The sequence below is a fragment of the Crinia signifera genome, chromosome 3 (assembly GCF_055691185.1).
Source record: "Crinia signifera chromosome 3, ASM5569118v1, whole genome shotgun sequence".
NCBI lineage: Eukaryota > Metazoa > Chordata > Amphibia > Anura > Myobatrachidae > Crinia > Crinia signifera.
Genome location: NC_139219.1, coordinates 99,110,987 through 99,255,165, shown reverse-complemented (window position 1 = coordinate 99,255,165; position 144,179 = coordinate 99,110,987). Strand labels below are relative to the sequence as shown.

Here is a 144,179-nt window from a genome sequence, read left to right as displayed (position 1 = left end):
CATAGGCTTCTATAGGGCAACACCAGAAGACTATGGCATTATTCTCCACAGTGAAAACTTGCCGACCAACGCTACAGTACATTCAAAAATGCGGTTAAAAACCCTGAAAACAGGTTTTTACAGCACTTTTTGTTTGAAACATCCTGGCCAATGTATTTTATATTTCTACCTAATGTCTCAGACCACCACTATGTTCAATGTAAACTCAATACTGGAATGGCTGCATTATCGTTTCTATCCTTGATTTCTTGCTATCTCAACATAGACAATACAGTACTTTATTACACTATAGCTGTTTTGTTAAACTGATAACTATGTGGTGATGTGAATATGACGTCTCATTAGAGATTTACAGTACGTACTGGAAACGTTTCTCTAAATAAAAATATATAAATTTACCGACAGCAAGGAACAGTACAAGTTCTTGGAAGTGATGATAAAACAAAGATCAAGGTGAAGAATCTGCTTATAAATTTTCCAGAACAGGAAATAGAAGATATTTCCTTGGAAGAGATAATATATCTACTGGTGAATCATCTGCCCTGCATTCCAGTGTAGACTACAATGTGATCAAACAATAGGCGTGAGTAAACTAATAATGACATGGCACATATGGATTTAGGTGGTTTCCTTTTGGTGAAATAAGTCTTACAAAACGGAGCTGAGAGGAAGACAGCAGCAAGCAGCAGGGGATCAATGCATACAGGAATTTATCTTCTTATTCACATTCTGCAGGAATGTGTGATTTTTTTTCAACCTCTTTGACTGGCAGAGAAGCCATAGTCTGCTGTCTGACATCAGCACACGCAAACATACACATGTTAATGAATTCCAGACTTTAAAAAAAGCATTGCATAAAAACATAATTAAATGGAATCACTGTGAGTTGACATACATGCATACTGTAGTTACACATCTGATACACTTGTCAATTCAATTAGGCGTGACACAAGTAAAGGATTCTATACGCCACAATCACAAAACTGCCAGACTTGTACATTTTTGTTTGCAGCTCCATCCAAAATGCACAAATCTGGGGCAAGATTGAGCCACGAAGCGAACTGAAGCTGGGTGATACTTCTATGCCAATACTTACGAACATATTTAAATAAAAAATAATGTTTTCCATCATGCTTATTTGACGTACTATAACAAATGCCAACAGTGGACGTTCAGAGATTTAGCATATTTGGGTCCTGTCAGTTAAACAGATATAGCAGTTTACAGAATTTAACAGTTGAATACTATGGAGTTGATCTACAGCAGGGGTGGCCAAACCTGTCCTCAAGATCTACCAACAGTTCATGTTTTTCAGGTAACCGGTGGATCTATAGTAGGAATGAATGCAGCATGTTTGAAAATGTTATTGATACCTTTGAAAAAGTGACAGCGAAACGCGCCAGCGGCTGCACACCCACCTGCCCCCAACTGTTACTTCTACACTTGCACTCTATTTGGGATCCAACCAGCCGTTTTATTGGCAGACTTTTCCACATTATTCAGATCTACAGTGGACATTCTTTCCATCTTCAACACCAAAGGAGGATAATGCTGCGATGCAATCCCAACAGGATATAAAAATCCCCAGCTGAACTGCATCGGTAACTTTACCTACCTTAAAAAGTTTTTACCATTATGGAAATTGTACCAATCTTCTGACCTGATTGGTCTCTTCCGCCACTCTACCCTCTATCTGGTGGCAATATTAGGAGCGGATCAAAGTATATTCTGTCTATCAGTGGCCACTAGGGTAGTGCATATGTTTTTATTATATTTTATTACATATTTGTTTATGTATGTTTACCATTATATGGTATTTTAATCCTAAAACTCATTAATTCTAGCGCTACTTTATCTCTCCTTTTCATGTTTTAAAATGTGACAGTTAGTAATGACTACAGCTGTGCATCAGCTAGAGAATTTAAGTCATGTTACAGTTAGTAATGACTACAGCTGTAAACCAGCTAGGCGATTTGGAAACCGTGGACCATTGGTAGATCTAGAGGACCAGTTTGGCCAGCCCTGATCTACAGTATCAAGCAAGATAAAGAATAAAGATGTGAACATGTGAAATATCTGTAATCAATTACCTATATATTTTCAAGCTGGGATATACCAATGCAAAGCAATAGGGTCTGTTGCGGGTTGGAGTCAATTACCTGGATGATAATAATTGAAGTCATATTAGAGCCCCTTCTAGGTATAAGTATAACTAATAATAACTCCTGTACATGTCCACTCTGTGTTCCGTTTTAACTCTTGCCAGTCCAGCTCCTGTTATTTCCTGGTGTTCTGCTTGGTGCTCTGTGTTTTCACTAGTCCCACGGGGAGGCCCGCTGTACCCACAATGTGGACTGACCTGGATATTGCAGTGCTTTACCTTCTTGAGTCTTCAGCCTTAAAGCCGCAGTCTTCATTGCTAGTTTTCAAAGCCACAGTTTTCCTTTCTTCAACGTTAAATCCGCAGTCTCTTTTTCTACAGCCTTAAAGCGGTAATCTCCATTTCTATAGTCTTCAAGCCACAGTCTTTATTGCTACAATTTTAAAGCCACAGTTTTCCTTTCTTCAACATTAAAGCCACAGTTTTCTACAGCCTTAAAGCGGTAGTCTCCATTTTTATAGTCTTCAAGCCGAAGTCTTTATTGCTACAGTTTTCAAAGTCACAGTTCTCATTTCTTCAGCCTTAAAGCTGAAGGAATGAAGCTTACAGCCGCAGTCTCCATTTCTACAGTCTTCAATTCGCAGTCTTCATTGCTACACCTTTCAAAACCACAGTCCTTATTTCTTCTGCCTTAATGCCACAGTCTCCATTTCTACAGTCTTCAAACCACAGTCTTCATTGCTAATGTTTTCAAGCCACAGTCTTCATTTCTGCAGTCTTAAAGCCACAGTCTTCAATTCTAAAGTCTTCAAGCCACATTCGTAATTTCTACATCTTCAAGCCGCAGTCTTCATTTCAACAGCCTTTTCAATTCTTCAGTATTAAAGCTACAGTCCTTTATTCTTAAGTACACAGTGTTATGGTTTTGGGTGTGAACCCTCAGCCGTGATTGCGGTTTAGGACGACCACGGCGAGTCCTACTCTGTCTCTGTTGACCACTCACAAAGATGGCTGGCACCTGCGGGGGTAGATCTTCACCTTTAATAGCCACGTTTGGAGGGACAAATTAAGTCCGCCCCAACTCCAGTGCCACCAGGTCTTACATGGGAAAAAGTACCAGAGATCTTTATGAGAGAGACAAAAGGTGAACTAACTGGGAGACCTAACAAGATCTATTAAACTAAAACTAAACAGCAGCTTGCCATAAATAACTAATGCTGCTAAAAGCTCCAGTGACCTAGTCGCAAAACAAGACAATAACACCACACAAAAAACACACCATACAAAAAACACAGAAGAATACTGGAAAAACGCCATTACGGGTTATCACCCAAACGGAACCAAAGTACAGGCACAGAGCTGCGGCGCTCTCTGGTAGCTCCAGAGGGGAAATTTACAAAAGACCAAAATGGCAGAAATGATAGCACCAACAATAAAGAAATTAAACCAGGTCTCCTAATGGAGAACTTATGGCACCGGAATAAGTACAGCAGGGCTGAATGGGAATTCCAGGAGACAGGGCACCAGGAACAAACATGAGCCTGGAAGTAGCAGAGAGCAGGCAGGCAGATAGCTCTAAACAAAAGATATCACCTGCGGGGTGCTACCAGAGAAGCTCCTTTAAAAAGGCAAGGATGGCCAATCCCAATAGGGAAACCAAGCCCAGCCCTTCAGCCTAATTATCCCCAGCTGCAGGCTGCATCTTACGCATTGCCCAGCAACCGCCAAGCAGGGGATGTGACCTCTGCTGCCGTCACCTGGCAGCATCCCCCCGTTATTAACAGTGTTTTATATAGCTCATACATCTTCAGCAGCACTTTACAGAGAATATTTGAACATTCACATTAGTCCCTGCCCCAATGGATCTAACAGTCTATATTCCCTACCACATGTACATGCACACACCATAATAAAACGAGCAAGTGATTGTCATGATTTAAAAGGAGCAACAGTGACTGTTGTGTAATACAGAGAGTATCAGCGACTGCCATGTAATAATACAAAGAGCATCGATAACTGCCATATAACATATAATTAATAGACCATCTCAGCAACTGGTACAGATGGAGTACTTCCCATCCTGGCAGGGGATGGCGCTGGCGACGCCAGCCGCCATCCCCCGCCAGCGCCATATCGATGACGAGAAGGGGACGCGTGCGTCCCCTTCCGACGTCGCTTCCAGCCGCTCCCCCGGGTCACTGCCGGCTTGTCGGCGGTAACCCGGGGTCCCTGCCGCCTGCCCGCACCCCCCCTAACCTCCCCTAACCCTGTCCATCTCCCTGAGGCGGAGACGGACAGGGTTTTCGTTGCGCTGGCGACGGAGACTGAGATGCGCGTGCGCGTGAGACGCACGTGCGTCTCATTATGATGGATGGCGAGGCTGCTGGCGGATCGCCAGCGGGGACGTTCTGGCGATCCGCCAGATCCACCAGCAAGGATGTAGCCTGCTACATCTGTATACAATAGAGTACAATCAGTGACCACCATATACAGTTCTAGACTGTATAATATACAGTATACTGTACAGTATAATACAGAGAACATGCTGTAGGTGACTGTCATACAATTCAGATAGCATTAGTGACCACAAGATCACCAGCTTCTTGCTTAAAACTAACATTTTCACAGTATTCATATTAATTTACTGATATAAAACAATGTTATAATTGTTTATTTATATATAATGTGAACACATATTTCTGTTGAGCCAAAGCAATCTGTGAATTTTGAAGTGTGACTTTTGATGCACTAATTTAGGAAAAATATTTTTTACATCTAAAACATATAAAAAATCTCCAACATAATTTTATTATTATTATAATGATTATTATTATTAATAATAATAATAATAATAATAATAATAATAATAATCTCTTATATATTTAGCCAGAACTGTCACTCTGTGGGTGTATAACGCTGGACGGAGTCTGGGCGGAGTCACAGAGTGACAGTTCTGGCTAAATATATAAGAGATAACAAAAGTTCCAATATAATATCATACTTCCAATAACAGTAGTATGAGGGGCGAGCCCGCATATAACCCCGCACAGAATAAATGCTTCCCCCCTCAGACAGTCACAGCACGCGATGCTGCTGCTGAGGTGCCACCCTGCAGCCACACCATCCGCCTACTTCTATCTATGTGCTTGCAGAGTCTGACCCTCCCCATCTCCATCATCAGCCCATCCCCTCTGCTCCCACTCCATCCTCCTTCCCAGAAACACTGCGTGGGCCGGCCTCACCCAGCACAGCGCGCCCGCCGACACCTTACATAGCTGCAGCAGGTACTGTCATGGAGCCTTTGCCACCATCGCCATCGTCCACAGCCACCCCCACTGGAATGATGGAGCATGCGGCACTGAGGAATAGCTGCAGTGCCCAGCGACAAGTACCAGGGCAGCCACCTGCAGGATCAATGCCGCCGCTGACATCCTACACAGCCTCCAGCACTACTGCTCAAATAATAGAGCCTGCGGGAGGGAGGATGCGGTGCAGCACCCAGGCCTCCTAAAGGTACCGGAGGGGGGGGGGAGGAGGGGTGGGGGAGACACCCTGTCTATAAGTACAAAGTCCAAAGTGGAAGTTTAACTTCTATATATCATGGCACTGAGGCTGCCTACTCCTAGACTAGGGGGTGACCTGTGTCTACATGTTAGTGTAGAGGCCTGCTGGTGCCAGGGGAGGGGGTGCCCCTGGGGCTCTGCTGCCTGTCACCCTCTTGCAGGTTGCCTGCCGCACTCGCCCCTCCAGCATCCCCACTACCCTCCCACATGGCCCTATACCACCTACCGCACCCGCAGCTCCCCCACTCACAGCACCCCCAGACACCCTCCTGCACCCCCAGCATCACTGCACCCAACCCTACCAGTGGCGTGCAGTGGGGTAAGGCAGGTGAGGCACAGCCTTTCCTGTCATACTAACGTATATACTGGAGTTTTGAGTTTTTAAAGTATGTCAAAAATACAAAGAATATGTATAAAAAATCTTATTTTTATTATTCTAATAATTTTTATAGTCAAAACTCTGGAGTAAAAAGTCTATGGCAGATGAGGCAGTGCCTCACCTGGCTACCTTTTCTGCACATCTCTTATCAAAACTCAGCGAATCTCCAGCAGTGTATACTGCTGCACATGTGTATAATGCCCACATGTACCCCATGGCTCATAAATTGGGAGCAAATCTGGCTCTGATACTTGCCAGGGACTCCTCATCCATTTACCCCACCGCACTTCCCTGAACCATACCCCACCTGCAGCACACCTGCACACACCTCTCCCACAGCCACACCCACCCTGCACCTAAGCCGCACACAACTGAAGTACCCCTTCACCCGCCACTCCACCACCCACGCACACACACCCACCACCCATGCACATACCAACTACACACCTGTTACTACACAGTTCCTTAATAATTCCAATCTGTACATTTTACTCTTTCTAAGCACTGTTCATACCAACGGAATAGGCTTCACATTTACACGCCCTTTTAATCTAAAATATGTCACCTCTAACTAAAGTAGCAATACTAAAAATCCTCCATATAATACATCCGATATTTCACGCATTAAAGAAGACCACGGGTTAAGGGTGCGGAGCCCCTTACGACGGTGTGAAGAGTGCCCATAGGGCACGATGAATCATCTAGTAATAATAATAAATATGTATGTGTCCTTTGCATCTTCTTCGAGATAACTAACAGTAGTTACTATTACCAGCTTATGGCCAAAATAACTGAGAGAATGAATATTGGGAATTAAAACCAGCCCGGGAAATATCTTGACGCAGCCCTAAGGGGGGGACGAGATCATTGACCAAGCTAAGAGGAGTGCCTAACTTTATCGTTATGTACCCTCTGTGCTCAGACTGCCGCTTTCCTGTCCATGCAGTTGATAACCAGCCGCACGAAAATCTCCTGCACTGCCTGCTGGGGATCACAACTCACTCACACCACAAAAGCATTGCGGGAGGAGCAGTATGCAGACCAGTTGGGGGTACTTGAAAATAATATTGGTAATGGTAGAAGAAGAAGTCTCCCGATGGTGGAAGAAGTCTCCCATTGCCACGTTGCGTAACTTGCGTCACACCGGTTCCATCTGCAGCGACATCAGCATCTCCTTGTGCTTTTGTCTGACCAGCAATCCATTGGGAGCTACCCCTGCTCTACTCAGACATCCACATTCACCTGCCCCGCGTTGACATGGGTGGAGGAAGCATCGGCATTAATCCTACAGTTAGCAGTGACAGTACACAGCAGGGGGCCAAACACAGCTTCAATAGAACTCCCATCTTGGTACATTTACCCCTACATTTTTACAGAATAGGGACCTAAAAACCATTAGCTGTCCTTTGTTGTCTAACCAAAAGACATGGACATCATTAAACAAGGTTGTGATGGTAAATAGACCTAACAGTATATACTTGCTCCAGAAATCAAGTTAAAGATGCTATGTGACAGCTTGGCTTTCAGTGTAAAATAATACGGCGGTTCTCAACCTTTTTATTTCCACTACTTTTTTTAGGTCAGTTGCATCAGCATTAATATATTTAGAAAAAACTAATTTTTAACCATTAAATAATAAAACTCAAATAAAACTTTTACTGTTTACATATCATATCTTATACTGCAGCTACGACTTACATTCCTAACATAATAAATGGCTTGGCTCTTGCGTTGGAATTAACGATTCCACATTGTTTATGTACAGCAAGTCTGAAATTTCTCAAATCAAATAATACTGAAAAAGACGCAGAAAAGTATGAACAAGTCAGTTATTTCCCCTCAAGCAAATTGCTTTAATACATTTTTTTTGTCTCTGTCCTACTGTATAATCACTTTATTATAAAAAAATAAAACTGTTAATCTAATCCATGCATGATAATCACAACACAAAGGTGAAGAATGTGATATAAGATGTTATATATATATATATATATATATATATATATATATATATATATATATATATGTATCAAATAGTAAAACCAGCGCTGAGTGTAGGAATTGGAAAATCCAGTGAATGTTCCTTTAGCTGAGTAGAAGGAATATATTAGCCAAGACCAAAGTCCATATGTGTGGACTGCAGCAACCTTCAGAAACAAATCCTCAAGGATCCAATGAGGTAGAAATCTGGGCAAAAACAAAGAAGAAGGTGCGCTTCATGGTGCATTAAAAGGGTTTTTAATGAATAACAAATGTTGGACAAAGGGGAGCAGGGCATTTGCTCGTACCAGAATTAAAACAGGGTGGACTGGATACCACGTGACATGACATATATCAACCAGGCTAGGCAGCTGGGCAATCCTGGTCCCAAAGAACCGAGTACCTCAAAAGCGCCCCCTGCTGGGTTGCGGGCAGACGCCTGAAGGAGAGCGGGATCGGGCGGAGAGTCCACAGGAGCAGCAAGCCAGTGAATGCGGATAGCCAGGCCCTGACTAGTTTCGTCACTGGGACTTCATCAGAGGGCGTGGCTTCCGCACATACTCACATCCCTTAAAAAGGCCTGGGAAAATTGCAATTTTATTAAGCATTAAGCTTTATGTGGGCCGACGCCCCGTGAGCTGTGGCAGATGATTGACATCCCAGGCCTTTTTAAGGGATGTGAGTATGTGCGGAAGCCACGCCCTCTGATGAAGTCCCAGTGACGAAACTAGTCAGGGCCTGGCTATCCGCATTCACTGGCTTGCTGCTCCTGTGGACTCTCCGCCCGATCCCGCTCTCCTTCAGGCGTCTGCCCGCAACCCAGCAGGGGGCGCTTTTGAGGTACTCGGTTCTTTGGGACCAGGATTGCCCAGCTGCCTAGCCTGGTTGATATATGTCATGTCACGTGGTATCCAGTCCACCCTGTTTTAATTCTGGTACGAGCAAATGCCCTGCTCCCCTTTGTCCAACATTTGTTATTCATTAAAAACCCTTTTAATGCACCATGAAGCGCACCTTCTTCTTTGTTTTTGCCCAGATATATATATATATATATATATATATACACTGTATGTCTATGTCTCCATAAAGGTATGTGTCTGTTTTATGTTATGTTGTAACCTGATGAAAATTTCTCAGTAAATTGAAACGTTGTTCTAATTGGCGTTTATTTTATGACTATTGGACTGGATTTGAGTGCCGCGCCCTTGTGCATCTATCTGAATCCTTCTGTGAGGGCACCATCCCAAGTTACACATGTTGGGATGGAGTGCCAAACCCTAGCCGCTATATGGAGAATTGTTCACCCGCCAGTGAATCATTTAGTTAAGGCACCCATCGCTAAATGCTGCATGCCATAATGGATGTCTGTCTAGAGCTACTCCACGCTGGATGTTCTATGTTGCATTTAAAATATTTTTTTGAATATGAATATAGTGTAGTGAAAAATTGCAGATGGAACATTGTACATCTATATATTTATATAGTTTAAAAGTTTATATATCTGACACTGTCAAAAAATCTCTCCTGCTGTGCATTACCGCCAATGAGGATATACTTGAACAATTTAATTTTCCCATTAAGGATACACATGCTTACTCAGATATTGCCATAAATGCTATCTGGAGGTGGAGGCAATTATCCCTGATATTATATATCAGATATTATATATAAGATATAGATCTTTTATGCCTGAAAATTGATTTCCATCTTCATGCACTATCACTAAGTGATTATTATAAGGCGAAAATGATCCCCTGTGGGTTCCGCATTCTTAATTGCCCCACTATAGGTCAATTTGACCCTCAATTTTGCAAACGGTGGGTGGATACACTGAACAAATGCTCGTTTGACTTTAGTAATCGAGCAATCTTTGAAAAAACTAGAAGATAAGATAAATAATTTTGAAAGTACTCATTTGCCTGTTCTCACTGCTCATTTGGAAACTGATTGGTTGGATCGTTTGAGCAAATCAGATTGCCTCTTAAAAAGGGAATTGATCTCATTTAAAAAATAAAAAATTGGTAAAGCTCCAAGGTGATTACGATAAGCACACGGATTACCATTGGCTGTCTGGCAACTGATACTACCAAACATCCTATCTTCAGACGTAATAAATGCTATATGAACAAGGGTCCTAGTCAATTTGTCACAAACTCCTCTCAAGATTTAGCTAGTTCAAACAGTGAAATTGATAAACCCCAAGCTAAAAGTATCCCCTTAGGGGTAACAACACAGGGAGTACATGGGCATAGAAAAGGTGGCAAAAATGGAGATTCACACGACAAGGAGTACAAAAGGCAGAGTTCGAGGTGGACGTCCCCGAGCAAACAAAAAAAAAGAGTTCATTTTTAATCTATTTTCCTATGACTTATCTCCAAGTGAGACCAAATCGTTAAATTAAGATCTTTCCTTTTTGCCTTCTGTTCCCTAACAGCAGGGCCGGCGCCACCACTAGGCAGGTTTAGGCATTTGCCTAGGGCGCCGGCCACTGGAGGGCTGTAGTGAGCTGTAGCCAGCCAGCAGCAGCAGCCTGCTGGAAAGCTACCGCAGAGGAGAGCCAGCCAGAGGAAGGAACTGGAGGAAGCTGCCTGCAGCGACAGAGCCACCGTCAGCTATTCGGTGAGTGATTAAACCCCCTCCTGGTCCCGCCCGTCGTGCTAAACGTGCTGCCTGACAGACAGTCCGACCCTGCCTGCGGCAATCTTTGGCAGGGGGGCGGCCGCCCCAGCCCCCGCCAGCTAGTCAGCCGCAACCCGCGGCGCTGTCCACCACCCCCAAATCCCCCCCCACCCCCGGTGCGCTGGACACCACACCAGGACACACACTCCACACGGCAATCTCTGTCAATCTCTGGGCGGGTGGCTGAGCCGCCGCCCGCCCCCTCCCCACACCCGCCCGCCCAGCTACTCAGCGGCAATCGGCTGCACTAGTTGCAAAAAGAGTATGTCTGTGTAATATCACTTTAGCCATGCTTTTAAACTCATAGTTTGATCACTGCTTCCTATTGTCAACGTGGTAACCAATAGCAACCGGTATGCTCTTTGCTTTCATTGAAGTTATGCTGGTCATGGCCAGATTAAGGTTTATAGGGCCCTTTATCATACAATTGCCAATATTATATAAAAGTATACTGTGTATACACTCCGACCACAAATATACATATTATACACATTATAGTGCCCATAATCCATATTATGCCTCGCACTTTGGTAGATTAGCTACATGTTTCATGTCAACTGAGGCTTCTGTGTGCCACAAACAGTATGTAGCCGCCTTTGGGTGATCAGTTACCATAGTAAAAGTTATTGCATAGGTAACTAGGTAGCATAGAGGTTAGCATTGCTGCATCTAAGCATTGTCTTTTCATTACAACCAGGGCTCAGTTTTCGGGGAATTTGGCTATTTTCCCCATGTTTACATGGGACACCTCTGGGTGCATAGCTTTCTTCCCACAACCCAAAAAAAACATACTGGTAAATTAATTCAAAGTAAAAAATATACAGTCAATTCTGCTTATTTTGGTATAATCTCTTTATTATTTTTTTAAGGCTATTTTTTTTATTTGCGTCTTAACTTGTGGCAATGAGAGGACATCTGGACTCTGTTTATTGAACGTGTCACTTTTGTACATTTTAATGTTTTTGTTCTATTTGCCTATTTTTTTTTTTGGGTTTCATCTGTAAATCGTGTTTGAATGGTGCAAAAAGACAATTACATAGTATCTATGGGTTGATGCTTGAAAGGACTTGTCTTTAAGCTGTTTTTATTACTTGTGATGAGAGAAACTGTATTCATAAATTAAAGCAGGCTCGTCCCCTAAATGCACAATCACCTATCCTTGTAGCTCCCCCAAACTCCCCATCCTGCATCATGAAATTTCAGAAAATAATGGGAATTATAACATAAGAAAAACACCAACCAAAAATCAGAGCTCTCAGTCCTGCAGCCGTGGTGATTGGCTGCCAGAACTCTCTAATCGTCCGTCGGGCAGCTGCACTGTCCACTGAAGTGTGTTCTGAAGTTGCTGCTCTGAACGCACCCCTGTTGTGTTTGGAGACAGCGCTGCTGTACCGGACAGGTGGGAGGCGGGCACTGGTTGGGGACACGTAATTCCCGGGAGCCTATGGAGTGAGCACGCAGGTGAGGGAGCCGCCTGGTCAGGCAGACGTGAAGCACCAGCCCGGGGCTGCTGAGGACGGGGAGACCTGATCTGCTTGATGCTGCAGCATAGCGCATACCACAGGTAACTGGCTGCATTACCTCCCACCATTGCCTCCTGCCCACTGCTTGCAGGGAGAAGTGGAATAACGCTTGGAACAGCCACGATCAGCAAAAAAAGTTTAAAGCTAAAACAGTGTGTATTGAAATACATAGTGGGTGATAGGTATAATGTATATATGGGGGGGGGGGGGAAATATTGTGCCTAGGGGTGGCCTGACCCTTAAATCCACCCCTGCTGGCTACACATACATTAGATTAGACAATAGCCCTTATTCTGGTTCACTCGCACATCTAAAAATATAGCTAATACATTTTTTTAAAGTCAATTGTGTATGTGAGAAGTTTGGGGGGTGGGGGTGTTATCCTGTAAGTTTGCCTAGGGCGCCTAGATGCCTTGCACCGGCCCTGCCTAACAGGATCTGCAGTGGCAAATTGAGAAACATGAATTGGTGAGAAAAATTAAACTTAAAGAATATTTTGCCTTGAATACATCCAATACAGTTTCTAGTGTTCCTGCATCTATCAAAAAAGTCTGTCCAGCATCCTCCGTTGAGCCTACTTCTGCAAATGCAAGCATTAAAATGTTTACTTGCCTTACTGAATCTGATTCTGCTGCGGCTGTTAAAATGTAAACAATATACACCCTAATTTATCTCCAGCGGAAAGACATGCTTTGGAGACTTTGTCTCGCAAATCAAATCTTATTCTTCATTACAAGGCGTTGCTGTTGTTTTACAAGACCTTGCTGATTATTACAAGGAAATCATGCATGGATGCGCTATAGGATCCACAGTAGCACCATCTTATGCAAAATATTTTTATGTTTTCCATAGAAAATGACGTTTTCTTTTCAGATCAACATATTGCATCATGTTCTATATCATTTAAATGTTATATTGATGACCTGTTTGTCATCTGGCAGGGTGACCATATCATTCTTCAGGAACTTATTTTGAATCATAATGTAACTGCTAACTCTGTTAAGTTTATGTTTGAAATGAATCAACAGCAAGTGCATTTTTTGGATGTAAATGTAGGACTTTCCAATACACCAATCATGCACTTGCCACTAGCGTTTACTTTAGGAGCACTGATAGAAACACCATTTTGCAGCCTCAGAGCTGCCATCCCCATAGCTTGATACAGTCATTGCTTTTCTCCCAAATGATCAGGTATCATTGCATTAATAATAACATCATTATTGAACGTGGCTAAGACAGAAAAAAAACCTGCTTGCCTGTAAAACCAAGGTATTATATAGCCCTGTTGAAACCCAAAATTTCTCCTAAAACGCTCACGGATACCATCCCATGGAGCCTATTACCGCAGCAGTTTAATCCCATTGGCCAATCATTACCAGTGACAAATCGCTCCCTTTAGTTAAACATCAGCTAATGCCGTGTTACTCGAGGGGCCGTAATCTTAAAGATTTCCTTGTTAAGACTAATGTCATTTTTTCTCCATCCCTTATGAACCAACATGGCTAGGTGCACTTGCACCCCATGCCAATTTATGATGACAAGTGAGTCGTTCTGTCACACTCATTCAGGTCAAACATTTAAGATTAGACATCATCTTACGTGTGATTCTTCTTTCGTGGTGTATCAGATTATTTGTCCCTGTAGTCTTTATTATATAGGGAAGACTGCGCCATTTGTCATGCTTTATCCAGTGGTAAGAGCGACCAGCTGAAAGCTCGCCACTTTTATGAACATCATCACTCACTTAGTAAACTCAGATACCGCATGATTGATTGCATACCTGCTACATTTGTTTTCTCGTGACACATTGTATTTTAAGTTAGTGGTAAATTTTGGTGGATACAGTCTTTTTTTTTTGTGAAAAATACCAAAATGTAGTAAAAAAATTGAACATTTTGCAATTTGCAAAATGTTTCATTTTCTGCTTGTGAGACAAATAATCATACCACTCAAAATAGTTCATAACTAACAAAGATCATATGTCTACTTTATGTTCCCATCATTATTTCAAACTCCTTTTATTTTTTTTGGCCACTAGGGGGCAGCAGAGACCAAATTATACACAGATCACTGTAAACGCTGCAATTGGCTGTTCACATTTGAACAGCCAATCGCAACGATCGCCAAGGGGGGGGGGGGCATCGCTGCCCCCCCTGGGCAATGAGGGAAGATGTCTGCTGTCAGGGACAGCAGCCATCGACCCTCTGTCACCGCGTCTATAGACGCGGTGACAGTTTAAAGTCATGACGTACATTTACGTCATGTGTCGGGAAGTACATCCCGACCATGACGTAAATGTACGTCAAATGTCGGGAAGGGGTTAAACAAACAGGTCACCCACTGGAGTCTCTTAAGTATTTCATCATTGATCAGGTCTCTCACAATTTGCGGGGTGGAGACAGGGCAAAAAAAATACTTATTGAGGGTGGCCTCAATGACAAAATCAACTGGAATAGCCTTGCTTTAAGTAGCCTCAGTAAGTTAATTATTAATCTCATTAACTATTAGTGACCTGTATTCAGGGGCGGATTAAGGTCTGTGGGGGCCCTGGACAACAAAATTGTTTGGGCCCCCACAGACACCTCCCCACCCCCCGCAGGGGAGACTGGAAACTGGGCAGCGCAGGCGGGGAGGGGGTCACTGCAGTGGTCTGGGCAGTCAGCACTGGGGTCCCTGCAGCGTATGAGAAGTCAGTGGCAGGGTCCCTGCAGCAGATAGGAACTTCCCATCCGCCGCAGGGACCCTGCCGCTGACTTCCCATCCACCGCAGGGACCCCAGCTCTGACTGCCACCCGACCCTGCTGCCCGAGCAAGGAACGACAGGAGACTCACACAGGCAGTGCCGGTGTGGGACCCCCTTTGTGTGGGGGCCCTAGGGCGACTGCCCCTGTCACCCCATGCTTAATCCACCTCTGCCTGTATTCAGAGTTCTGTGACCTTTCTATAGATGTGATCTGATGCCATTGTAGTGATTAACATTAGGGTTGGAATCCATATCTCTCTATATATATGTATTTAGCTTATGTGTTTGTGATGTATTAGTATATATGCTTATTATTAATTTACTGCATGTATGTTTGTATTGGTCTCTGTCTAGATTGCAGCCTGGGGCATTCCGCCTCCAACAGACCGATTGATGAGCCTCCCACTGGGCCAGTGATACGCAGAAATCGGGCCTTAGAACGCAAGCCCTGCGTGGAGGACTTGATTTCCGGTGGGCACCAGTAAGTGTGGGGATCGCAACTTCAGGTGTTGTGAGCTGCGGCACCTGGAGACGTGCGTCCGGACAGGTGAGTAAATACCTTTCTCTGCTATTTATGTCAGTAGGGAGATGGGGCTCACTTTTTTCTGCTTGTGGTCTCTCATCCTGAGAATCAGCTATGATGTTATTTGTATTTGTTATAGCTGATGTGTAATTGGCGGAAGGAGGGAGGTACAGCACTCCAAGCGGCTTGAATAAAAGACTTTACACAACCATAGTGCAGGATAGCAACGTTTCAATGCCTATTTAATGTGGCATTCTTGTCAGGCTTCCCCCGGCAGAGAGTCTTGTTTTTATCAGCGACTATTTCTTGTCACTGATGAAAACTGGACACTGAGCAATATATTGCTTTAAGGTGACCATACATTGTGCAATTATTAACCTGATAAGCTCCTTATCGGCTGATCGCACTGTTGGTTGTGCAGTGTATGTCCATAGCCAAGTACCAATTATCATTCTGTCGGACATGATAAATGTTTCAGCATGTCCAATAGATGCAATAATTGCTGCTCAGATATACTCACCATTTTATGGACACATATACCAATTAATGAGATAGTGTATGAAAACAGCAGATACAGTAAATGCCCTTTCTGTCTGAACTTGCAAATTCAACTACCATAGTTTAAGTGTGAAGTTAATCCAAGAAGAAGGTTGAACCGTGTTGCAAGAGGCGTCAGTCCCTGCTGTTTCTGATTTTGTTCTGTTTTTGTTTGCTGTTCTTTTCTCTTTGCTAGATACTTAGGTACCTTCTTCCTTGTGTCTTATTGTATCTGCCCTCTTAATTTCCTTTTAAAAATCTAAATGAATTGTGTTTAGAGGTTTTCACCCAAGAATGAGCACTGAGCAATCCTTCTCAGTGCGTATCTTGCCAGATGTGTGCGCACTTGGATCAGAAGATTCGGGGTGAATACATCTGTGTGAAGTGTATAGAGCTGGTTGCTTTGGAAGCCCATATTTCTGATCTAAAGCAAACAGTCAAAACTGAGGGACATTGCCAAATTGGAAGAAAGCTTTCGCCTCATGGTGGAATCTTTGGAGGATTAGGGGGTATTAGCAATAGATGAGGTTGGTGAGCCAGCTAGCGGATGTTACTTCGGTAATGGAGGGGCCGGGATGTGACCAACTCCTCTAGCAACCAGAAAAGTGGCACATCAGGCTTAGTGGGGGCATGGCGTGTTCTTAGCGCATTGGTTGGACTTTTCAAACAGAGGCCATCTATACAGCACTGAAGGATTGCACCTGAATGAAAAGGGGGCAGCAGTGCCAGGAGGCAGGATGGTTAGAAGAATTGAGGAATCTTTAAAATAGACATAGGGGAGAAACAAAAAGAAACTATGAGCTAGAAAGACAGAGTAGTGAGTAGCAGGAAAGCGAGAGAATGGAGGTTGGAGAAGGGGGGTTAGGGAGAAAAATTTGATTTAGTAAGAAATCTGTAGCATATCAAGAACATAAATAAACCTTGAAAGTGGAAAAGCGAGAAAGTAATCTGAAATGCTTAATGGCCAATGCAAGAAGCTTGGCAGGCAAAATTGGAGAACTAGAAACTGTGATCTCAAGGGATGATTATGAAATAATTGGTATAACAGATACATGGTGCAAGGAGTCACACGACTGGGCTATGAACATGGAGGAATACACCCTTTTCAGAATATACAGGGAAAATAGAAGGGGAGATGGGCATTTATGTAAGAACAAACTTAAAACCATGTAGGAAGGAAATGAGCTCGGGGATAGCTGAGGATAATACTGAGGCATGTGAAAATAACAAAAATCAAATAAACTTTTAATAGGGGTATGTTACTGACCACTGAACAGTAATGAAAGGGATGAGGCACTACTTTTAGAACAAATCAAAAATTTGGCAGATCAGGTGCAGGTTTTAATTATGGGGGATTTGAACTTTCCAGACATCAACTGGACTAATGAGATATCAGCTAAAAGCAGTGGGTCCTAAACTCAAGGATCAGTTTATCACACAATCGGACCGACTCATAACGGATTATTATTGGATTTAGTATTAAAAAATAATATAGATTTAGTTTCAAATACCATAGTAATAGAACATCTGGAAAACAGTGACCACAACATGGTCTAACTAGAAATCAACTTCTGTAAACAACAACATATGGGATCAGCTAAAATATAAAATTTTAGGAAAGCAAACTATGAATTATTCAGGGAATCGTTAAAGTAATTTAGTGGGAACAGTTTTATTTGTGTGGAAAATTGCAGAGAAAATGTGGGAAACCCTAAACAATTTGCTATAAACACCAACTATTAAATATATCCTAAAAGGCAATAAGGGTAAAATCAATAGGAAAAAGCCACCATGGTTGGACAAAAAAGTAAGAACAGCAATAATAACACAGGAGCATTTAAATTTTACAAGGCTAACGGGAATGAGGAGGCGTTCAATAAGTACAAAGAAGTCAATTTGTAAAGGGGTAATCAACGTAGCTAAAAGAGAAAAGGAAAAGTGCATAGCCACAGAGAGCAAATCCAATCCCAAGAAGTTTTTCAAATATATACATAGCAAAAAAATAATAAAAGAGAACATAAGCCCATTAGCCAACATCAACAGAAATAGCTTTACTGGGGATAAAGAAAAAGCAGAACTGTTAAACACATTTTTCTCATCAGTGTTTACAAGGGAAGAGCAGACAGTGGAACTTACAGGTGCCATAAATAGGAAAAGCCAGTTAGAACTTAATATTGAATTTACGACAGATGAGATAAAAAAGAGGCTCAGTAAAACCAAAACAAACAAATCCCCAGTTCAGGACTGGATTCATCCTAGGGTTCTAATGAAATTAAGGGATGAATTAACAAACCCACTGTATTACATTTTTGAGAATTTGTTTTCTTCTGGTAAAGGACTAAAAAATAGCAGAGGCAGTACCAATATTCAAAAAAGGGAAAAAAGGGAAGATCAACTAAATTATAGACCTGTGAGCTTAACATCAATAGTGGGTAAATTATTTGAGGGAATTTTAAGGGATGGTATCCAAAAACATTTAGAGCTCCATAGTATAATCCGGGCGCTGGAGGGCGGCAGTTTGGAGCTTGTCCGCGCCGCATCACCCGCCAAGCTTCCCCCCACCCCTGGAAAGTCACGGCGCCGCCGGACACCCCCCTCTCCTCCCGTCCCTGGGCAGAGTTGCGGCAGGCAGCGCCGCATCGCACGGCAAGCCCCCCCCCGGAACATCACAGCGCTGGACCCCTCCTCTCCCCTGGGGAGAGTCGTGGCGGCGCACAGCAAGCCCCCGCGAAGGTCACGGCACCATGCGCCGCATCACTGAACCCGGCAGTATGGCCCCCCTGGAGCGGGTAAGTGTTAGAGCACCAGGGCGCCCACCCCCCTCCCCGCCTGGGGCGCTCCGGTGCTTAGCACCGGCCCTTAGTATAATCAGTATTAACCAACATTTTTGTGAAAAATCACTTGTGCCAAACTAATTTATTAAGCTTTTTTGAGGAAGTCAGTAACAACTTAGACAATGGAAATGCTGTAGATGTGGTCGTCCTCGATTTTGCTAAGGCTTTTGATACCATGCCACATGAGAGGTTGATAAATAAAATTATAAAATTGAGGATTTGGACTAGGGGTGGGTAGGAAACTGGTTGTGGAATAGAGAACAGAGAGTGGTTGTAAACAGGGCAGTATCAAGTTTGATACCAGTACTAAGTGGAGTGCCACAGGGGTCAGTGCCAGGGCCCCTTTTATTAATGATATTTGTGTGGGTGTACTCAGCAAAGTTTCCATCTTTACTGATGAGACAAAACTGAGCAGAGTAATTAGAACAATCAATGCTTCAAAACTATCTTAATAAATTAGAAGAGTGTGCAAAAAATGGAAAAATTAGGTTCTATGTGGATAAATGTACGGTTATTCTTCTTGGGAGACATAAACAGTGTGCTAAGTTATAATTGGGGTTGCTTTGGTTATATCAGAACTGGATCTAGGAGTCTAAATTGATAACAAATAAGGCCATCAGAATACTAGCATTTATAAGAAGGGGTATGAATCCTAGAGAATAGGGACTCAAATGTAATTATGCCACTCTACAAAGCATTAGTTAGAGCGCATCTGGGCCCGCACTATAAAAAGAACATCCTAGAACAGGAAAAAGTCTAAAGAAGAGCAACAAAGCTAATAAAGGGGAGAATTTAAGCTATGAAGACAGATTGAACAAACTGGAATTATTTACAGTAGAAAAGAGACGTTTAAGGTGAGACCCAGTGGCGCACTCAGGGGGGTTGTCTGGTTCCCCCCTGACAGGCCAAGTTTTTATTTTATTTGGCTGCCAGCCTCCTGCCACTGCTGCTTCTGAGTGCCTGGCTCAGCAGCGTTGAAGAGCTCTCTGTGTTGAAGGCAGAAGAGCAGGAAATGAGCAGCCGCGATGCAGCAACCGCCGGACTTCGGCAATGGTTAAGTGGGCGGCAGGAGGTCTGCTGCAGAGGATGGTGCGAGCGTTGAGCACTGTGACAGGGAGCCAGCACCACAGGGATGGTGGTTGGCACAGGGTCTTGGTGTAGTGTCCTGCTGAGCCGGGGGATACATGAGCTGTGTGAACAGTACTGCATGTATGCATTGTATGTGTGTGATTTTGTATGTATGCTATGTATTGTGTGTGTGTGTGTGTGTACTGATGGAGCCGACCTTGTTATTGCGGAGCGCTCGCTAAATTTCAATAGCTGGCGGAGGGTGGGCCGGCAAAAGGGGGTGCATGTCTCCCTCGGATGCCCATCCCATTGAGAATGGGGCGCATGTGGCTCATGTGTGCGCGCCCCATTCTGGTTCATGGCGCAGGCTGGCAGGGGCTGATAATCATTGTGCTGGGAGCAGCACTCTATCTACATATATGCTATGTTTGTGTATGTATGTGTGAATGTATGCTGTGTATATGTACGTAATATAAGCATAATAGCCCCCAGTGTGTAATCACCTAGAAAGTCAGATCCCTTTATGGTGTGTGTGTGTGTGTGTGTGTGTGTGTGTACAGTATGTATAAATAAATAAATATATATACATCTGGAAACCCCACAAGAAAATCCTCATTGCCACTGATACATGCTAAACATGTACAAATGTATTAAAATAAGGTTGGACAAACAACAATCATAATCTGTCTTTAAATAAATCAGAATACACAATGCATAATAAGAGATGTAGTAAATGGATCATACTAACCAAGGTTGAACTCGATGGTTCATATCTTTATTCGGCCTTAACTACTATGCAGGGCATAAAGTGGTCATGCAGAGGTGGGGGAACTCATTTCTCTATACCACCTAATTATACCCCCTCCAGGGGGTGTAATTAGACAGGGCTAGTGGTAGGGTTTTTGGCATCCCCTGCAAACTAGAATGCTTTTCTGTGAGGATTACTGTGCAGGGCCAATGTGGAGGATAAAATGTTCCACCTCACCATGGGCCTTATTTTGGTTCACTCTTTCTGACAAAATCCTTCTTAGATGGACAAAACCATGTGCACTGCAGGTGGGGCAGATGTAAAATGTGCAGAGAGAATTATATTTGGGTGGGGTTTTACTTCAAAGTGAGATCTATATTGCAGTGTAAAAATAAAGCAGTCTGTATTTACCCTGCACAGAAACAAAATAACTCACCCAAATATAATTCTCTCTGCACATTTTACATCTGCCCCCCTGCAGTGCACATGGTTTTGTCCATCTAAGAAGGATTTTGTCAGAAAGAGTGAACCAAAATAAGGCCCCATAAGAGGTGGTGGATCTCAGTTCCAGCCCGTTCCCCCTCACGTTAACCCCTGCTACTATGTAACTTTGTAACTATATGTCGGTTCTTGGAAAGCTGGCATCCAAAGTGCAGGCATCCAGATACAATACCCTTGGAACAATATTTATTACAAAATAAAATGAAACTTTATGTACTGTATAGTACTGTTCCATCAGTCCCTATGTAAACTCTACAATGTAAGTCAATATGCAGCATTAAAGGTGCTTATTGAAATAATTAAGTTAATGATGATGATTGCCCTAAAAGCATGACACTTTGCACTAACCTAAATATTTGCCAAACTACAAACTTATTTCCAAACATTGTTACTTAAGAATTAGCATGGATTTAATAAAATTAACAAACATTTCACTTTTGGCTAGAGCAATTAATCCCCTGTATCCTTACAGGGTGGTGGTGTGTGTGAGTAAGGGGCGGGGGGGGGGGGGGGGGGGGGGCTAGTTACCCACAAGTTTGAAGATTCCCCAGGATGTTGTGTGTGTGTGTGGTGGTGAAGGGGGGGGGGGCGCACAGTTGCAGACATAATTCAAATATTATTGGAGGCTGACGCTCATTAATAATAATAATAATAATAATAATAATAATAATAATAATAATAATAATAATAATATTAATAATAATAATAATAATAAATATGTCTGGAAGTATTCAGGGCAGATTTGCCATTTGCCAGTGTAAAATGCAATATGTTTAAAACATTTAGGGCTAAGTCTACTAAAGCTTCTAAAAAATGAAAATAATTAAATAAATAAGTGTTGTTTCTCATAGCAACCAATCAGATACTGTCTATCATTTCTCTATTGCATTCTAGAAAATGATAGACAGAAGCTATTTGGTTTGCTGTGGGCAACACTTTTCATTTTTAGAAATTTTGGTTAACTTAATTTATAAAACTTGCAATACATTTACTAGAAATTCATTTGTCAGGATCAGGGGCGTAACCAGAACTTTGTGTACCCCATAGGAAAATCTTGAAAGCCCCCTTACCACCGCCCCCATTCATCACCCACCTGCAGCCTAACAACATACACCCGGCAGCCTATAACCCTAACCATACACACACATACACCCCGCAGCCTATAACCCTAACCACACACACACCCCGCAGCTTATAACCCTAACCATACACACACCCTGCAGCCCTATAACCCTAACCATACACACAACCCGCCGCCTATAACCCTAACCATACACACACATACATCCGCAGCCTATAACCCTAACCACACACACACCCCGCAGCCTATAACCCTAACCATACACACACCCTGCTGCAGCCTATAACCCTAACCATACACATACATTTTTTTTTTTTTTTTGCTATGTACGGCGCTGCGGACACTTTGTGGCGCCTTATAAATCAACGTACTACTACTACACAGCCTATAACCCTAACCATACACATACAGTGGCATATTCAGGGTGGGGGCACCCGGGCACGTGCCCCCCTGTCATTTCATTTTGTAGCTGAGGACCAGGACTTTCCAACGAGCCCAGCCCCATGTCTCTAGCCCTCCAGGAACCGGAGATATCGCCTGGCAAAGCTGTAACGTTTTTTCCCCATAGGATAATATGGGACCCGTCAATTCCGACCCCCACCCAGTTCCGACAGCTGCCAGTTCCCCCCCTGGCATCACAAAAGCTTTTGGTTGATCTCATTCAATTCCAAATCGCTGGACCTTCAATATAATACCAGGCTGGTCCATATCGGTCAATCGGTTCCAGAGATATTGCATGCAAACCGATTGTTTTATTTTTGAGATGTAATTTCATGGCTGTTCATGTTCTTTGAGTGCAGATTACTCTGGAACAAACATTCCAGTTTCACTGGACCAAAATCATTCAAAGCCCACTCAAAAGTTCTTCAATATGATACATGTTTCATGTAAATGGGTCAGTTGGTTCCGAAGATATAGCCGGTTAAATGAGATAACTGGTTATAGGGGGAGGGGTGGTTTTCTCTCCTCCTCACACCAGAAAATGCAGGGACTGGGTTGGTGTAAAAGAGGCCAACCTGGGAATGCAGGTGCTCTGAATACAGCCAGGCTCTGCCACTGTCAGTGGCTATCACTTCTGCCTGGCGGCTGTCCACCATTTCCTGGGAGCATGTAGTCCCCCTTGGCAATAAGCATGTAATCCCACATGGCAATGAGCATGGAACCCTTGGCAATGAGCATGTAGATAAGTAGCACTTATGTAGCATAATTTTTAATAGGCATTATGGTGTTTGGCATAATACATAATGGACATAATGGCGTGTAATGGACATTATGGTGTAAATGTTTAATGCGCGCCTTTGGTGGACAATGTCCCTGTTTATGAAGCGTATTGTGAATTTTGGCTTAATCTGTGTGGCATTATGTGAATTCTGGCTCAATCTGTGTGGCATTATGTGAATTTTGCCTCAATCCATGTGGCATTATGTGAATTTTGGCTCAATCCATGTGGCATTATGTGAATTTTGGCTCAATCCGTATGGCATTATGTGAATTTTGGCTCAATCTGTGTGGCATTATGTGAATTTTGGCTCAATCCGTGTGGCATTATGTGAATTTTGGCTCAATCCGTGTGGCATTATGTGAATTTTGGCTCAATCCATGTGGCATTATGTGAATTTTGGCTCAATTCGTATGGAATTTTATGAATTTGGCTCAATCCATGTGGCATTATGTGAATTTTGACACAATCCATGTGGCATTATGTGAATTTTGGCTCAATCCATTTGGCATTATGTGAATTTTGGATCAATCCGTGTGCTATTATGTGAATTTTGGCTCATTCCATTTGGCATCATGTGTAAGGGGCAAGTATAATGGGGTCTAGTATTTTGTTGCATAATGTGTAGAAGTTGTATATGGTTTTGTACACTACACTCAAGGACACGCGCTCTGGAAAAGGGGGTGTGGCCACACAACAGGGGGTTGAGTGGCCACACCCCCTTTTCCTGAGCGCACCTTTGGCATGTGCAGAACTACATCCTTCACTTTTGTTGCCATGGTGGGCCTGCATACTTTAAATGCCAGGGCCTATTTTTAATCCCATTCCCACCCTCTCTCTGCCGCTCTCTTAGCATGTACACTGGCACCACTAACACCGCCCCTCCCCCACCTAAACCCTCTTTTATCATGGTGCCCCCCCTGTCATTTTATCCTGGATCCTCCCCTGTACACATACACCCCACAGCCTATAACCCTAACCACACACACACCCTGCAGCCTATAACCCTAACCATACACACACACACCGCAGCCTATAGCCCTAACCACACACACACCCCGCAGCCTATAACCCTAACCATACACACACCCCGCAGCCTATAACCTTAACCATAAACACACCCTGCAGCCTACAACCCTAACCATACACACACCCCGCAGCCTATAACCCTAACCATACACACACCCCGCAGCGTATAACCCTAGCCATACACACACACCCTGCAGCCTATAACCATAACCATAAACACGCATACACCCCACAGCCTATAACCCTAACCATATACACACACCCCATAGCCTATAACCCTAACCATATACACATACCCAGCAGCCTATAACCCTAACCATACACATGCATACACCCCACAGCTTAAAGCCCTAACCATACACACACACCCTGCAGCTTTATATAATGTGTAAGGGGCATTACACTGTAGTGTGTATTCTATAAGTGGCATTATGGTATGTGGTGTAGAGTGTAAGGTACATTATGGTGTGTGGTGTATAGTGTGAGTGGCATTAAGATGTGTTGCATTGTGTATAAGGGACAGCATGAGGGGGAGGGCGCCAGAAAATATTTTGGCTGAGGGAGCAACATTTATAGTTACGCCACTGACACAGATATATATCGGGTGTTTGAGGGTCAGCACTCATCTCCCCCATTCCACTTTCACCAGGAGGGGGCGTTTAAATCCACACTACTGGCAGGCAATGGCAGTGCAGAGAGCTGGGGAGCCATAACGTGCCAACCCCAAGCTGCTGTGCTCTCCACATCCTTCTCTTCACCTGCATGCTTTAAATTATGCTGCCACACAGCCGCGCACCACCATGCAACACCCACCCCCGCCCGCAGCCGTGCATTACCTGGTGGCGCCTGGTATATCACCTGGCTGGCAATGGAGGACTAGCAGCGGGGGGGGGGGGGGCGATACACTCGGCGGCAGGCTTCTCCCAGCGCCAGCCAGCCAGGGTCTTACATCACAGGCTCTGTTCTGCATCCTTGGGTCTGGGGAGGAATAGCCTGCCTGGGAAACAGAGAAGGCAGCTGCAGGGTCCTCTACACTGTGGTGGTCTACGTGGCTGGCCTTATTTGTACCTTGTCCCTGCCTCCTTCCCTTCTGCAAGGAAGGAAAACACGGCGCTGCAGGGGCTGGCTGGCAAACTACTAATAACAAAAATAATAATAATCATTCAAAGGGTCGCAGGGGATTGCCTGATGGACAGCTGTGCAAGCTCAACAGCCGTGACCCCAGATCGAATACCTCCCAAAGACCTAGATTTATTAAGATCGGAGAAGTGATAAACTGTCTGGTTTTTATCACCGACCAATAAGCTCCTACTTGTGAACAGTGTTCCCTCTAAGCTGTGCGCACGTGCGCGCGCACACAACTTGGCGAGTGTGCGCACAGACATTACAACAGAGCGCACAAAGCAGCAGTGGTCCCTTTTTGCAGTTGTTGACTCAATTAATTTGTGTTTCACCCATTAACTACATTGTGTGCTGTGTTTTGAATGTTTAAATGTTTAGTATTATTTTAAAGTAAAGTTAACACAAATACTGATGTCATTTTCCAGTTATATATGTGACGCACAAAAATTTTAATTTCCTTCCAAAGTTGCACAGCCAAAATCTTTTGCCTCACACAGTCTTCGAAAAATTAGAGGGAACATTGCTTGTGAAGCTACAGGCTTGGTTTGAAAAATGACAGGTAAGAGCTGATTGGCCAGTGATAAAAACCAGACAGTTTATCACTTCACCAAGCTTAATAAATCTACCCCTAAGTATTATTAGGAAAGGGGGAAAAGGGGTAGGGGGGTATTTTATCCCACACAGGACATTGAGGAAATTCACACAGGACATTCTACCAGCTATATACGTAAAGTACAAGATTTGTATAGATTTAACGACCGCTGGAGGTGCTCCCCAGAACTGGAAAGTGAGTATTCAAAAAGAGTTTGATTGCAACAGCAATTGCAAAAGGTAGTTCCTTTGCTCATGCAATCAAACTCTTCTTGGATACTCACTTTATGTATTAGCTTCCTCATGAGTCTGTCTGTTGCTTTAAGCTTTTGAAAATTCATTTTATATGAATGTTACTTTAAAACATTGTCTACTCTCTCTGGGATGACTGTTACATTTACAACCACATATCCTTCATGTTCAAGACATACATTTTTACTAATCCATATTTATAACAGAACTGTAAGCTTTCCTTCCTCCAAGGCACACACCACTTACCTATGCTAGGCATTGTCTGGACACAAAACAACAGGCAAAGGATAGTGTGTCATCATACTCAACTATATGTCCGCAGTCTGAGTCAGTTACATAGAAACAGTCCATCAATCACATTGGTGCCCCAAGCCTGGCCACACAGACTGAATTACTTTGAGACTTTCAGAATGATTCTTTTGTGAGAATAACATTCTGGCAAGAAGGTACTTGCATCACTGAGGGAGATGGGAAGCTACACTTTGTGGTACTTGCTTACTGATTAATCCTACTCTCTAGTATTTAGGAATACATCTTGCTGGCCATAGTGTAAATTATCAAAAATGTATTATTTCTCACTTAATGTCACTGTCCCTGTCACATGCAGCCCTGACATCACTGATACTGTATATCATGCATGTCATGATATAGCTGGGTGTTGCTACCCCACCCCTAGGAGTGTCCCCACAGTATTTGTTCACAGATTGTAAATGACATGTGTACCAAGATTGGTGTAAATTGATCCAGTCATTCCAGAGTTATGCTGGGTACACACCAGGACGACTAGGGCCCGATCCCCTCAATCTAGATCCAATTCCGACCAATTGGATGTCGATTGTGTGCTGATTGGGCCCTTTTCTGTCCTGGTGTGGACCGATACCGATCCGATGCGCGGTCCCGCGGGTCGGTCGGTCGTTATTGAGATCCTACCTGCTGCAGGTAGGATCTCAATGACGACCATACAGCCGGGTGTGGGTCGCCATCGGATCGGACTCGCTCACGGTGCACATGGTGAGCGGGTCGTGCCCCCCCGCGTCACCGTGAGCGGGTCGGACGAGCCACTGACGACCCGCTCACGATGTGCATCGTGAGCGGGTCGTCCTGGTGTGTACCCTACATTATACTGTATGCTGATATACTCTGTGCTGCTGCCACATCCCTAGTGGTTCTAGGGGTGTCTTAACCCCACAGTGTTTGTTCCCAGATAGGAAGTCTAATGTATACCAAGTTTGTTGTAAATTACTCCAGCCATTCCATAGTTATGCTGTCTGATGAAATAATCTGTGCTGGTCCTCTCCGCTAGGGGTGCTAGTGGTGTATTACCCCCACAGTGTTTGTTCCCAGATTGTAAGTCATATGAATGAACAATCCGGGGCAGCACGGATGGTGTAGTGGTTAGCATTACTGCCTCACAGTGCTGAGGTCATGGGTTCGATTCCCACCATGGCCCAACTGTGCGGAGTTTGTATATTCTCCCCGTGCTTGCGTGGGTTTACTCCGGGCACTCCGGTTTCCTCCCACAATCCAAAAATATACTGGTAGGTTAATTGGCTTCCAACAAAAAAAAAAAAAAAATTAACCCTAGAATGTCTGTGTGTGCATGTACATGTGGTAGGGAATATAGATTGTAAGCTCCACTGGGGCAGGGACTGATGTGAATGTTCAAATAAACTCTGTAAAGCGCTGCGTAATATGTATGCGCTATATAAGTAACTGGTAATAAATAAATAAATAAATAAATATGTGTACCAAGTTTTGTGCAAATTGCTCCAGCCATTCTGAAGTTATGCTGTTTGCTGAAATACTCTGTGCTGCTGCATCACCCCCTTAAGGGGTGTGTTACCCCACAGTATTTGTTCACAGATTGTAATTGATATGTGTACCAAGTTTGATGTAAATTACTCCAGTCATTCTAGAGTTATGCTGAAATACTCTGTGCGGCTGCCTAACCCCTAGGGATGGTAGTGGGTGTCTTACCCCCACAGTGTTTGTCCCCAGATTGTAAGTCATATGTGTACAAAGTTTTAGTGTAAATTGCTCCAGCCACTCCTGAGTTATTCTGTCATTGATACAGTATACACTGTGCTGCTGTCCCACCCCTAGGGGTGCTAGGGGTGTGTTACCCCCACAGTGTTTGTTCCCAGATTGTAAGTAATATGTGTACTAAGTTTGGTGTACATTGCTGCAGTCGTTTTGGAGTTATGCTGGAACATACAGTACATTTGAGCGTACAGCAAAAATTGTGGTTTTTAATTCCTTAAAAATGAACCACAATTAATTTTGATTTGGAATTTTTTAGTTGCCTCAACGTGCTGACCGGATGTCAGCTGCCCGCCTTCTTCCCTTACAGGAAGAGACTGCAGAGACTTACTTAGATCTTCAAGCGTTTGACAAATCTTTGATGGTCGGCCCCACATCGAATGATTTCTGCCTCACACACAAGCTGTGAATGGATGGTTATTGCAAAACATCCATTTGCTTGCATACAGGTGGAATCTGTGTGTGGGTGGTGGGCAGGCATTCACGCGGGTGGTGTTTAGATGACCTGCAAAGCTTTGCAGGTCAATCAAAATGACCTCCTATATCTGGCAGTATACTGTATCCTCACAGTTTCTGTAACCCGAAAGCTTACTGTGGGCCTTATTCATAGTTTATCGCTGATCTGCAAAGTTGCAGATGACTGCAAGTAGACAGCCGCCACATAGAAGAAAAACCCACCCATGTAAATTTTAGAGAGAATAGTAAACGGATCACTATTCACTATCCACTTGCAAATGTAAATGCAATTCATGAACTATCAAAAGATTTTTCCAGTTTCTGAAAATGTTAGTAAATCTGACCTTACCACAATTCTGCTACTGAGACTGGCTGATCGAGGTAGGCACGGACATCACAGACCCTCTCTGAAATGCCTGGGCATCCCTGCGTTTTGTCTGACACACCCCTAAACGCCAGCTTCCTGTCAGTCAACCTCCAGACACATTTTGGCCCTTATTCTGGTCACTCACAAAGGCACATTCCTTCTCAAATGGACAGAACCATGTGCACTGCAGGTGGGGCAGATTGAACTTGTGCAGAGAGAATTAGATTTGGGTAAGTTATTTTGTTTCTGTGCAGTGAAAATAGTGACTGCTTTACTTTTACACTGCAAAATAGATATCACTTTGAAGTAAAACCCCACCCAAATCTATATATCTCTGCACATGTTACATCTGCCCCCTGCAGTGCACATGGTTTTGTCCATTTGATAAGGAATTTGCCTTTGCAAGTGAACCAGAATAAGTGCATTTGTTTATGATGCATACTCAATTTTTGTGTCGCTATTTGGGCTTGCGCATGCATGATGTGTACAGTACTCATGTGCGGCCCTTCAATAATCTCTCGATCTGCGTTGTTAATGACCCACTCCCTCGTCCAAACATGTTCGGAGGAGGGAGACCCCCTGCCATCGGCTCCCTCACATTCGTATGCACTTGCCAATGCCTGCCCCCCGTCGTGTCCTCGGTGACGCCAATATCGGCATTGGCAGGGATCTTCTAGTGTGTGGGCCCTCAGTGTCCACTGTTGGTTCTCGCATCGAGTTACATGATTAATTATCGGAGGCCTCCCAGCACTTGATAATGATTATGTGCTGTAGGGAGCAATTTTTTTCTGCACTCTTTTTACAGCCACGTGATTTAGGGTATGGGTAAAAACTGGACCCAGACAAGACCCCGGACCCCGGACCTAACATCAAAATCTGCAGTCCGGAGCCTATATAGTGTCCAGTCCAGGGGGTGTCCCGTCCTGGGGGTGTCCTGTCTGGGGGGCTTCAAGTGACAGCTGTCACCAGGGAGAGGAGGAGAGGGAGAATAAAGCCGCCCTGTATGGTCCGGGCATGTAGCAAATACCGGAACGGTCCGGACCACACGAGGAGGCTGTGATCTCCACTTCCCCATGTCACTGGTGAAAGCTATCACTGGCAAACCCCCGGACAGGACACCCCCAGGACGGGACACCCCCCCAGACCGGATACTACAAGCTCGGGACTTCAGATTTTGATGTCCGGTCCGGCTTTCCGGGGGTCTTACCCGGGTCCGGTTTTTACATAGTCCCCGTTATTTACTACATGAAGTCACCTCTATAATGTTTTTTTAAAAACACCTTAATGAAAACCGGAATGATCATATAAGACATTTAGGCGTGCTGTAACTATTGCTATTGTACTATCGACTATGTTGATTGCAGAAGTAGACTGATATATTGGTTTTTCCTGGATGAATTAAAAATGTTTCACTTATAGTATAAAGTCTGTGCGGATCCATACACCCCTACCAATGCTGTAACTACATAAAGAAAGTGAGTGCATTGTCTTGAACGATCTGTTTGGCAGTAATGATGTCTTGTTTAGCACGTCCATGGTCAAAGGGCAGAATGTACTCCCAAAAATGACCTTCAGATAATAAAGTGGCTCAGGCTGCAGTGCCTAAAAGTTACTTCAACAAAGAGAAATGTCCAACTGACCAAGTCGTGACTTTTATTTATAGCTCCTAACACAAAAGCTGCACATAAGTCTCTCTCACTGCAGCCCCATCATCTCCTTGTGTCGCCCCTCCTCACACAGGCGGCAAAGAGGAATGTCCTCCTTACACACAGAAGGAGGCAGGCTCCCAGCAGCAGCATCACCTCAGCAGCACTGCTATAGGGAGCAGTGTCAGGTCTGAGAGGATTATGTCATTCCACACAGAGCTCTTTTTTTTTTTCTAACTCCTTGAAAGTGCTTCCTTATGGGGCTGATTGACAGCATGCAGTGCAGGACAGACTATATAAATGACTGAACGCTTCTCTGTAACCATTCTAGACAAAGCTCCCCACAAGACAAGCTAGCCCTCTTAGGAAACTTTAGATTTGAACTTTTTAAGAACTTTTTATGGTCTCTTTATTTCCTTTTTCCTTCGGATATTTGGATTGGACACAAAAGAATAAGACTTAAAAGCACTTTTCTTTCAATATCAGGTAAGATTTTTGCCTTTTTTAAAAATAGTTTTCCTTATTGATCATATTGATCATGATATATAATCTATATATAAAAAATTACTTCAAACTAGGCAGCTTCAAATAAAGGAATGTATTTAAGAAATGAATGGTTGTGATGTGTACTTCATTTATACAGCAGAGTAAATTCAATTATTGAGCAGATTGTGATATTTTAAAACTGTTCCCTTTGCAGCTTGCTGTTTGGGCTGTCATCCTCCATATTACATATACTACAGTATGTAGACCAGCCACCAATAAGCAATATTTTTATAACACTTTTGTATTTCCATTGACTGTTCAAAGATTGAGTGCATGATGGGTAACCTGCTATACCTGGGGGATGAATGGAGATGGACAGTTACTTTGGTATTGGTCTGTTAAATCCTCAGCTGGCCCTAAAGGGATGCAGGGGGAAACTGCTGTCCATCACGTAGCTACTCAGAGTTCTGGGTAGCTATAGTGTAGTCACCACGTATGGTGTGTGTGTGTGTGTGTGCATATAGATAGACAGACAGACAGACAGACTGTATTATTACTGTAACCAGCTGACTGCAGTTTTCTCTTTAATACATATGAAAAGGGGGAATTCCATTTTCCTGAACAGTTGGTTAGCAGGACTATGGAAACGAATAGTAGTGCTTTTCTGTACTTATGGAAAATGTTGGCAGTACAGTTACAGTATTGTATTGTCATTTTGCATTTGCTGTTCAAGCTTTACGATCCTTTGGCTTTACTAACAGCTTTCTTACTGTGGTGAGGAGATCATTTTAAGTTTTAGGTTATTGTACTACTGAAATCGGCCGTCTTGCTTTTGTTAAAGGATAATTGAATAGAAATAAATAGTTGTAAGGGGGCATACACACGGGTGATTTTAGCCCATTTTCTAAGCGATTTTTCTAGATTGCTTACAAAAGAAGCACGGATCGCTTTGTGTGTATGCCCCAGAGCGATGACAATGCACAGTTCCGAGCGTCACCATCTTGAGTTAAGATCGCGCTGCATGTGTATCAAGGAAGAGAAATTATCACGGATCGCTCAGCACACTTCGCTATACAGTATGTGTGTATAGGGCGATGTGCGTGAAGTGATCTTTGCTAACTACATTGCTTAGCACATGCCAGCATATCGGCCCGTGTGTACGGGGCTGAATAACTTATGTCTTGAATTGTTCCATTTCTTAATCCCCATACACACTAGATGAGTTTTTAAAAGATTATCATTAAAAACTCAACTATTGTGTAAGCTCAATATCGTTAACAATGCGTACTCTTGCATATTGTTATCGACCCCCCTCATTGCCTATGCAGTTCAATCTGGCAATATCATCACCGACTGCATGCAGCGCTGGGGACCCAGTGACATCACTGCTTGGTATCAATTGATGTGTATGCGCTATATCGTTTGCCCAGCGGCACTATATCGTTTGCCCAGTTATTCTATCAGCGGTGCCCTTATTGCCCTAATCACAGTGTATACAGGGCTTCATTCAGCACATATTTATTCTGCTTGGCTGCTATTCTGGGTACTCACTACTCTTTCAGTATAGAGATATAATATTTATATGTTGTATAACACAAAATTGATTATGTTAACATGACAGGATAATATTAGCGATTAAATTGTGCTTCCTCTTGTATGTGCTTGTTTAAATAGTCTGTATAACATGTAAAATGTGTACTATTGTGCTGCAGCCAGTGTCGTCTCGCTGTTTAGACAGTGTTGGCTGAATGTATGAAGCTACTGGTGACTAATGAGTAGAGTTAGGTGAAGACTTAATGACTGGCATGCCATATTGAGCAGACCATGAGCAAGCTCTTTGTATTTTAGTGAAATAGTGGTATCCACATTAAATGGATTTCATAACCTACTGTATATAAACCTTTTTTTGCCATTTTTTATTATAAAAACTCATAAGAAATGTATGATAGCAATCCAAACTTTGTATGTGGGCGAACGCTCCATTATTCCATAAGGTTACTATTAGAGTGTTGGGTGAGCGCCACGTTGTAGAAAAAAAGAACTTACGCTGTGTTACCTATTTCCCCATGCTGCCATGGCCTTCTTTCATCCCATTGTATTCATTACTTTATTTAATCACATAGGAGAACTAGTATTTTACTGTTCCCAGAGCAGCAAACAATAGAGAACCATAACATGATTTATGGGTGTGAATGGTCAATGATTTTACTGCCATAGTGGTTAGTAGTTAAACAAATAGTATTCCTGTAAGCATGATTTCATCTACATACACTTAAATAAAAATGTGTGGTTAAAATACATCAATGGTTGACCTCTCCTGGCCTCTGCATAGGAAGAGAATGAGATTTTACATCTGAAGTTGGAGCTGACTTGGCTGGTGTGTTGTGTGTGTTAAGAGGTTTCCTTTGTTATAATTTAACACGTGTACTATGTGCACATGTGCCAAAGTGTTTGTATCAAGATGTAATCATTTTGGCTGAAAAATGTCTGTATCATATTACAGAAACACACTCTAATTTATTTGTCATTACCTAAAGGAATTCAAAAGAACAAGACTTAGAAGCCACATTCCGCAGGATCAAACTAAATTAAGTTGTCTCTGTGATTAAATATCCACTGATGTTATGTCTTTGTTTTATTCACCTGTATATCATTTGTTTATTGCTTTACATATGTGAGGTAAATGCAGATCTATGATGTGTCTACTAGCTACAAGGCTGCAAACGATTTGACAGAATACTGTAATACTTAAATTAGGTATTCCATATTATTTGTTTGAAAACATGATCAAAGACAGAACTTGTGTCATGCACTAATGCATTTGGAATGTGCATGGATTATTATAAATTAGTGTAACATTTTTAATCATGAACAGCAATTATGTACTTTTGTTTTAGTTGTGATCATTTTTGTTAGAAGAGAAGAAATAAGTACATTGTAACAAGTGATTTAAATCAATAATGTTTCAATGTTAAGGTTAAATATTTTAATAAATATATTATATACAAAATATATATTTTCTATAAATATAAATATGTTGCCTATCAGCTTTTTACCTGTAAACCTCGAAACTCTGTCTTAGAACTTATTACTTGTATTACATTTTTAAGCACACTCAGGAATAGCCTCTGGGTGGTGCCACTGTCATACTGGCATTTAAAATTAGGTTGGGTTTTTTATTACATTATTATTGCCTTTGGGTCTGTATTACAATAACTAATATGAATTACGATTTTACAATAATGAACAGCAGGGAAATGCTGATCATTAATTGGTGGAGAGTGGAAACCTGGGACAGGAACTCTCACTGGATGGGTCAACTGGCATATTTTGCTACGGTGATTTATACGTTAAGGACATAGCAAGAGTGAAACGGGGACTAGGTCATAAAAACACTGTAGTCAGACAAGCCAGATTTAGTTACTAGGTCTGGAGCCAAAATGGGTAGTTATGCAAGCAGGGACACAAACACAACAAATGATATCAGACTGAAGCAAGAATAACATGACAACGTGGAAGGAATATCACCCAAAATACTACTGGAAGGAGATTCGGTACTTGTTTCCTAGAACGGCCACAATCGTGAGTGATCGTGGCTCTTAATTAAGGGACACGATCCTCACGATGTGGCCGATTTTTGACACTTTTTTCACTTTGATTGACAGAAATCGGGTCAATCGGTCGGTCGCGACCAATTAAAATCGGCCGCGATGCGACCGACCGATTGACCCGATTTTTCCATAGACTTCAATGTTAAAAAATCTTTTAACATTGAAATCGGGAGGATCTTGTCGGTCTTGTGCCATTATAATGGCACAAGATGAGATGGACTTGATTAAGTCCATCTCACATAGGGAAAAATGTTAAAAAAGGTGAAATGGGCCAATATGACCCATTTCACATTTTTTATGTGCCCGCCATGACCCCACGATAGACGTCAACCCGAAGCGTGGCGAGCGCAGCGAGCCCGCGAGGGGCGGCGGTGCGCGTCCTCCGACCTTTTCATTCCCCTACTATCCACTAGGGCGTGGAGTGAGAATAGAATAGTGTGGCGAGCGCAGCGAGCCACCGAGCCCGAAGCGTGGCGAGCGCAGCAAGCCCCGCGAGGGGACGCGTATACCTGTGAAGTTAGACGCGTCCCCTCGCCACGCTTCGGGCTCGGTGGCTCGCTGCGCTCGCCACACTATTCTATTCTCACTCCACGCCCTAGTGGATAGTAGGGGAATGAAAAGGTCGGAGGACGCGCACCGCCGCCCCTCGCGGGCTCGCTGCGCTCGCCACGCTTCGGGTTGACGTCTATCGTGGGGTCTAGCCCACTTAGTAACATTTGTGGGGGCAATTGAAAATAATCAGGTGAAAAAAAAAAAAAAATCGGGTGAAAAATCGGTCGATCGGATCGGTCGCATCGTATGCGACCAAATCGCATGCGATGCGATCCCCTTCTATACTCAGCATCTTAAAACCACCAATGGCTCGCAACACATTGCCAGATCTCCAGCTCACCATACTGTTCCTGCTGCACAATAGCAGGGCCACTCACCTCTTCCTTGCTGCCCCTGCAGCATCTCAGCAGTTCTTTGCATTAGTGGTGCATCTCCTTTTGAGTCCCTGCGGTATCTCACCAGTGTTTCATACATGTTCTCTACAGTATTACACTAACATATAATTCAAAAATCTCTAGAGAATTTGCCTCTTAACATCACCAGTGTCCGTCTTTGATCCCACCATGTCATCCACTACTTGTAAACTCCTGGCAGCAAAGCCAAAGCCACTTTCAGCTGTTTTAGGTGAACACAGGGGAGTTTGTTAGCGCTCACACCTGTAACAATTATGGATTCTGATGGTGTTGTGCGGTTCTCAGGAAGAGAGGCAGAACCAGCAGGAGTTGGATTAAAACGAGCAGGTTTAATAAATGAACTCATACAAAGAATAATATGACTGGCATCAATACTTCTTGAATAGAAGAATAATAATAATAATAGCAAAGAGTCACTGGTATATGGTAATAAACACAATAACAGTCTTTTGCATTGAAAGAAGTAAACAAGATGGCAGTCTTTGTAAAGGAAGATAATCAGGATTGCAATCCTTTGTATAAACAATGATTCAGACACTTGAGTTAAATGATGAAGAATACCTGAAGATTGGAAACTTGGAAGATTGGATGCTTAGATGATTGATGACTGAAAGAAGTGAAGATTGGATGATTGAAGATTGGATGATTGAAGAGTGGATGATTGCATGATTGAAGATTGGATGATTGAAGATTAGAAGATTGGATGATTGAGGATTGGATGATTGCAGATTACCCAACAGGGTATGAGGATGAGCTCAGGAATTCCCAGAAGGAAAGGCACCTGAAGTGTGTGGCTCACCAGAGACAGCAACCATGGATTCAGAGGCCAGCAGGGAAGGATTCAGTATGAAATCCCGACGGTCAAAATCCCGAGATGGTCAATATCCTGAATGGGTCATAATACCGACAAGGACAAAATCCCGACAAGGTCAAAATCCCAACATTTAAAATCCCGACATGGTAAAAATACAGACATATAAAATGTACGGGTGAAACAGTCAACATGACTTTCCATCGACAGGTCGCAAGGTTGCAAGGTCGACATGGGTTTTTTCACTGTTTTTTTACCCGGATGTCGACACAGTCGACATGGACACAGTTGGAAGTGAACCGCAGCCCCTCACATCGTTCGCTTCGCTCGCAGTGCTTTGGGCACAGTGCCTTGCTTCGCTTGGCACACTATTTTAATCTCCCACCCTAGTGGATGGTAGGGCATGAAATACAGCCTATCGGCACATGTCGGGTCAAAAAACAGTGAAAAAACCCATGTCGACCTTGCGACCTGTCGACGGAAAGTCATGTTGACAGTTTCACCTGTACATTCTAAATGTCGGTATTTTGACCTTGTCGGGATTTTAAATGTCGGGATTTTGTCCTTGTCGGGATTTTGTCCTTGTCAGTATTATAACCCATTCGGGATTTTGACCCTGTCAGGATTTTGAAACCACAAAGAAAGAAACTCACAAAAGGTGAGTGTAGCAGCGCTCAATTCAATGAAAGAAACCAATGTTTGAAAAAGTATAACAATTTTACTGTTTGTTAAAATACAATATAAATAACATATAAAAACAATAATGACAATAATGGTATAATGGTAGAAGGGGGGGAAATTAAACGTAAAGTGGAATGAATGTCAAAATGAATGAAATAATAAAAGTAAGCCCCGCCTCAATGGACACGTCGGAGTGAGCTGTGTCGACACTTGTATGGAAAAAACAGGTAAGTGCACTTTACCAATGTAGAATCAAAGATCCTTTGGATGGAGTATTGCTGGGAGTCCTCACGATGGTTGCGGCTAGTTGGACAGCCGCTGGAGGAATTACAACCGCTTGGAATGGAGCAGACCTTATGTCGGTGCGGAACCGATCTTGAGGGTTCAGACCACCGGATGTGTCTGCAGCGATTACCCAGGTGAGAATTTCTGCAATGAGATGTGGGTAGGGCTTCCGTGCTTGGTGGCAGTCCACACTGGTGTAGATGGTTGTTAACCAGTGGATGTAAATGCACGGTGTCCACCAATGAAACGTCCAATGGGATGAATGGATGGAATATAAGTCCAAATGGACAAGAAGTGCCACAGCTAGGTCCAGAGGTGGGGGGCAATCACTAACGCGTTTCACTGCGTCCTGAAGCTTTATCACCTTTGACCTCTGGACCTAGCTCAACGTGTCCATTGAGGGGGCTTACTTTTATTATTTCATTCATTTTGACATTCATTCCACTTTACGTTTAATTCCCCCCCCCCCTTCTACCATTATACCATTATTGTCATTATTGTTTTTATATGTTATTTATATTGTATTTTAACAAACAGTAAAATTGTTATACTTTTTCAAACATTGGTTTCTTTCATTGAATTGAGCGCTGCTACACTCACCTAGTGTGAGTTTCTTTCTTTGTGGTTTCTTTTCTAGTGGGGAGTGACTACCCCCACAGCAAAGCAGCAGCTCTTACTAGAGATCCAGCCCCTTGCAAGGCGCCTGATTATTCCTAGTGAATATATTCCTGTCAGGATTTTGACTGCGTCCCGCATGGACAACCAGCTGAAGAGCGCAGTGCATAGGCACTAGGAACTTCTCCTTGCTTGCAGGCTAAGGAAACAAGTTGTACTGACACAGATGGACCTAGGCAACTCCCCAGATGTACTCCCCTTTATACCAAGGGAAGGACTGCCATAGGCCAACGAATCAGAATGGGAGGAGAAGCCCTGACCTGGCCAATACTGCTTATGCCCTCAACCAAGATGGCGGCAGCCTCCTGACAGCCAGACTGCCGCGCCTCCGTTTGAATCCCTGCGCGCCGCTCACAGCTGCACAACACCATCACTGCCCATCCGACCAGGACCCCAGCGGACACACGCCAGCCGTCGGCGGGCACGGACGGGTGAGTACTGTACCCGACGTGCTAAGCCACGGCGGTGCGTGACAACACCTAAGGTCAGACATGCCACCTATTAGAGACTGATCAGGATCTTCAAACTTTCTGAGTCATTATAAGATACTTGTTATTGCTTTTTACAGTACTCCACACACATACCCTGTATAGACATACTTATCCGCTAGGCACTGACATAGAGCTTTAAACACATATATTTTATGGTACGATGGTCTGCATGTACCCCAATCACGATGCATACAGAGCAAGGAACTTTTGATATGCTGTTCACAGTGAGGATTTAATCGCATTGGGCGCTATTCAATTTTCATATTCCACCTAATCTCCCATCTAGTGGGAGTGCCATGGGAGTGCCGTGCTCATAGGCCATGCCCCATATTTTTGCCGCTGTGGGGGCATAGCCAGCACTCTGTGTACTGCTGACCATACTCCTAGCCCCTCTGTCTTCCTGAATAGATGTGTACAGTGTCTATTCAACACTGCATTGGGCCTATCCATTGAAAATCTGGACATTTGCGAGGTATGACTTAAGGGGCCAAATGTAATAGAGTGAGAGTTTCAGAAAGTGAGAGATTTTGGGAGAGTTTTCCCCTTATTTTTAACCCCTTCCTGACAGAGCCAGTTTTTGCGTTCCTGACAGAGCCCTTTTTTTCAAATCTGACATGTCTCACTTAAGTGGGGATAACTTTTTTTTGCTTTTACTTATCCCAGTGATTTTGAGATTGTTTTTTCGTGACACATTGTACTTCAAATTAGTGGTAAATTTGGGTCGATACAGTCTGTGTTTTTTTGTGAAAAATACCAAAATGTCGTAAAAAAATGGAAAATTTAGCAATTTGCAAAATGTTAAATTTTCTGCTTGTGAGACAAATAATCATACCACTCAAAATAGTTAATAACTAACATAGACCATATGTCTACTTTATGTTTCCATCATTATTTCAACTTCCTTTTAATTTTTTTGGACACTAGGAGGCTTACAATATGAATAGCAAATTCTCAAATTTTCAAGAAAATTTCAAACACTGATTTTTTTAGGGACCAGTTCAGTTCTGATGTGACTTTGAGGGACTTGTATGTGAGACACCCCCATAAATGATACCATTTCAAAAACTGCACCCCTCACAGTATTCAAAACAGCATTTTGGAAGTTTGTTAACCCTTTAGGTGTTTCACAGGAATTAAAACAAAGTGTAGGTGAAATTTCAAAATTTCATTTTTTTTGCAGATTTGCAATTTTAATACATTTTTCTAAGGAACACAGTACATTTTACTAGAGAAATGTGACTAAAAATTTATTCCCCCAATTCTTTTGTTTTCATAAATATCCTATATGTGGCCCTAGTGTGCACGTTGACCAAACCACAGGCTTCATAATAGAAGGAGCACCTACTTGATTTTGGAGCCTCCTTTTTATGAGATTATTTTTTAGGCACCATGTAGGTTTCTAGGCACCATAAGATGCTAAAATTTAGGAACCCTCCCACAAGTGACCCCATTTTGCAAACTACACCCCTCAGGGAATTCATCTAGGGGTATAGTGTACATTTCAAACCCCCAGGGGTTTCACCAATTTTGATACAACTGGGCAGTGAAAATGAAAAATTACATTTTTTTACACAAAAATGCAGTTCTGGCTCAAAATTTTTCATTTTCAGAAGGTATGAAGGAGACAAAGCACCCCAAAATCTGTGCCCCAATTTCTCCCGAGTACGGCAATGCCTCACATGTGACCAAAAAATACCATTTGGGTGCATGGCAGGACTCAGAAGGGAAGGAGTGATTTTTGGATTTTGCAGCTCAGATTCTGGTGGAATTTTGGTGGGTGCTATGTCGCATTAGCAAGACCCCCCAAGCACCAATACAGTGGAACCCCCCCCACAAGTGACCCCATTTTGCAAACTACACCCCTCAGGGAATTGATCTAGGGGTATAGTGTACATTTCAAACCCCCAGGGGTTTCACCAATTTTGATACAACTGGGCAGTGAAAATGAAAAATTACATTTTTTTACACAAAAATGCAGTTCTGGCTCAAAATTTTTCATTTTCAGAAGGTATGAAGGAGAAAAAGCACCCCAAAATCTGTGCCCCAATTTCTCCCGAGTACGGCAATGCCTCACATGTGACCAAAAAATACCAGTTGGGTGCATGGCAGGACTCAGAAGGGAAGGAGTGATGTTTGGATTTTGCAGCACAGATTTTGGTGGAATGAATGGTGGGTGCTATGTTGCACCAATACAGTGGAACCCCCCCACAAGTCACCCCATTTTGCAAAGTACACCCCTCAGGGAATTCATCTAGGGGTATAGTGTACATTTCAAACCCCCAGGGGTTTCACCAATTTTGATACAAGTGGGCAGTGAAAATGAAAAATTACATTTTTTTACACAAAAATGCAGTTCTGGCTCAAAATTTTTCATTTTCAGAAGGAATGAAGGAGACAAAGCACCCCAAAATCTGTGCCCCAATTTCTCCCGAGTACGGCAATGCCTCATGTGTGACCAAAAAGTGGCAGGACTCAGAAGGGAAGGAGTGATATTTGGATTTTGCAGCACAAATTCTGGTGGAATGATGGTGGGTGCTATGTCGCATTAGCAAGACCCCCAAAGCACCAATACAGTGGAACCCCCCCACAAGTGACCCCATTTTGCAAACTAAACCCCTCAGGGAATTCATCTAGGGGTATAGTGTACATTTCAAACCCCCAGGGGTTTCACCAATTTTGATACAAGTGGGAAGTGAAAATGAAAAATTACATTTTTTTACACAAAAATGCAGTTCTGGCTCAAAATTTTTCATTTTCAGAAGGTATGAAGGAGAAAAAGCACCCCAAAATCTGTGCCCCAATTTCTCCCGAGTACGGCAATGCCTCACATGTGACCAAAAAATACCAGTTGGGTGCATGGCAGGACTCAGAAGGGAAGGAGTGATTTTTGGATTTTGCAGCACAGATTTTGGTGGAATGAATGGTGGGTGCTATGTTGCACCAATACAGTGGAACCCCCCACAAGTCACCCCATTTTGCAAAGTACACCCCTCAGGGAATTCATCTAGGGGTATAGTGTACATTTCAAACCCCCAGGGGTTTCACCAATTTTGATACAAGTGGGCAGTGAAAATGAAAAATTACATTTTTTTACACAAAAATGCAGTTCTGGCTCAAAATATTTCATTTTCAGAAGGTATGAAGGAGAAAAAGCACCCCAAAATCTGTGCCCCAATTTCTCCCGAGTACGGCAATGCCTCACATGTGACCAAAAAATACCAGTTGGGTGCATGGCAGGACTCAGAAGGGAAGGAGTGATTTTTGGATTTTGCAGCTCAGATTCTGGTGGAATTTTGGTGGGTGCTATGTCGCATTAGCAAGACCCCCCAAGCACCAATACAGTGGAACCCCCCCACAAGTGACCCCATTTTGCAAACTACACCCCTCAGGGAATTCATCTAGGGGTATAGTGTACATTTCAAACCCCCAGGGGTTTCACCAATTTTGATACAAGTGGGCAGTGAAAATGAAAAATTACATTTTTTTACACAAAAATGCAGTTCTGGCTCAAAATTTTTCATTTTCAGAAGGTATGAAGGAGAAAAAGCACCCCAAAATCTGTGCCCCAATTTCTCCCGAGTACGGCAATGACTCACATGTGACCAAAAAATACCAGTTGGGTGCATGGCAGGACTCAGAAGGGAAGGAGTGATTTTTGGATTTTGCAGCTCAGATTCTGGTGGAATTTTGGTGGGTGCTATGTCGCATTAGCAAGACCCCCCAAGCACCAATACAGTGGAACCCCCCCACAAGTGACCCCATTTTGCAAACTACACCCCTCAGGGAATTCATCTAGGGGTATAGTGTACATTTCAAACCCCCAGGGGTTTCACCAATTTTGATACAAGTGGGCAGTGAAAATGAAAAATTACATTTTTTTACACAAAAATGCAGTTCTGGCTCAAACTTTTTCATTTTCAGAAGGTATGAAGGAGAAAAAGCACCCCAAAATCTGTGCCCCAATTTCTCCCGAGTACGGCAATGCCTCACATGTGACCAAAAAATACCAGTTGGGTGCATGGCAGGACTCAGAAGGGAAGGAGTGATTTTTGGATTTTGCAGCTCAGATTCTGGTGGAATTTTGGTGGGTGCTATGTCGCATTAGCAAGACCCCCCAAGCACCAATACAGTGGAACCCCCCCACAAGTGACCCCATTTTGCAAACTACACCCCTCAGGGAATTGATCTAGGGGTATAGTGTACATTTCAAACCCCCAGGGGATTCTCCAATTTTGATACAACTGGGCAGTGAAAATGAAAAAATACATTTTTTTACACAAAAATGCAGTTCTGGCTCAAAATTTTTCATTTTCAGAAGGTATGAAGGAGAAAAAGCACCCCAAAATCTGTGCCCCAATTTCTCCCGAGTACGGCAATGCCTCACATGTGACCAAAAAATACCAGTTGGGTGCATGGCAGGACTCAGAAGGGAAGGAGTGATTTTTGGATTTTGCAGCACAGATTTTGGTGGAATGAATGGTGGGTGCTATGTTGCACCAATACAGTGGAACCCCCCACAAGTCACCCCATTTTGCAAAGTACACCCCTCAGGGAATTCATCTAGGGGTATAGTGTACATTTCAAACCCCCAGGGGTTTCACCAATTTTGATACAAGTGGGCAGTGAAAATGAAAAATTACATTTTTTTACACAAAAATGCAGTTCTGGCTCAAAATATTTCATTTTCAGAAGGTATGAAGGAGAAAAAGCACCCCAAAATCTGTGCCCCAATTTCTCCCGAGTACGGCAATGCCTCACATGTGACCAAAAAATACCAGTTGGGTGCATGGCAGGACTCAGAAGGGAAGGAGTGATTTTTGGATTTTGCAGCTCAGATTCTGGTGGAATTTTGGTGGGTGCTATGTCGCATTAGCAAGACCCCCCAAGCACCAATACAGTGGAACCCCCCCACAAGTGACCCCATTTTGCAAACTACACCCCTCAGGGAATTCATCTAGGGGTATAGTGTACATTTCAAACCCCCAGGGGTTTCACCAATTTTGATACAAGTGGGCAGTGAAAATGAAAAATTACATTTTTTTACACAAAAATGCAGTTCTGGCTCAAAATTTTTCATTTTCAGAAGGTATGAAGGAGAAAAAGCACCCCAAAATCTGTGCCCCAATTTCTCCCGAGTACGGCAATGACTCACATGTGACCAAAAAATACCAGTTGGGTGCATGGCAGGACTCAGAAGGGAAGGAGTGATTTTTGGATTTTGCAGCTCAGATTCTGGTGGAATTTTGGTGGGTGCTATGTCGCATTAGCAAGACCCCCCAAGCACCAATACAGTGGAACCCCCCCACAAGTGACCCCATTTTGCAAACTACACCCCTCAGGGAATTCATCTAGGGGTATAGTGTACATTTCAAACCCCCAGGGGTTTCACCAATTTTGATACAAGTGGGCAGTGAAAATGAAAAATTACATTTTTTTACACAAAAATGCAGTTCTGGCTCAAAATTTTTCATTTTCAGAAGGTATGAAGGAGAAAAAGCACCCCAAAATCTGTGCCCCAATTTCTCCCGAGTACGGCAATGACTCACATGTGACCAAAAAATACCAGTTGGGTGCATGGCAGGACTCAGAAGGGAAGGAGTGATTTTTGGATTTTGCAGCTCAGATTCTGGTGGAATTTTGGTGGGTGCTATGTCGCATTAGCAAGACCCCCCAAGCACCAATACAGTGGAACCCCCCCACAAGTGACCCCATTTTGCAAACTACACCCCTCAGGGAATTCATCTAGGGGTATAGTGTACATTTCAAACCCCCAGGGGTTTCACCAATTTTGATACAAGTGGGCAGTGAAAATGAAAAATTACATTTTTTTACACAAAAATGCAGTTCTGGCTCAAACTTTTTCATTTTCAGAAGGTATGAAGGAGAAAAAGCACCCCAAAATCTGTGCCCCAATTTCTCCCGAGTACGGCAATGCCTCACATGTGACCAAAAAATACCAGTTGGGTGCATGGCAGGACTCAGAAGGGAAGGAGTGATTTTTGGATTTTGCAGCTCAGATTCTGGTGGAATTTTGGTGGGTGCTATGTCGCATTAGCAAGACCCCCCAAGCACCAATACAGTGGAACCCCCCCACAAGTGACCCCATTTTGCAAACTACACCCCTCAGGGAATTGATCTAGGGGTATAGTGTACATTTCAAACCCCCAGGGGATTCTCCAATTTTGATACAACTGGGCAGTGAAAATGAAAAAATACATTTTTTTACACAAAAATGCAGTTCTGGCTCAAAATTTTTCATTTTCAGAAGGTATGAAGGAGAAAAAGCACCCCAGAATCTGTGCCCCAATTTCTCCCGAGTACGGCAATGCCTCACATGTGACCAAAAAATACCAGTTGGGTGCATGGCAGGACTCAGAAGGGAAGGAGTGATTTTTGGATTTTGCAGCACAGATTTTGGTGGAATGAATGGTGGGTGCTATGTTGCACCAATACAGTGGAACCCCCCACAAGTCACCCCATTTTGCAAAGTACACCCCTCAGGGAATTCATCTAGGGGTATAGTGTACATTTCAAACCCCCAGGGGTTTCACCAATTTTGATACAAGTGGGCAGTGAAAATGAAAAATTACATTTTTTTACACAAAAATGCAGTTCTGGCTCAAAATATTTCATTTTCAGAAGGTATGAAGGAGAAAAAGCACCCCAAAATCTGTGCCCCAATTTCTCCCGAGTACGGCAATGCCTCACATGTGACCAAAAAATACCAGTTGGGTGCATGGCAGGACTCAGAAGGGAAGGAGTGATTTTTGGATTTTGCAGCTCAGATTCTGGTGGAATTTTGGTGGGTGCTATGTCGCATTAGCAAGACCCCCCAAGCACCAATACAGTGGAACCCCCCCACAAGTGACCCCATTTTGCAAACTACACCCCTCAGGGAATTCATCTAGGGGTATAGTGTACATTTCAAACCCCCAGGGGTTTCACCAATTTTGATACAAGTGGGCAGTGAAAATGAAAAATTACATTTTTTTACACAAAAATGCAGTTCTGGCTCAAAATTTTTCATTTTCAGAAGGTATGAAGGAGAAAAAGCACCCCAAAATCTGTGCCCCAATTTCTCCCGAGTACGGCAATGACTCACATGTGACCAAAAAATACCAGTTGGGTGCATGGCAGGACTCAGAAGGGAAGGAGTGATTTTTGGATTTTGCAGCTCAGATTCTGGTGGAATTTTGGTGGGTGCTATGTCGCATTAGCAAGACCCCCCAAGCACCAATACAGTGGAACCCCCCCACAAGTGACCCCATTTTGCAAACTACACCCCTCAGGGAATTCATCTAGGGGTATAGTGTACATTTCAAACCCCCAGGGGTTTCACCAATTTTGATACAAGTGGGCAGTGAAAATGAAAAATTACATTTTTTTACACAAAAATGCAGTTCTGGCTCAAACTTTTTCATTTTCAGAAGGTATGAAGGAGAAAAAGCACCCCAAAATCTGTGCCCCAATTTCTCCCGAGTACGGCAATGCCTCACATGTGACCAAAAAATACCAGTTGGGTGCATGGCAGGACTCAGAAGGGAAGGAGTGATTTTTGGATTTTGCAGCTCAGATTCTGGTGGAATTTTGGTGGGTGCTATGTCGCATTAGCAAGACCCCCCAAGCACCAATACAGTGGAACCCCCCCACAAGTGACCCCATTTTGCAAACTACACCCCTCAGGGAATTGATCTAGGGGTATAGTGTACATTTCAAACCCCCAGGGGATTCTCCAATTTTGATACAACTGGGCAGTGAAAATGAAAAAATACATTTTTTTACACAAAAATGCAGTTCTGGCTCAAAATTTTTCATTTTCAGAAGGTATGAAGGAGAAAAAGCACCCCAAAATCTGTGCCCCAATTTCTCCCGAGTACGGCAATGCCTCACATGTGACCAAAAAATACCAGTTGGGTGCATGGCAGGACTCAGAAGGGAAGGAGTGATTTTTGGATTTTGCAGCACAGATTTTGGTGGAATGAATGGTGGGTGCTATGTTGCACCAATACAGTGGAACCCCCCCACAAGTCACCCCATTTTGCAAAGTACACCCCTCAGGGAATTCATCTAGGGGTATAGTGTACATTTCAAACCCCCAGGGGTTTCACCAATTTTGATACAAGTGGGCAGTGAAAATGAAAAATTACATTTTTTTACACAAAAATGCAGTTCTGGCTCAAAATTTTTCATTTTCAGAAGGAATGAAGGAGACAAAGCACCCCAAAATCTGTGCCCCAATTTCTCCCGAGTACGGCAATGCCTCATGTGTGACCAAAAAGTGGCAGGACTCAGAAGGGAAGGAGTGATATTTGGATTTTGCAGCACAAATTCTGGTGGAATGATGGTGGGTGCTATGTCGCATTAGCAAGACCCCCAAAGCACCAATACAGTGGAACCCCCCACAAGTGACCCCATTTTGCAAACTAAACCCCTCAGGGAATTCATCTAGGGGTATAGTGTACATTTCAAACCCCCAGGGGTTTCACCAATTTTGATACAAGTGGGCAGTGAAAATGAAAAATTACATTTTTTTACACAAAAATGCAGTTCTGGCTCAAAATATTTCATTTTCAGAAGGTATGAAGGAGAAAAAGCACCCCAAAATCTGTGCCCCAATTTCTCCCGAGTACGGCAATGCCTCACATGTGACCAAAAAATACCAGTTGGGTGCATGGCAGGACTCAGAAGGGAAGGAGTGATTTTTGGATTTTGCAGCTCAGATTCTGGTGGAATTTTGGTGGGTGCTATGTCGCATTAGCAAGACCCCCCAAGCACCAATACAGTGGAACCCCCCCACAAGTGACCCCATTTTGCAAACTACACCCCTCAGGGAATTGATCTAGGGGTATAGTGTACATTTCAAACCCCCAGGGGTTTCTCCAATTTTGATACAACTGGGCAGTGAAAATGAAAAATTACATTTTTTTACACAAAAATGCAGTTCTGGCTCAAAATATTTCATTTTCAGAAGGTATGAAGGAGAAAAAGCACCCCAAAATCTGTGCCCCAATTTCTCCCGAGTACGGCAATGCCTCACATGTGACCAAAAAATACCAGTTGGGTGCATGGCAGGACTCAGAAGGGAAGGAGTGATTTTTGGATTTTGCAGCACAGATTTTGGTGGAATGAATGGTGGGTGCTATGTTGCACCAATACAGTGGAACCCCCCCACAAGTCACCCCATTTTGCAAAGTACACCCCTCAGGAAATTCATCTAGGGGTATAGTGTACATTTCAAACCCCCAGGGGTTTCACCAATTTTGATACAAGTGGGCAGTGAAAATGAAAAATTACATTTTTTTACACAAAAATGCAGTTCTGGCTCAAAATTTTTCATTTTCAGAAGGAATGAAGGAGACAAAGCACCCCAAAATCTGTGCCCCAATTTCTCCCGAGTACGGCAATGCCTCATGTGTGACCAAAAAGTGGCAGGACTCAGAAGGGAAGGAGTGATATTTGGATTTTGCAGCACAAATTCTGGTGGAATGATGGTGGGTGCTATGTCGCATTAGCAAGACCCCCAAAGCACCAATACAGTGGAACCCCCCCACAAGTGACCCCATTTTGCAAACTAAACCCCTCAGGGAATTCATCTAGGGGTATAGTGTACATTTCAAACCCCCAGGGGTTTCACCAATTTTGATACAAGTGGGCAGTGAAAATGAAAAATTACATTTTTTTACACAAAAATGCAGTTCTGGCTCAAAATTTTTCATTTTCAGAAGGTATGAAGGAGAAAAAGCACCCCAAAATCTGTGCCCCAATTTCTCCCGAGTACGGCAATGCCTCACATGTGACCAAAAAATACCAGTTGGGTGCATGGCAGGACTCAGAAGGGAAGGAGTGATTTTTGGATTTTGCGGCTCAGATTCTGGTGGAATGAATGGTGGGTGCTATGTGGCATTAGCAAGACCCCCGAAGCACGGTGAAATTATGAACCTAATAATCCATAGATGTGTGGTATATTTTAAAACACTCCTTTATACATAGGCCGGGTTTGTCGGGGCAAGTGTCACACTGGAAAATAGTTTGCTTTCTTATTCCCTTTTTATAGCAAACTTTGCACCTTTTTTGTGTCCTGCCCTTTTTTCCAGTGGAGGGGATTTCATCAGGAAAATGCTGCCCTGGTACAATACGGGGGCCAGTACTAGAAGTACTGGGGCCCTCTGCCTGCTGGTTCCCAAATATTAGGCCCTTTATGACTTCCTCTTGAAAGTGCATAAATGTCCCCCTCTGGCCGGTAGAACGGAATAGCACGTAAGCGTTATACAGTGCCATCTGGATGATATACACGGCCAGCTTCTTGTACCAGATTTTTGTTTTCCGCAGGGCACTGTACGGCTTCAGTACCTGATCTGAAAGATCCACTCCGCCCATGTACCTATTGTAATCTAGGATACAATTAGGTTTTGAGGTGTGGGTACTGGTACCTCGTACAGGGACGGAGGTGGTACTGTCTCCGTGAATTGTTGTCAGTATAAGGACATCCCTCTTGTCCTTATATTTGACCAACAACATATTTTCGGTGCATATTCCCCTGCTTTCACCCCTTCTCATTACTTGGGCAATGTGCGTTTTTGGGAGGCCTCTTTGGTTCTTGCGCACAGTACCGCAAGCTGCTGTACCTCTTGAACCAAGGGCCTTAAACAGGGGGATGCTAGTGTAAAAGTTATCCACATAGAGGTGATAACCTTTATCCAGGAAGGGGTGCACTAAATCCCAGACAATTTTTCCACTAACACCTACGAGGGAGGGGGGGCATTCTGGCGGTTCAATTCTTGAATCCTTCCCTTCATATACCCTAAACCTGTGAGTGTACCCTGAGGTGCTTTCACACAGCTTATACATTTTTATGCCATACCTTGCCCTCTTACTGGGAAGGTACTGGCGGAATTTAACCCTTCCTTTAAAATGTATAAGGGACTCGTCTATGCAAATGAATTTATCTGGGATGTACATGTCTTCAAATTTGGCACTGAAATGATCAATGACCGGCCTGACTTTGAATAGCCGGTCAAAGGTGGGATCATCTCTGGGTGGGCACTGTGCATTATCGTTGTAATGCAAAAATTTAAGGATCGTCTCAAATCGAGCCCGGGGCATGGCCATACGGTAAAATGGGGTGCTGTACAGAACATCTGTACTCCAATATTGCCTAATTTCTGGCTTTTTTACTATGCCCATATGAAACACCAGACCCCAAAACGTCATCATCTCTACTGCATCTACAGGGGTCCACCTAGCAAATGATGACGTGGGGTTTTGAGCAATAAACTGCTGGGCATATAAATTAGTTTGGTCCACCATTAAATTTATAAAATCATCAGAGAAAAATAATTTGAAAAAGTCAATTTCTCTGAGACCTGTGGAATCAAATTGGATTCCTGGCATGGCCAAAAACTCAGGAACCTGGGGCTCAAAATTGTCTGGTGGTGGGGTCCATACGAGATCAATTATTGGGGGGGGGTCTCAGCTGCTCTACGGGGGCGTCTTTGAGGGGGTCCCTCATCACCAGAGGAGGAAGAGGAGCTTAAGGCGAATCCTTCAAATTCCCCGCTTGCATCACTGGCTGTGTCAGAGTCAGAAGCAAGCATGGCATATGCCTCCTCCGCTGAATACATTCTTCTGGATGACTGGGATGACATTTGGGATGACATTTGGGATGCCATTTTTATTTTTGTGTTACTGGTAGTGAAATGTTTCAACACGTGTATAGTGTAGGGGGGGGTACAAACTTTATTTCAACCCGGGGGGTATGTAGTGTGTAGTGTGTATGTAGTGCAGAAAAAAAAAATACTTTATACAAAAAAAAAAAATTGAAGGGGTTAAAAAAAAAAAAAATTGAAGGGGTTAAAAAAAAAAAATTGAAGGGGTTAAAAAAAAAAATTGAAGGGGTTAAAAAAAAAAAAAAAAAGGTCCTGCGCCAAAAATTGAGCACAGATGTTGGTCAGTAACGTCCATCACTGAACAGCGCTCAAAGGCAACAGGAATTTGATCAAAAAAAAAAAAAAAATAGATCAACCCTGTGCCGAAAAAGATGATCAGTGATGTACGTCACTGATCAGCGCACAGCGGCCACAGGACACCCACAAAATCACAGTGTGTGTAAAAAAAAAATTTAAAAAAGACCCCACAGCACACACAAAAAAAAAAAAGGTGATCAGTGATGCGACACTGATTACCAGTGAGGGGCAGCAGGTGCACAACCTTTGGTGCAACTGACAGTGCAACTGGCAGGTATATATAAAAAAAAAAACCTCTGCACCCCCAAAAAGTTGCTGATCACCTCAGATATAGTGATCAGCACAAAAGGCGGGGGCAGCAGACACAAAATTTAGCACTCTCTATCACTCTCTGTCACTATCTCTCTCTATCTCTCTATCTCTCACTATCTAACACTCTATGACACTGCAGCAGCAGCAGTGACAGGTATATATATATATATAAAAAAAAACCTGCGCCCCCAAAAAGTTGCTGATCAGTTAATTTATACTGATCAGCACAAAAGGGGGGGCAGCAGTCAGTTATATAAAAAATATATAGCACAATCTGTCACTATCTCTATCTCTCTCTCTCTATCTCTCTCTATCTCTCTATCTATAACTATCACACTGCAGCAGCACAAAATATAGCACTCTCTGTCACTAGGCCTCTCTATCTCTCTCTATCTCTCTCTCTCTATCTCTCTCTATATCTCTCTATCTCTCTCTATCTCTCTCTATCTCTCTCTCTCTATGTCTCTATCTATAACTATATCACACTGCAGCAGCACAAAATATAGCACTCTCTGACACTATCTCTCTCTATATCTCTCTATCTAACGCTATTACACTGCAGCAGCACAAGTTCAGAACACAGGAAGTCACAAGTAACAGGATCCAGGAAGCATCCAGCACACTACAAGCAGTGATGAAGCAGTGATCAGGCAAGGTATTTGCAAGGATCAGGTAAGTATTTGGCAAGGTTCAGGTCAGTATACTGCGGCAGCTAGGCACGGTGACCGCACTGCACGCAATTCCAGACCGGAATGGCGTCTGCAGTGCAATCACCGTTAGTTTAAATCCCCCTCCTTGGCTGTGATTGGTCCGTCGGTCCGACGAACCAATCACGGCCTTTGGGGGCGGGCGGGTGAGGTGGGGTGACACCAGTGTCACCCTTACACCCCGCGGTGATTGGTGCTGTACTTTACAGCACCAATCACCTCCGATCGCGTGTCACCGGCGAACGTTATTCGCCGGTGACACAGAAAACGCTGTAATTGGCTGTTCACACTGAACAGCCAATCACAGCGATCGCCGACGGGGGGGCGGCATCGCAGCCCCCCCTGGGCATGCACGGACATGTCTGCTGTCAGGGACAGCAGACATGTTGAAACTGTCACCGCGTCTATAGACGCGGTGACAGTTACAAGCCATGACGTACATTTACGCCATGTGTCGGGAAGTACTTCCCGACCATGACGTAAATGTACGTCAATTGTCGGGAAGGGGTTAAAGCAGCAATCAATTACACTGCAAAACCAGGTTGATTTTGCCATGTAATTGATTGCTGCTTTAAAAAACATGGGAAAACTCTCCCAAAATTTCTCACTTTCTGAAACTCTCACCCTATTACATTTTGCCCAAGGACTTGTTGTTAACTCATTTCTGCATTGATGCTACACGTGTGTATGCAGTTGCAGAGAACCTTGTGATGACTCCAGTGGGTGTCTTTAATCTTTTCTGGGCAGCCACCTTGGGTTACCACCTTTTCACCTTTAATTCCGGACACATATTAATTACACAGGTTCTGTGGCTGGCTGACTTCAAGACTCCATTTCACCTGGTTTTAAACTTCCACAGAACCTGTGTAATTAATAGGTGTCCGTAATTAAAGGGAAAAGGTGGTAACCCTACAGCCACGTCACAAATGAGCTGAAAATTTGCATCAAAAAAAGGTAGGTAAAAATCACAATCAGGGCGTAGCTCTGTGTACTTGTCTTGTTCCTCCTGTGTTTCAGTGTGTATCCTCTCACTGTCCAACACATAGTGGTAGGATAAAACGGTAAGACAAGAAAACATTAATACTTTAACTGACAAATCAATTTAGATCCTGAGGCATCCAACATTACCAAATGAACCAAGCGACAGTGAGATTCTTTTTCTAGTCCAGTCTTGCTAATACCATAGGAATCTGCATAATAGCTGAATTTAAACTGATTCTAACATTACTTGATGTGTGTGTATATGTTTCCTTAAAATTAGAGGCTTTCTAATTGAATACAACATTCTTCATTATACTGTACATCAGCGCCAGATTAAGGTCTGTGAGGGCCTTGGCCAACAAAATTGTTGTGGAGCCCCCCACCCCCCCAATGGGCCTCTACAGAGCCAACCACCTCCTGCCCATCACATAGCACCAGCATATTGGAATCACTACAATAAAGCTGGCACTGGGGCAAGGGCGTAACTACCATAGGTGCAAGGGGTAAAGCTGCTATGGGGCCCAGAGCTAAAGGGGGCCAATCTTTACTGTTTAAGTAATGTTTTAAATACATTTATCACCATCAGTTGCTAAATGGGGGGCCCTTAAATACTGTTGCTATGGGGCCTACAAATTTCTAGTTACACCCCTGCACTGGGGTATTTGCCTCCCCAGCAGCGTAACATGCCTATGCTCTCTTTGTCAGGCGGGCTCCCCTGTAGCACAGTAGCCCACGGCACTGGCACAGGGAGCCGGCCGTGCTACTGCATCCCACACTCACCCTTTCCCCGGCTCCCTCATGGCCAGGAGAAGCAGCAGGTATCACTGGGAAAGGAGTTCCAGGATGCCTGTAGCAGAGAGGAGTACAGCAGCGGGAGGAGGAGGATAGTGCTGAGGAGGCAGCTGGGTCCCTGCAGTGGATGGGAACTAGTAGCGGTATTGGCAAGCAGGGATCCCGCCGCTGACTTCCCATCCACTGCAGGGACCCCGCCGCAGGGACCCCCCACCCGCCCCTTGCTGCCCAACCCCTCTGCCTGCCACCCACCCGCCACAGCAGTGCCAGTGTGGGGGCCTATAATGTGTGGGGGCCCCGGGGCGACCTATTTACTTGGCTAGTGGCTGTGCTAAAATGTGTAAGAATATCAGGATGTGTCTTGAGTAGAAAGATGAAATTTACTAAGAAGTGAATTCTACTTCACATGCGATGTTGCTATGGGCAACCAATCAGATCCTGTCTACTATCTTCAAGAGGGTGCTAAATAAATAAGAAGTAGATTCTGATTGGTTAACCATAGCAACATCACATGTGAAGTAGAATTCACATCTTAGTAAATTCCCCCCACTGTATGTCTGCTTTTGTGATGTTTTTCCAGCAATGGATCATCTGCATCTTATGTAAGATGGCTGGTGTTTTCATGTTGCTCGGGACAGTAAAGCTGCATCAGAAGATGCAGACACTGGCCTTTTTGAGAATACATCCTGTCACCGCTACATCAAATGACTGCAGCTTGCCAATCGTACTGTGGCTTAGGGCTCATATGCAGATCTCAAAACCATCAGGTTTGCACACATCACTGAATTAGGTCCACGGTCCTCTCTACTAATTTAGACAATGATTTTCTGTGAAAAGCCTGTAGATGGCAACTATTGACAGGGCTGGACAGAGGCACAAAGGTGGTAAATAAAACAAATGGGGAGGGGAAATTACCTTTAATAAAGTAACAACAGGTTCCTAACATTAGATTACTCTTATCACATGCAGTGACATACATGGTGGTGTAACCTGGACATTTAAGAGGTTTGCTGCTAGTTCCTCTGTACTGAATGTAATTTGGACCACGTAACCAAAAAAGTTTGGGAACCACTGGGCTATGGGGATATAGTTAGCAAAGAAATCAAAGGAACAGTATAAGAAATCACTGATTATTCCTTTGAAACCTTTTTGGTAACTAGCAGGAAGCAATCGTATCCAATTTTTCTGTAAAAAAAAACTTTAGAAAATGTTATCACTACTTGATAAATGCACAAGGGGCTTTAGGCATTCATATGGGGGTATGAATTTTGCTGTTAAGAACAAAAATATATCTTCAAAATGCTTTTTAGATCCGGTGTGCTTGATTCTAAAGGTCCATACACACTGAGCGACTATGCCCCACGTGTATGGACAGCGATGATGCCAATCATTGCTGCGGTGAAAGCCGCTCAGTGCATACAAACTGAGCGGCTTTCCCCCTGCCTAGCACCGACCAGCAGCTGAACGGCTTTCCTGGCGATGATGAGGGAGCGCGTAGCAGCTCTCACCACTCATCGCCGGGGCATACACACTGGGCGGCTTTGAGGGACTTTCAGCTCAAAGTCGCCCAGTGTGTATGGACCTTCAGGGTGACATTTAATAGAATAAGAGATTCAGAAAGTGAGAGATTTGTTAAGAAATCTACACTTTTTTTAAAGCCGCAATCATTTACACTCCAAAACCAGTTTGATTTTGCTGTGTAAATGATTGCTGCTTTAAAAAAACTGGAGATTTCTTAACAAATCTCTCACTTTCTGAATCTCTCATCCTATTAAATTTCACCCCATGTTTAAAATATGGATTTGGTCTGAGTTTCAACAACATACTTTGTTACGGGATTTGTTATTTAGCCAACTTTTATTCTTTGAACTTGACGCATTGTTATCATATTAAAGGATCATGTTTAGTTAGAAGCTGTATTGGAATTTTTATTTAACTAATAATATAAATTAGAAGCGGCAACATTTTTCTTTCATTTGTTACTACTTGGCTAACAATCAGATTAATTAGGACTTGCTCTTACTAAATTGCAGTCCTTAAACGGATGTGGTATAACACCCCGACAGTTGGGATTCCGTAAATCCTTAGCCTAACGTCGTAATCCTGACTGCCCGGACTCAGACAGCGGGGGGAGTGCAACAAAGTGCCTTGCGGGTATGCTGTGCTCCCCATGCTGCAGGCACAGTGGCTCGCTGCACTCTCCACCTATTTTATTCTCCCTCTATGGGGGTCGTGAACCTCCACGAGGCAGAATACCTGTTGCCCGTGTGTCGGCCTTTTAACAGTCGGGATTCCGACCTCAGGGTAATGACTGTCAGAATCCCGGCTGCCGGTGAGTCCTCCGGCACCCGCATAAACTTCCACCAACCTGAGCACTTGTTTCTAGCAGTTTTCTAAAAGGGGCATACTATGGTTATAAATGTCACATAAGTTTATTTATGAATAGAAAATGATAACAATTTTTTTTTATCACAGCCATAAACAATTATCACTGCAAATTATTAATAAAATTTCACCAGGGAAGCTCTCTGGTGATATTGGCTGGGAATGGTAAGAGGCGCCTAAGCACTTCATCAGCTGTCCCACAATATCCCACAATATAATAACACGGGATGCCCTGGGAACATCGTGTATTACTTAATAGAAAATATGTGTTATCCAAATGTATTAAATTAATTTAATGTTCTAGTAAGATATTTAATATTTATGAGGTTACTGTTTATTTAGTATCATGAATTTATTAAAATTTGGCACAATTATAATGCGTGTAAGTAGTTGCATGTGTGGTGCTGTATTGGATTACTTGTAGTGAGAGGCAAATCTAGTAGTAACCCTCATACCTCCCAAAAAAGGAGGTGGGGCTACAGGTGGAGGGGGTGGTGCTTTGTTTGGAAGGGGAGTTGTCAAACGACAATCCCCATTTTCGTCACTTTGGGGGAGAGTACATCTAAGAAGACCCAAGCTCCCCTTCCTGCACTGTTAGATAGTGTGCCCATGCACGGGACAGTTCCCTGATGTAATTGGGAGGTGTGTGTATTTATATGTCTTTTTGGATGCATATGAATTTTTCATGCTCCAAATTTAAAAGCCTCTTCTATTTTCTTCCCCAAAGAGAAATCTGGATATTAAGTTGAAAGGTCAGTCCTATAGCCACAGGATAATAATGTATACTGCATGTGTCAATTCCCTTGCAACCTTCAATTTAAAGTACAGTATTCATGGCCTATATTCTCCGCAAAGACAATGGCTGATATTACCCCCCTTCCCCCCCCCCCCCCCCCCCCACACACACACACACACATACACACACACTCTATAAATCCATAACACCCAACTCTTGTTGTTCTTAAGGTGCGTACACACGGGGGCGATTTTGTCCAAAATCGCGGGAAATATGGTCGCTGAGCGACCATATTGCCCGCAATGGGAGTGTGCACCGGCGATATATCGCCGGGTGCGCGCTCTCGTTTTTGCCCCTGTGGTGATCGCTCCCCCCGGCAGTTTCTTTTTCATCAGCGACCATCTCTGGTCGCTGATGAACAGGAGAAACTGAGCAATATATTGCTCAGCCATATATTGCTCAGCAATATATCTCCCACGTGTGTACACAGCATTAGAGTGGGATCTCTGCATAGGCATGCACAACCAGCAGAGTGGTCTCGGATGAGCGCGCATGACTTTGTAACACGGACATGTTTTTGTCATTTTGGCAGTGTGCCCATTGCTCCCCAAGTAGCTAGACAGTCCACATCTCACCTCCCTGCACTAATTAGATGCCCTGCATGTGTGCACTGCATCTACTCCAGATTCACTTGCTGCTTTGCAGAGATCAAAGGCTCGTCCAACTTCCCCCTATCTGCATTGACGTAGCCCGCAGGTGGAACTGCAGTACAATGTCTGAATTGCAGGACTGTCCCACTTTTAACAGTAAAGAGGCATGCAGTGGCTTCTCATTGGAAGCACTATAGACTAATCCTGGGGTTCTGAAACTTGATCCTCAGGACCCCACACAGTTCACGTTTTTTCCAGTTCACACGGCAGGTGCACAGGTGCATTCATCACTCATTGACACATTTGAAAGAGCCACAGGTGGAGCTAATTATTTAATTTGTGATTCTGTGCACTGTAATTATCTCATTCTGTGATTGGCAGATAGTACTTTAAATAGGAAGTAAATATTCTGTATTTTTGCAAGCTATAATATTCTTCTAGGGGCTGCAGCTGATGCTGTCCCAGAAGTTGTGCATGAGAAGAAGGGTGGGTTGTGCGCATGCGCAAGTTCCCTACCAGCCATAATGCACTAGGGGCTGCAGCTGATGTGGTCATTAGAAGCCAAGGCTTGTGTGTGAGTCTCATTTTTCCTTTTCCTCATACTGTACACTTCATTTAGAGTGCTGCTTCGTTGGGCCGCGGGCAGTGACACCCTTCCTGAAGAAAAGAGGTAGGAGCTGCCACATACTACTTGGTTGGCTCCTGCTTAAGTAAATAAAAATGAATGAATCGGGTGCAGGCTGAAAATGCCTAGTACAAGTTATGGATCTTGTAGACAGTTACTTGTAAAGTTTAAATGTACAGAAAACGTACTGTATCACAAAAGCTAGAGAGGCACTGTCACCCAAAAGTGATATCCAAATAATTGATCATTAGCAGTAGGTTCAACTGAGAACTATTGTCAAATATCTAAACTTTAAACTATTCCAATGGCATGTTATTATTTTCACTGAAGCAAATTAATTCCTAGTTAGCTTGTAAATTGCGTTTTCAGTTTACCTCATCCTATGCATGTTGCCATTCCTGTGCCAGGCAGTGGGATTTGAATTTGGAGGCGTATGTAAGAAAATAATTACCGTATGCCTTCAATGGCAGTGTTCAGGAGTCATTGAGGATTGCGATGAGGGTGGGTAACTGTAAAAAAAATGCTTACTTTGTGAGATGTAGAATTTCTTATAGATATACATGTATCAGCAATTCAACTTTATTTATAAGATAGGAAAGAAAACAATTCAACAGAATACATTATACAGTAACAAATAAAATGTAAGAGGCATGAATGTACAAGTCCTGTTGCACACCAGGACAGGACATGTGTAAATTCTCAGAGTAGGTATGATCCTTTTACTAATGCAAATCAGGTAATGATCATACAGTTAACAATATCAGAAAGGATTGACAAATCCAGCATACAAAAATGTAGATGCAGGTGTGCAGTACCGAGGCATAAAGTTCACAGTGCCTTGCTCTTGGAACATATGTGCAGGGCTTTTAATTGAATGTACACTGCCAGAGAGGAATGTAATAAAATTGATATACCATACTATGACAGCTACATAATAATTCAGGATTGCTGCTATTTCAAGGAGACTCCCTGACATCCAGGGAGAGTTGGTAAGTATGATTTACAGTTGATGGGGGATTCCGTGTGATTAAATACATATGTGATGCCTTTATAATTTTTAAATTAGACTAAAGCATTTTGATGTTTGCACACTACAGCAAAGATAATATGCATAGTGAACCATGACACACAACAACACATATAATAATTTCCTATGTTATGTGGCCAAAGACGTAGGGACTGGGGAAAGCCTAGGAACTCCATCACTTTGTGGTAGAAAAGGAGGTGTAATCCCATGCATACAGGTTGAACATTGTTACCCAAGGGTGGAAAATAATGAGATTCTTCTCCTTCAAGAAACGGCCTGAAGACCACACCAGTGTTTGCTATTAGTAACTTATGTGTCTTCTAAAAAAATATGTTCTGACTTAAGGACAAAATTTAGTGTGTAGTTAGTGACAGTACTGTACATAAATCCTCTGCCTTCACTTTTTGCTATGTATAGTAAGTGTGTTTGACTTCTAACATATTAATTTCATGACATAATACCATTTGACACCAAACTACACATTTCTCAGATCATATGACTGCTATGGCTCCCAGCAGGATAAAAATCCTGCTGGCAGATGAAACCTTCACCAAGATAAAAGCTGACCAATAGTGCTGTATAGTTTCATACCCAATCAAAACAAATGTTATTGCGTTTCTGTAGATTAAACAATGGCTCCCATGACCATGTTTGTGAGGTCTTCACTTAACCTGGAAGTGTATGACCTTCCACATATTGATTACTGGTGGATGCTATGAAGTGGTCCTTAAAACCTAGATAACATTGTTTGTGTGTGTGTGTGTGTGTGTGTAAATAAAAATAATGTACATAAACTAATATCTGTGTCAGTTTGCTAAGTGTAGCTGTACAATTGAGTAGGGAAGGGCATCGTCCATCAAATACTTTTGGTCTGTGAGCAATGATGAATACTTTTACCATTGATGGAGGAGAACCAGATGGTGTCCCACCCTCAATGGTAGCTGATGTTCCATGGCTACTCTGTAGCAGCTCTCCGGCTGCCCGCTGCTCACACACACAATGTGCACTGTTGGGAATAAGATGGCCCCCCTCCTTAACACGCTTCACTGTCATTCACACTCCAGCCTAAAACCTGGCTCATGCACAGTAGTGACCAGTCATTTGCATGAGCAAAACATATCATGGATGGTAAAATATGGTTTGTCACGAGGGTGACATAGGCAGAACAAAAAGGGTTTTTGGGGCACACTTTTTAAAATTATAATGAATGGAAAGTATTTAAAATTTAACTTTTAATGAAAAACTACTACTAAAATATCAGTACGTATGAAATAACAGTTCAAATATGAACTCTAAACATGATGCATAACAAGAATAAATATCACAATTTGAACATTTGGTGGCGAATAATGTTTAAGTACACTGGCGTGAGAAAATACTGGGGAATCCTGTAATGGATTCAATGTATCATGGATGGTGCAATGGTTAGCATTCCCACCTTGGCCATTACTGAGATTTGTATATTCTCCCCTGTGTGGGTTTCCCCCGGGTTCTTTAGTTTCCTCCCACAAACCCAAAGTATACAGTAGGGTTTATTGGATCCAAACACAAATGAAACCTGTGGTGATTGTTTGTGAGGGTACATGTGGTTGTGAGTATAGATTGTAAGCTTCACTGGGACAGGGACTTATGTGAATGGCTAAATATTCTCATTAAATTGCCACAGAATATGTGTGTACTACATAATAACTTGTAATAAATAAAAAAGCATTAATGGCACAACCATTGATAGTCTACATGCAAATATCTACTGCTGCTCTGCTAAGCAGGGAAATGAGGGACAAGGGACCTCAAAACTTCCCTCCTACCATGGGATACTGTAGCCCGTGGGTGGGACTGTGGGACAGTGGCTATGAAACTGGACTGTCTGAGAATATCAGTTGGGAGGTATGTATCAATAATGGCCTTTTTCATGTGAAAAAATGGCCATACTATATATATATTTTTTTTCAACTATTTCAAAGCTATTATATTGTACAATAAAAGATGAACATACTGTAGTACATGATTATTTTAAGGCACCAGCTTGAGATGGTAAAATGCAAACTGTGTAAAAGTGGACTGATATATGGGCCAAACTTTAAATGTATATGTTTATTTGACATTGGCGATTATATTTTTCATTAAATTTGTGATGCACACGGGCAGTAAAAAAATTTGAGGTAACAAATGATCATGTTAAAAAGGGTAGTGATGTAACTAGTGGGTCAGGGGTAGGCAAATTCCAGAGAGGAGAAGCAGGTGGGAGGCAACAAGGTGGGCTCGGCTAATCACGGCTTTAAGCCCTGTGCGTTATGCAGGCAAAATTCCATGATTGGGCCAAATTTGCATAGAGACAGGGCTAAAATGACACAATTAGCACAGAGTCACATTTTTAGGCCTTGCCACTGGACTTCTGGTAAGCTCCCCATTCTGCCTACTTTAACAGGAAGTGGGAAGAATGTGGAAGCGGTACCCCAAAATCGTGAGTCCTCTGCAAGACCCAGGAGAGTATGTAAGTATTATGTATTGGGACAGTGACAATCTCCCAACGGCCGGGAATATTAAATCTCTAAAAAACCCAATCACCAATCCTGTCTGTTTTCAGTCAGGTTCAGAGAATCAGAAATTTTTAACATCTGGCATTTTCTCTGATTCCCCAACAGATCACCGATCAATGCTGGCCACTGATTAGCTGATCTGTTTGACTGTTTTGGTGGGTCAGAGAAATGGGGCATCGTGGACAATGGCACATGAGGGCCATAAATCTCCATCAAAGGATGGTAAAAACTAAAGCAAATTCTAAAATAAAAATATTTTTTTGTGCTTAATACATTCGAAAAATTATCACATTTCAAAAATGACAAAGCTGTGATTGGTGATATGTTTCAGTGTGAACATTAGCACTGCAGATATTTAATTAACAGATTAATACATTTTGTAAAAAAATTGAATATTATATTCAAAACGTTTTCACAAAAATTGTCTTAAATACATCTGCACCTTAAGTCTTGTACAATTCTGATGCAACCAACATTTTTAAATGATTATTCTTAGCAAAATGCTGAAATCTGTATGTCCATATAAAATTGAATTACTGTCCTATTTACTTTAGCCCAAATTGTATATGTTTAAGCCTGCATTCTGTCTTTTTCTTCCTGTAGGAGTTATGCTGCAGAGACAACTGGTCTGGTTGCCTTTGTTTCTTTCTTTCTGCGCTTCCCTGCATGCTCAAGGTAAGCATTCAATATTATTGAATTATTAAATTGTTTTCATTAATGAATGAATCAGCTTTAGCACTCACAACAGGAGTGAAATAAAACAAGTATATCCACAAACAAAAGAGCTGAGGCTATTGTAGTTTTGATATTCGCTACATTTTGGTTGACATTATTAAGTACATTTATATTACCGGTAACTAAAATAATTTAAACCGCTTGCAGAAAATAAAAGATAAAAAAACAGGTAAGCTTTTCATTGCTATAATGTGTCAAGCATCATAAACAAGGAACAATTACATATAAAGTATGACACATGGAACCTTTCCATGCAAGTTGGACTAGCCAAAGTCCAATTAAGCTGTTTTCCCAGGGCTCCTCCGTTACTCTTATATAGCGAGTTGTACTAAGCCTTGAAAAGTGATACAATAGAGAGTGATAAAGTACCAACCAATCAGCTCCTACTTTTCATTTTTCAAACACAACGTGTCACTTGGCAGTCAGTAGCTGATTGGCTGGTGGTTTATCACTCTCCATTTTATCACTTTTCAAGTCTAGTACATCAGGCCCATAGTCACTACGGAAAACCATGGATGAATGTGAGGACCAATCCCAATTTGTAATCTCTTATTTGCAGTTTGTGATTAGTCTTTACATTTAGAGCTTCCTTATCTGCCTTTGTTTGCCTTTGTTTGCCACTTTGTAATACAGGACTCTGCAGAAAACAGCAGAATGTCTAATATCTATAAATGCATATTTATTACTTGCAGCATAAAAATTTAAAAATGTTTAAAATGTTTTGTTATTAAAAAAAAATATATCTAATCTGACAATTTTTGTAATTTTAGATGAAGAGAAGGAAGATGAGACCATTTTTGATCTTTTTAAAGCCAGTAAAATAAACAAGAAGACATTCGGAGTCAAAGTGTTCCGTGGACATGACTCCGGCTCTCCGGCATATCGATTCCTTCGCTTTACTCACATACCACCTGTACAGTCTGAAAAGATGAGACAAATTATTGACCTAATGCAGCTAAATGAAGGTTTTATCCTCACTGCCACTATGAAACAAGATAAACAAAACCGTGGAACAATTTTTGCCATAGAAGGTCCGGGCATCTCCAACAGATTGTTTGAGCTAGTTTCAAATGGACGGGCCAATACTCTGGACCTGATTTACTGGGTAGAGGGGACACAGAATGTCATATCCTTGGAGGATGTTGAACTGGCAGACTCTCACTGGAAAAATATTACAGTTCAACTTACGGGTGAAAACTTCAACCTCTATGTTGGTTGTGACCTTATCGACAGCTTCCGCCTGGAGGAAACCTTCTATGAGCATCTGAAAGCTGATAACAATAGGATGTATATAGCTAAGGGCTCCATACAAGAAAACCACTTTAGGGTAAGAAACACCATTATTCTGCTAGAACAGTGTGACATTGTGCTGTGTTAAATTTTTTTAATATGACTAATACATTCATAAAGGAAAACAGTAATGTATTGGAATAATTAATTTAGAATAACTGTAAGAATTGGAGTGATCTCTATCCTAGCAAATTCAAGTGTGTGTATATATATATATATATATATATATATATATATATATATAATATATATATATATATATATATATATATATATATAGAGAGAGAGAAGAGAGAGAGAGAGAGAGAGAGAGAGAGAGAGAGAGAGAGAGAGAAGAGAGAGAGAGAGAGAGATTTAAGTTATACAATTTAAATGTTCCCTTAATACAAGTAGGTAGTTAGTGCTAGTGAATATGTGCATACCATGAGGGAAATTCAGTGAACTCTACCACACAGGAGCTGAGTTTCTAGTGTGATAGCATGCAATGGCCTCCCTCATGGCTTGCACTCTTGTTGGACTCACAAATATTTGTTCATATCCATATAGTGCAGTGGTTACTAAACGTGGTCCTCCTGGCATCCATACAGTCCAGGTTTTAAGGATACCCATGCTTAGGCACAGTTGATTTAATTAGCACCTCAATCCATTTAATTACACCATCTGTGCACAAGCAGTAATACACAGGGGTGCCAAAAGGCCAGTCAGGCCACAATAAAATAATGGTACGTGGCCATTGGGAGGAGGTGTTGCCAATGGGAGGAGGTTTGGCCTGACCTTCTTCTAAAATAATTAAAATAAATTACTTTGCAGACACCAGGGCTGGTGGTGCGGACCCACACATAGGGAGAAGGAGAGGGCAGACTGCCACTAAAGCTGCTTCTTTTTCCTGCTCAGCACACAGCACTGTGCATCATGTGCTGGCATGGGGAGAGAGAGACTGTTGGAGCGGCAGTTAGTTCTTTCCCTGCAATGGGGGAGCGGGACTCAGATCCCCCTAACAGATCCAGCCCAGGCTAAAAAGTGCCCCCCTCTCTGCACCACTGGTGAAGCCAGTAAAATCTGGACTGTCTGGTTGCCTTGAGGACCGCATTTTGGGAACCAACTAATTGATTTCTCCCTATGGTTCTGATTTAAATTTAAATCTAAAAATATGTGCATTTTCATAATGTGTCTATATATACTGAAGTTGACTGAACCAGGTCTATGGGAAGTGCAAAGATCGCCTCTTCAAATAATTTAAAGATGAATGTAAATACAAATGTACACATCTGTAAAGTGAATAACTGAGCTGTGTTTCTTTGCAAAGACTGTACAGATATTACACGTTTACATCCCAGGTTACTACTAAGTGCATATGTGCAGTAACTCATAATAAATCATCATTAGCTTTTACTGATCTAGTGCAAGTTAGATGATGAAAGCAAGCGTTTATCGCAGCGGATTACTACATATGTACATTTTATGTAGCACTATTGCTTTTAACAACTTTACATATAGTAGCTGTGGTATATAATGTATTTTGTTTCAGTTGTCTTACTAGATGAATTCATTGTTTAATGCAAGTTCTCAGAGTTAATCTGTTTTTAATTACATCTGTAGGGACTGCTTCAAAATGTACGCTTAATATTTGACACTTCACTTGAAGATGTTTTGAGGAAGAAAGGTTGTCAGCTAAGCCACAGAGGTACAGCTATTTACATGCATGCCAGGTGTCTTCCGTTATACAATGCTAGTAATTTACTTGTCTCCTGTGCCTCACTCCTGATTGATGTATGAACTCAACTATAACCATGTTATACGGTTTACCTTGAAATTCACAAACAAAATATTTTCGCTACAAAATCAACTTTTCTTTTGCTATGATCCCCAGATGTTTCGTAGAAACATTTCTCTATATATAGCATTTATGTAGCCCCCCCCCCACACACACACACACACACACACACACACTTCCCTGTTCTATTGGAATGAAATCTACCTCTACCTACTGTACATGACCACCATATAATAATATCTACTTTGTAAGTCTCCTTTACGGGAGAAGCCAGGATTTAGAGATACTGCAGGGAGCTTCAGGGGGTGTGTGGCCTAATGGTCTAGTCATTAGGCCCCCAACATAGGGAAGTACACATGATTTGCAGGTCCATGGGGCAAAGTTAAACGACACCATCCAGTCATTTAGCCCTGCCTGATTGCCGGTTCACTAGGAAGCCGGCAGGATGCGGAAGAACCGCCTACTCTTTAAAGGCTGCTAGGGACTACCCCAAAAATTGTGAGCCTCCCATAGGTTTCTGGAGGGTAGGCAAGTATGTTTATATTACAGACTACAACAGTGACCACCATTTATAACAGACAGTTTTAGTGACGTACATATACTAAAGACAGCTTTAGTGATAACTGTATACTACAGACAGCTATAAACACCTAATGACATCCATTAGTCCCCCTATTAATCAAGAACCTATTTAGCTCCTCTTATTCTATAACTTACTTGTTCTGTTGAGTCTGTTTCTCCTATTGCTGCCACAAAGCACAGCAATGCCCAGGAACAAGCTGCCGGTAAGGCAGGTCCCCTTTCTGCTATCAGTAAACAGGAAGTGAGGAAATACATAGACAGTCAGAGGAGACAAGGCCTATGCAGCCTATTGTTGCAGAGCATTGTCCCTGGGAGGTGATAACTGTATGATGGCCCCATCCCAACCCTGCTCTTTGGCATCACTTCACAGCTGCGTCAACTCCAGATGTCCTGCTGACTCCTCATATATCAGACACATGCGCCACATCTTCAGCTCCCCCACACACAGACACACACACAGAGGTTCTATTACAATATTACTGGTATATTAATAGATATTGCATAATTGTATCCTGGTGTAAGCGCTAAGTATAGTCTTAAGGGTTGCAGACTATGTTAGTGTGATTGTGTCATATGATGCCCTACTGCTGCCATCATCCCAAGACTTCCAATTACCGGCCCTAAAGTAAGTCCTTTTGCTTCCAACAAAAAAAAAAACAATTGAAACTTTCCATCATGGTTATGGATTTTACACAGTAAATATAAGTGATTTTCTTCTATAAAAAAGGTGTCGCTACTATGAAACAAAAGTTGCGGTACTACTGCTGAAAGTGATGTGAATAAGAAAGTGTCTTTCTGGTCTATTAGGTAGCTGTTATAAACTTGTTTGCTGATTCAAATTCTAGCAAAGACAGCAGAAAAAAGGCATTGCTCATCAAAAAATGCAGAATCATCTCCATATTCATCATCTAGCTGTCTAGTAATTACATTGCTGAAGAAATGATAACTCGCCTGTTGCCTTTGCTTCTTCAGAAGGCGAGTGAAGCAGGACATGGATGAGTAGCAAATCTTTTCTTGAACAGGATACATTTTTTCAAGGCTCAACCATTATCAGGTTTTTTATTTTTGAGGCTAAAAAACCCAACATGCAAGTGGCATGCACTAGTTACCAGAAATGTGCTGGGTTTAAATTGTATATACTGTATACCATGGGTCTTCAAACTGTGGCCCTCCAGTTGTTGTGAAACTACAAATCCCAGCATGCCTTGCCACAGTTTTAACACTCCCTTATAGCAAAAGTGTGGCAAGGCATACTGGAATTTGTAGTTTCACATCTGGAGGGCCACAGTTTGAAGACCCATGCTGTATACCAAACTTCATGTGGTCTGCTGTGTGGTCTACATGTTTTAATGAATGTGAAAAACAATCTACAGAAGTCCAGTTACCGAAGAAAACATTACACCGTACAATAAACCTTTTATTGTTCTTAACTCACATATCCAAATACATAGCATTCCAGCACTCAGCAGGGGTAGGTGGTGGATGTAATGCTAATTTACTTAACTTCACAACATTCCCTGAAGGGACAGAAAGATTTCATAGGACCTTGTCTGTAGGTCAAGGAGCAAGTTTTCTGCACTGCTGTCATGGTCTGAGCTCAACTTAAGGTGATGACTTGGATTGTAAGAGGCCCATAATCAGTTTTTAGAAACATTAGGTAAGTAACAGATTAGAAGCGCAGAGATACTGATGGTCTTGTCTCCACAAGTTAAAGATTTATATTGGCTGTAACTTCATCCATCCTTTGAAGGCAGGTCATTACTAATAAAACAACAAGACTGTTGTATTTCACTAGCACAATAAATGGAACATAACCAAAATCCCAGACATTTAATTGGATGCTGTTTGGGGGTGCCACTTTTATAGGAAAAACTGGCGACCCTGTGTGGAAATAGAGTTTCTGTTTGTTTTCTATTTCAACCATGATGTGTTCTAGTAATAAATAGCTCCCTACAGCACTAGAGCAAACAGCAATGCTGGTACTCTGGCTGTCTTATTTATTTATTTATTTACAGTTTCTTATATAGCTCAGCAGATTCCGTTGCGCTTTACAATAGTAGACTGTGATAAAACAAACTGGGTAACAACAGACAGACTTGGGGGTAGGAGAGCCCTGCTGCAAGCTTACAATCTATAGGGATATAGGGGGGAAACACAAGGACAGGCACCAGTAATAGCATAGCAGTCCCACCACGTTACAGGTCCAGAAGGGAAGCTATATAATGCATAAGTGCCTCAGAGGGTTATGCGTGTAAAACTTAAATATGATAGGCTTGCCTGAAGAGGTGTGTTTTCAGGGAACGCTTGAAAGTTTGGAGGCTAGCGGAGAGTCTTATTGTGCGTGGAAGGGCATTCCATAGGATGGGAGCAGCCCGATGAAAGTCCTGTAATAGTGAATGGGAGCTTGTGATCCGTGCAGAAGAGAGATGCAGATCTTGTGCAGAGCGGAGTGGTCGAGATGGGAGATATTTTCTGATAAGTGCAGAGATATATGCTGGTGCAGTATGGTTAATAGCTTTATATGCGAGTAGAAGTGTTTTATATTGAATACGGTAAAACACAGGTAACCAATGGAGGGACTGGCAGAGCGGATCAGCAGACGATGAGCGTCTTGCAAGGAAGATCAGCCTAGCAGCAGCATTTAAAATGGATTGTAGTGGTGAGAGTCCGTCTTCTAGACAGTGTGGGCCTAATGACTTCTGCACAATGTATGATAAAATGTAGGTGCATATTTTGAGAAAAAATGATAATTGCACAATGCTGTCATTGTTCTTATTAAGTAAAATCCATATTTCACATAATTTATGAAAATAAGATTTTGTAATTGGATTGCAATGCACTAATAAAGAAGGTTGTTAGAGGTTATAAGTGGGGTATTTGGATTTTTTTAAAAGCTGTCAAATGGCTGATTATTATTGCATTTGTCATGAATGGTGGAAAAATTATGGCAAGTATGAGGTTTGTATCAAAGTCTGTCTGGCATTTTGGGGTTACAGAACAATGGGTCTAATTCAGCATGGATCGCTGTTTAGAGAATGACTGTGTTTGCATTGTGCAGGTGTGGCAGCCTTTAGTGAATAAATATCCATAGGCATTGATATTTTGATTGAGAGAAAGCCGTTGTTTAAAGGCATGTTCTGGGTGTGTTTGTAAAAACGTAGGCATTTTTTAGGTTGGTCTCTGATGTCAGCGATGACCACTTCCAGGGCCAGATGCACTAAGCTTCAAAAGTGATAAAGTGGAGAGTGATAAACAGCCAGCCAATCAGCTCTTACCTGCCATGTCACAGACTGTGTTTGAAAAATGTCAGGCAGATGATGATTGGCTGGTGGTTTATCACTCTCCATTTTATCACTTTTGAAACTTAGTACATCTGACCCTCAGTCGGATTATTGAGCAGATTAGTGGGAGCCCTAGACTGGTTTGCAAGGGGTGGACTTTCTGTCTGAATGGCAGCTTTCTGTTCCTAGTCCCCTGCAAATTCTCTGATTAGCAATCCTTGCTGAATGAAGCCCCATGTCTGAAAATTGATTTCTTTATATATTATAACCATTTTTCACTTTTCCCTCTCATTTGCCGGTTTAAAAGTCCGGGGAGCAGGCTTAACACTAATAGTTTATGCCGATAAGCCCTTCTAAGTGCAAGATTATTTATTAGTAGGGATTCACCAAAGGTTCTGTTTGTGGGCCTAATTCAGACCTGTTCGCAGGACAAATTTGTTCTCAAAATGGGCAAAACTATGTGCACTGCAGGTGGGGCAGATGTAAAATGTGCAGCGAGAGTTAGATGTGGGGAAGTTATTTTGTTTCTATGCAGAGTAAATACTGGCTGCTTCATTTTTACACACCCCACCCAAATGTAACGCTCTATGGACATGTTACATCAGCCCCACCTGCAGTGCACATGGTTTTGTAAATTTGCCCTGCAATCAGTTCTTAATAAGGCCCATTTGTTAGCTTACATTAAAGATTTTCCTAACCTTTTCACCTAGTCAAAGGGTGCACACAAAAAAAGGCAAATGTCCTCTGATAAAGCAATGCGAGCTTGAAATTGGATTGCAAATGTAATTTGCAGCAAGAGTTTGTCATGAGGATGGATCACAGGACCCAACTAGCACCTATTTTCCAATATGTTTTCTATGTACCGTACCGACTATAAGGTGCACATTGACACTTTTATTTAGTACGTAATTACTTATACCCCTTTCACACCAGAAATGCAGGGACAAACCCGGGTTTGGACCCATTCACACCAGAAATGTCCCTGCATTTTCTGGTGTGTGAAGGGGGTGGGAAGGAGGCCGGCAGGAGGTGGGGAGGAGGCGGGCAGTCGGTGGGATGAAGTCGGGCAGTCGGCGGGATGGCAGCGGAGGTGGACAGGAGGTGGGGAGAATACTCACCCCGGATGCTGGTCCTCCGCACAGGCCAGGGATCCACACAGGCGGCGGCGCAAATGACGGGACAGGCGGCGGATGAAGATGACGCAGCTCTCCGGCGTCCTCACTGCTGCCGGAGAGCTGCGTCATCATCATCCACCGGCTGTCCCGTCATTTGCGGCTGCCGCCTGCATTAATTCCCGTCGGACAGGACACGGAGGACACGGCAATCCGGGTAAGTATACCCTACACCTTTCGCACCAGCCAGGTCCCCGTGTTGAACCCGGGAACAACCCTGCTACCTGCTTGGATTGCCGGCAAATTAGCCCGGTAATTTGTCCCGGGTACCTTTCACACCAGAGATAGTACCGGGTTGTTCCAACCCGGGAATTTAGGCTGGTGTAAATGGGGTATTATTTAGTTTAAAAAAAAAAATGTGGAAAGACATTATTTGTTCCAATCTAATTACCGGTTTGCACTCACATAATGAGCTTTTTGGAAGAGAAACCTTTAGACATTAGAACCCCTGGACTAGATAGTTAAAATATAAAACTATTTTTCTGCTGGCTAAATATTTGCATTTGCAGTCATTTATATCTCAGGGGTTCCATTAAGTAAGGTAAAAGGATAAATCCACATGTTATGGCGGACACTGTAGGGATCTTTAGTCTGTTTTTAATATTATATATTTGAATGATTAAGTACACATGTACAGACTTTTGGGTTCTGTAGGGTTGGTGTGTTTCGAAGAAAAAATTCAGCTTATCATTAAACAATACCTTATAATATTATTTTGTTTAAAGCAAAGCAATTCATTTTCGAAACATTTAATATTTTGTGAAAATGTTATATGGAGCAAGTGCAAAAGACTACCCTTTGTGCTTAGTAGTTCTCACTCCAACTAAATAAATTCCAGTGTTGTGTCCCAACAACCAGCTCCTCATTTTTGAAACAGCCTGTAACATGGCAGTTAGGATCTAATTGGCTGCTACTTTATCTCCATTCAAATCTTAGTAGACCCATTAGGGGCTTATGCAATAGCCTGTGAGATGCAAGATGTGAGTATATTACATATATACAGTACACATATATATATACACACACACATATATATATAGTCACAGAAACGCATCTGCACATGTAAAGTACAGATCCTGCACCTTCGCAGATAGCATTATTAGAGATGTTAGTTATTCATCGAGTTTGAATTAGGTCCTCAGTCACATATCATTATAACTAGCATAGTTGGGTTACCACCTCATCCCTTTAATTCCAGACACACAATCATTACACAGGTTCTGTGGCTGGCTGACTTCAACACTCCATTTCACCTGGTTTTAATCTGCCAAAGAACCTGTGTAATTAATATGTGTCCGGAATTAAAGGGATGAGGTGGTCACCCTATAGCCTAGCTTATAGAATAGTATGACAGTTAGGTCTGTAACATCTTCTACTGGTGCTGGATTCTTGATGCAAAGCTCCATTTTGAAAAAAATTCTCAAACTGTGAAGGAGATGTAAAAATGGTTGGTAAACCTTCCGGGCTCCCAAGAAAATGGCCTGGCTTCCTGAATACCCTTCCATAGGGGGGCTACATCTTTACATAATCTCCCACATGATGTGACTACATTCCAACTATGACAAATACTTTCTCGTCTTATGCTGGCTGCACCATATACAAATGTTCAGCAGTTATCCATAACCAGAATGCACTGATTATTCCTGTCTTTGTACTGAAATCCGGACCACCTTGTCCTCTTTCCTGTGCCACCATTCAACTGAACAGGACATCAAATGCTGTAGTCTGTTGCCACATTGTCTGGTCTTTCATGGGGAGTTGTTGGAATTTGAAATACTGTACATCTGCATTTGCAGGGTTGGTGCTGAGTAAGGATGGGTACACATCATTCTGATATCGGCTGAAGTGTATGCTCAACTGAGCGCTCATACTGGTCACATGCAACATATTGCGATCAGCCATGCTACATGTTCAACAGGAGGGTATCACATGTAGCACTGTCCATATAAATGGAGGATGGAACAAAATATTGATCTGTCATTCATTAAATCATCTAATATGAACAGCCAATCAGGGATGGTCTGGGGCAAAGGGAGATCATCCCAACCAGCGTAGAAATTGTCCATCATACTGATTGTAGAGAGTGAAAATGCTGCTTAGTTTGCCTATTGCATCGAACTGCTCAAAGGGTACCTATGCATGGTCATATATATTTATTTGACATTTCCTGGGAGCTGTTTACTGTATGCTGAAGTTTGTAGTCCTACAAGCACCAGCGTGCTTTGGTAGCCAGGAGCATGCTAGCACTTGTAGTTCTGCAAGCACCAGCATATTTAAGAAATTTACAGATACCAGGGATTGCTGCCTTCATCCCTGCCACATAGAAAAATGTTAATGCTGTACCTACGATGCAGTGTTAAAAGATTGCTATCAGCAGGGGTTAAAGTGAGGGGAAACGGGGTGGAACTGAGTTCCACCACCTCTAATGGTAGGGGGAACTGAGTTCCACCTCTGCCACAGTACTGAACAGTAAATTCCAAAAGAAAAGCCTGTCCCAACGGCTTCTTCTTCTGGCACGGCATATGTAATGTAAAGTGAAGATGAACAACTGTGGACACTATCTGTATAAGGGGCATTACTGAGTGATTTAATATAAATTAAGGGCACTACATGCGGTGTAATGTGTATATGATTTTGCTACCATGTGTTGTAATTTTAATTGGAGTTACTATTGTGTGACCACACCCCTTCCTTGTGGGACCATTATCCCATTATGGGTGGTAGGACACAAATTCTCCAAATTCTGCCTAATGAGGGCAGTGTTAAGAAAGGAGTTCCACAACTTCTCCAGGACCACTTTAAGCCCTGACTATCAGCATTGTTTTTTTTAACCACCTGCAACTCACCATGGCATGCTGCTGCTAGCTTCAACGAGTTATCCTAACCGTGCCCTTGTTATCTGTCCTATCCAGTCTGTGGTGCTATTTCAATGTTTCCTATGTACGGCATGCTATGTATGTATGCTATGATCTGCTTTTGTACTTGTAATGTTGTACATATGCTCTGACCCTATATTACTGAGAAATGTTTCTATATTAACCCTGTATTGCCCCGCAGACACTTTTTGACAACTTTTGACAATAATAATGATAATAATTTGTCACATCTTTTGCAGAGTTCTGATATATTTAAACTACAGTATCTGAGTCTTTGAATGTACAGTTGCTAAATATACATATCAATCTGTTTTATAACATATTCTTTGTATATGGCATTATTTTTTTGAAACTATTTTTAAAAATATATATGTTAAAAATGTTGCATATATTAAAGATTTTTTTCTCCTAAACTTTTTGTTGCAAATTAGCATTTGCTATGTAAACAGTATGAAACAAGAGGACTTCTGTCTCACAATGTATAAAGTGTCAGAGGCTTTGGCAGGTTCAGACCCTGTCACATTACATTTGTTTCCGTGCTGTAGGGTTGACCTTTTAATGAGAAACAGTTGAGTCTTTTCTTGCATGCAGATCATAGTTGCCTACATTCTGCAGGAGACTCCCTGACATAGCAGCAATCTCCCTCTCTCCCTCATTAGTCTAGCAATCTCCCTCATTTCACCTAGCCCACATTTACACTGTTACATTTTTGGGTAATGAGAGATAGATACATTTACACTGAATCATCAGCACCATTTCCCAACCCTTTAGCAAGTATAGTATCTCTTACTAACTGCTTTGGGGCTCATCTACATTTGGGTATAAATAATTTTAAAAGTTTCCTCTCAGATGTAACAATACACACCCACGCTTCTAGGTGCCATGTTCACAATCTCTCCATATATGGAACTAGACACGCCCTTTAGGTGGAGCATGACACGCCTCCTCAATGGGGTGCTGTGCAAAATTTTGCTACCAATTATAATGTCCCTGAAACTAGTTTTCAAAAGTAGGCAAGTATGATGCAGATATATTCAGTGTTATTACCATTTGTGAACACATTTAACAAATTCTAATGGAATTATATATCAATGTAAACTGACCAAATTTTCATCTTCCTAGGTGACAATGCGATCAGTGAGAGAACGGAAATGATCCATCTCTCCCCCATCACTGAATATGTTGGGAAAAAGGAAGATAGGCAGGTGGACTTTTGTGATCGGTCTTGTGAAGAGTTAGGGAAGATGTTCACTGAGCTGTCCAGCATACGCCATGTTGTTAATAACCTGCTTGATAATCTTCAAAAAGTGGTAAGTTTCATTTATCAACAAGTTTCTTTTACTTTACTTTCTAAAGAGCTGAGTGTGGCCTCTTCTAAGTATGTATGATCATTCACATGCGTCCATTATAAGAGGTCTCAGAGGAGCTGGGCACTGGCAGGGGTAAGTGACTTCACATTGCCGGATCCCCCTTGACTCCGGGTCATAAGACCTGTGGCCCTATCATGTCTGTCTGCTCATTTTAGATTTGCCCCTTTGCAGCATTACATGGATTTCAAAGATACAAATGTGCACATTCAAAATGGATTTGATCCTTAACCCAAAATAAAAGACACTACCTTCAATAGATTTTAACTACTGTGAAAGACTGAATTTCTCTGCAGATGGCCAATTGTTACAAAAACTAAATTATATACAGGTCTTGACCAGGTCATCTACATATCCAAAGCGGATACATATGAATGACCAGCATTTGGAATGATGGCATTCAGAATACTAACACCAGCATCCCGAAGGAGGAAATACTGACATACTCCCCATCCCCCCTAACCCTCCCTTCCCACAGCCTAACCATAAACATAAACATAAGCACAATTTACTTTACAATTTAATTTGACTTTACATTTAATATATTTTTCTAAATTACTCCATAACATTTTTTTGGCCTAGGGGTGCCACGATAAAATTTCTGATACTATAGGGAGCCGTGATTCAAAAACATTTGGGAACCACTGGCATAGACCCTTTATTTTGCTAAAATAAAATAATAACTGACTTACATTGATGACATTGATGGCATTCTTTAGGGACCGCATCATTTTGTGTTAACAAAGAGTTTAGCATTACTACCTCACAGATTTGAGGTCATCCCTTTGATTCTTTGATGATGATTATCCGTTTAGTCAAGAGTGACCTTCAGACACCCAATGGATCAATGTTCGCCATGTCATTCTTCATAGATTTATTTATGGTTTCTGGCTATTAAATACTTCTGATAAGATTATGTTGTTTACTTCTTAGATGATACTTCCACACCACTGCTTTTTCCCCTGCCTTGTATATTTATATTTTTTGGGGGGGAACTTTTGGATACATTATATATTATTGACCCTGATACATTCTATATGGAATGGATAAAAGGGTTCATTCTTTTTGTGTGTCATTTATTTATTCGTATCTGTCAAACAAGAAATACCAGAATTTCTTATTTCATTGTGGCAATTGAATGATATCACATTGAGCACATTTGCAGCCATGTTTTTGGGGGTATGTTTACTGTATTAATGTGTATTTAAAAAAACTCATTTCAGTCTGAAGAAAACCAGGAGCTGTGGGAACTGATTGGCACAAACAGAACTATCAGAAACCAGTCAATGTGCTGGCAAGACGGACGTGTCTTTGCTGATAATGAAGACTGGATAGTAGACAGTTGTACAAAATGCACATGTCAGGTAACTATGCTACAAATAAAGTTTATTAATTAGTACAAAGCCCCTTATTCACTTAGCGATATTGTGAACAATATCACTCAGTAAGGGCTTTGTAAGTGATATTGTTCACAATATCATGTAGTGTGTACACTCAATACTGTTAATGATGCACACTGCTACGCATCTTTAATGACCCCCCCTCATCCTGCATGTTCAGACAAGGGAGGTCCTCATTAATGATGGCCATGCTGCTCTGTTGCTCCCTGGCCCCCATCCCAGCCTTTTTTATCTTGCCCGTCAAGTGTGTATGCACTTGCTGTTGACGACACCCTGCCGGGTCGCCATCGCCGCAAATATGGTGGTCGAATGGGAGGTTGCTAGTTATTAGGAATCATAACAAATTTAAAAGAAGTGGTCATAAAATTATAATAAAGTTGAATATCCTTGTACAAAAATACACAGCATCCTTCATATGTTACACATGTCATTGACTGCATCAACATACTGCAAATACATTAATCAATACATGACTATGGGCCTAATTCAGATCTAATCGCAGTGCAAATTTGTTCCCAAAATGGGCAAAACCACCCAAATCTAACTCTCTCTGCACATGTTACATTTGCCCCAACTTCAGTGCACATGGTATTGCCCATATTTGACAAATTTTGACAGAATTAAGCCCTATATGTCATACAAAAATACACACAAATAGACAGCGCAGACTGGACACTCAATAACCCAAGAAATTAAAATTTTAAATTTGTTTATTTGTGCAAATCTCTTAGAAATATAGACAAATTTTTAAAAAAGAGGTCACCGGCCGGTGGGGTTCATACAATACATGGCATTTAACATAAAATAACAAAAATATAATGATAAAAATAAATAAACATTGGAGCAGCTTTCAATAATGCATAATTCCAGCTTGGTTAAGCATATATAGGGTTAATTGCTTTTTCTAGCAGGGTTAGATTGAAATCAAGCTTTTTGTCAGAAGGCTGTTAGTTGACAAATTATGCTGTGCTACCTGCACAGAACTTGCTTTCAGCAGCTTGTTAGAAGATTAGTCAATCAGCCATACTATTTAGAGTTAGTGACAATTTGGCACATATAAGCAGAAAGAAAGCAAATGGGTATACTTATGCTCTTGCTCTGCGGCTTGTGTGATGCTGTATAATTGTAATCCACTTTGGGGAGTATTTGCTGGCTCTGCCTTGAGTGTGTTCCCAGCTGATTTGGTGGAATTCTTTTCAGCTTTATCCAGAACGCTCCGGCTTCCAGGTCCCCCACAGCAGTGCCTTTCGTGCCTCTCGTGTGAACAAACAGGGGCTGATGACGCGTTTCCCCGCCTCTCCTTAGTCAGCGGCTTCCTCAGATGATGTGGGGTTCTCCCCTTCCCCGTATTTAACAAGCTGTGCGCCGCCCATTTGGGCGTGTGTTTCATTTTTCCCTTGTCGTTACTGACAACATCTCGCACATGTGCATTGTTATTCTAAACCAAGCCTCGGTTTCATGCTTATTTATTTCCTGGTACGGAACACAATCTGCTCCTTTATTTAAAAACATTATTCTTATAGTACCTAGGCTCCGTTTTCTTTGTCCTATATCTTGCTTATACATAATTCATACAGTTAATTCAAACAAAGAAAAGAAAAAAGACAATCTAAGAGTTTATATAGATACATAATCTACACAGTATATGTCGACATGTCGCCACAAAGATTCAATCTAATATTTTTTTCTTCAATTTTCACATATCTACTTCAGGCATCAAGATCTTTAGATGCTCAGTATATGGGTGCATAGGTTTTTCAGAAGGTGCATATATACTAGGCAATTATAACAATAGACTATTCAAAAATTACTATATTTCAAGGTAAATAATTTTCTGCATGTTAGTCACAGAAATTACTTCTTCAAAAAAGAAGAAAAAGGGAGAAAGATAGAAGAAGGAAAAAAGGAATATGAGAAGACGTGGATCAGAACCAAAGAAAAATATTTTTCAATCATTATTAAAATATAATTGAACCATTGTAAACGATAATCGGTCACAATCGGTATATGTAAGAAAATTTATCATGATATACATATCTCTACATCTATCATAAGATTGAAAAAACATTATTCATACCATTATTTTATTTATTTATGAAAATAATTAATTATGTCGACTGTTTTTATGTCGATCATTTTTTTTTTTTTTTTTTTTTTTTTTTTTTTATTCTATTCCATGCAATATTAGTAATTCATTTATAATACATCACTCTGGAGAGTCCATAGACCAGGGAGATCAACATTTTATCTATTTATTTATAGGAGTCAGTAGTGATTCTTTTATCATTATGTCGACTGTTTTTATGTCGATCCTTCAACGTAATATTGGAGTAATTTATTTATAATACATTCCTTATATCACTTTGTATAATTCATAGTCAAGAGAGGTATATATTTGTTGTCTATTCGTATATCCCGCATTTATATACCCCACACATATTTTTTGGGGACAACACATAGAGTACATAATACTATTTTAATGAATGGTTACAGGTAGGGGAGAGAACCATCTGATCATAAATGTTGATGGAAAATTGTATCATATGACCCTATAAGGACCTTTCTAAACCGATAGTGAGAACAATTTCTATCATAATAACTTCTTCAGGATTATTTACCATCTATTTATATAGACCTTTTTTGGGGCTCCATGTAAGAAAGGAACCAAGAGGGGAACATTCTGTATCTATCTATGTATTCTTTTTATATAGGGCTTTTTAAACAGGCAGATATATTAGTATTTTAGCAAATATTATTAAGTTCTATGGTGTCATTTAAGCCTTCCGGGACGAGTGTCCCTAACTGGAAAATCCAGAAGGCTTCTCGTCTACACAACAGGCCAAACCGATCTCCTCCTCTTTGGGTGGGTTTTATATGTTCTATTGCCCTGATGCGTATATTCTTCACACATTGCTGTTGACAGTGGGCTATATGTTTTGAGAGAGGATGTATTTTTATTCCTGCAAGTATGTTTCGCCTGTGTTCCATATAACGTGTATGTAGGGTTCTGGTGGTGCGGCCCACATATTGTAGGCCGCATCCACAGTCTATCAAATATATAACATATGTCGTTTTACAGCTTAAAAAGCCTTTTATCTGATGGACACTTTTATTCGAGAAGGAAATAAATTCCATACTCTTTTGTTCCCCATACATACACGTATGGCACCTACTGTTTCCACATTTATGGAATCCAGCAGGTAGTTTAGAAAGCCAATTTTTACTTTCTTTTATATTCCCCTTTTGATTCCCACCTTTATCTGAAAAATGACTACTTACTAGTTTAGATTTCAAATTTTCCCCTTTTCTGAATATTACATGGTTTTTTGATCCTAAGGTTTCTTTTAATAGTGCATCCTGTTTGAGAATAAACATGTTATTATTTATAATTTTTTGTATTTTATGTGCACAATTATTATATTGCGTTATAAACGCAACATTTCTATTTTCTGCATCTTGTTTAGGGTTTTTCTTCTTCCTGCCTGTGATGGATGTGGCAAGAAGTTTCTCCCTATCTATTTTTATAACTTCCTTATAGGCATTTTCAACTAGATCCTGTGGGTACCCCTGTTGTTTAAAGGACTCCATCATTTCTTTGGATTGTTTCTGAAATGCTACTTCAGAAGAACAATTCCGCTTAATTCGGATTATCTGGCTCTTAGGTATATTCCTTTTCCAGGCTTTGGCATGGGCGCTGTCGTATTTCAAGTAGCAGTTTTGGTCCACTACTTTGACAAAAGTTTCTGTCTCTATCTTATTTTCCCTGATGGAGAGCGCAATATCCAGGAAGCTAATATTGGAAGTGCTGTGAGTGGAAGTGAATTTTAAACCATAATTATTAGTGTTAAGACTACTAGTGAATTCTGTGATTGAATTAATATCCCCATTCCAAATAATAAACAAATCATCTATAAATCTGCCATAGAGGACCAGGTGGTCACCGAGCTCGTTCCCCCACACATGTTCCTTCTCAAAGGCTCCCATGTATAGGTTCGCGAAGCTCGGCGCAAACCTGGTCCCCATGGCAGTCCCCCGTGTCTGTAAATAATATTGAGTGTCAAATAAAAAATAATTGTGCTCTAAAATAAAAGTGATAGCTTGAGTGATAAGGTCACGTAGGGGGTCTGAGATCCCACTATCTGTTTCAAGAATCTGTTGTATTACCTCCACCCCTTGTTTTTGGGGGATATTTGAATTATGAATATGTCATACATATTCATAATTTTTTTAATTTAATTTTACTTGGAGCCCGTGTTGGTGCTCCAAACACCCAGTGAGTGACCTCAATCATGCATAGTTGGCGTACAGTACATACGCATCGACCCTATCCCAAAGAAGAAGGGCCCTGTTACTCTCCTAACCCCTCTTAGCCAAAAGGCCCAAGAGGGCAAAATAGGGATTGGTGGGTCCTCCTCTAGAAGCTTGGAGAGAACCTCTTCCCTCAACCCCCAAAAGGGTTAGGGCGGGTAGGTCCTTCATGCCGAAGCTTGGAGAGACTCTCTATGGGTTTCCCCCCGCCTTGCGGCTCGGGGTCACCCTTGGGGGCCATAGCTCTCCCCCAAATGAGAGCATTGGCACATGGGGAGCGAAAATCGTGAAAAAATGGACACTTTAGAGGTGTGAAGAGCAATAAATAAGAACAGAGACCCTAGCCGGAATGTGGGGTGGGGGTGTGAAAGATTGTCCTGCCCCTGCTGAAAGGCCCAGGGCAAGGATGTACAATGCAAACTTAAAGGGAAGTGCACAGTGTTAGTGCCAAAATGTGCTGGTTGATACATCAGTGAACATTGAAGGCACCTCCGAGTTTCCCGGGAGGAACAGTACACCTCGGGCTCTAAGCAGCTGGGCAGTCAGTGTCCGACCAAAGGTTTCTCCTCTCCTACCTAGGGTGTTTTCCAATGGGAATGGATACTCGACCAAGTTTTTCCATTGACTCCCTTGAGGTTTGAGGCCCTCTAGGAAGAGCAATCAACTCAGGCCCAGTGTTTCTCGCATCCCAAGGTCAAGGTACTAAGCTGGGCTTTTCGCTGTCTCCCCATCAAAGTCTACAAACCTCTGGAATTGGAGCAATCTACTCAGTCCCAGCATTCCCCGCTCCTTGGGAATGGATACTAGACCAGCTTGTCACTGCCTCATCCTTTAGGGGCCACAAACCCTATCAAGAGAGTCACCTACTAGGCCAGGTGTTTCTCCCCTCCTGAGTCCCTACCAGTGGGGGGATAAGATGGCTATCCCCTGCCCCCAGCATATAGAAGGTACTCAGCCAGACTTTTCCCTGCCCCGCGCAATGAGGGCCCCCCCCCCTCCGCCCAGTGGAGCAGTTACTCAGTCCAGCCTTTCTCTATCCTTCTGCCAGAAGCGTTTCACAACCACTGATAAGAAGAGATACTATACTTGATCTTAGCCAAAAAGCAGAGAAGCCATACACATTAATAATAGCCTATGCAGCAGTCACTGAAAATACATATGATATACTGTGTGTATATATATATATATATATATATATATATGTGGTAATATGGTATATATATATATACATACATGGTAATGGTAATCTCCTTTGTGATAGTGAACCAAAGTCATTGGGCCACTATAAAAATGTATTTTATGGTATAAGCAGTTTTTTCCACTCTATAAAATTCCTTTTTCTTTGGCTTCTGTGTCAGTGGAAACTCTGAGACCCGATTCAACCTGTAATTTTTATTTTGTCTCACAGAATTACAAAACCGTTTGCCAGCAGATCACATGCCCGACTGTGAACTGTGACAGCCCAACATTCATTGAAGGAGAGTGTTGCCCTGTCTGTTTCTGTAAGCATCTCTAGTGTACTCTTATATTTTTAGGGACTCATTCCAAGTTATGAGTCTGTTTCCTGTTTATCAAACTATTTCATTTATTTTAATTACTAGTACTGTATATGTTTGCCTTTATTTTACATTTGCTCAGTGACCGATATTTTTATGTTGGAAATAGTAAGATTCCCTTTTTTCTTTACACCTTATATGTAGCGGTCATTTTATTCATTTTCTAATTCTTTCTAATTTATCTAGCAATAAATGTTATCATTTATGGGTTGTTGTCTTTTTGATTTTATTAGCGAAAGATAGCGAGGCTGGCTGGTCCCCATGGTCTGAGTGGACCGAATGCTCTGTAACCTGTGGTTCTGGAACACAGCAACGTGGAAGATCATGTGATGCTACCAGTAGCACGTGTGCCGGCTCATCAATCCAAACCAGAACATGCAATTTAGGGAAATGTGACAACCGCAGTAAGTATTTAAAGTGTATCTTTAGTAAATGGTGGACCATGAGTTATCACATTGTAATGAGCTTTTTCCCTCTCACATTTTGAACAACTCTTTTCTTTATAAGTACGCCAGGACGGTGGTTGGAGTCATTGGTCTCCATGGTCGGCATGTTCTGTGACTTGTGGAACTGGCAACATTACCCGTATTCGTCTGTGCAACTCTCCCAAGCCACAGCTAGGAGGGAAAGACTGTACGGGAAGTGGGCGTGAAACAAAACAGTGTGAAGGAGTACCATGCCCAAGTATGTGTTTGTGACCAATGAATCTAATTAAATGTGTGTGTGTCTGTGTGTGTATATATATATATATATATATATGCATATATACAGTATATACTGTATGCAATTTAAACATATTGGTACATCTGCAGCATAAGGATTAACTTGTATGCACAGCATTGTATTAGCAAGGTAAAAATGAATAGTTATCCTATTAATCTGAATAGAGAGACAAATACTTAAATATTTTTGTATATAGTTGATAACGCTGAAATCACCAGCTCACAAGTATATAGGTAGAATCAACTTAACTTTGTTTCTAATTTGCCAGTGTGCCAGCAACGCTTGCACAACATCATTAGCAAATCACCATTGAGGGATACAATTTGAAAATTGTGCTCAGAATGTACATTGTATGGAAATGTGTAATAAATGTTTCAAATGACAGAAATGTTTTTTTCTCAATTTTCAGTTAATGGTAAATGGGGCCCTTGGTCACCATGGTCTAGTTGCAGCGCCACCTGTGCTGGAGGTCTCCGAGATAGATCCCGTCTTTGTAATAACCCCAAGCCGCAATATGGAGGGAAGAAATGTGCTGGGGATACTAAGGAAAAGGAGATGTGTAACAAGCAAGATTGTCCTATTGGTAAGTTAGTTAAACTAATAAATGTGGGAATTAGTTTTATCATTACCAGTGAGCTCTAAAATTCATTAGACAGTAATAAAAAAATTCTGTCTTGCCTCTGTTTTTCTGGTGGGGAGCCAGAGCAGTTGGCATACTAGTCAGGACAATTGTCTATTAATTAGCAGCTTCAGTGTGCTGTGCAGAATTCTTCCTGTCTGCCACTGCCTCCCCCTGATGTATTTGAAACCAGCGAGAACTCTGGAATGGAAAAGGGGGGGCCAGTTGTGGAATGACAGACCTCTTCTCAGTGAGTAATTAGCATATCGGGTGCACATTTTAATCGGTCCCAGGTGAGGTTAGTGGGAAAACGTAGTTTTTTTCATTAGATTTCTTTTACTGTTCAGTAAAAGTTCAGTATTTCTTTTACTGTTCAGTTGTTTAGTTAAAACAACCTCCAGTGTGACAGTTGCTTTTAAATGTCATGTTAGTAGATTTTGTTTCAAATGCATGTGTTTTGCTTTAAGTAAATAAAAAAATAGTTTGTGATCAGGACTATGAAATGGGTAGGGGTTTCTAAAGTCTACAGTGTTATGATCACTATTGGTCAACAGTCCAAGGTTCACACATCAAAAAAGTTCAAATGGATTAGGTCGACATGGTCAAAAGGTTACAACAAGCAAAAGGTTGACATGGAAAAGGTTGACATGGATTTTCACTTTTGTGTGTATATGTCAACATACAGATGGGGCAGGACTCATTCTTGCAGGTGATGGCGATGGTGACGCTAGCCGCCATCCCCCGCCAGCCGCCATCTGTACAGCCCTTCCAGTGGCGCTTCCATCGATTCCCCCGGGTCACCGCTGGCCTGTCGGCGGTGACCCGGGGTCCCCGCCGCCTCCCCGCACCCCCCCCCCCTAACCCTGTCCGTCTCCCTGAAGTGGAGACGGACAGGGTTCCCGTCTTCCCGCCGACGGAAACTGAGACGCACGCGCGTCTCAGTCAGATGGCGAGCCGGGCTGCTGGCGGATCGCCAGCGGTGACGTTCTGGCAATTCGCCAGCCCCATCTGTAGGTTGACATGGACACCATATAAGTGTACCGCGACCCCTCGCATGGCACATTGCGCTGGACAAGCTTCAGGCACGTTGTCACACTATTTTATTCTCCCTCTATTGCCACTGGGATGGTAAAGTATGAACAATTTGGTTTTAAAAAAAATCATTAAAAACTCATGTTGATCCTTTTCCATGTTGACTATTTCCTTATATCAACCTTTTTACCATGTCAACCAATAGTGGTCGAACTTTTTGACTGTCAACCTAGACACTGTCGGCCTAATGACAGCATCCCGTAGGTTAATTGACTCACAACAAAATGAACCCAAGAATGTCTGTGTGCGCATGTGCATGTGGTACGGAATATTGATTGTAAGCTCCACTGGAGCAGGGACTGATGTGAGTGTTCAAATATTCTCTGTAAAGCGCTGCGGAATATGTGTGCACTATATAAGAAACTGTTAATAAATGAATAAATAAATATCCGCAATATTTAAGTACTACACATGGTGCCTCTCAGCTAAATTCACTATATACAGCAGTCTATAGATGTATTTAGAGGAAGCCTGATACTGGCATACATATGTATGCCCAGTGGTCAAAATACTGATGCCAGCATACTGAAGAAGGGAATCCAACAGGGGTCAGGTTAGAATACTACCGAATGCCGGCATCCTGACCGCTGGGATGCCGATGCCCCCCAATACCCTAATGTATTTTTCCAACAGTAGTTTGCAAACCAGTTACTGTGTGCTAAACAACAGGCTAACACCAAGTTTGGGAGATACATTTCTTTCTAAATAATACTAAAGCACTTCTGATGACAATGCCATTCAATCAAACGTTGTAATGAATGCTCTGAAACGTCTGTATGTTTATGAGAGCTGGGATATGGAGCAGCTGCTTTTATAAATTCCAATCTCAGTGACAACATGCTCGTAGATGTGCTGTTCTTCTTAAAGAATGTGCAGCTTGGTGCATACCACATTGGGGTTTATTCTAGTTCATTCTTTCTGACAAAATCCTTCTTAGATGGACAAAACCATGTGCACTGCAGGGGGGCAGATGTAACATGTGCAGAGAGAATTACATTTGGGTGAGTTATTTTGTTTCTGTGCAGGGAAAATACTGACTGCATGATTTTACACTTCAATATAGATCTCACTTTGAAGAAAAACCCCACCCAAATCTAATTCTCTCTGCACAAGTTACATCTGCCCCACCCGCAGTGCACATGGTTTTGTCCATCTAAGAAGGATTTTGTCAGAAAGAATGAACTAGAATAACCCCCATTGTGAAGAACAATATTAAAGTTTAGGCTTCATTACAATTTCCTGAAAATTCCCTGAGTTGATTTTCGGAGTCTGTGGGTGAAGGCTAAACATTCGGATTACTGGCAATGTCAGATGTGGTCACTGAAAAACTAATTCTGTGAAAGCTGATAAGGAAGTGAGGATAAAATATAGCTCAAGGGCAGAAACTTTATATTTCCTCACTTCAATGTAATATTACAGTAATATACATCATAACCACTGAAGACATACTGACTGCATTTTGTATAATGCATCAGACTAAATGTATAATGACGACAAAATGGATGTAATTATGAATTTTGAAATGTACACAAATCAAACTTTGTCTCGAAAAATCAAGTGGTTTTATAGGCGGGGAGTGGGAGAGAATGTTGTGTTATATTATACCCAACAGCAGGGCTAAACGCCGTTTTATGCTACTGATATTGTTAATGGTATCCGGCTGGCTGAAAGACAATTGGCCTGATTCAGACCTGATCCCTGGGCTGCAAATTTGCAGGCCGAGCGATTATCGATGTTCATGCTTACGGCCCGTATTACGCATAAGCGAGGCAATCCTTCAATAATATCCTGCTCCTTTTTGATTTCTGGCTGTATCCAAGCTGACTGACAGAAAGCCGGTGTTTTGGAGGTAGAAACATTTTCAGGCATACCCATGCATTTTATGGGAAGTTGTGTAACGTCAGCTCCGGTCCCGATCAGCTTGTTTCTGGGGAGTATTCAAGCTCCCGCCGCTATTTCCCCTGTTGGAGGTCTTCCCCGACAGCATTGAACTGGGATCTCCACAGAATGTGCCCGAGCAGTCAGGCATGTTCAGCTGAGATCGACCAGGAATTGTCGAGCTCTCGGCTGCAGCTCGATGATTTCTGGCCGCATCTCAAGTCCATGCCCCTTTTCAGGTGGTTTGCAGGTGGGAATCAATTAATCCCGCCTTCCAAGCTGACGTAGAGCTGGCCGAGTCATGAAGCCGGGTTAAATACCCCCCTAAGTCTCACCTGCCGAGCAGGTCCTGGGCTATGTGCAGACTGCACACACTGGAAAAATCATTTGATTGTGTGTGACTTGTGCATGGATTTGCAGCTAATTGCAGGGCTGCTGTATTTTTTGGAAGCCGTGCTGAGCAATTTGCTGGATGGGGTATACCTGATCGCAGGACTACAAAAATTAGTAGCCCACCGAACAGGTCTGAATCAGACCTAATAGGTTGATACCAAAAGGTCAAAATGCTAAAGGTTTTCATTGACAGTCGACACAAGCAAATGGTCAACATGAAAAATCAAAGGTCGACAGACTTTGATCCATTTTTTTGCCTTCAGACTCTACCATACAAGTGGAAACCAATTGAGAATGGTCAAGTGTGCTGAGTGCTGCAGTAGCAGAGCAAGGCACCTGGGCCAAAACATGGCAGAGTCCACAGCTTCAGGTGTCAACATTTACATAGAAAATGTGAAAAACATGTTGCCCTTTTTCACGTGTCAACATTTTCCATGTCGGCATTTTTCATATGTTAATCTTTTGTCAGTCTTGCGCATGTCACCCTTCTGCTGTCGACCTAATTACTGTCGACCTAGACAATGTCTGTGAGCACTACCACACCCGTTATTATCGCACTTGTTTTGTGAAGCTACTATATGTGGTTTTTTGAGCTATATATAGCTGGTGAGACAGATCCACTGAACTTAAACTGTGGAGTGATTGGTGACTGCATCAGTAGCATAAAAATAATGATAGAATAAAACATAGAATATTGCTAATTTTCGTGATCTGAAATATTGGGATCTATTCATCATCACCTACTGTAATTTATACAATAGCAGGTTAAAAAGAGAATTTTTACCTCCCTTTACACAGGGTTACATACCTCCCATATTTCGCTAAGCCATTGCTTTGACATAATGAATGTGGGGCGGGTCATAGAGGGGTCTTCCGATAGCATGTGCCTTACCATTTTAGTTCCCGCTATGGCTTGTGCACCATCATTTTGTTGTTGAATCATCTGAATTATCTGAAAAACCAACAAATCTGTTATTGCCATGAAGAGAGCTTTTCGAATCAACTTCACATTGAAAAACCATATTGCTATAGGTTGCAAATTTCTGGGCCACAGATTCAGCGTGAAAATGAAAACCACCTGAAAGACCATGGAGGGTTGGGATGCCAGAAAATGTCAACGCTGTTAGACAGTCCATTGTGCAATCTCCCAAACGTTCAGACAATAAACATGTTTATGCTTGGGGGTTGTCTGGTCAAACTGTCAGGAGAATTGTATATGCCGATCTTAAGTTCCATCTGTACAAAATTATAGCTGTTCAGGAACTTCACGACCTGGAAGAACAAAATGGTTTGTGACTATATACACTTCAACAAATTCCTGCAAATGCAATCCTGCTAACAAGTGACAAAGTTCACTTTCATTTGTTAAGAAGCGATTTTTGTTTTATGGTAGCAAACAATCGTCATCAGCTTAATTGTATGCCTTTGCGCAACCATCCTGTCACTGTTTGGTGTGCTATTGCAGATTTTGCTGTTTATGGCTTTTACTGGAAACTTACAGAACCTGGTAATCCGGATGTGCGGTTTCAACAGGATGGGGTCAACGGTCTAACAGCGGGAAGGTTAATGGAAGTTTCGTGAGAATTTTTTCCAGGGCATTTGATGTCATTATGTAGTGATATTGGGTGGCCTGCATGTTCACCTCATCTCACCCCTTGCAACATTTTTCTTTGGGGCCACCTGAAAGCTGAGGTCTACAAACATCAGCCAAGACCCATTCATGAGGAGTAGATTGTGCTTCTTGTCTGTGTTGAGATTCCAATCAATTATCCATTTTCGAACCGAGAGGCCAGGGGCTACATGAAGGCTGCTATACACCAAATTGTAGCGTTAATGCCAGAAATAACCAAATGTGGATTGCGAATTAAGGCCACCATCTGGATGATATATTCAAAACCAACTGAAATAAACAGTAGTCCATGCACTTTGAGATTATGTACTAAGATTTTGAATAACATTTACTGTACCATGCCATTTTTATTAGCCTTTAAAATCTGTGAGGTGTTAGCAGCACTCTGTGTTATATTAAGTCTGAGGTAAGATTAAGGTAAGATCACTCCTGATCTGGCCTGCTGTCCTTATACACTAGTTTGGGGACCTATATTTATCAAGCACTGAAAATGCAATGTTTTTTGGAGCTTGACTGCAGGAGCATTTGCCATCTACAGATTACGTTTGTTCCCATACCATGCTCCTTTCCTATTGGAAGAAATCCAGGTTGCGAAGAGTGATCTGTTTGGACTCCTCAGACACTGTCTGGCTCCTTCCACCAAAGCTCACGCATGTGTGAACGGGGTCAAGCAAGTGCAGTAGGATTGCTAAAAACAGACTTGGCAGTGCAGAGTATCACTGCTACTACAGTGGTGGTGGAAAGATTTGTGGAGACAGATGATTTTCAGATCAGCTGATTCCACACCAGAGCCATGTTGAATGGCTCTGGCAAAACTTATTTTTCGGCAGCTGATAAATAGCCTGCTTTCGGATGCCACCAACCTGTTGAAAATTGAATCCAATTTGATAAAAAGGGCTCTAATTGAATAGCCCTGGACATTGAAGTCAGAGGCTACAATTCTTTTTTCACACCAATTAAATTTTTTTTGTTTAATTGAATTCCAAGTTTAATTGAATTCCTCTTAGGTGTGTTTTATCTTTTGATTTTTCAGCGCACTGATTAGATGCCAAATGATCATTTTGAAAATACAATAGCTGTGTTTATAATAAATATGCATTTTTTCCACACCCAGTGATATTTGTCCTGTCCACATTCTCCCTGACCTCACTACCCTTACTATTCAGGGCATGCAGTGGCTACAGAGGTGAGGCCGGGGCCATAGCCCCAGCACTCCCCAATAATGGTGAGAATGCAGAGGCAAGAGCAAACATAGGGCCTTATTTTGGTTCATTCTTTCTGACAAAATCCTTCTTAGATGGACAAAACCATGTGCACTGCAGGGGGGGCAGATGTAACATGTGCAGAGAGAATTAGATTTGGGTGAGTAATTTTGTTTCTGTGCAGGGAAAATACTGACTGCTTTATTTTTACACTGCAATATAGATCTCACTTTGAAGTAAAACCCCACCCAAATCTAATTCTCTCTGCACATGTTACATCTGCCCCACCTGCAGTGCACATGGTTTTGCCCATCTAAAAAGGATTTTGTCAGAAAGAATGAACCAGCTGACCAGCACATAAATAGAGATTATTACCTGTAAAAAGCAGCACGAGGATATATGGTGGGAGGACCAGGTACAAGCTGTAATCTTAGATACCTATCCACTAAATTTCCTGTTACTATCAGAGAAAGCTTTGTGGACAGACCGAGTTTTTATTTTTATAAAACATTACATTTTGCAGATGGTTGTTTATCAAATCCCTGCTTTCCTGGAGCCGAATGCAACAGCTACCCTGATGGATCCTGGTCATGTGGCTCATGCCCTGTTGGCTATATTGGCAATGGAACATTTTGTGAGGATCTTGATGAGGTACAATATAATGAAGAGCATATGAAATGGCAGTTGTGTCACATTATAGAAATACTTTATTAAAAATATTATTTATTTACTTATAGTGTGCACTGGTTCCTGATGCTTGCTTCAAAATGGGTGGCGTCCACCGATGTGTGAATACAGATCCAGGCTTCCACTGTCTGCCATGCCCACCTCGCTACAAGGGCAGTCAGCCATTTGGTGTTGGATTAGAGGTTGCAAAAAAAGACAAGCAGGTAAGTGAGGCCTCACTATAACTATCATCTGTCTACAAGGGCCTTAGAGGGAGATTTATCAAAGCTTGGAGCAAGTTAAGTGGAGAGATATAGGGCGGTATTCAATGCCACAATGGCGGTTTTTTTACGGTGAGGATGGCTTTTTTCAGTGAGGAAAAGCCATCCTAGTCTTCAAACCCCCTCGCCGTATTCAATGTTAGGGAGAAATCCTTGCTATTAGAGGATGGCGATGATCCCCTTAAACGGCGAGGAGTGAGATGAATACTTTGACAGCGAGCTACTGTATCAGCACTGATTACCGTCAGAGCATTGAATACCCCTCATAAGTACCAGCCAGGTAGCTTTCAGCTTTGTGTTTGAAAAATGACAGCTAGGACCTGATTGGTTGATACTTTATATTTCCCCAGGCTTTGATAAATGTCCCCCTTATTTGTTAATGTTAAATGTGTTCCCTGTAACCTAAGGCTAGACCTGCCTTCCAGTTTACCATTGCTAAACATAAAGGATAGTAAGGGCAGACAGTAGCATGTCATTAATAGGTCAATTTGCTTTGTTTGGGGTAGCTGACACAGAGTCATTAATCTCCACACCATGTTTTCTAGCTCCTTCGAGGAATCCTAATGAAGAGCATCTGTCAAAACAGTATCACATTGTACATATTTACTGTGAAGAGTGACAGGTCCTCAGTGGAATGTAGGGGGCAGAGAGACCTTCCTATCAGACAGGACTGGAATGTGGACAATTTAGGCAGTTATGTGTAGAAAGGTTTTTCTTTACATAAAAGGTTTATTTGTGAAGCCCATGGAAGAAATACTATTCTGTAATAGGAACATTGCTAATGTGATATTCATCTGCACCGGGATGATAATGCATTGCATAACAATAATAATAATAATCATCATTATCTATTTACAGGAATGTGAACCAGTAAATCCCTGCAAAGACAAAACTCACAACTGCCACAAGTACGCAGAATGCATCTATATTGGTCACTTCAGCGAGCCATCCTTCAAGTGTGAATGTCGAACAGGTTATGCAGGGGATGGCATTATTTGTGGTGAAGACTCTGACTTAGACGGATGGCCCAATAATAACCTGGTGTGTGCTGCCAATGCTACTTATCACTGCAGCAAGGTGAGAATAACAGAAAATGATCAAAGTAACCTCATGAAGCTGACTTCTCCTAATACCAGTTAACTCCATATATTTTGTACTGTATGTTATATCATATTGAAATTCCATGAAGTACTTTTTCTGCCACCAGATAATTAGAATATAATAGACATGTCTGTTGAATTTGATGAATAGCAGAGAACTGCTAGGGTTTGTGCCTCTCATTCCTCAATCAGACGCAGGGCAAGATGTACTAAGCTTTGAAAAGTAATAAAATGGAGAGTGATAAACAACCAACCAATCAGCTCCTACCTGACATTTTTCAAACACAGACTGTGACAGTACAGGTAGGAGCTGATTGGCTGGCTGTTTATCACTCTTCATTTTATCACTTTTGAAGCTTAGTACATCTGGCCCTCAGTGCCAGGCAGTTTGTGTTGGTTTCCAGTAAAGCAGGGAGACAAATGGGAATGGGGTCTTTCTAGGCTAGTGAGTACTTGTACCTCTGTGCCTCTCACCAAAAGAGTCTATCAATCCTGTGTTTAAAACAGGATGGTTTATGGAAACCTGTAACATGGCTTTCATAGACCATACTGTCAGAGGTTTGTGGTACACAAACCTCTGACAGTATAGTCTTCATATGCTATGGAAGCCATGGTACCGGCAACTCCGCAACCCTAGTGGTCCTGCTATAATAAACAGGAGCATGTATAGCATGCACTCGATCTCTTCACATTCCTGTTGTCTGATATGTTGCAAGATATGCAGTAACATAGTATTTATATAAATCTTCTGTCAAACTGAAGCAGAGTGAGTGTAGTCAAAAGCATATATCCATTTGTTTGTGCATCTGCACATGCGATGGTGGAGATGGTGAGGCAGCACTCGGATCTGCGATGCATGCAGGACGTACCTTCTCCCCAAAGATGCATCCTGTGCATTAGAATATTAGGTGCTGTTTCCTTTCACTGTGCAATACATACTGTACATCCCTGAATGAAGGCCCTTATCTAGAACAGCATTTACCTCAGAAAAAAAAATGCAATTATATGTTAAGGTGCCCATATACTAGGGTGATTCACATGCGATTTGGTCACTTTTCATGTGAGTGTGGCGATAAATCTGATGCAATATATTGCATGCGATCCTGTCGTCTAGTCGGCTCAAGGGGGGGGATCACATGTGACGTTGCACAAGTGTGTGGCAAGCTTTAAAATGTTGTATCTCCTTATCTTATCAGACTTCTTTCCTTGCAGGATAACTGCCCGCTACTGCCTAACTCTGGACAAGAGGACTTTGACAAGGATGGTGTCGGTGATGCTTGCGACAAAGACGATGATAATGATGGAGTAGATGATGAAAAGGTAAGGGCGGATGGAATTACTGACGTGACACATTGGTTCTTGCGCCTAAACTGTCTGGATGGAACACATGCATATGAAACGGTATTAATCTATCTGGCAAACTAATGTAATGCAAGTAATCTAACAGGACAAATGTCTGTATAAGTTAACAAACATTATTGGGTAAATTTACTAACATGGGAGTTCTATTGAAGATGGGATGTTGCCGATAGCAACCAATCCGATTCTATTATCTTCTAGAATTTACTAAATAAATAAGAAGTTGAATTTCATTGGCTGTTATGGGCAACATCCTGTTTTCAATAGAACTCCCATCTTAGTAAACTTACCCCTAAGCAGGGGAATCAAAAGGGGGCAGCTCACTCCCCCCAAACACTCAAAAAGGTTCCGATGCTGAAGGCAGAGAAGGGAGGCGCTAGGCTGGAGAAACATCTCCCCGCTCTGCATCCTTGGTGCTGGCAGTGCTGCGCTTGTTACACTGTAACAGGTAGATGGTAGCCTAAAGCCCCTGTCCACCAGCTAATCTCCTGTCCCTCCCTCCCCCCTAATAGAAGCACAGACTAGAGAGGTTTCTGCATACATAGCCTGCCCTGAATTTCTGTACGCACAGTCTGACAGAAAGTACAGCACCCTTCTGGTAGGGATGGCCATTGGCCATCAATGATTAGAAGTCTGCGATGGTTTATGGCCTATGTCGAATAGTTTTGCCATTGATGGGAGAGAACCAGATGGTTTCCCACCAAGTCAAGCATAAACGAATAGTTTAGGGTGGACACAGTGCAGATGTGCAGTGGGCAAAGCACCACTGGCACACACCTAGTTACGGCCCTGGACTCTCATATAAGCACATCTTGCTTCAGGTTACAGTATGCCATTTGTATTTCATTAAGGTCTTGGCTTTGATGGCTTTTTGTATGACTTGTGGCATGTGTAGGCAACCTGGGGCACTCCAGCTGCCGGGACACTACACATCTCAGCACGCCCTGCTGTAGTGTTCGTGTTAGGGAATGCTAAAACTATGGGACTAATTCTGGTTGACTCAGTGACTTGTGACCTCAGCCGCCCACCCCAGTCAGCCGCTCACCCCGGGCACACTTTGTCCCCTCTTCATGCCCATGGGAACACCCAGTGTTTTCATGGGGATTCCCATGTAATGCTGGGCGTTCCCATGGCCCAGCGCCACCACCGCCCCCATCCCTCCCTCCCCTCTGTGAAATGCACATGCGTATACCCCAATCATCGGGGCATTGGCCAATTTCAGTTCACAAGAACCGGCCCCTATGTCTGTCCATGCTGGGATGTAGAGTTCCACAGCAATTGCAATGCCAGAGGTTGCCGATCCTTAACCTAAAGAAGGAGTAAACATATTTAAAGTCATCTTTATGCAGAAACAGAGAAAATTCGAAAGGATTAACACACGTTCTAGCACCACTATAAATGACACTTGGATACATCTTTCCTGCAGGCGCCTATAATATTTAAAGAGACAAATATAGCCAAATACAGTAATTTAGTAATGTTTTTCTTGTCTAAAAGACAAATACATTTACAGGAGCAGTGATTATTCTTGCCATCAGGGGTTTATTAATGAGTCACAGTCATTCTATGAAGTGAGTCTGTGGATATTGGCACCAGTGACATTTTCTTGGTGTAAAAGCTAAGTAAAGCGATAAGCAATGAGGGCTCCCCTTCATTCAGATACTAGTGTGCACCTAAGCCCTTCTGCACCTATTATAGATACAGCATCCCATTAACCAGTACCGTGAGGCAGCCAGCACCCTGAGGCAGGGGGCGGGGCTGTCGGTGTGATGAAAAAGGTATGAGATGGGACGGAGCTATGAGGGAAATACATTGTTTGGGAAGTGCAAGCGAAATTGCGTCATTGTGGTCATGCCTTCATCATGCAATGCCAGTATTAAAGGCATTGCACTGTGGTGAATGGGGCTACAATGACGCAATTTACGTCATATGGCCCCACAGAAATTGTGTGTGGGGGGTCACAGGAGACTGGCGGCAATGCAGGGACCTTTCTGGGGAACTGGGACGCAGACACAATTTTCAGGAGCCTCCCAGCCAATCCTGAAATAAACCTTGTTGAAAGAAATTCTATTTATTTCTAAACCAAAAGTTATAAAAGTGATTTGACAAGTAAGTCTCAGAAAGATATCTGTTAAAGTAATAAGAGTGTCCCTCTGTTTTCCTGGAAATTCAGACAGATCCAGTTGCCTGCTGTCTGCTGAGACTTGGGTTTAAACCAGACACTTTTGGCCCTCGGCAAATGTCTACTTATTATAACTAGTAAATCTTCTAGCATGTGCAATGCTCTTGTTTTTCTGTGTATTACTCAATCAGATAGCCAATCATTTCATCACTGCATATCATAGTACTGCAAATAAAGCAATAACTATGTCATTTGGAGCAAACAGAATAGCTTAGATACGGTAAGAGAGATAGCATTGTGGCACGCTGAGGCGGTTGGAGAGCTGCAGGTAACACATTAATTAAAGATGCACATTTTATTACTGAGATAGTAACTTTTCCATTGTTCTATTTGTGTTTATAGAGTTCTCTTTACTTGTTAAAGGAGCAGGGCCAGATTCACTATGGGGTAGATGTAGCGGCTGCTCCAGGCCTCTACATAAAACTAGGGATATCATCATGACAGCATGATGATCACCAGTTGGCCACATGGTCGGCCATAATCTATTTTCAAGTTTTAAAATTGTATTTCTATTTTCCACACATATTCTATGTAATTAGGGAGACATTGGGGCTTATAGTGTATGGGTTCTACATGGCTACATAGCATTGGTCTCACCACCTCCATACTTGCCTACTTTTGAAAAATAGTTTCAGGAAGATTATAGTTGGCAGTGCCCCATTAAGGGGGGGTTTCATGCTCCACCCAAGTTCCATATATTTGCTTAAATGCTTGTTGCAAGATATTTCTAGATAACATTAGTAACTATATTTTTTGGAAAATGTAGCAAGTATTAATAGTAACAGCTGCATTAAATGGGTTAGGAGAAATCAAGGATATTTCTCCATTCCTATTTCAGGGAGTCACCTGTGGAATTCATGACGGTAGGCAACTATGTAATAGACCCTTGAATATTTCGAGCTCCAAGCCCATGAGGCCCTTAACCCCTTGAGCGGTGGGTTTTGCTGGGGCAGGACAAACCTTCCAAGGCAGGTTTGTCCTGCTCCAGTAATACTCACCACTGAAGGGCAGCTGCTGCAGCCACTGCCTTCTGCAGCAACCCCTGCTTCCTTGGGGTTGCTGCTGGCTTTGGATGGTAAGGTTCGGGGCACCACTGGCGCACCACCTTTAGGGTCCTCCCCCCTGTCACTCCCCTCCACCGGCCAGTCTGTACATCGAATCACCTGGGCTCCCCTGCCACTGACACCATTCTCAGCAGTGAGCAGGCCCCACTTGGGGAGGTTCAGGATGCCCAAACTCCTGTGCACTCCCAAGCAACCCTGAACTCTCCCGAGAGGGGCTGTTATGAATCGCAGCAGAGGCAGCAGCGATCCGGAGTCTGATCCTTGGGGGGGTGACTGGCCTGAGTGGAGGTGAGCAGCGCGGCTCAGCCCAGAATATTTCTGGGCATATCACCGAAGTGGTTATACTGGCCTTGCAGAGGAAGGTGAAATCATCTCAGGAAGAGCTACAACCAGGCAATACCTTGCATCTTAAAGCCTCTGGAGGTCATTCTGGTTGATGCGCAAATTAGCAATTTGCTGCCCACACAAATGGCTGCACCCCCCCATGCCTATTTCCCCACAGGCACAAAATCATTAGATCAAATGATTGTGCAGGCGTTCGCAGGTGTAAGACACCACTCTGTATGGAAAGTGAGCGGGCAGCTGACACTGATATCAGCTGCTCGCCCCTCGCACCCGTTTACATGGGAACACCCAGTGTTTTCATGGGAAAGCTAGTGAAACACTGGCCGTTCCCATGGGAGCAGCCCATCGCTGACACCCCCATCCGCACTGCCAGGTGCGAACGAGATAGCAAAAAAGCAGATTGCCATGCCCCCATGCACCAAACGGCTGCACATGCGCATGAAAGTATATGCGCATGCGCAATCACGATATGCATGATAACAGTATAGTTAAGTGCCTGCTGCACAGAGGTGCATTTAGACCTCATGGGGCCCTAGACAATATACCGGTTTGGGGCCCTAATCCTCCAACAATCCATAGCACTATATTTTTGTGGTTCATTGCAGGTGGCATCGATAGATGATCATGCGTATCGTTCAGCCAATCAACGGCCGGCCAGTCATTTCAAAATATTCAGCAGCCGCATACCGCAGCCCAACAAAATGCAAAGCTCGGACAGATCCCGTTGCCCGCCACTACGAGCTGCCCAGCCCCCGCCACCACCACCAGCTGGCTGAACCCCGCTGCCCTCCCCTTGCCACCGCAGCAGCTCCCTGGGAGAACTACATGCAATACATTGCATGCAATTTACTGCATGTAAAAATGGCACGGCAAGTGCCAGATCACACGTGAGCCTACTGGGGAGCTGCCAGGGAGCTCTAGACAAACTGGTTCGACTTGTCCTTGGGACAAATCAGGCCAGTGTATAGGGACCTTTAAAGTTTTTGAAGTCACGCAGCCGGTGCACTGTGTAACAGCAACTCACATTTTAAAAATCTACAGGTCGCATGGAAAACGTGAACTTTTAGGAGTACTTGAGGACTGGGGTTGGGAACCACTAATCTTGTCTATAAAATGAAAAGAACAAAAAATGTCAACAAGAGGTGCTCACGCAGCTTTAGAAATTAATCTGCTACATTCAACATTTTTGGGATATTTGAGTTGAACAAATACTTTGCCTGCAGGCTCCAACATATACCCCTAACCCCTCCTTTCTGTTCTCATGTGAAATCATAGGAGAGTCCACTATAATTTTATTACTATAGTATGCCTGAAGAGCTGTACAGTCCATGAGATGTAAGCACATCCATACTCTGTTGTTATACAAACATCCTTTATCACAAGATTCCACACAGAAAGCAGAGATGATATTTTAGAAACAAAACATTATATATAAATATTAGACATAGAAACATAGAAACATAGAATTTGACGGCAGATAAGAACCATTTGGCCCATCTAGTCTGCCCCTTTTTTTACCCTCCAGGTAAACTCAACCCTTTTTTAATCCTTATTCACCAGCGACAATCTGACAAGCTTGGCAAATCTGACAGCAGTCCCCATAATAGGCTACTGTATGAGGGTTTGCTTCTGTTGGAAATGGTGGATGTGCAGGAGAAATAAACTTTGATTCAGCGGTTACTCTGCTGGCCCCTAAATGCTGCAGGACAGGGAACCTGCTTGTGTGACATCAGCAGGAAAAACACATTCATGTCAACAAGGCAGCATCGTCGTGGAAACAAAACAGGCCTTTGTATCTGTAGGAATCCCGAGTGTCCATTGTGACATCACCTTTGGGCAATGACCGGCTATCACACTATGGGGGAGATTCTCTAAGCAAAAAATGCGGTAAAAACCCCGTTAACAGGGTTTTTACCGCATTTTGGGATGCTGTAAGCATCCCCCGCCGGGATACCGCGGTGGGGGGCATCGCCAGAAAAATCTGGCGATGCCCAATAGAAGCCAATGGGCTTCTACCGCAACCCTCCGCCGCCCTGTGCCGACCCCCCGCATCGCCCCCTCCCCCCTCACCTGTGTCCGGGCAGCACAGCGCTGTGCTGCCCGGACCTGTGACCTCCTCCCTGCACTGATCCTCTTCCGGGTGCAGGGAGGAGGAGAGCCCGGCGCAGCAGCAGCAGCGTGTGTGAGGGAGGCGGGAGCCGCCGGGACCTGTTGGGACCCGGCGACTCTCACCGCAAAGGACAGCTCTTAACGCAAGAGCTGTCCTTTGCCTTAATTATCGCATATGTTACAACATATGCGATAATTAAATATGCGATGGGCGGCGAAGGGGGGCGGAGATTCTTAGAGAATCTCCCCCTATGAGTGCAGTGCCGAGGGGCGCACTTAGGTGACCATGCATGCAGACACTAGGCCATTAGTAAGGGATGTACTACATACACACTTAAATGATGTCCATAAAACTTTCTAGAAAGGTATGATTGGGAGGCAGACTCAAGTGTAGTGTTATCACAAAGAATTCTCATCTGATGCTGTATTGCTAATTGAACTAAAGTTAAAACAACATTAATAAATTCATTCAATTGCCTACTGCACAGAGGCGCATTTAGACCTCATGGGGCCCTAGACAAGATACCGGTTTGGGGCCCTGCTCCTCCAACAATCCATAGCACTATATTTTTGCTGTTGATTGCAGATGGCATCGATAGATTACCATTATGTGTGCACAGTCTACCAATAAATGCTCACTTTTGTGACCATCGCATTAGTTACAAATCTGAATCAGGCTCTAGGGTCTCAAGTGTGCTGGCTAGAAAAGGCCATTAAGCACACAAAAACCTTTCTCTTGCCTTTCACAGCCATGGCAGCTTTTGACACCCATGACATTTTCACATTTGGGGCTGTGACATACCTGCCGCAGAAGAAGAGGACGCCAGGGTCAGGAACTTTCAACGAATGATGATGTGAAACGTGTTTTTTATGAATGGAGAATGGCATATTTTATACAAATGTGATTTTTACGAACCGTGACAAATTTCGTATTAAACATACAATGTTTCAATGTTTCAAATACAAATGGGAAAAATATGATTGCCTATGAATAACAACGGCATCGGAAAATAAGAATGTCATAAATACAACACGTTAGTAAATTATACGTACTCAACAGAACATGTCCCACCACAAATACGCACAGTTTTTCGTGGGACAGTCACGTTTTTCAATTTTTTTGGGACTGTCCTGTGTACCACCCCTGGCTGGCACCTTCCCGCATTGGGAACGGGGCAATTGGGCACAGCATCTATTCTTGCCCCGTGTGTATAATAATTGTCGTCGTGTTTAGAGCCATGTTAGGATTCCGAAAAATAGAGGTTAGAAAACAAGGAAAGGAAGTTGAGGTTAACGGTCAGTACCCAGGAGAATGCATCAGACCCACTTGTGTAACATAATACCATGTAAATTTAACATACCATAATACTACATTTTCTTGGGATGATTTTTTACAGCAATTTGATTTTTATGTTACAGGATAATTGTCCGCTGCTTTATAACCCACGCCAATTTGACTATGACAAGGATGAAGTGGGAGACCGATGTGACAACTGTCCTTATGTGCACAACCCTGCTCAGATTGACACTGATAATAATGGAGAAGGAGATGCTTGTTCAGTGGATATTGATGGTGACGGTATGTTCTCACTTTCTTTCTTTTTTTAATTTAAAAAGTACACTGTGTGTGGAAATATTTTGTGTGTGTTTTACAACATGCATACATTCCTATTTTATTTTACATTTTATGGATAGTACTCACGTTTTATGTCACACATGTCAGTAAACTGAGTGATTTATGAATGACTGTTTTTGCAATAGCCAGCCCCTTGGCAGCCCTGGATCTGTGAATGTAGGTCTTGCATTAATGCACCCTTCGCACGCCTTCATATTATAACCAAATGGCCCATTTTTCCATGCACTACCAGGAACACCCATCGCTTTTCCACTACTGCTCTGATACCATCTGAATCAATCACAACAACACCTCTGTGTGTACACTTGGTCATTTGGTTGACCACTATTGGCAGGCCATATGTTGACACAGTAAAAAGGTCACGTGGCTTAGGTCAGCAAGGTCAAAAGGTCCATTTTTTTGGTGTCTACATCCACTTACACCGACATGGACGCCATATAAGTGTACCGCTTCACTTGCCATGCTTCAGGCATGGTTATATTGTCCTACTGTGTCCATTTATATAGTGAAGTATGAAAAAAACAACTTTTGGGGATTTAAAAAAAAAACTCATATCAACCTTTTTAATATCAAACTTTCCCATGTCGACCTACTGCATGTGTTGATCTTTTAACCATGTTGACCAAAGATATGTTGACCTTTTTTCAAGTGTTGACCTATGGTCTGTTGACCAATAGTCGACCTGCCAACTGCATCCCATACACTCTGGGTAACACAGGTGCCATATAGGTTTTTAGAACTTTTTCTGCATGTACAGATGTAAATAATCTCTCAAGTGCATTGTATGAACATAGACATGTGTGTGGATTGCCGTAGTTCAGAATCAAGCGATTGACGTTACAGAAAATTAATATTTTCAGATTTGGGTGATAGTAAATGCCAAAGGACTTGCAGTTCTAATATCCCAGGATAGACATTGACTTATAATTACAATATTTTTGTAATATCTACCCACAGCACTTATATTGTTCTATACAGTATATTTTACAATAACTTTTAAGATGTAATAAAAACTACTTTTGTTTCCTAGAAAATGATTTCCGTATGATAACAGACTTATTGAATTAAATCAGTGTTTCCCAAAGTTTACTGAACTAAAGAGTCCTATAGTATCAGAATTTTATCCACGGAACCCCTAAGCCAAAAGTTTTTTATTGATAAATTATAAAAATAAATCTTAATTAAATAAATTGTGTTCATGTTTCATCTTTAGGTTTAATTATGTGGTAAGTGACAAGATTTGCGTCTGTTTGTCCACATGTTATATTATCAGACACAAGCACCGGTTTTTCCTATTACATTGACCATAATTAATTTTAATTGGTCCTGGACCCCCAACCCAAAGCACCCCTCCAAGTACCCTGAAGCACCCCAGGGTGCCACGGCACACAGTTTCCGAACCACTGAATTAAATAACGTTATTTATTCTTTTTAGACATCTTAAATGAATTGGATAACTGTCCATATGTGTACAATACTGATCAAGCCGATACAGATAAAGATGGAGTGGGCGATCAGTGTGATAACTGTCCTTTGATGAACAACCCTGACCAGGTATGTAACAATAAGAAGATAAACTAAAAATATTAAAACAAGAGCTTTTATTCCTCAGATTTTTTTTTTTGTGGTATTTAAATTGTGTGCTAGCAACGTTGCTCTGAGGCTAATTAATATAGTATGAAAATCCCCTGGCTCTAGAGCAAAGTATGGATATTTCGTTTTAATCCAGACATTAGCTGTGGAATGCAGAATTACTCAGAACTATGGGGGAAATTTACTAAAGGAAATTTGTAAAAAATAGGTGTATTTGTATTTAGAAATACACCTATTTTTGACATTTACTATCCCGAAAATACGGCAATTCATATTCGTATTGATAGCACATCAATACGAATACGAATTGCCGTATTTTCGGGATAGTAAATGTCAAAAATAAGTGTATTTCTAAATACAAATACACCTATTTTTTTACAAATTTCCTTTAGTAAATTTCTCCCTATACCTCCAGGGTGAATCGCTGAAAATAGTGAAAGTCAATGGCAGTCATTCATACCCAGAGGCCTTTGTTTAAGCACGACAGTTCAATGTGAAATTCAGAGCCTTACAGTTCTCTTTCTGAATGCCTCACATACAAACTCAGTCTTGTGAAGGACACAAATAGCCATTGTGCTTTGGAAATCTGGTTACGGTAAGTGAAAATACAGTTGGGGTGCAAGTGCAACAGATAAAAAAAATTGAGTTTGTTCTCTGGTGGTGTGCCACGTTGTAATTTGTGTCACGTATACAACTGCCCATAAGCAGCATTAAGGGAGCACACACAAAAATGTCTGTAGTGAATGCTATAACTTTTGTGCAAAACATCGCTCATGCAAAGCAGTCCTTGCACTACAAGATGTTATTTTTAAGATAGGTAATGAATGTAAAGTGTTACATTAGTATAAGTAACTAATGTGCAGTAAATATTCAGGGGGTGGATCTGCTGTAGGTTATGGCCAGCATTTACAAGATAATAGTCATATGCATACTAGGTTCTAGATTAGCAGTCTCTGAGTATTTTCCGTATTTATTGTTAGTGTTGGCGGCACAGGCACAAGTTCAGGTATTTTATGCTGCATCTGTACAATGAGAAACCTATTTTAATCACACTGCTGATAACTGTTAATGACATCCCTGCTTCTTAAAGACAAAATATAATAAAAGCTATAATGTAAGTGCTAATATAGTTACATTTATCATATATTGTAGATCAATGGTAGTAAGCAGTTCAATGTTTTATAGTACAGTGCATCATAATAATATGCATTCATTGTACAGTGCAAATGGCGTATAAGACCTTCTTATTCTCTCATTCGTGCTACATTGGGCAGTATTCAATGAACATAATCGCGGCGTGCAGCGAATCCTGTTTAGGATTCGCTACACTGTCGCCGCGTTCTGGAGAGCTGGAGTCTTCGCTGCCAGCCCTCCCTGTCCCAGTATTTAATACCGCAGGGGCTCGCTGCCCCTGACGGCGAATATTAACCCCTGCGGTGTCCCGCAGGGAGCCAGGGGATGGAAGTCTCCCTGCCTGCCCCAGAATGTATGTGGAGTACAACCGGCCCCCCGGGAGAGCCAGCAGTGGACCGGGTATTCATTGCTTCTGATCGTGCATATGTAATGATGGGGAGCAGTGAATATATGAATATCTAATGAGTGTCTCTTGGCTCCCGTCCCTCTGCTGGCTGCTATGTGTAAAAAAATTTTTTTCTTAATTAAATATATATTCATGTGCTTTAAGCACATGAATAAAAATAGCATGGCCTTTCACATAATAAAATTCCTGATTTTTTTACACCAAATGTAAAAAAAAAAACTTTATTTGAAAAGTTCACATTCCACTTCACCATGAAAAGATGGCGATTTGCTACACGGTGACAAACGGTGAAAATCACTTAGAAAGATGGCAAAAAGTGCACGTTGAATAGGGTGATTCACTTTCTGACACAAAAAAAAACGTGAAAATAGCAAATTCGCCGTGAAAAATGGCGAATTGGCCTAATTGAATACTGCCCATTGACACAGAGTGCGTCTGATCCCGAGCCATATGCAGCCTTGAATTAAGCCGCGTCTAGTGATTTCTGGCATACTGGGTCTAATTAAGATGCTATTGGAGCTGCTATTGCTGCTGCTTACTTGGAAGCAGAGACAATGCACTAGTAGGGTAAATCAGCTGGAATCATCTGGTATAAGTATCCTGCATCCATGTGTGATCCAACTCATGCCAAACACCACTGTTTGTAGAAAGATACCAGGAAAACTCCTTCTTCTGACAGAGATCCTGGCCATGGCACCAAAACAGAGATAATGGGGCAGATGTATTAAGCCTTAACAAGAGATAAATGCAGGGGTGATAAAGAGAGATAAACATCCAGCCAATCAGCTCCTTACTGACTTTTTTCAAACACAGCCTGTAACATGGCAGTAAGGAGCTGATTGGCTGGACGTTTATCTCTCTTTATGACCCTTGCATTTATCTCTTGTTAAGGGTTAATACATCTGCCCCCGTGTGTCTCACTCTCAATTTAGAGTAACGGCACCGCAACCAATAGCAAACATCTCTACCTTGATCTATGTGCCACAGATCCAACGGGATCTCAATTAGTCCCACTGTGCATGCATGACTGGCTGCATACTCATCTTTACTAATGTATGCACATTTCAGAGCCAAACGCAACTCGGTTGTTTTTTTGCAGCTGCTAAGATGCTGATAACTGAGCTGCAGCAATTTAATGCATGCAAGAGAAGCAAATCATGTCACACATTTGAGTGCCCAGTGAATTTGTCAAAATTGGTGTGAGAATTGCCAAGCAAACATTTTTATTCATCATAATGACCTGTAATGTTACCTTATATAGGAAAGATAATCTTTTTTTACACAACATATTTTAATTGAATTCATATAACAAATGTGAGTGACGCTGGCCTTTTTAGCTGTTATTTTTGTGCATCTTTCAAATAGATGTTGGCATTTAAAGGGTCAAGAGCTATATAGTCCCTCTAGAATTCCGTTTGTATTTCTCTGGCATTCTGTTTGCCACGGCAGCTAGAGATGCATACACATTACTCACAGCCCAAAATGAGATCCATTATATTAACCTAATGGAATTACTGTGGCTCCGCACAGCATATTATCTCAATACCACCATGTGCTTTATTCTGTTATTTGCTTCACTATACCTGTAAATACATTCAGTATGGGCTTACCTTGCCTTGCAATCACATGCACTCATACAATATAATGAGAATACTTGTAAATAATCTGAAACAGTGCCTCACATGTTATATATGATAAGACTATTGTTCCCTAGATCTCTCAAATACTAAATTAGAATATGTTCATTTGTAAAAAATACTTGTGAAAACAGTATTTCCAAATACTTAATGTATACCTGTATAAATACTCTCTCTGTAATTCTCCAAATGGCTGTGACATGCTTTATACCAGTTTCTGGCTGTGTTCATAATAGTTCTATGACTGTTTGTTTTTAGACTGATGTGGATAATGACCTAGTTGGAGACCAGTGTGATAGCAATGAAGACATTGATGAAGACGGCTACCAGAACAATTTGGACAATTGTCCCTACATACCTAATGCAAACCAAGCTGATCATGATAATGATGGGAGAGGAGATGCCTGTGATTCAGATGATGACAATGATGGTATTCCTGATGATAGAGACAACTGTCGGCTTACCCATAATCCTGACCAAAAGGACTCAAATGGTAAGACAGTAGAATGCATCCTATTCTCTTTTTGTGTTAGGGAAATATGTTGTGTCATTTTTATCTAATTTAGAGTTAGAATGTTTGCAGTGGCGTAGCTACATATGTGGCAGGCCCTGCGGCAGCTTGGGGAAGCGGCTCCAGCGTGATCTGTGGTGGGCGCCGCTGAGCGAACCAGGCAGCATTGAGCTGGTCCCACCCTGTACATATCTAATGAGCACCCAGCGCAGTGCATATTGAATGAGCGGGTCCCCGCCCCGTGCAATGTGCGGGTTCCGCTCATTACATATGCATGGGGCGGGGACCCGCTCATTCGATATGCACCTCGTCCCCGCTCATTAGATATGCACAGAGCGGGACCAGCTCAGCACTCACTGCTGCCTGGGTTGCCTGTCAGTTCAGCCAGCGGCGCCTGTAGTCCATCGCCTGCGGTGCTGCTGGCTGGGGGGGGGCGGATGGGCGCTGGAATTTTTTTTGACAGGGGGAGAAAAATTTCTAGCTACGCCACTGAATGTTTGGAAATATATTAAGGCATTTCATTAGTTAATTTGTATTTAAAACTCACAGTTTAATACATAATACTTTATGTTCCTTCGAAACTAAGCATTTGGAGGAAATTTAACTAAAATGTTATTTTAGTAAGGTCTTTACCCTCCACATTGCCATTCATAATCTGCAAATTGTTTCTTAATGAGCCATTTTTGAACAATAACTAATTCCAGATCAATCTGCTTAGTGAGAACAGTTGTCATATTGCAAGTGGCTGTATATGATATGTGCACACAACTTTCCTAATAAACTACTGTATGTCTATGATTAAACTGAAAAGTAACTTTCAGTTTTAAAGTAGAGAAGTTTCAGATCAAATTTTGGCAACTGCAGTTTTTCCACCTAAGCACACATAATTATATACGTTTCTCTTGTATAGCTGTTCGTGCTTCATATAAGTACAGTATGAGTTTTGCTGTTACTGAACAGCTGTCTTTTTTGCATTCACATTTCAAACCCTCTAGCAATACATGTTAGTGAAACAGGTCACCTACTGTATATGAGTAAGGCATTGCGTGAGAAGTTGTCTGGTCTGAAAAAGCCATACATTTTCATTTAGTCTTTAGAGCAGTGATTTTTTTTAAACCTTTTTCAACTCCAAATGAGATTTTAAAATTGCCAAGGCACACCCTCAGACTAATACAGGGAAAAACACATTGGTCACCACGGGAAATAAAAAATCCATTGAACCCATATGAAAAAACAATCACTCTGGTCCTCACAGGTAACAAATATAAAACATATTGTCCCTCACTTGAAAACAACTGGTGGTGGTGACTGTAAAGTAATGTGGACATCTCTAGCTCTGGTGGCATACTTGAGAACAGTTCAAGGCATACAAGTGTACCATGGCACAATGGTTGAAAAATGCTGCCCTAGAGTATCATCATATAACTTTCAGTTTTGCATAGGAGCCTCATACTATATGTATTTTTTTGGTTCTGTTTTCTTTACCCTACAAATCTACAATACTAGGCCTCTTATTCACTTTCATTATATAAATTTATTATTTATTTATTTATTAACAGTTTCTTATATAGCGCATACAAATTCTGCAGCGCTTTACAGAGCATAGTTATGAGCAAACACAAAACAAAATTACATTACAAGACAGTTTAGGACAAGTACATGGTTAATACAGATAGTTGCATCAGGGGACAGGACACTGAAGCAATTATCAGGGTGGCAGTGGTTTATATATTCTAAGAAAGGCACATGAGGAGAGAGGGCCCTGCCCGTGAGAGCTTACATTCTAAAGGGGAGGGTTAGACAGACAGGGGTAACACAGAAGGGGGAGAGGTGAGCATAAACAGGTTAGGATGAGAGATGGTCAGGTTTTATGCAGGAGGGTCGGAAGAGGTCAGCTTAGTGTTTGATATTTTAAGTCTAAAAAAGCGCTGGGTCATCCAAGAGTAGACAGCAGAGAGACAGTTGGAGATATGAGTTAGGATGGAAGGAGAACGATCAGGAAACGAGGGGTAGATTTTTGAATAAAAACTAATTAAAGGGAAAAACATTGTTGTTGTAGTCCCTGGCTCCCAACAGGAAGTATATTTTGTTTTGGACTAAGCACGCTATGAAGTGGATACTAAAGGACTTTGTTACAAGATGTGTCTAATGGCAAGTGAATCTTTTTAAAGCACTAAGAAAAAGGATGTGTGTGAATAAACACATACATCCAGAGAGCGCCACACAATTGAAAACCGTTCAAAATGTTTTTAAATTTATTGGTACATACATATAATATAAAAATGATACCCTTGGTAAAGATTTATGATAAAAATACATATAAAAAAAAAAAAAAAAACATATACACAACACAACAAATACTCCTTTAGGAATATTTACAGCAGCTGCTAGTCCCGATAATTAAAAGTTCAAGTGAACTCTCCTTGAGCACTACAATGGGATTATATTGGTGACTTCCTGTACACAATCTTGAGGTAACAATTTCAGGGAAGTCTAGAAAGTGATTAGTAGCCGGTATTTATATTTACAGTCCGTCCTGTCCGCAGACAGCTCTAGCTACACTGCCAGCTGTCACCGCCTGTTGACGACCAGTTGATGTGTCTGTATGCAGTGAGCGAGCTGCCCACCTTCGGCACACAGCTAGATGGAAATTTCTGGATTGCCGGGGACTAGGAGAAATTGTACGAGATGTAGGTAGACTCACCCAGGCTGTTCTGACTTATCTCTCCTGCCAGAGAACGGCTTGCGTTGTTGGTGCTAGAGCACTGGGGGGACTCCCGTTGATCCCTCATGCAGATAGGTTAGCTCTGCCCCTTGACGCATTTCTCCGCTGTATCAGTATATAGCGGTTTCTTCAGAAGGAAAATCTCTTTTTAAAGCACCCTTGTATGATTCAAACTGAAGAAAGAGTATGTTGATGTGTGTGCTCTAATGTCAAACTGCTTTCCACATGCCTAGCTATGACATACATACATACATGAAAGCTGTTCTTCAAAAGGTAATGTAATGTTTAAGGTACATTTACAGTACATTCTTATTCTCTCTTACATAATAAAAATGTGAGAGATGTTAAGAAATGTGTCCTAACCAGGAGAAATGCCATTTACAGTAGTTTCCCAGTGTTCCAAATGTTGTTGGCAAATGTTCTTATATCTGAGACCGTTCCTTTTTAAATTAGTAAAAATTGCTCGTATTATATAATATATGCACAAAATGCATACTTTCCAAACATTGCAAATGTTCAGAAAAGCTCTATTTGTGGCTATATACTGTAGATACTGTAAATACAGTAGCAAATATTTAGTAACATAGAATAACTTTATCTCTCCCAAGCCTTAGTACATAGACCCCTGTGACAGCTATACACTGGTCACCTTTCAGTAGATTGCAATATAGCTGTAAAATGATGGGGATTAGCGGTCTGCTATGCATTAGCCAATAGGTCATCTGCAAAACAAAGGCCATCCTCTATTAGCCTTTATTATTTGCCTTTTTAAACCATGATATGACTGACAACATAAAAATGTGCTTTAGACAGTTATTAAACAAATGTTGGCCAATGGCTTCTGGATGTGCTATGTACTGTAGATTGCCGTATTTTTTATTCATCAAAAACAGCTGACATGCAAAGCAGTAAGCCTGTATTGGCCAGGGGGCCTCACGGCCCTATTGATCACAATCCACATTTTTAATTCAGCTGTAATACATTTTTACACATACATTTGCAATATGAAATGCAAACTCTCACGTGAATTTAGGAAGAAGCTGTTACTGAGAGACGTTCTCCGATAAGGTCCCTTCCCAACAAAGAGCTGAAAATACATTATGGTACACTAATTGCATCAGGTTACCCTGCAAAATAGCTGCCATGTTAGACACTACCTTGAACACTGTTCACCAGAATGGAGTCTTCATTTATAATTGCTCCCAGAATGGACTATATATTGTAGGTATAGATAACAGAGGGGACTTTGTATTGTAGTAATCAGATTGAGGAGTGGGCAGGCAGGGGACACTTTTAGCAGGTTGTCAGAGACCTTATGATAGTTTATATAATCTTGCACATACTGTCTGCCTCCAACCATCAGTGGGTATACAGTAAACCCGCTGAACCTTCTGTAATTACTCTCGAAAATCCCAGATCTGCAAACCATAGGCAGCATGCTTGAATGTAAACGTTCACAAGTGGCTATTCAACTGCCAAGAGTAGAAGCTTTTGTTACATTTACAACAACCAGGATCTATTTATGACCAATCTACTAATCAGCCCTTGTGTCTAAATATGATTACTTGGAAGATCTCTTGCTAGATATTTGGGTTTTTGGTTTCCCTGTCTTTAAGCATGTATTACAACTTTCCCCTGAAAGATACTCATTTTTCATCTGCAATCACATATAGCCGTAAGCTAATTTTATGATTTACTGTATCTTGATCCTGATAGGGAAGCCACAATACTATGCGCTTGATATTAAATATCCATCAAGGAATGTTGCTGCAGGCAGCCATGTCATGGATAAAAGACCCAAGCCGGTCCTTGCTAAATTACATACCTTGCAGCATGCCAGAATATAATGAAACAGCAAGATTTGCCTTTCTATCCGTTATCCCTGCCAAGAGTACTCACAGCAAGACACAAAGATTAATAGTACTTTCTTGTGATAGACTCAACCACAGACTTTCACTTCAAGTGAAATGAACCGAGATGAATATTTATTTTTACTTAATCTGGAATGTTTTCTGCAGCCCATTGACCGTGGTTGACAGAGGTACAAAAACATGCACCTCTGCATTATGTATGCAATGACTTTCAAATTGATTTGTGTTATGTACTAAGTTCGCCAAAATATTTTTCTTGAAGGTGATGGGCGAGGTGATGCCTGCAAAGATGATTTCGATAATGACAGCATTCCCGATATCTATGATGTTTGCCCAGAGAACAGTGGGATTAGTGAAACTGACTTTCGAAAGTTCCAGATGGTTCACTTGGATCCAAAGGGGACAGCACAAATTGATCCAAATTGGGTGATTCGCCATCAGGGCAAAGAACTTGTACAAACTGCCAATTCTGATCCTGGTATTGCTGTAGGTAAGTACTTTTAATATAGGGATATTTCCCAAGTTACCTAGGTGCCTATTAAAATGTAAATTCAAGATTAAGCATAATGATGTTTTCACTTACCCTTTACTCCAGAAAAGAATACTTTCCTTATTCACCTGTTTGTAAAAGTAAATTGTAGTGTACAGATACTGTATGTCCACACATATCTATCACCAAAAAAGTCACAAAGTCCGTGGGTAGCCATATAGCACCCCAGACTTGTCTTGGCAGTAGCGACGCAGATGCCATGTTTTTGTACAAACATGATCGCAGCTGGCGGCATATACTTGCCCTGAAAATGGCGTTGACATGTCTGCATTTTTTCTGCCACTCCCCATTACCACTTCCTGTCAATAACTCTCCAATGAAAAACTTGCTGCATGCAAAATCACTAAGATCATGTTACTTTGAATAAAAGCTGCTGCCCACTGCAACCGCGGGTCCACGGTAGTCCCATTCCACCACCCGCCGACCACCCTAAATGTGTAGGGGCCCCAGGATGGCCCCCCTATTACCCTTCCCATAATCCGGCCCTGGTTGTGTGCAAGCATGAATTAGTCTCTAAGGGGGGTATTCAGTTGTTACCATGTTTATTTGCCAAGTGAAAAAGGTTTAATAATTCCCTGATCCATATTCAATCACAAGTGTTTTTTGGCCATTTTTGAGTACATTTTTGCCCATACCTTTTCACCTTTTTTTGTCAAATTGGCATGGGTGAAAATGGACCCAAAATCATGCGAAAAGTCTGCAAATTCGCCATAGCATGTGGATTGGTGGCACATTTGATGATCCACGTGGTTTTCACCTGTGCCGGATTTTTTGCTCAAGCAAAAACATCATCATGGAGATTGAATAAGGCAAATCTAACTTGCCCTAAAAAAACGGGCGAATATTGCATATTTTTCATCTGGCAAAAAAAATTGTCACAAATTGAATACCCCCCTAAGTACTATAGCTAATAGTATACTAAGTACTGTGTTTCAGATGATTATTTTTTTTGTCCCAAAGACATTGGTATACAATAGCAGATTAAGTACAACAATGTAAGGCACAAGTCACTAGTATGCAGTATTTACAGTAGTATATTATTAGCTACTTAATAAATCATTAGTGACTTAGTACACTATTAGGGAGTTAAGTACTAAAGCATGGAAGTCTCTATCCCTGGCAAGAGTGCCCAATCCTACCAGGTGTTTTGCGCCATATAGCACAAAGCAGATATGTGTATGAGAACACATTTGTGCCGTTGAACCTAATGAATCTTGTGCAGTTATTGCATTCATTACAAAGCTTAACCCTTTGAGTGCCAACATCAGCGTCACTCACATTTGTTTTATAAATTCAAATAAAAAATGTTGTGTCAAAAAACATATTTTGTATATAATGTAAACATTACAGGTCATTATGATGAATAAACATGTTTGCTTGCCAATTTTCACACCTATTTCAGACAAATTCCCTTGGCACTCAAAGGGTTACAAATGGCATGTAACCGATGACAGTGATGCTGGACAACTCTTCTGCAATGCCCAGGAGTGTCCAGAATTCCAGGGGCCACCTGTATGCCACTCATACTACTTTCAGACCGCAAATGCCGTGTCGCACACGGGATTAGGACACGGGTCCCATCCCCAGAGCAACACGGCATATGCGGTCTGAAAGTTACGACACCGACACGGCATATTGCCGAGTCGGTGACGTCACATGGGGCGGAGCTGGGCGCCGGCGCGTCATCGGGGGCTTGGGAGGAGGCAGTACTTGAAGCTGACAGTGCTGCCTCCTCCATACTGTGAACGGGACACGGGTCGCTCGACCCAGGCACCCGTTCACACTGCACTTGACACGGGTCATAGCCGTGTTCAACCCTGGTCAATACCAGGGTTTAACACCCGTGTTGCTCGACCCGTGGTGGCCTTTTCAGACTGCACCTTGACCCATGTTCTGGCCGCAAGAACACAGCAATAACCCGGGTCTAGAGTGCTGTCTGAAAGCGGTATTAGAGGTCTGAGTTTTGATGATGCACCCCTGCAGCACATTTCTGGTTAGACCAAATGGGGAAGAGCAACAATAACCCCACATACATTATTGTTGCCCACTCTATGACTATCCTAGAGGGGGGCTTTGAAAAGTCAGCTACAGTAGTATGATGTAAATAAATATTGCTTATGTTTTCTCTCAGGCTTTGATGAATTCAGTGCAGTGGATTTCAGTGGAACATTCTATGTGAACACTGACCGTGATGACGATTATGCTGGCTTTGTGTTTGGCTATCAGTCCAGCAGTCGGTTCTACGTGCTCATGTGGAAACAAGTCACACAGACATATTGGGAGGATAAGCCGTCTAGAGCCTATGGTTACTCTGGGGTGTCGTTAAAAGTTGTCAATTCCACGACAGGCACTGGGGAACACTTGAGAAATGCTCTGTGGCATACTGGAAATACACCAGGAGAGGTATAACATCATTATGTGTCTAGTAAAAGTTACACAACATGAAACTATTTAGTGTATTTTTAATGTGTATTACTTTATATATTAACTCAAACTGAATGTTACATTCTAGGTACGAACATTGTGGCACGATCCCAAGAATGTTGGCTGGAAAGACTATACTGCTTACAGGTGGCATCTGACTCACAGGCCAAAGACTGGTTTCATTAGGTATTCCATTATTTGTATATGACATGATATACTGTATACAGAGGGGTTTATATACTGAGTATACAGCAACTTCTAGACACCATTCAGCAAATAGCTCTGGTCTATAGATAGATCAGTAAAAAATGTGCCTTATTGTTTACTAGTTATTCTACAGAGCACTTTCTCACTTGTTAGTAAATTACCCCTCAAATAAATGGTATTTTCATACTCATATGTGATGTAGCATATAGCAGCGTGCAGTGCAGTGATGTAGTGTAGTGTGTAGGGGCATGCAGTGCAGTGATGTAGTGTAGTGTAAAGGGGCATGCAGTGAAGTGATGTTGTGTAGCATATAGAATCGTGCAGTGTAGTAATGTGGTGTAACATATAGGGGATGGCAGAGTAGTGATGTGGTGTTGTGTATAGGAGCATGTAGTGTAGTGATGTAGTGCGGTATAAAGAGGTGTGTACTGTAATTTGTATGTGTATAGTGGCATATAGTGTAGTAATGTAGGGCAGCGTATAGGTTCATGTAATGTAGTGATGTAATGCGTATATAGGCATAGGCGTGCGCAGCCCATTTTATTAGTGGGTGCACAATTGGAGGGGCATTTCTATCACCGCCTACTGGGCGTGTCTATCACCGCCTACTGGGCGTGTCCATCATGCTTGGAATAGAAAAGAAATACACATAATTTCTAAGTGTGTAACAGTAATCCTAACCCACACCCAGAGTACCCTCCTTCAGAGGCGTAACTAGAACTTTGTGGGCCCCATAGCAAAAATGTATAATGGCCCCCCCCCCCAACTCTGGTCTCTAACAGTGCACACCAGTATTGGGAACAGTAAAAATGTGCCTCTCCAAAAGATATTTTAAAAATAAAGAACGCACACATTCTAAAAAAGGGAAATGCCCATTACACATTGTGTGACACACCGCAATGCCCATTAAACATTGTGTGACACACCGCAATGCCCATTACACATTGTGTGACACACTGCAATGCCCATTACACATTGTGTGACACACTGCAATGCCCATTACACATTGTGTGACACACCGCAATGCCCATTACACATTACACGACACACTGCAATGCCCATTGCACATTATGTGACACACCGCAATGCCCATTACACATTATGTGACACACCGCAATGCCCATTACACATTATGTGACACACCGCAATGCCCATTACACATTATGTGACACACCGCAATGCCCATTACACATTATGTGACACACCGCAATGCCCATTACACATTATGTGACACACCGCAATGCCCATTACACGGCACACCGCAATGCCCATTACACATTATGTGACACACCGCAATGCCCATTACACATTATGCGACACGCCGCAATGCCCATTACACATTATGTGACACGCCGCAATGCCAATTACACATTATGCAACACACCGCAATGCCGATTACACATTATGCAACACCGCAATAGCCATTACACATTATGCAACACCGCAATGCCCATTACACATTATGCGACACACCGCAATGCCCATTACACATTATGCGATACACCGCAATCCCCATTACACATTATGCGATACACCGCAATGCCCATTACACATTATGCGATACACCGCAATGCCCATTACGCGACACACTGCAAAGCCCATTACACATTATGCGACACACCGCAAAGCCCATTACACATTATGTGACACACCACAATACCATTACACATTATGAGGCACACCGCAATGCCATTACACGTTATGTGACACACCCTATAACCCCCTTCTGACTCATAAAGCAATTACAAACTTACCCTCCTTCTTTCTTCTTCTGTCCCATGCTGCTCCTTAGGCGTCACGGCTCCTCTCTGCTTCACAGGTGCGGGATTACGAGATGCCTCTGGACTATCGCCTTACTGCTGGGCAGCACATGTTGGAGCAGGGGGGTCCATTTAATCATGGGACAATAGAGGGAGTGGGAGGGGGGGGGGCGCCGGGCGTGCTGCTGCAGGGCCACCATCAGGAGGTGGACAAAATGGGACTGGTGTCTCAATGACAGGCTTGGCAGGAGACCATGGATCCATATACAAAGCTCCTGAGATGCAGGAGACTGCTGCTCCTAGGACTCGAGTCAAGCAGATTGGGGACTTGGCTGGAAGACAAACTTGTAGAGACAGAGCTGCGGCATTTTGAATTTGCCGCTCTCCTGAAGCAAATCACAGCTCACAGCCAATCAGGAGTGACTGCGAGCAGTGATTAGTTCAGACAGCGGCAAATTCAACATGCAGTTGCGCTGTCTCTAAAAGTTTGTCTTTCAGACCATTACCCGATCTGCTTTACTAAAGGTTTCCTGCCCCTGCCCCTGTCCCTGGGGGGGGGGAGGGGCTAGAGATATTGTTGGCGGGGGCATGGGTATCAGCGGCTGCCGGAGGAGGAGCCGGAGGTATCGGCGGCAGCCAGCGGGGGGGGGGGGGGGCGGGGGGCAGGGTATCGGCGGCGGCAGCCAGCGGGGGATAAGCGTGGATATCATACACTGCCTCTGCCAGGGCGCGTCACCGTGCTGCTGGGCTGGCTCTCTGAGGCAGCACTGGAGGGGAGGAGAGCGTGGGCAGGATGACAGGAGCGCGGCCAGGAGAACAGGAGTGCAGTGGCGTCACCATGTCACGCTAGCGTGTGAAATCTATAGAGGCGGGGCCGGGGGCTATCTTGAATGGAACCCACAGCCAGCTCTTCCTAGTCACCCGGCCGCCGTGTTATTTTTGCACTGCGGGCTGGAGATCGGCGGCGGCAGCGGCAGGCAAGTAAGGCTGTCCTGACCGCCGCTGGCTAACGGTGCTGCTGCGCATTTTGCGTGCAATCGCGTGGGGGGTGCCAGCGGGCATTAGGAGGTGCCTGTGCACCCCTGGCACCCCCCGTGCGCACGCCTATGTATATAGGGGCATATAGTATAGTAATATACGGCAGCTAGGGGCATGTAATGTAGTGATGTAGTACAGTATAATGATGAAATGCAATGTATGTATCTGGAGAACACAGGGGAACATAGAAGGCATGTGGGAAATACAAGGGGCATGTGTAAAACATGCTGCTGGGGGACCATGTGACCGATGCATAGGGCATTTGGGGCAATTACTGCCTTGAGGACAATTACTGCCTTTCCCCGGGTGATAAAAATTCCAGTTTTGACCCTGTCTCACACACCAGGAACTGCAGAACACTACAACTTAAAAACAAAGGGGGTTATTCTGTTTCACGCGCAAAGGCAAATTCACTCTCTAAAGGACAAAACCATGTGTACTGCAGGCTGGGCAGATGTAACGTGCAGAGAGAGTTAGATTTGGGTGGGGTTTGTACTTCAAACTGATATCTATATTGCAGTGTAAAAATAAAGCAGCCAGTATTTATCCTGCACAGAAACAATATAACACCCAAATCTAACATTCTCTGCACATCTGCCGCACCTGCAGTGCACATGGTTTTGTCAATTAGCGAGTGAATTTGCCTTTGCGAGTGAACCAGAATAACCCCCTAAGTCTGTTTTACCAATTTAACATTGCAGCATGTATAAATCTACTTCTTCATATCCAATCCACTCTAAGCATTCCCCCCCCCCAACATTATACATTTTCTGATAGCAGGCCATACATTCAGTTATATAATTACTAAAGTCACGGCACAAGTACAGTAGTAAGTGTTTAGATGATACTTGAAGGGTAAGTGCATGAAATAGCTATGGTAACTAATATTTAATTGGTTTATTGGTTCTGCATGACATATTGGGTAGATACATACAGATACATACATACTGTATTGGGGTAGATGTATGAAGCAGTGATAAGGGGGGAGAAGTCATAAAGTGCCTGGTACTTTATCACCAGCCAATCAGCTCCTAACTGTACCCTTTTCAACCCAGCCTGTAACTTAATAGTCAGGAGCTGATTGGCCAGTGAGGCACTTTATCACTTCTCCTCCCTTATCACTGCTTGATACATCTACCCCTCTGTACTTTGGGGATTATTTAGAACTGATCGCTGGGCTGCTAAATTGCAGAGCCCTGCAATCAGATAATTGTCGCCCAGCCAGTGTGAAATCCTGCCCTATGTAAGCATGCAAATTGATGTGCAAGGCTTGCAAAAATATCACAGCTCTGCAATTAGCAGCAAATCCATACGCAAGCCGCTCACCATCAAATAATGTTTCCAGTGGGTTCAGTCTGTGCCGAGGCCATACTTGATAGCTGTGATAGAAACAGGTAGATTGGACCTGGAGCTGAAATCTCACGACACACCTGCATACACCGGGCACTCCTGCATTTCCCTTGACATTTCCAGGAAACATCCGGTTACCACCCACAAAAGCCAGCTATCTGTCAATCAACTTGCTTACGGCCAGGGATAAAAAAAAGATTTTGTTGCAAGATGGCCTCACTCATATATACTACAAGCCGTATGCATTTGCAGGTGTGTGATCAGGTCTGAATAACCTCCTTTGGCTTTTGGTCCAAAAATCTGAAAATAAAATATGTTCTGACTTGAGAGCATTTAGAAGGCGGACTATGAAAATGTAGAAAAAGAGGCGATTCTTTGATCTTAGCTATACTTTACCTGGATCATTTCCTTGTATCTCAACTATTGTTTTCCCCATAGAGTTGTGGTGTTTGAAGGAAAACAGATCATGGCAGACTCTGGGCCACTCTACGATAAGACATATGCAGGTGGACGGCTGGGACTCTTTGTATTCTCCCAAGAAATGGTATTTTTCTCTGATCTCAAGTATGAATGTAAAGGTTAGTATTATTCTTTTGAAATCATGCTAGATGCTAGTACTGTACTTCTGATTGTCCTGATGTTCTACTGAATGTTTCCAAAGGCAGCCACTATGGTGTTACATGTGTAAAAATCATGTTTGAAGAACAATAGACCAACTTATACTGTATGTTTTTCTTCTTTGCCCTCAGACATTTAGTGGTGGATGTAATGTTGTGTGAGTCTATCAGCTATGCAAGATGTCAGCTGAACCCAGACTTTATTTTAAAAGGGATATTCATTTACAAGGCAAAAACCATGACTTGTAAATGATTGCCACTTTAAAAAACATCCAAGTACAGCCGGCCGTACTCGCTCTAGGCCAGTGATGTCCAAGCGTTTTTGAATCACGGTGCTATAGATCAAATGTGGCCAACCCTGGCCCTTGCGAGCTACCAACAGTTCATGTCCCAGGCCACCTTTGTCAGTTAGGAATGAATCCAGTTCATGTTTGAATATGTGACAGTAATGACTACACCTGTGCACCAGCTAGGTTGTGGGGAAAACATGAACTGTTAGTAGCTCTCAAAGCCCTGGTTGGCCACCTTGCCCTATAGTTTCAGTTGTTTTTTTTAATGACACCTCTTGGCCAAAAGTTTGTTATATATCATCCTTAGGATCAGTTATATGGTAAGGGACAGGATTTACATCTGTTTGTCCACATATTTTAGCCACAAGCACTGGTTTTGTCTATTACATTGATCATAAATAATTTCAATTGGACTTGGGCCACCAACATAGGGCACCCTTGCAAATGTCTCGAGGCACCCCAGGGTACCATATAACCCAGTTTGGAACCACTGCTCTGGGCCCTTGGTAGAGACAGCTTAGGAGTCCAGCTGATATCTACGCACAGAGAACTTACAGTGAATGTATAAGTCACTTAAATATATTCAAGATCAGTGTCCTGCTGAAAATAGTGCAGCCCAGCTCAGACCTACATCTGAGCCTGGTGCCCCAACCTTACACTGGCTGGCAATACTCTCCAATATACCGAAAAGGCTAAGAGTGGAAAATTATACTAAATGAATCACCTACAAGTCAGCTGTACTACAGCCGATGGTTTCCAGTTTCTTCAATAGATTAGTGAAGTTAAAACCTGTGCCAACCACTCATGGAATGGATCACATAAAGTGGCTAAATAACATGTTACTTTGTAAAATATCATGATAAATTAATGATTAACACATCTAGTAATGAGAGATTATTTTTAAAAACCATATTGGAATGTATTTTAAATCTTAAAGGACAACATTGTAAAGTACACAGTTTTAGTTTTCTACAAGTAACAAAAAAAAGCAACAGTATGCAGTTCTAAAAGTATCATGCAATAGTAACAGAGCTGGATAGAACTTGGCTTTGGCCTCTGATCATACTGGAATTATGGAAACATGGCCAATCTACAGTACATGCATTTAATTAATACATCCATATGTTTGTACAAAGCATTATGTCATCGTTCTGTGTACATCCAAGATATGAGTTTCCTCCTAAAGTAACTGTACTTTGTCTCTGAGGGATTTAGATACTTAACATCTGTTTACAATCATATTGAATATTTATATATTAATAGAAGAAAAACCCACTTTTATTGCACCTTTGTGTATTACACCTTATTTCTATTACACCAAAATCGTGTCCTGTAATTTGATTGCTTGGTATCTAAGTTATGTAGCAAAACATCAGTCTGCTATTTGCTGCATCATCAATGTGTTCTGGAAAATGTGACAGTGAACTTCCCACTTGTACTTGTACCTGCTGGGCGAACAAGGACATATGACCTGCTGGGTGGTCTGGAAACTGTGACAGTTATTCGCAGCCAGCCACCCACTAAGCAGGGATTTTAAAAAATTTGACTCCTAAGGGGATGGAAAAGGGACACATGTTCAGCCCAGCAAACCTTTGCCAGGTTGATCCCCCCCCCCCCCCCCCAGGCAAATCAGCCAGTTGATGTTTAAACACTAGTGTAGGTGTGGCCAACCTGTGGCTCTCCAGCTGTTGTAAAACTACGCATCCCAGCATGTCCTTTGTGAGTTTTAGCATACTTTAGGGCAGGGCATGCTGGGACCAAATGAGCTGTTTGCACCCATAGGATTTTTACTGATTAAATATCTTATATTTCTATCAATAGAATGTTTAGACACAATTTCTTTTTGTAAGTGAATTTTTATGAGTACAAGTCCAAAAAAGTTTAAATATGCAAAAAAGACAACAACCCAGTCCCAGTCTTAAGAGGCCCATACATCTGCAATGTAATGCCCTGGTTCCCTAGTCTGCTTAGATTTGGGAATACGGGAAATCTAACATTTACCAATTCCAATTAAATAAATTTATCAGGTTCAGCGAGTCAGAGATTTTTAACATGCGGATTTTCCCTAACACATCGATGACCAGTGATGATATCAGGGAATTACGGTGATTATATATGGCCCTCATTAATTCCAAGATTTACTCGCTAGAATAATGTAATACGTGTTTTAAATTGAATGATTTGATAGAGTTGTTCTAAAGTAATTAAATTCTGTGGAATGTCCTTATGGACACTTTATTGCTTTTTTAATGGTTTTCTCAGGACATCACTGGGATTCCAACATGAAAATATACTGATGCTGGGTCTATGACACTGAAAATTTAATTAGCACATCACATGTACTTTATCAGTTGAAAAATATTTATAAATAAAGAGATAAAAGATTCATAAAATTTATAAGTGACCTTCTAAGGCTAAGGATGCTTTAATGGAGAAACCTATAATCATGTAACCATCAGAAGTTGAGGTGTATCCACCACAGATAAGATTGTTCTGCTGTGCTGCTGAATTTCAGGAAAATATAACCCATAGACAACAATAAAATCTTTGTTTCGTCAAGTGGCCCAAAGCCAGAGAAAAATGGTATTATGCAATATATATGTAATGGGCTTATGTAATATATTATGGTAATAATGGAACTCGCACTGCCAAAAAACATTTTTTTTTCCTTTCTCCAATGTATTTTACTGAAAATATGGTTCATTCCTAAAATAAAATACAGTAACATTTACAAGCAAATATTGGCTTTCATTTCTGTACATGTCAATTGTACTATCTGCTAAATTTTAAAGTTTTGCACTTTATTTAGTTAAATTTAATATTTGTGTCAAAATCGGTGTCCAAGGTATTGCTTCTGTAATCATTAAAATCAAAATGGTATATGCCATTTAGAAAGCATAGGACAAAACTCATATCCAGATGTTGACACAACCATCACAGAAATAGTTATATCACATTTAGGTGATTTGATGGAAGGGAAAAAAAAGTTTCAGCTGCTACTGTATATTAATTACCAGACCATAGAAAGATTCACACAATGCTAAAATACAAAAACACAGATCTTTTACTAGTGCAGTATTGGGCAGTTTGTGGAATGGTATTTTGGCGTAACCGACAGGATCTGCTAGCTGGCATGTTTCAAAAGAAAGTTTCTCTACATAGGGGGCAGGTAGACTTGTTGCTGGAGGTAAAACATTTGTACAAGCACGCCGAGTGAAACTTCTTCTTGCAGGTCCTGCAGCCTTTTTTGGGCAGAGAATGCTACAGAATTTCTATCACACAACACATACATTTTAAAAAATAAAAATAATTCCCAGATGAGACAATGACTTCTAAGTAACACGTCTAAATTTACAAATCATTAACAGTATCATATTTATTTTTCTTTTACAGATTTCTAAGATACAATAGACGTTATATGGGTACAGTACTGTACATCCTGAACGACAAAGACACCTCAACTCAACCTAGTACTCCTAACCATCATTAATATTACCTGTTGCCTTGAGGGAAGGTAATGTCTACATAACATCTAAGAACTGAATTGAAGAGGAGAAAATTGAATAATTGAAGCACATCAGAGGAGAGGCACAAAAAATGACTTATTTCACAATATTTAGGTTTATAAATATCAGCATAGAGATGGGTGATTTTGTGAAACATTTTCTAATGAAATAATGAAAAATGCTGTTATAATGAAGATATAATTTATGTCACCTATAATGTTTTCACTAACTCACTATTGAACATACAGTATGCTGGATTTATAATATTTGAAAACAGTCTACCTTTCAGGTTCAGTAATATGTTCATCCACTCCAACTCTTGGGTTTCCTTCTCCGGATTTAAAGGGGAAACCATATTAAATAGTGGTCTTATTTTAATATCAGTGCTCCTATAAATCTAGCAACGGACAACGATGAATTCAGAACAGCTTTTAAAAGTGCTGCATGTTGGCTCCAGGGTGAGCATTCCGGACTGTGTCCTTGTAAAATTGTTACGTTTGTTTACAAAAAAAGAAAGAAAAGAACAAAAAACAGAAGTTTTTTCTAAGGTGTATTGTTGCTATTATGTCTTTAAGTAAATGAAAAAATTGTAATTATACCAAATCAGACAACTTGGCACTGTGTTACCTATTCATAGACTTATGAATAGCACTTTGTACAGCAAAACAAAAAACTGTAAAATCAAGGATTGGTTTTGATGAAATAACCTTATAATATAGCCAACAGAAGGGTACAAAACGAGTTATTATTTAATATTCATTTGTAAACATATGTAGGTTATTCATATATAAATTTAATGATGTCCTAGCTAATTATTCCCTTTCATTTGAGTTGCAAATCATTTTAGGGATTACACCAATAAATTATAAAAAAACATAATTTAGCAATCGGCTGCAGGGCTGATAAACTGTTAAGTGAACCTGTGCTGTTAATTGAGTCCCAGTGATTAACGGACACGTTAAACACTTGATGAGCAATATAAAGATGCCCTGCTAGTCCTACAGACTTTACTAACTTATGACATGAAGGGGAAGCAGCCAGCAGTTTCTTACACGAGAAGTTAGTGTACTAGATACTGCTCCTCAGTGTCATTGTTAAACTGGGAATGTTGCACTTGGCTTTCATGTCACTATCACCAAGTTAGGGTCATAATAATGGGGCTGTGCTGTGCAAGCTTACCTTCTCAGCCAACACAAGGACTATTACCCTCATCATGATGTCACATGTCTGGGGGCGGGCGCTCACAGGGTACAATTGCTCACATGAGTAGAGGATGCCGTGCCCTTCTCCCACAGCAGGAGTGAGTATAAAGCCCATACACTACTTCCGAGGGGGTGGAAGTAAGTGGTGCTGCCTGTAGCTTGTGTCATATCTGAAAAGTACACGTAGTTGATTTTTTTATCAAGTATTTTTGCCTTGATGATGGGTATAACCTTAAACTAAAGTAAATTAGTTTTGTTGCTTTTTAACTAATTTAATTTCTGTACCAAGGAGCAGAAAAGTTATTGTTCTTGCAACAGTTTCTTTCACATGTAGCTTTTAACTAATTCAATTACAGTCCGCTAAGTGTCAAATGGGAACACATAAAAATACCTATATCTCCTCTCTCCCTATCTACAAATGTGTTTCATCTGTCACAGATACAGATGCAGCCATAATGCTTTCTTATTTTACTCAATATCTGTTTCAAGCTAGTAATTTCTAATTCTAGTTTCTAATTTCTAATATAGACCCGGCCTAGAAGAGTCTTCTTTTCCATGTATATCATATGACTACACCCACTGTAGCATGACTAAAATAAATAGATACTGTATATAATTGCTCCCATTTTCATTTTCTCAGCAAATTTTATTTTTCCTCCTCCAATATTTGGCTGTATGGTTCTCAGGCAAAGCTCGATCTTGTATCCCCAGTTCTGCCATAACTACACTGCACGGAAAACTGACATCAGCTTTCCTGTATTCAGACTACATTTCATGAAGGTACATTTATAGATTCAGTTCATAATACAATTATGTGGAAGGATGAAGCAAAAATCTAAACATCAGATGCTTGATATTAATCTTAGTAATGCATCATATAAGCCATAATCCCTCAATAAATGTGTTGTTTTGCTATGAATATCTACTAACAGGGAGAAAGGATGAATCTTACCAACATACTTCAAGAAAACAGTGGCACTTTATATCTTTTCAAAACTGCCTGTGAAGCATAATAAAAGGTTATTTTCTTGAAAGATAAAAGGCAGTGTGATATCAATTGTAGTATTAGATGACCTTCCTCAGGGACAATCACATCCATCACTATGGTTACTGTAGATGTTCTTGTGTTGTAAGTAATCTGATGCCAAAGCAATAAATGTTATGTGTATCTACACAATATGAGTAATAATGATAAAAAAGCACACTCTGTAAGCTGAGAAGTTCTGAACTACTGTATTTACATCTACAGTAAATTCGGCTTTACATCACTCGCACCAAAATTTGTAATACCAAAGCAGTTGATAACCATACTCAGACATAGCCTAAGAGAAGTAGCATTAAAAACTAACCTTACATAAATATATCTACCAATAACATTCACAATTGTACAAGCAGCCACACAGTGAAGAATGCTGAAGCCACTGCCAAATTGCAGATATCAGAGAACAATAGCTTGTATTCTGCTACATCGCATGTAACGTCATATTTAATCTCAGGTTCTGTGAAGGCATGACGCATTTTACATATTCACTCACGCCAGGCATCTCGCGGTGCATGGTGTATTCAGGCTAGATTTGTGAATATTACTTTCTCTTATTGTATAGTATAAGTTTGTGTTGAGGTTTAGGTTGATTGAATTAGCTGATTGAATTAGCTGTCATCTACAGTAGGTCACTCAACTGTCTACTGCAGGTAAAACCCACATCCTTGAATTTGTGTTATTTAATTAGAAATTGGTGTTAAGATTTAGCCGGTTTCAGTGTGAGAAATATTGGCTTTTAGTTGGTACCTCCAGACTTATAGATGACTATGGCAAGTCTTTATTTTAATATAATAATGATAAGACATTGTGCCTCTGGTACACCCTTCCCAATTAATAATATGTATCTAGAGGTGTTTAAATAGTCAAATATGTCCAAATATGTAATTTTTCTATAAACAACAGAAAAATGGGTTTAATTATATGTGACGGGATGGTATCAGAATGCCAGCCCTTGGGATGCCGGTGGTCTGAAAACCAACAACATTGGGATATGTAGAATTATGGCACCCTGATGGTAAATTTGCTAATCTACCCCACTCGCTAACCCTCCCCCCACAGCCTAAACCTTACTCCCCTCCTTAGTGCGTAACTCTATATATCATCCCCTCCTCAGCCTAAACATAACTAGATCCCCTTCGTTCTTACCCCTCCCTGCTTTTTGCCTAACCCAAAAGCCCAATACAAACACTAACCTTAACCTACCCCTCACCCTACCGCAGCCTAACGCTAACCTTCCCTATACTGTCTAAACCTAACCATAGAACCCCCCTTTCCCCCATGACCTAGCCAACCTGCCCCAGCAGACTTATGTTTAGGGTGCTGATAGTTGGAATTCTAGCACCAGCATTGTAAGTGCTCGTCTCCCCAGTGTCCGGTTTCTAGCACTGGTTTTTAAGACTGCTGGCATCCCGAAAAAACTGTATTTTGACTGAATCCCTATAGGATATGTTTGTACTGTATTTTCAATCAGATGCAAGTCAAGTGTTCATACAACATTTTTACACACCCGAAAATAGTCTAATCATGCCTATTTGCTGAAATACTATTGTTGGTTGTTATTTTGTTTTATTAATAAAAGTTGAGAATAATCTTTTATTAGCAGTCTATATTTATGGGCACTAATATCATCCAACATTATGCTTATGGCTCATGGTATCTTATTTGCCCCATTGGGGTACCGGTTGTCTTCCCCACTATTGCATATATTTTACATAGTTCCACTCTGCAGAGATAAGTGCAATGCCTGTGAATTGCAGTTTCTCATTGAATTGCATAAACAAAAATGCTACGGTGTACAGATGGGGCCGCTCTCATCCTTGCCACCAGACTTCCATCCTCAGGTTTCTGGCAGATGGCTATCCAGGGAACGGGATGTGGATGTGCAAGCATCTTACATACTTGCGTGTCCTTTGCTGAAAATAGGTCGCATGAGCATCTCGACATGCGCATGCCCCATTCTGCTGGAAGGCGCGCTGAGGAGTGCAGTCACATCTGTTTGTATAAAAAATTAGTTTGAGTCAGTATGGCTAATATAATCTGGCCCTTAAGGGTGAACATGGTGCGATTTGAGCTTCCAATTTTGACTTTATAGTAAAAATCCGATGAAAAGTTAGCAAAAATTGCACATTGTGCTTGCTTGTCCCCGTAGGACCGGTATCCAAGGGCATAAATACCATAAGTGCAAGGGGGCAGCTGCCATGGGGCCCAGAGCTGCATGTTTTACACACATTTATCAGTTGCTAAATAGGGGGCTCTTAAAAGCCTTTGCTATGGGGCCTACTAATATCTAGTTATGCCACTGCCGGTATTGTTAAAAAAAAAAATAGATTGTGCAGGCAAGCCAATTCTGACTATATTGTATACAGTGTAGCATTCTAATAGCATTCTAATCGGCCAAAATCGACCAAAATGTCAAGTAAATATAGTTTTTAAAATCTCAAGTAAATATAGTAAAGTTTGCTTGGGTCTGGGCTCCGGGGAGTAGGGGGAAATCACATAGCCAAAATCTTACCGTTTGTATGCATAAGTGTACATTCTAACACTCTTTTCATTTAAGCACAATACTTTAGGTTTAGGCTATGGGAAATATGATACCTTGCCATGCTGCGGAAGGTTCACGTACATTGCTGTTGCGGACATATATACATTTATCTCTAACTAACCATTGCCTGCTAAATTATGACATGCACAACTCTGTAAAGGAAATACATATGTTACATTCTGTTACAAGCAAGTGTTAACACATTACAAGCTGAATTAAGCGGCTGTCTTTATCCTAGTAATTTTTGTAGTTACATAATTGCAACATACATAGGAGGGGATGCGGTCATTCGTCAGACTGCATTTAGGTCTACAGTCATTAGGTCGACCCCACTAGGTCGACTGGCAGGAAGGTCGACCTGACTTAAGGTCGACATGGGCCAAGGTCGACATGACTTAAGGTCGAATTTGCATAAAGGTCGACATGAGGAAGGTCGACTGGTCATAAGGTCGACATGGGTTTTTCACTGTTTTTTGAGCCGACATGTGCCGACAGGCGGTATTTCATGCCCTACCATCCACTAGGGCGTGGTGGGAGAATAAAATAGTGTGCCGAGCGCAGCGAGGCACCGTGCCCGAAGCATTGCGAGCGAAGCGAGCGATGCGAGGGTCCGATTCTCATTGCCAACTGTGTCCATGTCGACTGTGTCGACATTCGGATAAAAAAACAGTGAAAAACCCATGTCGACCTTATGACCAGTCGACCTTCCTCATGTCGACCTTTATGCAAATTCGACCTTAAGTCATGTCGACCTTGGCCCATGTCGACCTTAAGTCAGGTCGACCTTCCTGCCAGTCGACCTAGTGGGGTCGACCTAATGACTGTAGACCTAAATGCAGTCTGACGAATGATCCCATTCCCATAGGAGATTGTATAACATGATAATAGAGACAAAGGGTGAAATGTAATACGGTGAGAAAATCAGAAATTGAGAGATTTGGTAAGGAATCTCCAGATTTTTTTTAAAGCGGCAATCATTTACACTGTTAAACCAGTTTGATTTTGCAGTGTAAATGATTGCCGCTTTAAAAAAGAAACCTGGAGATTTCTTACCAAATCTCTAAATTTCTGATTCTCTCATCATATTACATTTCACCCAAGGTATCAATGGCAATATAACCATTTTTTATAGAATATATGCAAAGTGTTTTTTAATACAAGATTTTTGATGTACAAATACTGTAGTATGTAATAAGGGAATTTAGTTATCTGTCACTAGTTATATTAATAATTTCAACCAACAACAAATGCTTTTTTAATGCCATGAACGTTGTGTTCTGGACTTTTTGCACATTTACTTCATTATTATGAATCCATGTGTTGTATTTTACTGTCATGTCTGCAGCTTCTTCTATCCACACACTCCATAAATTCATTAAATGTATGCATTGTAATTGATGTGGAGTCTATTTGGGGTTTGTTCCACATAGAACTGAGTGGAACAAAAGATGTTAATATTAGTACTAGACTGTGCCAACTATTTTTTTCTTGTAAATTATTATTATTATTATTTTTACTTATTTTTTAGCTTTGTTTAAGGTTTTGTTTTTTGTTTTCTAAGAAAGGAAATCTGTTCTGATAAAGAATGTAAATAATTATTTATTTGTTTATGTGGACAAAGCCTACAAAATACTTAATTTAGCGATACAATCTTTTTATATCTTTCAAAGATTCATTATAGGAAATAAACTACAAACAGAGGTTTTAACAAAATATTTCTCTAGTAGTAAAATTATTTCTTTTGGGTGCACTTTGTTCATTTTGTTCATTTTTCAGATGGGTCTTTATGGATAGTATTAACCTTAAATTTAATTATATAATAATTTTTGGGTCTTTTGGATAGTATTTATCTTAAATCAATTATAGAATACACTAGCGAATCATCCCAACTTTGCATGGGAGCAATTTTGAATATAACATATATTCACTTCCTGCCTTGGCATACTGGTAATACAATATTTAAATTTTAGTAAAGAGCGCCTCAAAAAGAGATGTGTTCACACCACACCAGATGCATATGCAGGGCCACTGAGAGGGAGGGGGGCAGGTGCTAATTACCCGGGCTTGCTTGAGGGTCCCACCTTCCCCATCCAAGCCTCCCAGGCAGCGGAAGCACACACCTCTACAGCATGTGCTGTGCTGACAGCAGGTTCAGCACAGCATGTGTTGTAGGTGTGTGCTGCTGCTGAAGGGTGGGGGGCAAAAACACCCCCCCCCCCCCTCGACTTTAGTGTTTTTTCACCCCTCTAAACATTTTGGGGGCGTGGACTAATCCCGGAGGTGACCACACCTCTTGTGATTAGGCCACACCCCAAAAATCTTACCGGGGCCCGGCATACCTCTCGTCAGCCATGTGCATATGCTATGGGTGAGCCCTGTGTACACACTCACACATCTCATCTCAATCATCCCCCTCACTTGGACAAATGGTTTTCTAGTTGCCACTGCTTGGCATTTGTTATAAATCAGAGGTTCTCAAACCGTGGGTTACAAACATCTCAAACTTGGGTTGCGACTCGATGTTGCCAACAAGCTAATGACTCCACTGATCTCTCAGCCAGTGATCCACGGATATGCGTTCAATGGATCAACACGAATTAGGTTGACAATAGGTTGACCACTATTGTTCGACACCTTAAAAAGGTCCACATGGCTTAGGCCGATAGGGACAAAAAAGTTGACACAAGCAAAAGGTCAACACAGGTTGACATAAAAAAGGTCACTGTGCCTGAAGCATGGCATGCGAAGCGTGCCATGCAAGGGGACATTGTACACTGATACGGTGTCCATGTTGACCTACTGTAAGTCGACATAAACATCAAAAAGCTAAAACATCATGTCAACTTTTTTCATGTCAACATTTTCTGTGTTGACCTAAGCCATGTCAACTTTTTTAAGGTGTCAACCTATGGCCTGTCCAACAATAGTGGTCAACCTACTGAGTGTCAACCATAATTGGGTCGACCCATACCCAATCCTTCATACTCCTTGCATCACTGGCCTAGAGATCTAAGGAGTCATAAGGCAGCTCCACTGCCACCCCATTGCTCTGTCTCACCTGTCCCGCCCAGCTACAGCTCCTGTCACCACTGCCACAAGCAGTGCGCTCCTGAATCCCTCATCTTCATGCTGATATCAACAAAAGGGCACATGGCTGGCAGCAATTACACTCACGGTTCTTGGGGCTTCTGGGTTGTAGGAAACTTACAGAAAAAACAGGTAGACCACAGTCAGACTCAGATGAGCCATCTCTCAATAATCTGTGTTGGACCTCTTGTAAGTAAAAGCAGCAGGGGAGTGGGTGTCATCTGTGGGCACCAGGAGGGGCATTTTCAGAAAGCAGCAGCAGAGGAGCACTGTGCACAGACTTTATGATATGTGTCTGTGGAGGGGGAAACTCAGTAATTAAACACTAAATGCCTCCCTCTTCCATCCTCCATTACCTCCCTGCAGTGGCGTAAGTTTGTTCCAGTTGCCCGGAGGCAAGATCTATATTGGTGCCCCCCCCCCCCCCGCACACACACACACACACATACAACCCTATATAACCTTATATAAAATATATATTTCTGTTTAGATAGATAGAGAACACATATATACTTCAGAACTCAGCCACAGAAGCAATATCGTTGGCCTTTAAATAACTGATTTAAACTTCCAGGGGGTGGAGCAGGAGCCCGGCGGCAGATGACTCCATTGCCTCCCAGAGTTCTGCCTCCCTGTCACATTACCTGTCACTTCACCTGTTTTGTGACTCTGCAATGCTCATGGGCATATGCAGTCTGCTGACCACACATGTGGAGGCCATTTTTCTGTAACTTGCTAGGGTCCTGCAATGATTTTTATTGTCTGACAGGGTCCCAGTACAAAATAGTTTAAGAACCCCTGTTATAAATTAACCTAGATGAGACTTCTGATCAGCAGCAACAAGTCTTGATGGGGGTGGAGTCATAGTAAGGATAGTGGCCAATGCAGAGTTACAGAGATAGGGATAGGGGGTCAGAGGAACACATGGGGATAGTGGGTAAGAAGAACATTTGGGTGGGGGGGGGGGTGCAGAGGGTCACATGGGAAGGAAGAGACCAGAGGTACACATGGGAAGGGAGAGTCATGCTTGGGGTAGGTTTAAGGCACACTTAGGGTAGTTCAGAGACATACATCTAGGGAGGTCAGAGGCACAATTGGGGAGGCAGTGGTCTGGGGCTGGGACAGGAGCAGAGGTACATATGGGAAGGGGAATAGGGAGGTAGAAGACAGGGTGGTAGAAGACAGAAGCACTCATAGGGAGGGAGGTCAGAGGCAAGTTTGATCAGGCATGAGGCAATGCCCCATGTACATATGGGGAGGGGAGATGATACAGATGGAGCACCTCTCACTATTGCTCCACCAGTGCCAGAATCTGTCCGCTGGCGATCGCCGGCAGAGAGGCGCTCCATCTGACTGAGACGCGTGTGCGTCTCACACGCACGCGCATCTCAGTTTCCCATCGGCGGGGGGACGGGAACCCTGTCCGTCTCCGCTTCAGGGAGACGGACAGGGTTAGGGGGGGGGGGCGGCAAGGCGGCGGGGACCAGGGGTGACCCTTGGCGAGGCGGCGGGGACCCGGGGGGAGCCCCGTTGTAAGGCGATGCATGCGCATCTCGTGCGCGCGCATCCCCTTACGGCGGCTGGAGGGGGATGGCGGCTGGTGAATCTTCCGCCATCCCCTGCGGAGTACTAGAGTATTATTACCCATAGAGATGTGCATGGACCTCTGTGCTTTGGTTTCTTCTAATACATAAAAGTGGCAAAACCACCCTCAAATGTTGTGGTTCAGATTCAGTTTAGTTTTAAATTGGAAAAAAAAATCCATTGATTACAAAATTCATAAAAACTGATATAAACCATTAAAATCATTTCGTTTTTGCCATCTAAAGCCTGAAATCTCCATTGGTTAGATTTCACAGGAGGTGGGCTTTAAGGAGAGTAAGTCCAAATGATGCATCCTAGATGCCGCAGAAGCTGTGATAGACACTCAGGGACCTGCAGCACATATGTTACATACATCTCTACTCTAAATAAATGATGATGATGATAATAATAATAATAATAATACATGTACTGCATGTAACTATATACAGATGGAGCCCCTCTCTTCTTTGCTCAACTCTCGTCAGACCATCAGACTGGGACGTGTGTGCGTCTCATGTGCACATGCATCCAGTCTCTCGGTGGCTGGGCATCAGAACCCTGCCCAGCTCAGCTTCAGGGAGATGGGCAGGGTTATGGGGGGAGGTGGCGGACAGCATTGGGGCTCGCAAGCATCTCGTGCGCGCTCACCCCCTGGCGATGGCAATAGAATCGCCAGCCCCTGCAAAGATGGAGCTCGCTCCATCTGTATGTGTAAACTGCAACACCAGCCACTGCTGAGAGGGGATGGTCGGGAGAGGAACGTGGAGTTGATTATCAACAGCATAGCAATGATATTGGAAGTCTAGAGAGAATGAGCTCACCAAAAGAGGATGTATATAGAGAGAAAAGGAGAAGTCCAATAACATAACCTTGCCTACTGTCATTGGAGGTGCAAGAGAGGTGGAATATGAATGAAGACAGAGAAGGAACGGTCAGAGAGGTAGGAGGACAGCCAGGAAAAGTCAATATCAATGTTTAGGATTTGCAGGAGGAGAGGGTGGCCCACTGTATAAAAAAAAAGCACATTGGTCAAGGAGAATAAGCAGAGAATAATGTAGCATGGAGGTCACTGCAGACTTTTGTGAGGACAGTTTAATTGGAGTGGAGAGGGTAGAAGCCAGACTGAAATGGGATAAGCAGGGAGTGGGAGAAAAAAAAGGAACATGATGGTTGTAGACAATATGCTCAAGGAATTTGAAGACAAAAGGGAGTAAAGATATGGGTCAGTAGTTGGAGAGTGTTAGGATCAAGGGTAGATTTTATTTAATAATGAGAGAGACCAGGGCATGCTTGAAGGTGTATGGGACAATTTCTGATGAGAGGGAGAGAATGAGGAGGTGGGCAAGATGGAAACAGGAAAAGGAGAGAGGTAAAAAGTAGGAGGGGATTGGATAAACTAGGGAAGTGGTGATGGGGCAGGCATGGATGATATCTTTAGATACACTCAAAAAAGCAGTTCAAGTTGGTGAGGCGGATGGAAAGCCATGGTCAGGAAAGTAGTGGGCAGGATCGTATGTGATGTCAACATATATAGTCAATTTTTTATGTAAATTAGGTGACAAAGAGTGAAGTACTAAGTCTAGGTGAAGGCCCACCTTGTCTCAGTGGACGGAGTGGCAAATATACTGTACATTGGGGATTTAAAGATTGAGAGGTTCTTTAAGTATGACAATTTAGACATAGAAAGGGCAGCATTGTAGGTTGAGAATATACAGTGAATTGATATAGAGGAAGTGCACTTTAGAGCACATGAACATTTTTCAAGATATTTGGTGAATTTGGACTGCCAGTTGATCTGCGTGGCTTAATAATGGTCACTGGTGCAACAGAGTCGAGAGCAGAATCAATAAGCATTATATAGGGAAGTGGCTAGCTCAGGACAGGAGAGAGAGCAAATAGGGGAGAGAAGCGAGTCAAGCAGGGAGTATAAGGAAACAGTGTCAAATGCCTCAATGTTACTTTTCGTGATGGTAGCTTTTGGATGTAGAGAGGTTAAAAGAGACAAGGTCATGGTCAGTTTAAAAAGACAAGGTTTGTAATGACTTTATTTTTCTTGAAAATACTTAAATAAAGAATATATTAAAAAAGAGACAAGGTCATAGTCAGAGAGTTGAAGTCAGAGATTTCACAACAGATGCAGAGATCCTGCATAATACATTTAAGTGACTGTCCTAATGAGCGGTGACAGTGTTGGGGTTCTAAGGGGACCTTCATAGCATGGCCATGGTAGGATAAGAGAAACTGCTCTGATCCAGCAGGTATAATCCACTCACTGATACCCCACCGAAAGTAGATGTTACAAAAACAGCTGATGGTAAGGAGGTGGCGGGTCAGGGAAAAGTTGGTGGGCAGAATGTGGCATATCACGGGGTGGTATGTGGTGGAATTGATAATAGGCAGGGGTGCCATGTTATGTTATAGCTGATTAGAAGGGATGTTATGTTGTAGAAAAAGCTGGTCAGCAGGCAAGGCATGTTATTGAAGATTGATTGGGCAGGAATGGAGTTTCATGGAAGAGCAATTGGTAAGTCAGTGAAGGCATGTACTGTAATGACATCCGATGTGGACTTCCCTGCACTTAAATATGTAGTGTAGTGCTAATGCCATCATTTAGAATAGAAAAGAACAGACTGATTAGTCTGGACTTAAATTACTAATAAAGACTAATACAATTACTAATAAAGAGCTTAATGCTAATTTTACTCAGTATTAAGTAAAATAGATATTCCCTATTGTATCCTAATACTGGAACAATCCTCTCTTATAGCATTAAGACCATTAATGCTACTGTATATTGTCCTAATGCTATATGGTCTCCTGGTTCATCCTAGCTGTGACTAAGATGCATTTTCAGCAAAAAAAAAAGACGCTCAATGCTAGCAGGGTCTCAGGTGACCTGGTGCGCAAAGAGAGGTTGGCATTTAGACATGGCAAAAATGTAAAACAATTGCTAATGCTTCCATCAACTCAAAATACATCTAAAGACCAAACCTAGTTAAAAATAAATTAACTAATTAACACAAAAAGCAGGATGCATCAAATGCCCAGGATGCACTACTTGCAACTCAATATTCTCAGATGCCGCTTCCGCATTTGTTTATAATCCTTAATACTGTAGCATGCTTCTTTTATTTTATTTTTTATTTTTGTTTGGGATTCCTCACTCATTAGTATATGGATATTTTAATATCTGTAATTATTAATTTTGTAGTTGTGCTAAACATAAAATAATGCTAAACATAAAATAATGCACAGTTTAAAATAAATGGCAGCACAATGGACACTGTCCGTTCCTATATATGCCTGGGAAAATCAGGAGCTGACTTGGAATGATATAGTTACCATCCTCCTTTAGGGAATAAGGGTTCCGATTGTCCTGCAGACCATGAAATAAAACCTCTCCTTCAAGGTCACGGAGGATTTGGTTCTAGGTAGGAGTCCATTTTATTTGTAATTCCAGTGGTAGGCTTGAGGCTGAACTTTTAGTTGGAACCTGATGGTTCGGAATGTGTCCTGATTGAGAAATTAGTGCCACCAAGAATCACTTCACTGACACGTTTTGCTAGAATAGAGCTTTTTCAAAGGTAGTTATTTAATTTTTTACCATACACAATTATTCTTTATAAATATCCTTATTCAAACAATTTCTTTTAATTCTGCAAAATCACTCCCTGACACCCTTCTTAACCAGCTTTCATGATGACCCTATCTTTACTTTTAAAGAAAATACTGTCCTTTGGTTTATTAAAATGTATTGTAATATACTCAAATTTTCGGTACTTATGTAGTATCTGGGCTGCCGATTTTTTGATTGTATGCCTTAAGTTAAGGCATACAATCAGATGCGATGCGATATCGCATCGCATCGCATACGATGCGATGCGATGCGATGCGATGACCCGATTTTTCCATAGGATTCAATGTTAAAATGGACTGAGTCCATTTTAACATGAAATTCAATGGGAAAAAGGGGTCCTTTTCATACCCCTACTATCCAAGTGGGCATGGAGTTGGATATAAACCTGTGGCGAGCGTAGCGAGCCACCGAGCCCGAAGCGTGGCGAGCGAAGCGAGCCCCGCGAGGGGACGGTATTCTGTGTCCCCTCGCGGGGCTCGCTACGCTCGCCACGCTTCGGGCTCGGTGGCTCGCTACGCTCGCCACAGGTTTATATCCAACTCCATGCCCACTTGGATAGTAGGGGTATGAAAAGGACCCCTTTTTCCCATTGAATTCCATGTTAAAATGGACTCAGTCCATTTTAACATTGAATCCTATGGAAAAATCGGGTCCATCGCATCGCATCGCATCGCATCGCATGCGATTTGGTCGGGTGCGATGCGATGCGATGGACCCGATTTCAAAATCGGCAGCCCAGTTACTACATAAGTACCAAATTTTCTATAAATAGTAGGATCTAGAAAATGTACATTTAACTCATTGCCTGTAAAGGTGAGTACAACCCCAAAATAATTTTTATTTATTGTCTCCTGACAGACTACGAGGGATTCTTTACCACCCTTCCATATGAATATGATGTTATCTATAGAGTGATAGAACATTACAAGACCCACCTCCAGCTCACTCCAAACATGGGACTTCTCCCACAGATCCATTAATATACTGATTTTTGTACCCTTCACTGCCCCTGAATACAATTACCACAAAATCTTGATGGTAACAGTCTTTCAGAACATCCTCCTTATCTATATAAAATGTATTTTGTTTTCTTCTACATCAAATCCTGATCATTCTTTTTTAATGTTCTAACTATCCTTCTTTTCATCTCCTCTAAATCCCGGCCTAAGGGAACATTCCAACCTTTTTAACACTTGGCTTTTTCTATTTTTTTGTATATTTCCTTTTCTATCTTCAACAAATATTTACATTTAAAAAAATGAACATGAGTCCAGAATTCTGTATCATTTCTGCTTAAAAGATTCTGGATTTGTATTAAACTAAGGTAATTTCTTTATAAAAAGTCCATGTGGGATTCATTTCTAAACAATATAAATTTACAAAGTCAAAACTTTCAACCATAAATTACTTTCAACAAAAGTTTCTGTAATCTAGTCACCAAATCTTCTAGATCTTCATCAATTTAATTTTGCGATGGTACAAGTAGATTTAAACAATTGTTTTGCTAAATCTTTCCATTCTTCTCTGAAGCTGAACACTTTGTTGCCACTCAAAGAGATTTCAATTAAATCTCAGTGATTCCTATTAATTGCAGATAATTACTTCATTAAAAAGGACACAGTTTTAATATTATAGATCAAATTAAAGGAAGTTGGAGGTAAATTGGAAACATTTTGCAACCTAAAGGATTAAATGGCAACTTCCTAAAAATAATGTTGTTTCTAATACTGTAAATTTCTTTTGTGATGAAGAGTTTGTAGCCAACATGCATTTTAAGTTTCCATCTAGTTCTAGGATTGCTATGTCCCTTTTGCAGTACTTTAAAATTTGGTTATATCATTTTGTTGTATATGTAGCAGTATTACCAAACTGTATATGTCTCTTTAAGAAGCCTATCAATATGTAAAAGGTATATAACTTTGGAATGAGCATACCAGATCTTTAGGAGACAGCATAAATTAATTAAATGTGTATCATTCAAGGGAGAAAATGCATTGGAAGCAGATGAACTAAGAAACTACTCAAGACCTATTGGGATGTCTGAGGAAAAACTATTTTCATCCAAAAACACATATTTTCAGTGAAACCTGTGTGTTTTCACTCGAAAAAAGTCCCTTTTTCTGGTGAAACTAAGGGGTTATTCTGCTTGGTACATTGGGACCGTATAGGGGCGGATCGGGTTGTTTTTTCATCTGCGCATGCGTAGCTTTTGCAATGCGCATGTGCGGTGACCTCACACCGCTCACGGACGGGTCTCTTTGTGCGAAAAAACCTGTCCGCAAGAGCACGGTCATTCTGGGCGGCAAGTGGGCGTTTTTAGGGGAGCGGACGGAATAATGAGGAAAACTGGGCGTAAACATGGGCACGGACATATGCTCCCTCGCACGATCAGTGACACACGCAGAGTTTTCCATTGAAAAAAGGCGAGACCCGTCCGTGCACTGTGGCGTACGCTCAGATATATGGAAGGTGTCGGTGTGAAAACGGACAACATCCGTCCGTACACGGTGGTGTACGCTCTGATGTACGCCAGGTATCAGTGGCTAAGAGGGAGATCCATCCGTGCATGGTGGCGTACGCTCAAGTGTACGCCACCCCCCATTGTCGGTGTTTGTGACCATCCGTGTGCGGCTGTTCTGTGGGCGGACTTTCACTCACCGCGAGCGTACGGGAAACGTTCGGTGAAACGGACCGTACGTACGGTTCACCGACCTAACCAGAATAAGGCCCTAAATCCCCATGTTCTGGCTTATCAGAGCTAATAGAATAGCCTCCAACAATGCAAATACCCCATTCACTGATTGGAAGTAATTTAATATCGGCCTAAGGGGTACATTTACTAAGCTTCTAAAAAATAAATAGAGCTGGTGTTGCCAATAGCAACCAGATTCTGTCTATCATTTTCTAGGATGCTATAGAGAAATGATAGGTTGTTATGGGAAATATCAGCTCTTTTAATTTTTAGAAGCTTTAGTAAATTTACCCCTGAGAACTACAGGGGGTGGCCAGGAACAAGGAAAAGAGGAGAGGTCGGCAATGCTAGTGCGCTAGAAAGTTGGAAGCACAGGACAGCTAGTTGTATACAGATGTAGCCACTCTCATCATTGCAAGCGCGCCACTGCATATGATTGTCACGCAATATTTGCATCTTCTGAGCAAAATTGCCACAATGCGCTATTGCAGCTCAATGCATTTCTATGAGCCACAGGAGTGCATTAGATATATGCGCATGGCAATGGGATCATGCTAATTGCCACAGGAGTGTGGCGATTGGTGTGATAATAATGAGTGTGGCTACTTCTGTTGCAACAGTTACAGTTATGCCACCAGCTAGGAAGCGAGGAACCAAGTTGGTAGCTCTGCTGGTATGGCAACCTAATAAATAGTAAAGGTTTATTTCCTCATTTCAGTATTTAAATGACATGGCAGCACATGCCATACATGGGCAGCCCACATGTGCATTGAATCCTTCAATACTGACTGCATACTGGCCCAAAACAAATCAAAAGGCAAAAATATTTAAGGGGATTCATCCCAACCAGGGCCGGCGCCACCACTAGGCAGCTCTAGGCATTTGCCTAGGGCGCCGGCACCTGGAGGGCGACAGTTCCCGCGCCGCCGCGTGCATAGCGCTAGTTATTTTCTATTCACTGCAGGGACCCCGCCGGCCGCCGCCAGCTTTATACACAATGACAGCGCCACAGGTACCCCCGCGGCACGGACACCCCTGCCCGCTCCAGCACTGCAGGGACGCCGGCGCCGAAGGTTTTTTACACAGGTACCACCAACACCACCCCCCCCCCGGCACCGGGGCGCCCCCACCCCGACTCGCCTGGGGCGCTCCGGTGCCTTGCACCGGCCCTGATCCCAACAAGTCTCTGCCATCTACCACCCTGTATTTCCATCTGACAAGTTTTATGTGGACAAAAATTGTCCCCACTCCTACACTGAACATGAGTCCCAATGCAGCCCCATCCCAACCCTGGTCATGGAAGTCCTTGTTCCAGGTGTGATTGTAGGATACAATACCTCATCTCTAACATTTTAGAAGAAGAAATCTTGTACTAATGTTTACTGTAAATAATTAAGGTTTGCAGTTTACACAAGTGAAGGTTTATTCAAAGTTATGTGCACAAAGCATTCTAATTTGTCTCTCCAGAGAATGATGATATGTAAAAGAATGGATGTCATAATTATACAGTACATACCTTAATGTCTATTTCCGTTAGACACATCATGTAATACTGTACATACAGTATGAGTGCATTTTGTCTATTGCTGACTCAACAGTTAGGGGACTTTTTTTTATAATATTTTCTCAGTGATTGTCCTTGCAAAGGATAGACAGCAAAACATTTTACAAGACACATCCTAGCTTCAAATCCAATAATAATTGGGTGCAGCTATTAAAGTCTATAGAGAAGAAAATTCTCAATATCCTTCCTACTGTATATTAATGATATTGACTTATCCCAAACTAAAAGTCTATCTTCTTCCTGTGTAAAGAACATGCTATTGAACTTGCTGTAATGTGCTGTTTCCAGAAACTAGTGATATATAGAGTAAGTGTCTGGACATAGAACTAAGAATGGAAAAGAAACATATTTAAAAAACACAAACAGTCTCTGTTACCATTGATGATCCATTAGAATATGAGCACTGGGGGTATGGGACATAGATTTAATGCATAAATTACTAAAAGTTAAATTGCATAAGTTTAGAAATTGCATTATCTCAGTGAAGTGGAATTGCTTCGACTGTGCCCATCAAAATCACATTGGTCATCGGTGGGGCAAGGCATTCTGCCCAGTGCCGAATTTCCCATTAGGCACGTGAGGCACGTGCCTAGGGGCGGCACATGTTTGGGGACGGCACTTGGATGCATGATAGTACTGTCAGCCTGAAATGTACCAGTAACTGCAAAATATCCACTGCGCTGTACCATATTCCATCTTGAATAGAGTGTAACTGAGTAGGACATGCAGATACTTCCCCTGTTAGTTGTCCTACTTAGTAAATATGTATTCATAATAAAAGATAATGTTACAGTTGTTGTCTTTTTTTATTATTATATTAAATTGGCAATCATTAAATGAGGGCTTATAACTAATCAATAAAAATAATACAATTAGGCAGGGGGGCGGCCATTAATGTTGTGCCTACGGGCGCCCTTTGCCCCTAAATCCGCCCCTGATTCTGCCCAGCCCTTGTTACCACCATGCCCACATATCCATGTCAAGAATAAGTGCATTAATAGGTAAATTCCAACTGGATGCATTAAAAGCTGGATAAGAAGGACAGAGTCCCTGAATAAGTGTTAGGGGTGCACGGGCACCCCCTAATCCTGTGGCCACCCTTATGAACACCTCTGCCGCTAGCAATACCAGCAAAAGACTTTTGCTTTTTATAACTGTATACCATTAAAAGAAGTACCTATGAATCATCAATGTGTGTTTGCATTGTTAATTGTACTAGACCATATTACGACATACCTGCGTCATCCATATATGTTTATGACTGCTTTTGCATGTACTGTTACACAGAGGAATTAGAAGATTAAAACTGAAATAGGCAGATTAGGGTGTGGCTGAGATATATTGTAGATATATTGTAGCCAGTGCTAATCGATGATGGTAGACATGCCTAATTGGCGGTGTTAGACATGCCCAATAGATGAAGCTATGCACACCCCTTTGACGGCGCACCCCCTAATAAAATGTGCTAAAATGTGCACCCCCCTAATGTTAATAGTCACACACTAATGAACACCCTAAGCACTAGGTGCTGAAAGAGCTATTTATTATAGCACACTGAAAATGCATTGCCAACTTTACATAGAGTAAAGTTGTCTTTCTCCAACATAACATCAAAGACAAGGGAAACATTTTTAGCACTTCAAAGAAGGCTTATTGCTACCAGCTACTAGGATTAGTGTCCCTTCCTTACAATTAAACATTAGTAATCAGAGTGTTGCATACTTACAGTATTCCCCAGTGAGAAGCCAGGGATGAGACCAGACGTGGGATATTGATATAGTTAACCTCCATATCAGTAAAAAAAATAAATTAAAACATGGACCTTTCTTTTTTATTCACCACTAGTATGTCACATATCGGAGGCTTCCCTCCAAAGCAAGGAGCGTCCGGTGGGGTGCGCATGGTGGCGGGTGGCATTGCAGGACGGGGATGGCCAGACAGCTTCTCAGGAAGAGGCGACAGGCTGAGTCTTAGGTGTGGCGGTGTCTGCCATCTTGCCGATGTTTCTGGTTAGTGCTGGTGGCTTGTGCAGGATCGTGGCTTGTGCAGGATGTGGCTGACTCTGGTTTCAGCCAGTGTCCTCTGTACACATGTTGGAGACCAGTTCATACCAAGTCTCCTGAGTTCCTGTGCTAAAGGTCCAGTCCTCTCTCTTTAAAGGAATCAGGTGTGCAGCCTCATGGACAGTACATATTGTTGCTTACCTGGGTTAAGTGCTTCAGTCCTGAGCCTCTGAGATTATTCACGTTATGCTGGTCCGGTCACAGTGACCTATGCCTTGCAGTGCCCACTGTCCAGTTGCTGTTATCCTTGTGGTCGTCTGTTTTGCTTTGAGGTTACCCCGATGCTGGCAGCCCTTAAAGCCACAGCTACCAAAAGTCTTTCCGTGTTCACAGCTATCAAGTCTTCAGTGTCCACAGTTATGAAATATTCAGTATCCACAGTTCTTAAAGTCACAGTTAGCAAAGTCTTTCCGTGTTCACAGTTATCAAGTCTTCAGCGTCCACAGTTCTTAAAGCCATTGTTAGCAAAGTCTTCCGTGTCCACAGTTATCAAGTCTTCAGCATCCACAGTTTTTAAAGTCACAGTTACCAAAGTCTTTCAGTGTCCACAGTTATCAAGTCTTCAGCTTCCACAGTACGGTATATTCTCTTCTCATCTTTATAAGTCTCAGCAGCAAATTTCTACAGTAACCTTCCTTGTCTCCTAAGTCTCAATCAGCAGGCGCTATTTCCTTGAATTCATTAGAACTGTTTTTGATTAAATTGTATTATCGTTTCCCTTCCCCTCATATTGTACCGCAAACCCTCATTAAAGTCTTTCAAGCATATCATGGTTCCCTCCAACTTCTTCCAGGATTATCTCAGCCTTACATTACATGAGTAAACTGTATATCAGACCTTCTAGCTTTCAACCCCCTGTTTTATCTCTAGTGCCACCACACTCACCAGTTCCACCAACTCCGATTTGTATGACATATATATATATCTATATATATATATAGACGATATCCTTGGACACCTTGAGCAGGTAAAACCCAGGGAAATGAGGCGGCACTCAGTCGACTTGTGCAATAGATTTTTATAGGATATTTGCAGATAAAAATACAAGCGTTATTCGTAACGTTTCGAGACTACATCAGTCTCTTCTTCAAGACGTGCGCTTAGAAAAGTGCAGGGTGCATTGTGCAAATAGAAGCAAGAATACAGAGCTCGTAGGCTCTCTTACCTTAAATGTGCTGCGTGTGGGGTAGAGATTGCGATCCCCGCTGTCTGGACCCGACTGACAGCTTCCGGGTGTGAGGCTCCGCCCCTCTGACGTGGCCGTTACCATAGCACCTGAGGACGCTGCCTATCTCCGTGTCTCAGCTTTGGGGAGGGCTTTCTCTGTAGGACCAGCGTGTCTGCTGGAAAAGTGCAAAACGTGAATGAAATAAAACATACAAAACGTGTGAAAACAGCATATTGAAAAAGCGTTGGCTGAGTAATATGTGTTAAAAAGGTATAAGTTTAAGGAACCTGTTAAAATGAACTCAAGCTAATGTGCATATTATGTGCACAGAGATATGAGCGGGTGTCATGGACCGCGCTCATTACGGTAGCGGGCATCAAGCAACCTCTGCACATTTCTTAAACGATAATATAATGACATACATAACCAATCTTATACATAAATAACTTGTAATGGTTGAACAGATTATCTGTCTTATGCATATTGGCATGTATACTTTGCTGTGGAAGCTGTCTATATCAAGGAATTGGGATGGTTCTCAATTAAAAATAAGGAAACTGTTATCGGTAGGGTTCTAGATAAAGGAATTCCAAGCAATTTTTTCATTTAAACCCTGGGGGGCCAGTGCATTCAGTCGGAATATCCAAGCCGACTCTCGTTGTGTCAACAGTTTTTGTCGATCGCCTCCCCGTGGGAGAGGGGGAATATGATCAATGATCATACTTTTTAAACTTTCCACACTGTGACCACACTGTTTAAAGTGCTTGGCCACTGGTTGCTCAATTTTTTCACCGCTGAGGCAAGCTTTTATAGCCGAGCGGTGAAGTGCCATACGGTCCCTAAATGTCCGGATAGTTTGCCCCACATAGTACTTGCCACAAGGGCATATAATTATATAAATGATAAATTGGGATTTGCAAGATACCACATGGTTTATCTTGTATTTTTGACCCGTATTTGGGTGATTGAATTCTGATCCCGCTATCATGGTACTGCATGTGGTGCATTTGGGGCATTTGTAGCACCCTGGTTTTTTTCTTTGTACATTGAAAATAGGTGCCTCAGTTTTGGACGGGATATTGGTTTTTACCAGCATGTCACGTAAATTTCTTCCACGTTTATAACTGGGCATGATGGTTTTATTTTTAAAGTAAGGCAAAGATTTATCTGTTGTTACCAGAGGCCATACCGCTTTGGTGGCTCTCGGAAGGGCCATACTAGCTGGTGTATACGTGGTCACAAAGGGGATTCTTTGAGCTGCGGTTTGTTTTGGGGGCCGTGGTTTGAGCAATTGATCCCTGGGTATTGACATTACTTCGGATTTTTGTTTTTTTAATGTTCCGGGGTCGTAACCCCTCTCGATGAATTTCATAACCTGGTTATCTAGAGCCTCACCAAGAGCAGAGGGGTCACTGGTGATCCTAGCCACCCTAATCATCTGCGATTTAGGCAGTGCCCTTTTTAGTGATGGAGCATGATAACTACTGTTTTTCAACAGGGTGTTCCTGTCTGTCTCTTTGTTAAAAACACAAGTGGTTATGGATTGGTTATTTAAAGCTACAGTGACATCCAAATAATTTATGCTGGATTTGCTCATTGTGTGTGTTAATTTTATGGGGCTGTCTGACAAATTGATGTTGCGTATGATGTCCTC

General features: G+C 42.1%; 1 protein-coding gene and 1 pseudogene across 1 annotated transcript; one reads left to right on the top strand and one right to left on the bottom strand.

Moving 5' to 3' along the window:
• The first annotated feature begins 31,032 nt into the window (after positions 1-31,032).
• THBS2 (thrombospondin 2) lies at positions 31,033-125,784 on the top strand. Its single transcript, XM_083176275.1, has 22 exons — positions 31,033-31,468; positions 62,309-62,380; positions 63,211-63,767; positions 65,330-65,414; positions 74,538-74,725; positions 76,006-76,146; positions 81,899-81,992; positions 82,280-82,450; positions 82,554-82,730; positions 83,179-83,352; positions 90,107-90,234; positions 90,321-90,473; positions 91,389-91,607; positions 92,843-92,950; positions 100,109-100,268; positions 101,761-101,879; positions 105,354-105,588; positions 110,465-110,692; positions 112,884-113,155; positions 113,265-113,362; positions 117,970-118,109; positions 121,832-125,784. The coding sequence occupies exons 2-22, from the start codon at positions 62,314-62,316 to the stop codon at positions 121,837-121,839; spliced, it is 3,522 nt and encodes a 1,173-aa protein (XP_083032401.1). The 5' UTR covers positions 31,033-31,468; positions 62,309-62,313; the 3' UTR covers positions 121,840-125,784.
• On the bottom strand, positions 81,499-81,606 carry LOC146066123 (U2 spliceosomal RNA; annotated as a pseudogene).
• Positions 125,785-144,179: the final 18,395 nt, after the last annotated feature.

Excerpts from the sequence above, each read along its gene's own strand:
- THBS2 (XM_083176275.1), top strand. The coding sequence starts at position 62,314 with ATGCTGCAGAGACAACTGGTCTGGTTGCCTTTGTTTCTTTCTTTCTGC. Across the intron at positions 100,269-101,760 it reads AGTGGATATTGATGGTGACG|ACATCTTAAATGAATTGGAT; the intron begins GTATGTTCTCAC and ends TATTCTTTTTAG. Across the intron at positions 101,880-105,353 it reads TGATGAACAACCCTGACCAG|ACTGATGTGGATAATGACCT; the intron begins GTATGTAACAAT and ends GTTTGTTTTTAG.